Here is a 121,363-nt window from a genome sequence, read left to right on the forward strand (position 1 = left end):
CTATCGCATAGATTGACTGCACACAAGCGCTAGCGAATCTATATTGACTACGTGACGTCACAGACTGCTCTCTTCGGATTGGATGCGGGCTGACTGAATTCTGTAACGCGTGTTAGGATTGGTGAATGAACTCAGTCCGTTTCAATCCTTTCTGTCCCTATAAATAAGCGCCGTTCACTGCATTGATTCACCTATTCTCGGAGCCTCAACATGTGGACCGACGTTGAATCTTCAACCCTTGTGTCAACAATGATGTTCAGGACGGACATGCTCATGTATGTCCGATCCAAGTGGACCGTTGTCCACAGGACCAACAGCAGCCTGTGGATAAGAAGAGTCTATATAGAGAGACAAGGTTGCCTCAAGAGGACTCTGATGTATGGCCCTGCTGTAAGACGAAGTTTGAGGAAAAGAAGATGTCGCAAATGCCCTTTATGTTAAGGGCATATTAACATAAACCAAAGGCCCTTTTCAGGGCCAGCCATATTTCTCGAAAAGAGATAGTCTTTGAATTGCCTACCCCTTTTTTAAAAAATTTTTTTTAAAAAAAAAAGAAAAAAATCCCATGTTCCATTCCCCTTGTCCCTAAACAAGCCCAAACTCTATTCCCATGTTAAATTCCCCTTGTCGGTAAAGTGCCCCACGATTTTTCGCCATGTTAATTCCCCTTGTCGGTAAAGTGCCCCACGATTTTTCTCCATGTTAATTTTCCATTGTCGGTAAAGTGCCCCAAGGGGTCTTGTAATGCTAATTTCCATTGTCGGTAAAGTGCCCCCCTTCACTACTATCCTGTGTGGATTTTTATATAGGCCTTGTGAGAACTTCCTGTGTTTGAATCCAGTGTGGATTTTTATATACTCCAGGCTGCTAGTGCGAATTACTCATTGATAAAGACGCTTTCTTATAGAAAACCCTTCCACTTAAATTTTAATACTCAGTTCTGCTACTAGGTACTAGACTGGAGCAATTTATTGCACATAACATATCGACAAGAGGGATCACATAGTTTGAAAGTATTCAGGGATACCTTTGCTTTAAGTCTCCAGTAAATCTACATATTTAGTGATTCCCGTATCTTGCAATTAATTTCTTCAATGATTGTATTTTTTCAAATATACAAATGTAAGACTTAAGTACGAGCTAACTGCCCGTCTGTCGGTGTTGTGTCTTTCTGTCTATTATATATGTCCAACTGGTCAATTTCAAGATATATAAGAGAATGCCTCCATGACTCTTACTACACAAGATTCCAATGAAGAGGCAGCATCTATGGTGTGCTTCAGATTTGCTGCGCAATAACGGGGTAATTTACCTTGACATGCTATCTTATAATATTGTAGCATTCATGTTGAAAATAATATTTAAGCAGTTTGAAAATCAATATAGCTGTTGTACAATATTATTTTGTGTATAAATGTATTTGTCAATTTTCATTTTTATTTAAATAGACACAGTAAACATATGCAATCAATCTTTATGTAATAAAACCTAGATGAAATTATAGTATCATAATTATCACAATTCCTCAACAATTTATGTTAAATTGATATGTTCCTTATGAATATTGTTGTAACCAGTAGATGTGTACTTTGAAATTATCTTTTAACACTTTTATAGCACGAAATATTAAAGGTAGCCATGAAGCATCTCTTGTTCTTGTCTCTGTCTATTCTTGTATTTCTCAGTAAAGAATATCTTAAAAATATCTCTCATTCAAGTTTATAGTCCTCATACTCACACTTTTGTAGAAAAAGAGATATCCATTTAATACCGTATGTGTCTGTGTTTGAAATATAGCAAACACTTCTACATAAGAGGGAACATTGGACATGTATATTAAAATATATAGCGCAAGATAACAAAGCTTATTCGATTTTATCTCGAATTTGGTTTTTTCTTGATGTATGTATGTATGCATACATACACACATACATACACACACGCATATATACATATATACATACATACATACATACATACATACACGCATACATACATACATACATACATACATACGTACGTACGTATGTACGTACGTACGTACGTACATACATACATACATACATACATAACAGGTCTAAGTGCCATAAGGAATGTGTGGCCCATGGATATAAATACATACAGGTCTGGGGGTCCGAGTGGCCGAGTGGTCTAACGCGCTTACTGTTCCTGATCACTGCCATCACACTTCTGTCTGCGTGGGTTCGAGCCTTGGGCTCGACTAATATGGGTACGTGAGAAAACTTGCCATTAGCTTCACGTGGGTAAGAGGTTCTTCCGCGGGTTTTCCCGGTGTTTTCCTCCACCAGTCATACTGGCCGTCATGTATAGCCTGTCTTGGGCTGAAAAATAACGTCTACTTTGTACTAAACGACAATGGTGCCGATCTGACGTCCAAGATGGCCACCACAGCAGCGATAGGGAATTTTGTTTTCATTGAAACACCTCCTAAACGGAAAGTTTTATTAATATGGGTTTTAACCCAAAGATTTTTTTTTTATGAATTCAACTTGGTCCTAATTATAAATGCTGCTGATCTGTGATCTAAAATCTTTGCTACAGTGACCGGCTTGAAAATTTTGTTGTCACTGCTTCTGAAAGCATGATTATACCGTAATTGGGTTTTCGCTTGGAAACTTCTTATAAATGTTATGTTGATCTTAAATTAAAGTGCTGCTGATCTGATGTCCAATAAGTGGCCACCTTGAAAGTATTGTTCGTGTTACTCCTCTTAAAGGGAAATTGATTTTGACATGGGATTTTGGTCAGGATAGTTTTTACGGCTTCTACTTGGTCCTAAATAAAAGTGCTTAACTTCCAATATTGTCATCAGGGTGGCTATCTTGAAATTACTATATCATTCTGCAATGGGTTTTTCGTCAGAAAGGTTCTTACGTTGTATCCTTGGTCCTAAATGAAATTGACTAACCCTTAATACGGCCATCTTGGAGGCTATCTTGAAAGTATTATCTCTTCTCCCAAACGGAATGCTTTATGATCTATCAACATGAGGTGTTCACCATTCGACGTCTTATGAAACCTAGTTGGTCCTAAATGAAATAGGTGTCAGTTGTACATCCAATATGACTGATATTATGGCCGTTGCGAACATTTTCTTGTTACTACTCCACCTGAATGGATAATCATTATGACATTGGCTTTTGACCAAAGTAATTCTAATGATGATTGCTTTGTCCTTAATGAAAATGGTGTTCATCTGACCTACAATATGTCCACCACAGAATATAAATCGAAAATCTTGTTATTGCTGAAACAACTGTCAGATATGGTTTCAACACTCAGCAGTTAAAAGGAAGAAATGGTCTTATATCGAATTCCTGGACATCTGGTTTCGCTCAAAAGGGCAGAAGTTCCTTCAAAGTACCCTTGTTAAATTCTAAAAACATTGATATTATATCAAGCCTTATACTCTGCTGTAGGTTAGTTGCAGATGTTTATGCTACAAAATAAAACCTATCAATAAAGGCCAAGAAAGGGACCCAGAGAACCTTGTTACATTAAAGTGACCTTTATCTGCAGTATGAATTATAACTTAGTATCAAAGTACGGGTTGTATACATTCTGGAGGCTGTTGTATAGAGACGATGGCTACAGGAGATCGACATCAAATATTCCATGTACTTTCTATGTTTCCAAGTCTTGCCCACATGATGGGGCTCTACAGGGGCCTATCGTGTCCAAGGCATCATCGAAGAAGACTGAGTTGTCCGACCTTATATCTGAAGGACGACAATCACAAAGACATCGATGACGTCTTCCTACTCGACAAACACTAGCCTTGTTACGTTTGAAGGAAATGTGAAGCTAGAACAGCCAGGTATTTTACAATCACACTGTTCATTTGAAATATTTTCAGCTGGCCCCATGTCGTATGTATGCAATATATGGTCGGAGATATTTTCGAGTGGATCATCAGGAAGATACAACGCCATGTGTAGACGACTACTTTTATGAAGTAGATGTAGCAAAACATAGATAAATGTTCCATACATGGCTCTTTCGCAGTATATAGATTCAGTTTAAGTTAATCAAATGTTCTAGACTTCAAATAATAGTACATATCACCATATCAGTTGACAAAATTTAAATTTCTTGTTTCATGACAGTTGTTTGAAAGTTTTTTTAAATATTTACACACCCTAAATATATTTCTACGAGTTACTGGATACACAGATATACTGCCAGTTACGCTCTCACTTTTCTGACTTTCTCCTGTTGTGAAAAACTGATTCCATTAGCTTGTTTAAAATATGGAAAAATGATAATGATACATTCATGCATGGTCTTTTTCTATCTCGAAACGACGGTCAGAGAATATGGTGGCGCATGGCTCTAATTTTTCGGGGAGACCCATTTATGCCAGAAAACAAATTGGACTGGCAGACTTACTTATCCATCTGGGAATATTAAAACCAATACTGTACCTAGAACGTATTGCACGGATGCTATCTGAATGCTGTTTGGCTGTTAAAAAGCTTTTGTTAGAGACCTCTCAGTAAAGATATTTGGAAACCCAGTTAAAGCCTATGATACATTTTACTGAATGACTTTCCTGCAAGAAAACATCACCATTGATTTAATTAAGAATGTTATACAGCTCTCAAATAGGGTTGAAATCTGTCCCTCAATTACACCTAAACTAATATCTACTTAAACAGTAGACATAAACGCATGCGTGTTAATACAGCTAAAATGTCATCAGCAAGTGTCAGTGTTCTTCTAATCTGAGTAGAATGAGATGCTGAGGAAATGTTGCTTCCGTGCTTATATTTTTCATCCGTACACGGCTCAAAAACCGGAATGAAAGACATTTAGAGAAAGTGCAAACGGGAATGACGAAAATGAATCGAGTTTTTAACTATGAGTTGAAAACAAGTCGGTTAGGAATATATATATATATATATATATATATATATATATATATATATATATATATATATATATATATATATAGAGAGAGAGAGAGAGAGAGAGAGAGAGAGAGCTGTCTCTTGAGATACCCATTCAACTTCCTTCAGCTTTTGACTGTTCGCATAAAAGCGAAAGGGCTCAATTTACAATTTGGTATTATTTATAATTTTCTATGACAACTCCAGACTTTATGATTTTGTGTAATGATTTTACCTATTCTACGGAATGACACAAACAATGATAAACAACTGTCATCAGATTTAACATAAACGGGACAATATTCCATTAGCTCATACCCGAAGTCAAGCGTCATTATTTTCGTGTGACTGAAGTGGTTGCTATAGCTATTCCACCTATTCACCAGCATTTAGCACACGGGTATTATTATTAAAGCTGGATCAACCTTGTCATTATATAAGGATAATTAGTTGTATCGTTCGTATGTCCGTCGTGTCCGATGATGACGCTCGTTGTGCTTCCCAGGGTGACTGTGCATGTGGCTTCTGAGTCATAAGATGGACGCATACAGAATTTACAGGATGGGCATGGGAAGTCTGTAGACGTGATAGTCTGGGATGCTGCTGTTGTGCAGTTCTTCTCTCATGGCTGTGATGAGTGGGCGTCGGTCATATTCCACTTGTTCGACAGCCTTTGCGCCAGATAGACCGTGATATATAAATCCCTGTTATAGCGTGTTCCTTATGGATGGACAATCATTTCTATTACATATGTATAACCCGTATTATAATATTCCTTCCGTGTAGACAATCAGTTCTATTACATATGTATAACCCGTATTATAGCATTCCTTCCGTGTAGACAATGAATTCTATTACATATGTATAACCCGTATTATAATATTCATTCCTTGGAGACAATCAGTTCTAGTACATACGTATAATCTGTATTATAATATTCCTTCCGTGTAGACAAGCAGTTCTATTACATATGTATAACCCGTATAATAGTATTCCTTCCTTGGAGACAATGAGTTTTATTACATATGTTGAAGTAGACTGTAATGAGGTTTCTTAGCTAAACCCCTATTTTGTATTAGGACGAAAGCATGATTACCCCCACCAAGGTCCCCCCGTTAGTCTAACCAAATGCGAAAACAACTTTGTTGATGCTACAAAATCTACTTCATTATTGATTACCGAGCTCTATGACCTACCACTGAAGCATCATCGTCTTTGCACAAAGTAGAGGTGGCTAAGTAATGCCATTATAGTCTACAACTGCGGTTTTTACTTGAATCGGGATAAATCTATATTTATATTTCACACAAAATCACTATACCTAACATTCACACAAAATTCCAATCCACTATTAATAACTCGCTGTGATTTGCAAGTCAAACGTCTGACTGATAAAATGAATGCGCTATTAATAACTCGTTGGGATTTTACAAAGTCAATAGTAACATTTATCACAACAGACGCTCTAAAGAGCTCTATGTCTGTGTTTCGTGTAGTTATATATCTCAGTTGTATCTGTGTATCTGTAAGAGCTCGGTGGACGAAGTAGTAAGGTGGACGAAGTGGTAAGGTGTACAGACAAACACTGGATCGACATGTGGAGACGACTTTGTGAAAAACGCAACATTATCAAACACGACATCGTTTGATGCTATATTGTGTTATCAACGTTGACCCTTCTGTTATTTTGTGTACGCATGGCTGACTCGTAGATGAAGGCATTCCAAAAACATCCAAGGTTGCAAACTGCTCTACAATTTATTTTGTACCTTTTTCATCTAGTGTTATGGACGAAGGAAGGGCACCATTGCAAATGAATGGGATTGCCTCTACGTCATCTATCAATCAAGCAGCATTTTAGTGACATGACAGACTTGTAATCTAACTGCCATTGTTTAACAGATTATATCTTTGGCATGATCATTCCTGTTTATTCCACCAGATCACTTGCATATCGTATTGACCCACTCTGTAGCTTGATCTGGATGGACCGTGACATAATGTGGAGCTTCCAGTTATCTTCTCTCTCTGCTCTTATGAAGTCAAAAAGGATCTTTACCATCATCATATATGTTGTCCAGAAGATGTTGTTATCCTGGTTTAACGATGATCAAACATTTCCAAGAGGCTACATACATGCTTCTGTCGTAAGAAACTATCAAATGCAATCACTTTGTCCCTTGCATTATCGCTAAATCCCCAATTATTTGCACAGACTTCTTCATCTCTCTCTTCTATAATTTGCGGTTACTTCTTAACCTTTATCACATACCATTTCGCAGACTTCTTCATCTACTGGATTTATGAATGTCACCATCTTATTCAGGGCAGTGTTGTTGTTTTCACTAAGCTAGTCTTCGAACATATGCTGTCCAATGTGCCAAAGTACCTCACAGGTAAGTATATGCCCTCTTGCAGCCCTGTAGTAGTCTTTGCCATCCATAATGGTTTCACCTGTATTAGGTCCCACAAACTCAGCTTCAGTAGTTACATCATCTAAACTAGAACTTTCAACATGTTGACCCATCGCTTTCAGAAAAGCAATGCAGACATGTAACCCCTATACGGAATATAACATTTCCATATTTCTTTGGTGTTAGCCCACACCAACTCCTTACCTTGGCTGCAAAGCAGTTGGTCTGTTGCAAAAAAAGAATACGTTTGCTCAGCATGTTTTCTTATGGACTCAAAATTGTTAGTTAATGTGGTCAATGTATCATACTCATCTGCAAGAGTTTGGAAAATTACTAACATTTTGGGCAGTTGTCATAAGCAGAGTAGCCGAGTTAATTACCTCATTATATGTACTGTTATGTATATTTGATTTAATTTATATCAGACTTAATTGTTTGCAAGTTTTAAAATCTTTTTATTTTGTTATTTCATTATATATCAAAATAATGTAGTTCTGTTTACTAGGAACTCGGTACTTTTTCCAGAAAATAGTTTGACATTGACTTTCCATTTTTGAAAAAATAAAGCTGACCTGGTTCCCGAACTTAATTCAAAATTAGTAACAGTCACGTCAACAAGCTTTTTAAATTTTGATTTTATTGTGGGAATAATAAGGCTGAGATCAAGGCTGTATTGGTTACGTGACCCTCGACTTAAATAGTTTTTGGTGAAGTAAGCAACTTGTTAAAATTGTTATTCTTAGAGTAAAATTATTGGTTTTTGTCAGGGCCATGTTGAGAGTACGTGATTTAAACATGATCACGTGATTCTCATACGGATACTCATTCTAAGTCTCAAAATTACTGTATAACCATTGTTTTAGAGAAATAATCTCAGTCGGGCCTCTAAACACTGAGACATAAAGGTGTTTCTTTTGTTGTGTCATTTTGGGAATTACATTTTAATGTTTATTTGAATTATTTGGATTCTAAAAGATTAATTCGTTTCTCTGGAAATATTTTGAGTGCTCATGCAGAATTCTTGAACAAAGAAGTTTCATTAATTTCTTGTGTTTCTACAAGGTACTATAGACTTCAACACAGTACAGGATATAGCATATGTCATCGCCTTCCATCTTGGATTCTTCATCGGGACTTGAACTTAAAATCATTAGAACATTTTATTATTAGGACTTCTAAAATTTTATTCGTGGAATATTCTTGGATTATTTTTGGATTTGATTCTTAAAACCATAAGTAATTATATTTTTTTCTCATTTTTACAGTATTTTTCCAGGAAAAAAAATAATTAAATACACTTTTCAAAGCTTGTTGTTTTCACTCTTTCTTGTGTTACTCTTTATTCGAGCTTGAACACGTAACAGTACCCACAAAGACTGAACAAGTTAATTGTCTCATTGTATGTACCCCACCAAGATTAACCGAGTTAATTATATCATCATATGTACCCCACGCAAATTAACTTAGCTAATTACATCATTATATGTACATCACAAAGATTAACGGAGTTAATTACCTCATTATATGTACCCCACAAAGACTAAGTGAGCTAATTACCTCATTATATTTACCCCACAAAAATGAACCTATCTTATTACATCATTACATGTACCTCACAAAAATTTACCAAGTTAATTGCCTCATTATATCTACCTCACAAAGAATAACCTAGCTAATTACCTCATTATATGTACCCCACAAAGATCAACCGAGGTAATTACCTCATTATATGTACCCCACAAAGATTAACTGAGCTAATTACCTCATTATATGTACCCCACAAAGATTAGCCGAGTTAATTACCTCATTATATGTACCTAACAAAGATTAACTGAGTTAATTACCTCATTATATGTACCCCATAAAGATCAACCGAGTTAATTACCTCATTATATGTACCCCACAAAGATTAACCTAGTTATTACCTCATTATATGTACTCCGCAAAGCTTAACCGAGTTAAGTACCTTATTATATGTACCTTACAAATATTAACCGAGTTATTTACCTCATTATATGTACCTCACAAAGATTAACCGAGTTAATTGCCTCATTATATGTATCCCACAGGACCTCGCCATACATCCACTTCGTCACGAGCAATTGTACACTTTATTGCCGAACGTTGAACTCATATTAATGGGATGTCGTCGATAGATTGTGAGGATTTTGCTTCAAGATGTTTATTCACATATAATTCCCTTAACTTTTGATGCTTCTCATAATACTTTTGCATGAATTAATATGAAACTTAGACAATTCATTCATGTTACACTCACCAGACACCAATGACCTTAGGGTCAAGGTCACAATCATATAATTGTGAACTAAGGCTTGAGTAAATTTGCTTCTATTTCTAAACCTTTCATGGATTTTATTCATACCTGCAATGAATCATCATGAAACTATGGCAAGTAATTCTGGAAAATGCGTGGTGCTCCTTTGATCATGGGTTAAAAGGCCAAAGTCAATCATAGAACCTTTGCATTAGGGTTTTGATTAAAGTATATCAGTTTCCTTTTCTACAGTCTTTGATTGATTTTATTCACACTTGAAATGAATCATTTATAAAACTTGACTATTCACTCTGCAACACACTCTCTCAACCTTTTGTTCTTGATTTCGGGGTCAGATGTTTTAAAGCAATTCATCGACCATGGGCTTGAGATGCAGGCCCTGACCCTTTTGTTATCATATGGACCACTCCCTGACTCAACAAGGTAAATGTACACTAACTTGTGATTGAATGGGATATTTTGTACACGACCTTTATATACAGGTAACCGCGAGACAGAAGTTCCGCAGAAGTTTTAAAATATCTCTTATCTATCGTACGACGCTCACTGAAACAATCGAATCCTATTGTAAATAAACTTTTCCTGTAGTAAATATTTTATTTCATTATCATAATATGTCACACAAAAACTGATTGTCATCACTAAACTGAAAATATTTGCAATTGCAAGTTTGAAGTTTTGAGTTAACTTCATATTATAGTTAGTGAGATAACTTAAAGACTTAATAACGTCTTAAATTTCTTTTTTAAAAGAGCAAGAAAACAATGAAATCCCAACGGATTTGTCCGTCACTGGTGACACACTCGGGCTTATTTGGGTTTCACTTGCAACTTGCATGTCAAGCGATTATGAAGCTGTTGATTTTATCGTTAATATCCTGGTGCTTCCGTTTCCTGTTTATTAGGAATCAATTTGAATAAATGTAATACAGTCATAAGTATATGTCTCATTCGGATACGTTGTACAAAGGACATCGACAGACCCTAGCCAGAAAATAAGGCAGATGCTTCGGTATTGAGTTCTGACTTACAGAAATGGATATAACTTTTCGATTTCCACTAATGCTAGGTAAGTCTATCCCTTAGGCTCATGGTCAAAATAAAAAATATGCACGTATTTATTTCTCTGTATTTAATCGGTTTTAGAGTGAAAAACTTTATCAGTTAATTTGATTACTTAATTAATCACTCTGCATACAGTGAAAATATTTCCTAAAACGTAGGTGATGTTGCATATCAGTGGAAAATATGTAGTACAAATTGCAATAATTTAGTTTAGCACAATAACAAATTATTGGTTGTTTATGAGAGTCCTGACACCCACTGTATGGTGGCGGTTAAATTGACAGACTCTTTCTCTCTCTCTCTCTCTCTCTCTCTCTCTGTGTTGGGGAGGACGGTTTACATGTTTTAAAGGATTAGGAATCAAAAACGTATCTCACGGTATCAGACTTTCAATTGGCCCTACTTTTCATCGCTTTTTCACTTCGTTTCCAAATTTAATATTCTTTTCTTCAAATCAAATCCACTACCGTTTTTAAATATCTAATTGCTTTTGACATATAAATTCGCTTGGTTTCGGAAATGGCTTTAAGTGAGGTGATAGATCGATCGGCCTACCGAATCACGTGACACGACAACCTGCTAACCTCCGACAAGCATTCAGTATTTGGCCAAGAAAAATATTTCAATTTCATTGATGTGTTTGTGAAAAATGATTTGTATTATTCTTAAAAAAATTGCCAAGTTGCATAAATTATACTGCAGTAGACAATATTTCTATTTCAATTTCGTATAGTAATAACCTACGTGTTTTATTTCAGTAAATCATGAGAATCAATTTGAAAGCGGCTAGAGAACATATTAGTATTAAAGGAAATTCACTTTGGAAAATGTTAATGCATTTAGCATGCAGTCATATCTTATTAATATTAGCTGATTTATGCTTATGCTGCATTTGAGGTAAATGAATGAAAAATATTTAACAAAAAAAGTAAACAGTTACTGTTTAGAAGTATACTGTTGTACATAATAATTTTAAAGTTCTGATCTGTTGGTGAGATAAAATTTTGATTAGTGAGGTTTGTTGACGTAAACGTGTAAATACATACTTAATATATCAAAATATTTATATCTGAAACCATTGTTTTTGTATTTCTTTATTATGAATTACACTTTTCATCCTCCACCCAGCTCAATGGCTGAAAATAAAGAATCACTCAAGTGTCTGTAAAATCGAGACAATGAAGCATTAATTTTGAGACACAAGAGCGTTAAAGAGTTCAATTTTAAACTTTAAAATAGTGTAATCTGAGAACTACATACAACAAAGCCCAAAATTAGGGGATTTTCAACCCAAAGTTTGTACACGTTCACTTTTACATATTTTTTTTCCTTTTCTGCCTTCTTATTGTTCGCTTCAAAATATCGAGGAGACATGCTTTTCTAACTGCTTTAATGCCAAAGTCATTGTGTAATTGCCACCAATTGTGTCCTTGTTCAGCTGATCGTGCTGTAATTGCCACCAAATGTGTCCTTGTTCCGCTGAGCATGCGGGCTACCACTAGCTTTATCCATCTAAGGATTAAATCTAACTCATCCATTTAGACAATATGGAAATAAACCGTTAGAACTATAAAAGTCCCATTGGCTCTTTTGCATCATTATCGACGAAAAATCGACGAACCGTTGCAACTTTTACTTACGATAAACAATTTATTATCGCGACAGTCTACTTGTTAGAGGAAAATGGCAGACGTAAACGATGGCTGGACGCGTGTCTAATTTACAGTCGCTGATTGGGTAACCAAACAGTGGTGATTGGTCGATTATCTTAGGCCCTGTCATTTTGATTTCACAGAGTAAAACCAACAAGTTTCACAATGTCATCTCGAGTGCAGGATTTTATTTAGCATCCTGCCCAGGAAGGAATAGTGTCTTTAAAGAAGGATAAGTTGCTGGATCTTGCCAAACATGATTTTATTTCAGACGTAAAAGCAGCGTTGCAAAAACAGAAAATAAAAAATATTTTGTACAATATTTGCTGAAAAAGAATATTGTTTGAAACACGTGCTTTGGGTTTAGTTAATAAGTCTCTTTCTCTGGCATTGAAATGAAGTTAAAGAACCGCAGTTAAAAAAATAAAATAGAAAAATTGGATTAAGAAAATTTCAGTTTCAGAAAGAAGTGACCAAAATAAAACATCAGAAACAGGAACGAGAAAGATAAATCCAAATTAAGAAAGACGAAGGAGAAACAGAAGAGAGGTAAATTCAAAAGCAAAGGAGAGAGAGAGAGAGAGAGAGAGAGAGAGAGAGAGAGATACGAAGTCAAATAGATAGGAAAGGGAGAGGCAGAAAGAAAAAGAAGAGAAGGAAATACATATACAGAGAGAAAGAAAAGAGAAGAGACACAACTGGCATGTATAAAGCACCCCAAGTTTAGGTTTTGATGTTACCAAAATATTAGGTTAGTACCCACTGTTAATGAAACAGACTTGGGACAATATTCTCTTTATTTTGAGAAAATTGCTGAAGATACAAAATAGCCAAGAGAGCATTGGACTTTATTATTCCAAAATGTACTTTTTGGCAAATCTCGTGAAATCTATACTTCACTGTCAGTACAACAAAGTGTTAATTACGACGTAGGTAAGGAACGTATCGTGAAGGGTAATGGGTTGGTGCCCTAGGCATATCGACCAAGGTTTATGAATTGTATTAAAGAAACTGGGGAAACTTCTCTGGAATTTGCTAAGGAAAAATAACAAATAGCCTACTTAATAAATGATGTTCAGCCAAGAAAGTTGATAAAGAATATAATAGCCTTCGACAACTCATATTCGTCGCAGTTCAAGGATTACATACATGGTGATGTGATCAAGACATATCTTGATGAGACAAGGTAGAAATATTCGAAGATGCTGCTCGTACAGCTGACGACTATTTCTTGACTCACAAAGTTCCATTTCTCAATAAGTTTTCCTCTCAGCAGGGTTTGGTAAGAAACCATCTTAATCTCATGCAATATAAATAAGTTAGAGAAGTATGTTGATTGAGACAGCCAGGTTAATCATTCAGTAAATTTAGTTGTACTGGTCATGCACTTTGAGGATTTAAACGAAATTGCAGTTGGACTGTAGTGACTGGTTTAACCAGTCATCGGACATCAGAAATATTAAAGTATCTGATCCGTTAACTTGCAAAGAGAATTACATTATTTATTTTAGTTTTATATACGTTGTTGATTTCGCTTCTTTCTGTTACTTAATTTAAGACCGTAGAGTCGTAACAATATGTTCTAGCCATCATATAGTTTGTTTTGGTCTCTCGGTGTTTTCGTTTTAATCTTTTAAGCAGTAGTTAGAAAACAACTTATTCTTTACCGTTATACATTTGATAGTCTTGTTCATCTATTCCCTTCATAGTTTGTAAAGTGTGTCAACCTTCTGTTAACTGCAGTTTTAGGTAAGGGTTGGCTACCGCAATGTTGAATTTGTTTATACCTGGAAAAATAATTCTTGTTGGATTGGAGTGAGCAGAGAAGGGATTAGAACTATGATTGGTTTAGCTAGTAAATCCCATGATTTTGTTTTAATATTCTGTCTTTATTTTCCTCATTTTCCCCAACTGTTTCGCAATTGACTTCATTAGCAGTATGGATGGTCATGGGGGTCACCTGGGCTACTAGTTTTTTTTTGTAACTCTCTTTGCGCGTGGCAGACTGCAACAAGAAAGTGGGATGAACCGTAAAAACATTTTATACCGGGCATGCAATTGACCTCATTAGCAGCATGGATGATGATGGGGTCACCTGGGCTACTAATTTTTTTTGTAACTTTCTTTGCGCGTGGCAGACTGCAACAAGTAAGTGGGATGAGCCGTAAAAACATTTTTATACTGGGCATACCCCCAGGACTCACTAGAAGTCTGACTCGTGTGCGCCCAAGCGTAGCAAAACAATAAAGGCTTCGTAATCAGTCAAAGTGAAATTAATTAGAAAATTACAATCTAAATAACTATGGTTGGAATAGCATGTGTAAGCGGCTTCATATGGGTAAGACATCACAGTACGTTTAACAATGCGTCGGAAAGTAATGTTGGATAAAAGCTGACAGTGTGCGTGATGTGATTTTGATTTTTAACGTAGCTTTAAAAATTTTTCAGTCATATCGCTTCGATGTCTGCAATGTGGCAGTTTATGGTGATGTCTAGCACTGGGGCATCATGCGGCAGACATGTAGCATGATGTCCCACCCAGTCACATTATCCTGACACCAGGCCGACCAGTCCTAACACTAACCTCTTAATGCTAAAAGCCAAGCGAGGCAGCTGTTAGCAACATTTTTGTAAGTCTTTGGTATGACTCGCCCGGGGATCGAACCCACGACCTCCCGAATCCGAGGCGGATGCTCTAACCACTAGGCACCGGAGCCGTTAAATGCTGACAGAATCAGAAAGTGTGGAGGTTCTATTCCATTTGAAGTGTGTCACGTTGGTGTTCGTGGAACAATACAGTAATGTATCCTTCATGTAGGCCGATCACGATGATCGTCCTTCTGATATGAACGTTCCAAGCTAAACGCGGCTAATAAATATTCAGAAAAGTCATGCTAGAGATATCAGACCATGTATATATAATACCACTATCATTACTCGATGAGTGAATACTCAATGAACTACAACGAAAATACATCTGCGCAGTATTCGACGATATCAGTAAGAAGAAAATGGAACTTGGAAATAATCATTCATGAAAAAAGGTACATGACAACATTACTGACAATGTGACGCAACATCGAAATGTTATGGCAGTGCTGTCCAACCCGCGGACCGCGGGCCGATTTTAAATGGCCAGCCAGAGCTCTAGCAGCTATATAGTTGTTGCTTTTCAGTTTTCTGCTGCGGCCTTTGGCTTCAAGAAAAGCATTTTTCAGTGGCCCATGGTGTCAAAAAGGTTTGACAGCACTGTGTTATGTGATTACCCTGCTGTTGATTCCAGACAACTTACCGTTGATCGTATTTATAATCAACAAGGTCATCGTCGTAGTAACCTCATCCTGACGTGTCTTGAGTGTAACCGACGTTGAGGATCGAAGCGCCTTTCGTGTTGGCACTCTGGGATAGCACATTGGGTGATTGCGACATTGTTGCTGCATACTTCCTCCGTGGACGTAAATGTGTATCTTCTTGCGTCCCTTCTGTCGCAATTCCACGAGTGGATTCTGGGGCTTCATCACAATAAATCTCCAGCGCATTGATGCAAAACGTCACATGTGAAATTTTTTAAGGTCAAACTCCACATAGGATCAGTAGTTCTTGTTCTACCTTCTTGTTGTCCAGGTGCTTATAGATATCTCACCACAGCTCGCCTGGTGCCTCCCAATATTGGTTAATGGTGACTGGCTGTGACAGGATTGTTAACTCGCCATACTGGTGTTTGTTTTTATATTTTTAATAAAGCCACGGCGGATTTCATCGCGATCACAAGCGTAACTTCATTGTTCAACACGACTACCACTGCAGCAAGTTTTCCTGCCCATTCTCGTGAATGTGCGTTTCGTCGTATCAACATTTCCTGCGCATGTCCGAATAATCGTTTCGAAAGTGTACGGTTCAATCGTTCAGCCATTATTTGATCGTGATGAATGCCAACATTCCCCTGGCGAATTTTAACTCCGTTATGTTTCATGAGCGCGGTTGCTTCTCTGAGAAATTCTCGGTCTGGATCAACCTTTAGCAGATATGGACAACTTAATGATCCATCAGAGCATATGAGCCTGAATGCGTCTGGGACGTCTGTGACCGTTTTCGATGTCAACCGTTCAGCTTCCTTGTATCATCTGGCTATATAGACGACTGGCAACGCGCATATGTATTTGCCGTCCTGTGGCAGAAACTAAATATTAGCCTGGTGAACATCGTTGGGTGCTCAGACGTCAAACCGTCCACGTGGATTTTTTTGATGCCGGGAAATAAATCTGCCAAAATGCTTGTCGCGTCAACCAATAAGCGGCAACAATTTTTATAAATGTGAGCTGCAATCTCTAATTTGCTGATCGCTGCATTGCCTTTCCAATAACTTTCTGGAACGTATTCAATCGATTCCATTGTTAGAGTCCAAGGACTCCAAATGCTAGTATTCCAAATGCTAGCATTTCAGTGTTCACACTACAATATTTATTAACACCCTGATTCACTGCCTCCCACCGCTAACTTTGCCCGCATTGTGGTTGATAGCAAAATCTGTGCAAGATAGTGTCGCGCTGTGGGTGAATTAATGTTATTTGAAGCCTCAATTAACAAACGATCAGCTATGTGTCGCTGAGTTAAATCACAATTACGATATGCAAGATTGTGTTGGTATCATGCGCGGTCTATCTTGTCGACTGGATTCTCACCACTGAGTGAAAATTCTCTCGGATTTTGTCTGATTTCCAGTCGATTCCTAGGTTTACAGTAATCATAACCCGGTAGATGTTTCTCTCCTGAGTACTTCGCCCATGGTTGTGATAGGGTCGCTTTTCCCAACATTAGTGTAATATCGTCACCGAACTTGGTTTTGGTTGAAATATATATATATATATATATATATATATATATATATATATATATATATATATATATATATATATATATATATATATATATATATATATATATATATATATATATATATATATATATTTGCGCGGCATCGCGCACACCCACCTATGTTTGCGCACCGTTTATTTCAGCAGATATATTTATCTTCCCATTTGGTGACTATATCCTCATCTACTGTGTCCGTGTACCTCTTGCATCGTAAACAATATAAACGTATAGGCATTTTGTTATCACAATGACAGCAGTTAATTCATTGTCCAGCGGCAAAGAACATTTACTACCCCGCGACGAGTTTCACACAGTTCCCTTTTCAGATTCAAAAAAGACCCAGCCAATAAAACACAATGAGCCCTACCCAATAGTGTACATGCGATAATTATAGGGCCGTCTGGTTGTGTTAAGCTTAAGTTATTATTTAACTTCGTAGTGAGAATGCTATGATGGGACAAGTTACACCTAGTTGAAACAACTGCAGACGACCAGAAGAGACTAGACTACAACGCGGCCGCCAAGAGAATCAGAGGCGACGATGTTGTTGAATTCAACAACGAAATCGAAGACCCATCTACCATCGACAAAATTGGTCATGTACGATGACGTAATGCTTGAGAAACAATCTAATCCAGCAGCAATATTTTCCAGGGGTAGACATACAAACACCAGCGTGATATATTTGACACAACGGTACACATATATTCCCAAAGTCATCTGGGACAATGCCAATATGTTTTGTTTGCGTTCAACGGAGTAGACTCACACACGCTTAGAAATATTCATGCTACGTTGTTTTCCAGAGTTATGGTTTTCATGGTACATTTCAAACATTTGTTCACGTAAAACAACCTCTTGTGGACACCCGCATGGGTTTGTTGCCATTTGGATTTCAACGCCAATTCGATATCGGATTAGCATTGATAGAATGTACGTGTAATTGCCATCGCTTTAAATATGTTCTTGCAATATAATGAATAGAACACAACGATTAGCGGGGAAGCGTCTGTCAACTTTACAATACTATTACCAGCACACCGTGATTTTCAAATAAACATTTGCCCCATTGATGAAACCAACAAAGGAAATTAGCGCGCCAACAGGAGCAACCACATGGACAATACATCGTATTCTTGGACAGCACTGAAGCTATCCGGGGCGCCATCACAGTCATGCCGGAACAAATCAGAGAACTATTTGTGGCAACGGATCGCGTACAAGTGCGGCTAAGGAAGTACGTGAAGAAGTCAGTGATATAGCTAACAATTCTGCGTATGTCGAACCGCCAGGGTATGAATCAGAATTACAAACGGTGGTACACTTTTTAAAGAATGCCCGTCAGATAATGTCTTGAAAACTCAGCCAAGTTTGTCACTAGTGAGTATGACCACAAAGATAAGCATTTACTGAAGCAAAAAACTCCCATATCAAAGTGAGACTCGTTCACATGGGTTTATCGAGAATCTAACAGTCTCAGTAAGGCAAATGATGATGACCCTACCTGGAAAGAATTTGCACAACAAGTAGGGTTTGACTGAACCTCTAGCTGTAAAATCTACTACAAATCTAAAACTGAGACTAAAACATCGAGCGAGGCCGTTCCCATGGAAACAGTGGGGAACGACTGATTACACACTAAAGACACAGTGGTAACCCGATAACGTTATGAGCCTAGATGATCGATTTGAAACGATTTCCACGATGTCATCAACGAAGAATGGCAATCTGATAGCGTCTGTGCATGAACGGGATCATGGACCCACATATATACACCCGGTTGATCATCGAGGTGGTCGACGAAGCATAAATCACTGAAATGGCGATTAATCGCCACAATTACACTTATGTGTTAGCGGTATAAATAATAGATTCCACAGTGACTTATAACAGAATAATTTCACAATTTGATAGAATAATTGCAGATACCACTTCGAGTACCACCATGATGGTGTCAGTGCCGACAGCGAGGTAGGAATTTGATGCTGTTTTTCCCAACGTGATTATGGCGACGTCCGAAAACACTTGAGATGGGATGGTTGAGCTGTGTACGTGTATTATAATTGGCCCAAAATTAGATTGACACCATTTAGTGGGCTACCAGCCAATAACACACTTATTTTTTTTAGACGGAAAATGCGAACAGGCGGCGAAGGAATCGCTGCTCATGCTTAGCCCACCAAAACAGTTCCCGACGCCTCTTACGAAATCAAGTGAGTAAATGGTGAATTTTACGGCGTATAAGCGCAATAAGAGGACGATATAACAAAATCGCAATTACCGTGCACGAGCCGACTTCATAGATGGGCCATCGAGATAAAATCTCAGGGGTACGGCGTCGACGTAGGAGCGTCTTTCATCAAGACCATGCTCTGGTGGCCAGGAGGTGCAACTGGGGAACTAAAGGTGGATAATTCTCCATATGGCAATATTTTTTATCGGGTGGTGGTGGTATAGCTCGCCAGAAATATATTTTGCATAGGTTTTCCGTGAATGTGTTTGAGGGCGATTTAATCATGGTTGTACCCACTCAGCAGGTGTTTCTGCGATGTCACAACAGCATTCCTTCCCGAGTGAGATTTACACTAAAAGATCAAGTTGTTCTTTTGCTTGATTTACTAGAGAAACACTTGCCGTTAGTTTGTATATCAGCGTTGTGTATATTTGATTCAATTTATATCTTATGTAATTGAGCAGCAGAGACGGTGGACAAGCTCTAATTGGTTCACTCGTATTTTCGCAAAATAGGCCTTCCTGGAAAATCGCAAAACAAACCCATAAAAACCCGATATCCAGCGTAAGACAACCCTGTCAAAGACGAATTGGCTTACCCGCCTATCGCTGATAGGTTTGTCTAATCGCGATACATCGAAGGAAAATACGCGATCGTGTCAGTGCCAAGTTGAGAGTTCGCCCTCTCTGCTGATACTAATTAAATGATCATTATATGAATAATGACTAACATTGGAGAAGCATATACCACTAGATTAGCTTGAGAGCGACCAGAAGCAATCAAAAAATTTCTTCCTGTTCGTGATTCTGTAAGACAAAACCTTCAAGAACTACAGCAAGCACAAGTTGAATTTACTATGGGTACAGAACAGTTATTTAAACCCATTACAACAGCTACTGAAAAAGTTGCAGCGACTACTGAAAGAGCTATATGGGGAGTTATTAAGGATGAGGAGGAGAGGAAGAGGGGCATTCTTCCAGTATTAAAACAAACCGCTGAGCAGACTGAAAAAAAAGCAGCGAGAACTAAAAAAACAAAAAATTTTTATGAGGACTTCCAAATGATATAGCTGCAGCTCAACCTCTACCCGTCGATGAAGAAATACTTGAAGGTATTGGTAAGATTCGTACTGAAATCGCCGGTTTGAAAAGGGGGGGGGGGGCAGCGCCTGAACCCCAACCAGTAAAAAAAAATGTTGAACTGATTGCAAAATTTAACGAAGGTGTTATTGAGCAACTTCAAGAAATCAAGGAAGAGAAATTACCCGCTGAAACATTAGCGAGTCTAAATCGAAAAAAACCAAATTTTAAAACTAAAATATGCTACCGTAAACGATAACAATTTTATAAAATGGGTATATCGCGTGTATTACGACAAAAAAACAAGCCAGAGATGATGATCCAATTTTTGTGAATTTTGTAGTGGAAATGCAAAGACTTTATAAAGAACACGCACCACAACCTCCCTGTTCACCGCCCAAGCATGAGTCTTATCAACTTCCTCCACCTCTGCAACAAATAGAACGACAGAAATCTCAACCCGAACCTCAACCGCAACCCCAACCGCGACCTAAGTCTTCCAAATTACCAGCACAACCTGCATTGATGTTTACCGATGGAGGTCTTAATATTATTTCTTCTGCTAGCGAGAGTAAATTAGCCGATATTGCTGTGCGTGAATATAATTCTAGAGAAAATTACTTAAAGCCTGAATTTGCTGAAAGAGTAAAATATGAAAGATGGATTCCTGCATTATATTTTGCCTCCAAAAATTTACTGGTTAATAAGGACGATCCAGAGTATAAAGATTTTATACAAGATGTAGACGACGCAAGACTACTAACGAGACGAGAAGGGATAGAACAAATTAAACAAAAACGATCTCTAGAAAAGGGAGCAACAGGAAGTGGTTTTATTGCCTGTCCTGATAATATCTTCAATGACGTGGAACGGTTAGAAGTTCTCATAGGAGGAAAATGAGCTTGAAATAACTCACCAGAAATAATTAATGAAGCAGCTGATATCTGTCGACGATTATTTCAAGGCGGTATCATGGACATTAATGTTTATCGGGAACTCATTGATGAAATCGTTGATGACTATCATAGTGACTAGTTGTTATTGCGATTAGATAAATGAATAACAAATAAGATGATTATACATAATGCTCATCGTGGACCCGTAGCGGTTAGGGTGATAAACTCGCGATTACCAACCTATAAAGCAACTTACGGAGATGGACTCGGTGATGTTGTTCAGGGTTTATTCAGAAGGATAGCTCCTAAAGCAGTACCGATCGCAAAACAATTATCAATGAAAGCTATTGACGTTGTTCGTGATAAAGCTCCTGGTGCTATTGGTAATGTTGCCAGTAAAGCGTTCTTGGCAATCAAGGACAGACTAGCACGATTAATACACAGACCACTACAGCCAGTCAAATTACCAAGCACTGACGTGATGCCCGCGAATGTCACCAAAGTAATAAAATCAAGCCGCAAATCAAAAACTAGCAGCGCTGATAAATCAAGGAGCTGAACAAATAAATACGAGTCTGATATCAGGAAGTGGTCTTCGTTTTAGAAGATAACAAATTATAATAAAATGTTTAAACGTACATCTGACCCAGCGTTTGACATGGATGCACCAGTGCTCAATGATGAGTCCGTGCGTGATTATCAGTATTATTCTTATGAAGCACGACAGCCAAATCAACGTGGACGAATTGAATTACAAGTTCAGGATACAAGTAGATATTTCTTGCCCGCTGAAGCATTTATTGAAGTCGAAGGTGAACTTGTAACAAACGTTATCGCTAATACAGAATTCGGAGCCAATGTTAGAGTTGGCTTTGTTAATAATGGCATCATGGCGTTATTCAAAAGTGCCATATACATGATCGATGGAAAAGAAATTGTGACAATCCAAGATAATGTTGACGTTGCTACAAAGATTATAGGCCTAGCAAGATATTCAGATGATTAAACTACATCAGCTGGTCCGACTATGATGTTCGCTAAGGATAATTCTGACCATCCCGATGGGAGACCTGATATTGCAAGACGGCCAAGAAACTTTGCCAACAACGCTGACGCTGATGTATGGCCGGTGGTTCATAGCAATCCAGATTACAACTTAGGATTCAGAACACGTCAATTAATGCTGAAAACTAATCGTAGAAGATTTTCATGTGCAATCCCACTGTCCCACATCTTTCGATTTTGTAGAAATGTCCGAAAGGTTATTTTTGGAGATAAACATACAGTTGTACTTGTGAGAAAAGGTGATGATAATGATGCTATGTGGCGAGAAAATGGCGCTGATGGTAAAGTAATATTATTTAAACTTTCATTGTGGATTCCGGTAATGACTCCATTGCTCGCTGAAGAACATCGGCTACTTTCTTTTATGGATCAAGGCGGTAAATCAATATTATCGTGGGTAAAAAGTGCCATGACGGTACATTTACATGGCATATGGCATCACAGCAGGGTGTTTCTGCGCCAAGACATATCTTTGTTGCTTTTCAAGATGTTGCGCGAGTAAACAATCAAGAAGGAAATCCAATGGCATTTAACAAATTGGTGTCTCTGAAGTATCTTTAAGAATAAACGGACATCAACAACCATCTGAAGATATATTATTGAATTTTGATCAAAATTATGTAGCACCTACATATCATCGTTTGATGACATTTATGGGACGTGATAAAAATATTGATACTGGTTTGCAAATTTCACAGTTAGATTTTACATCGTTGTATCCGATTTATTACTTTTCGCTGGAACATCTTGATTTAGTTAAGCAATCTGTCGTTGATATACATTTTCGAGCTAGCGTAAACACAGGTGGTGGTGTTAATTACAGAGCAGTTGCTGTTATACTCAGCGATAAAACAATGTTACTTGAAGGTGTTGGTGGACGAATGAGAGTCGTTGATGCACCAGTGGAAAACATGTAGACAATTAGACCAACAGCGTTTATCATAAAAATGTCATACAGTCACGTTATGTCACTCTGACTCCTGGCAGGCGAAAAAATTACAATCGAAAAACGCGAGCGCGGGGGCAACGATAACACTAAAGCAAGATCAAATTGCTAATGGTGGCCCAAACAAGTTATCCTTGACTAAAACTCAACTAAAACATTTCAATAAAGCGAAGAAAGCAAAAAACGGAGTTCAACTAGATTTCGCTCCAAGAGCTATCAGCGACATGATTAAAACCGGTGGTATATTTCCACTTCTCGCAGCAATACCAGCGCTGATAGGTGTTGATGTACCAGCCGTTGCAAAAGCAGCCGCGTTAGGAGCTGTTGGAACCGCTGCTGGTATGGCATTAAGGAAAGCAACTGGGAAGGGAATTTTACACAAGGAAAGCTAAAATAATGATCATCCAGGAAATAAAACCAACCAGGCGTCCAAAAAATTCCAATATTCCTCAACCGGGTCATCTAAAATTACCCGTGGAACACTACGGGACGGGTCTAAGACTTCCAGGAACTCTGCCCTCATGATCCCCAAAACGGTTTTGAAAACCAGCGGTTTTACACCGATGTCAAATTTTGATTTACTCGATCTTGCTAAACAATTAAATATAAAAAATGTCAGAGTTTTTTTATGCGAGATCAGTTACCGAGCCAACCAAATAATCCAGAAACTGGAATAATTAATCTCGATAACAGCGATGGTCCAGGAACTCACTGGGTTGCTTACGCGATACATCCACGTGGAATTGTTTATTTCGATTCGTACGGGTTAGCACCGCCAGTTGAATTTCTAAAATACGTACAAAACACTTCCGCTCCCATTCCAGTCTGGTATTTAACACTACTAACACAAACATTAACCGATCGACCAATATACGGCCGTGAAGTAATTAATGTTCTTGACGCGTTATCAAAATCAACCAAACCACCTCACAAAGTCGTGCACGAGTATACCGCGGAACAATTTAACATTTTAAACAATCCCTAAAGAATAATGGTAGATATTTACGGAAGATCTCGTGATCATATCAGGCGTAAAAAATGCGACGACGTAGATTTATCAAAATATGCGACCAAAGATGAGATTGATAATCTTTTAAACCTGTCCGGGATACACCCAGGTGAGGTTGTTATTTTTCAGGACCGGCATGGCAAGCTAAAAACCAGCAATATCGGATGGAATGATATAGTTCGCAGGGTTCTTGGGGCTACCTCGGATAACAGCCCTGTGTTTACTGACGGCGGTAGAATCAGAGACTAGAGTATATCATTTGCAACTCTCAGAGACGATATGCAAAAATTTGTAGCGGATCGCTTATAAAAGACCGGTGACGCAATGACAGGTGAACTCAGCATGAATTGAAATAAAATAGTGGTTTTAAGAGATCCAACATCCGACGAAGATGCCGCGACAAAAAAGTATGTTGACGTTAACTACAGCACCGTTGACGGTAAATTAACCACGTTGCGGGGCGAGTATGACGTTCACGTAAACGCGTTTACAAATCTCCGTAGAAACTTTAGAAAAAGTAAAGAAACCGCAGAGGAATTCTTTGGTACCCCATTGAGCGTTAACGCAAAACTCTCTGACATAAAAAAAACATTGGACACGATCAAGAAAACACTCGAAGATGTCGTACGTGGAATTCCTGAGATCGTTAACAAAATTAGCCTGATTAAAATCCCACCTGGAGTTACTCCCGGGCATATTAACAACATAGTATACACGGTATCATCTGGATTCGCAAGATGGTCAAAACAAAATAATACTGTCAAATATACCGCAACAGTCACTGGTGTGTATAGACTGTCTGTGTTCAGTGCTGCAAAATTCGAGATATTTACAACGTATCCATGGCGGCATTTCACCGACAAGTTTTCCGGGGTTGTGTCTATCATATTAAACAGCGGAAACGAAGAAACATTTATACTGGAAGCAGCCGATAAGAAATTAACCGCAACATCTTACTGGTGGCGTCTAGAATTTGTAGCTGAAACATCTCAATTAGCTACCGCGTAAAATGATAATGGCATTGGCAAAACGGAGTCAACGACAACATTAAATGTCCACCAATATATATACGATCAAGTATGCGAATGGCAATCAGAGTTAAAAACCATCATCGACAAATACACAACAAAAGTAGAAAATTATAAGCGACGAACAGTTATTCTTTACGTTGCAGTATACTCGGTATCCGCGTTGGTTGCATCCATCGGAGTAGTATTATCAGCGCTGACCCCTGTAACAACTGCAGTATCAGTGACAATATGCGTTTCATCATCAGCGGCACTTGCAGGTGTTTTTAATATAAACGCGAAAAAGATATCCACGTGCACGAGCATAAAATTGCACGATTATGTCACGCGGCTAAATACAGCAACAGCAGCTAATTAAAAATTATCGTCGCTGATATCATCAAGCCTCAACGATGAAAAAATATCAGATTCCGAATTCGCGTTAATGGTTAAGACATACGCAGACTGCATGCAGTCCGAGTCCCACCATTTGAAAACAACGAAAATGAATAATGACAGAATTACTTCAGCAGATAGCCGCAAATATAACTCCAGTAAGGACCACAATGATAACAGTGAGGTCAACCAAGCCTGAATTCAGTATTAATTTTCCAACTGCGATTCCGGCAAGCGAGATCGCGCTGGCACAGTTGCGAGTATATCACAGTTGGCCCAATATCAGATCAAAATCATTTGGTGGATTACCAGCGAATAATTCGTTTGTGTTTGCAAATAAATATAAACCAGATGGTACACCCGACTGGAACGTTGTTGGAATACCAACCGGGAGCTATCAAATCGAAGAAATCAATGAGGAATTACAACGTCGAATAAAAAATATCACCGGGAAAGAATCCAAAATAGCAATAACAGCTCATGAACCAACGCTGTCTTCTGCAATTGAGATAAACTCTCCTGACTACGCCGTGGATATATATCAGAGTTCGATCAGAACAGTGTTAGGATGGCCTGAAATCTCACCGCCGGAAATACCGATACCACCTGAACCGAAAAAGTCTGATTATACCACGTTTGATAAAAATTATAATACAAATATTGAACATTTTATTATTCGACTTATATTCTCTGGCCCAAGATTTGATTTAATATTCACGGATGGGTTTGAGTTTAAAATTCATGATAAACTTGATAGTAGGCAATTACCTAGTGGGTTTTAGGAAACCTACGTAGCGGCTAGAATACCAGCATGGATCTGTGACGGAGAGCTTTATACGGTACCTACTATGGAAGAAATACTAACCGATGTGGAACTCAAGTACAAGGTAGCTCGAAAGGGACCACATAAGTATTTCACGATGATTCCACAAGATCGTGAAGAAATCATTTCCACGTTAAGTTTTTTAAATCAGCTCATGCTACGTTACGAACTCATTATTCAAAAATCAAACAAGGGTAATGTGCACTAAGGATGATAAAGCTAAGCAATTTTTTCTCGATCATTACAATATAAAAAGAGGATCTGCTAAATTTTAAAATTCTTACTGATCGTTCAGACGCATTAAAAAGTCCATAGATAATATAATCGATAATTACTTTTTTGAAATACTTACACGGTACAAAGAAACACTGCCGGCGGCAACTATTCTCCGACACAATAGTCTAACATTCGTTTCCGATAGCTTCACGACCTGACACGAGTATTAATTATCTTCTTTACTTCATATTCAAGAGATAATTCCGATCTAACTTTTTCAATTGCACGAGACAACGAAACAAATTCCTTTATTCGCGTTTCTTCTACTGTGGCTAGTGATTGACACATAGTCGTCTGAATCTTCTTTATAAATCTATATTGTGATGGCAGAATATATCTTCCTTCATGTTTAGCCTGCTGCAGTTTTTGAAAATCAGAAAGAATGTTTTCAGGATTTAGTTCATCGGTCATATGTATTTATACAATAGACGGTTCGCCACATTTTTTAATAGCAACATCATTGATATTTTCGTAATTCATTATTATATATACCGAATATTATATGTTTAAAAGAAAAATAGTTTAGACCAAAACTAAATAGTAACTATGATGAGCGGTTATCATTTCATGGGTCCGTGCAATGGACTGTGTCTTTCATGAGATCCTTATTTGAGACTTTTGTCTTTTCTAGAGACCTTTCTTATGGTCTTCTCGTCATCTCATGACCGTTTCTTTTAGCCAAACATCCTTTCTGAATGTTTTTTTGTGGGTACCCATGTGACTTAGAGCTTATTCGTCCACTCTGCTGTTTATTTTGGGAGCGAAATGCATTCGTGTACACCCCCCAAGATCAAATCCCGGGGTAGTGCAAAAGACGCACTCACCACGTATTTGACGTGATGAGGGAGATGTACACGGGCTGATGGCGCCCCCACTATATATAAAAATCCTATAAATCGGTACAGTCGACAATTTGCCTGTTACGAGATTCAAAACTCTGACTTCAGAACAAGAATCAGCTGCTTTGCCACTGTGCCATGGCTCTAATCGACTGGTATATGATTTAAAAATTATTATGTAGTTAACCGTTTACAGACAGTTAACAATTTTCAGCTGAATTTTATTTCTGAATACACAAATTCAAGTTTGTACCCAATAAGTCTGATTTGATAATATATATACACGAAAAAAACAAATATATTATATGTGATAAAAATATTATTTATCGTAAATAAACGATTACGCCTACCTGTACTGACAATCCTTGATAAAATCTACCGGGAGTAATCGCATACTTCCATGTTAATCTTACAGGTAAAACAGAGAATTATTTACCTGTACAAGCGTGTATACAATAGACGGTTCGCCACAAACCCTGTTTCGATTGCAAAAAGATAGTAGAACTTGAAATTTATTTATTTTCGGTATAATATATTACCTGTAAAATTGTGATGACGTGTATTGCGCAATCTTCTGAAATCAAGGTAGGTAACTCCATCATTGACTTTTACACAATCGCGGCAAAGTTATTCTGTTATCTGTATCTAGCACCAATGGAATATAAGAGAACGAAATCCAATTTCAAAACCGGTATGAAAACGACGATTTAATTATATTTTCTGCAACACGTTGGACCGAACATGGATGAATACCAAAATGTCTGCCAGCTGCATACATTGATTGAGATATTATTTCTTCGCCGCTTTCTACATTGACAGATTTAATAGCTCTCTTTCCAATGCTCTTGAACCGACCAGTATTTCCCCGTGCAGAATTCTCACTCTGTGTGATAGCTTGAAATTATGTCCAGAATTATTAAGTTTATTTCTGTCAATATGACCGATTACAAGACCGTATTTGATCTCCGCTTACAAAGCTTCGTATACAAACCTGTGATTGTATTAAGGTTTATTTCCATTAGCAGTAAACACGAGATAACCAGAATTATTGACTACACCAACTTGTTTCTTTAGCCGACAATGTCTAATTACCCCATCACGATTTTCTTCATAATCCTTGACGGTAGGATGTCTGACAAATTCTTTTTGCTCCATTATATATAATGTATTTGTCTAAATCATAATTTGTCTGAGAACTTATTTAAATAATCCTCTTCACGTTTTATAACGCTGTCACTGTCATTATCTTTCTTGTCATACTATCTTTTAAGTTCCCTGTATCGCTTACCACCACAACGAACACATAACTGTGTCTTTCCCCGGACTCCGACACCACATCGGAGACATGGTATTGGTCCTAAACTACCATTGCGAACACACTGTGAATGTTGCCCGCATAATTCTTTTATACATGATTTGCCACATAGAGTTACAGATCGTATCATAAGCCGTTTACACTGATTCATTATATGACAGACTAACCCCTTACTCGCGGAGGCTACCTCTGACTGATCTGATTGATATTATCAGGGATGCCAAAAAAGAATTTCGTGATGATGAAGCATCTCACGTGTGGTCTACATTCAAAATTATACGCATGGACGAAGTCACTGATGCTACAATGAACGATACACGAGCGAAAGCGATTATCGATTTCCCCAATCAGAAACACCTTCTCAGAATAAAGTTTATTGAGCAAGCAGATTCCGATACGTGGATTATCCGTGACAAACGTGATCCTGTCCTTGCTAATGGAAAAACCGCGGTGTTAAGTAGATTCCAAACCATGAATGTTAACTGGGATTAACAGACCATATTACGCTCGATTGTATCCCGTGACAGCGGTTGTTTATGAAATTTATCAAGTAATTGATAGTCCTAACATTAATGATCTTGCCCCGATGAGATTTTCATCGTTGAATTGTGTAGCCGAGCGAGTAACAGAACATTTTAAAAATGCGAAGCGTGGAAACGGTTTAACTGATCTGCGACGTTAAAAAGTAGCGAAGTGGGCCCAGCAGGTCAAAGATACAGAAACGACAATAAATGATGTCGCCGAGTTATCAAATAAATTAAAATTTCCAATAACTGTAAAACCGTTAACGGGAGAGGTTTTATATGAATCAGCGAATAAGGGAAATGGAACAGACAATTGAAATTATTGATCATAACGCTCACGCGTGGACCTCCGCGGTAACAATATTTCCACGAGATCGTATCGTGAGAATTTACTCCCCAGAAGGTGCGTTTGACTTTATTAAACAGATAAGTAAAAGCTATCCCGTGCCAGTGTGGTTGTTTAAGAGTTCCGAAGGTGAAGAATATGATCAATTTGTAAGACCCAACGGTGATTTATGTCGCAAAGAACCTCTCCAACTCGCAATGAGAAAACTCGTGGAAAGATATTCAGAAAGTACTGAGGAATTATTAACTAATTGTTTTACAGTTGCGTCAATTGCTCGGGATGGGTAAGTGTGCTGGTTATTTTAAAGGATTCAGACATCCTACAAAGGAGATGACACGAGTGGCGATTAATGGTCCATTACCCGATTTTGACCTGACAGGATTCGCTCGTGTAGTGTCGTTTGAATTTGCTAAGAATCTTCATCCGTGTGGCTATGTTTGGTTTGGTAGACACTTCTCGGAGCGACGCTGGGCACCAGTAGTGTTATTAAGATATATGCTTGACAATCGCATATTAATATCTTTGACGGTCAGTGAAGCAATTATATCATATCGGACGCAGATCTCGGTTTGGTTACCAGTGTAGATAAGGTCATCGAAGAATATAAGCGGGAATGTCCAAATACTCATGTTGATGTCATCGTCGATAATGCTTCTAATATTCTCAGCAACAATGAAAAAACCGCAAAAGATCTCAGTAGAACAATAATTGGTAAATTTACTCAGGGTGGTGCATATGATCATAAACGGCATCACTCACGATTGATTATGGATGATGTTGAATTAGATTTTATAATTGATGATGCCGCTGCGAGAAATATATTTTGTAATCGGGAAGACGCTTACTTGTCTGATGAAACACGGTTGGGCACAATTGTTAGTTACACTGATGGAGAATCTCCTCAGTATACACATCTAAGATCTTCAATGCTCGCTTATGTTTCTATAAATTTGCTATCGATGGTAAATAGATTTCCTGACGCTGCAGTTAGAGTTGCAACGGATTCATTTCACTTGAATAAAAAATATTCAGAATTACTGGCTCGTTTCACAAGCACTGATGAATCATGGGGTTCGTGAAGAATAAAAAAGGAAATGTTACATTGTTATTGTGAATCCGCGGATGTTGCGGTTAAAGATAATTATCGCAGCGATCAGATATCAGAATTATCGTCGGAGCCATCCGTGTATGATCCAGTATCCAGACACAAAACGGTTTATTTGAACAGACCGAGTGTTCTGGTAAGACAACTCGGGTAATCGAATTATTTCGACAGAAACACGATGATATGATTGTGCTAACACCAACACACATACTTGCCAGAGAGATGAAACAACGAGGAGTTTATTCTTGTACTTATCACGGATTTTTCAAATACAGCCGTGGCAAATAGACTCTAGATCGAATGGGAGAGAAATATATTCCAAAGATCATCATTTGGGATGAAGTGTGCACAGTGTCGTTAGAAATATTAAAAACATTTCCCGATTGGTTGTTATTGAAAAATACAGCTGTGATAATGTGCGGCGATCACGGCCAACCACCACCGTTTGTTGGACCATCTCCACACGATTGGTTGAAGAATTTTGTTGATTATTACTCGGAGATAACTGATGATCACAGATCTCTTGATGCAGAATTAAAGGATTTAAAAAATTAATCAGATTACAACCGAACAAAATTCAATGTGAAATAGCGCGTAAAATAATTTCAGAAACTTCTATGAACGAATTTCTACGAACATGGAGACCAAACGATTTGATACAGGCAAGTAGAAAGATAGAGACACACTGCAACAGCGGTTGTTTCAGTTACATAAAGAAAACTTTCCAACGTTGCCAGTGCCGCTGTGTTATCGACCAGCTGATACGCGACGGCAGAATATTGACGTTGATATACCAGGACAGACCGAATTAATCAAACAGAATCTCGTATTAAATGATATTGTCGCAGTTGATGTCAGTGTTATTGAAGATGCTCTCCGTGGACGCTAGGATACACAATGACGATTCACTCATCTCAATGATTAACTATTACTGATATAGTTGTTTGGATGGTTGATGATCGTATCGAATGGTCGAACTTAGTTTATCTTGCAGTGTCTCGAGTTAGAAAAATGTCTCAACTGCGGAGAATCGTCTTGGACGAGTCAGTGATCAACGATGATATTGACAACGACATAATAAGAAAAAAATTGGCTGGTTATAAACAAAGTGACAAACATAAAAATAAACGCGATTTTGATCTTGACGTTGAATTTATCAATGCGCTGAAACAACGGCAGAATAATCACTGTGCAAGTTGTAATTGTATAATGTTATTTTAGTACTCGAGTAATAATCCAAGACAATTTACCCTAGATAGAAAAGATAACAGCCGTGGTCATACACGGGCAAATATGATGCTGACCTGTCTTGAATGTAATTGACGTAGGGGTGCTAGTTAAGTGATCGCGGTGGTAATTATGTGTCTTCGGGAATTACTTGTAATTGTTCACGTGTAAATCCACGTTGAGGAACAGTTGAATCCAGTCTGTAGATTGCGGGTCTACCCGTGGATCTTGTTATGTTAGATAACTTGTGTGTGGTAATACTCCAAATAGGATCAGTCGCTCTTTTTTTACCACCTTCAGGTTCACCGGGCTCATATTAATATCTTACAGTGTCATTGCCCAGCACTGGCTGTGTTGAAAAATCACGTCGTTGTACGGGTATATGTTTTTTTTTTTGTGAATGCGCTAATAGGTTTCATGTTGGTTGTTCGAGTAATCTCATTATTTAACGCGGTTATCACATTTGGTAATCTTGCAGCCCATTCGCGAGATCTCTTGTCTTGAATGAATTCCTTCGCGTATTGATATCCAAATAACCGCTCAGCAAGTGTTCGATTAAATCGTTCAACAATTGCCTGATCGCGATGAATTGCAGTATGTCCTCGTCTGATGGTGACGTTCTGTTGTTTCATCAGCGATGATCCTGCACCTTGAATTTCTTTGCGAGGATCAGCTTGTAACAGCTGTGGCCATTGTAGACCACGACGTTGATAAATTCGTTTAAACGCGGAAGCTATCTCAGTTGCTGTCTTTGTTGACAACGGTTCTGCTTCTTTGTATCTACTTGCAACGTCAACTACAGTTAGCGCGTACTTGTATGTTATTTGACGTCGTTGGATTTTAACGGTATCATGTGGTAGAAATAATATATCAGCTTGATGAACTTCATTTGGAACTCAAACATCAAAATGTGCAAAGTGAATTTGTTTAGGCGGTGGTAGGTAAATTTGCCATATTGCCTGTTCGGATAACCACTTTTTAGCAGTAACACGTGTAACTTTTGCTGCTTCAGCCAGTTTACTATTCGCTGCGTTACCTTTCCAATATCCTCTTGGGGAATAATAAATCGATTCCATTATAAATAATTACCAGCGCCTAGCGCTAATTTACCTTTCATCGCGGATCTTACTAACCAATTAGCAAAGGATTCCTTGAAGAATTTATTCGTAATGGAATTTAGCGCGTGAATTAATTTTACATCTGCTATGTGACTGTGCTGCAAAGCTTTACTTTTGTAAGCTACACCATGAGCATGACACGCTTTATCAATAGCGTTTATTGGATATTCACCTGGTTTTGGTTGGTCTTGGTTCTCAAGTCTGATATCATGTCGGGTTCCAGGACCACAGTAATTATATCCTGGAAGATGTTTTTCTCCTGGGTATTTAGCCCACGGAGCTCCCGGTAATTTTGTTAATGTTCCTGCAATATCACCTCTTCGTTTTTTTAATAGTATTATTTGACTTTGACAATGAGGGAATACATTTAAATTTCTTTGTACCGCATCGTTGACACTTACCCGTAACCGCTGATCTATTATTTTTTGTTGTAATGGTTGTTAGATCACCTGTTGGGGTACGTGTCCTGCATTTCACACAATATAAATCCATATTCTTTTTATATATTTCTATAACATAGAAATCATTGACTTTTCTGCAACAAGAAAACGAGAACTAGTCAAGCATCATGCTTCGCTACCAAATTCTGTTCGTATGATTATGATTATCATAGGTCCATCTGGAAGTGGCAAAACATAAGTGCTACTCAGTTTGATAATGAAGTGGATGAAGTGGGATAAGTTGTATTTGGTAGTTGATGATTAGCGATGCTACGATGTACTTAAAGATTTTAATGGAAATGCAAAATCGTTATATGAGCGCGGTGACGATGTTGTTGAATTTATCACTGATATCGATGAAGCGCCAAGTATTGATGATATTGATGGGTTTATTAACAATTTAGTCGTGTACGATGATCTAATGTTGGATACGCAATCAAATCCTGCTAGAATACACTGGTCAACAGTGAAATCATTACTGACTTGAAAAGGCCCTAATCTGTAGTATTTTGGTGTGCCGAACACGAATATAACCGTGAAAAATTTGTATTGGCTCTCGTTTTGAAGATATTCATATACCTCATTTTCTATGTTTCACTGTGTAAATTTCTCCAGTAGGACTGCAGCAACATCCGGAATAATGATGTAACATTGCATAATACCATCATGCTCACATCATCCACAGTTGATTGCATCATTTTTTGATGCAATGCAATACTAATGCCATGCGGCTGCTGAAGTAAGTTGACGTCAGCAGTGTACTATACATGTGTAGGCCTATTATACTAATGCCAGGCGGCTGCTGAAGCTGACGTAAGCAGTGTACTATATAAAGCCCAATCAGATAGGTTCAGCATTTAAAATATTTTAGACGTTGTGCGAGACAGTTCAAGCTACTGTTACATAAAACTTATTATTTTATCCATTTACGTACAATAAAGAACAGTAATGCCTCGAAAGTGTGTTAATACCGCGGACAATTTTTGCTATATTTGTGGGGAAGTGACATTTGCCAACCAGAAGAAAAGTATCAATTCTCAAGTGAAGAAGGCATATCATCTTTACTTCGGATGCAAGGTTGGTGACCAAGACAAGCCTTGGGCTCCGCATATATGCTGTGCTACATGTACAACACAGCTTTCACAGTGGTTGAATTGCAAAAGGTCATCAATGCCGTTTGCAGTCCCAATGGTGTGGAGAGAGCCAAGCAACCACCTAAATGACTGTTACTTCTGCTTGGTTCCTCCTCTTTCCGGCGGAATAACGAAGCGAAAGAAGTCGAGAATAGTCTACCCAAACATTCCGTCTGCATTGAGACCAGTTCCACATGGTGAGGGACTTCCTATTCCAGAACCTCCAGCAGAATATTCTCTTGATTCATCTGACGAAGACAAAGGTGAGTCGACCTGTTCTTCTCCTGGTCCATCAGCATGCAGTGATCCAGATTTTCACTGTGGTGCATCATCAACCCCACACAGAATAACACAGGAAGAACTAAATGACCTGATTCGTGATTTGGACTTATCAAAGAACAAGGCAGAATTGCTAGGATCAAGACTCCAACAATGGAATCTTCTAGAAGAAGATGTCACAATTACTGCATATCGAAAGCGCCACCAGCAATTGGAGCCTTTCTTCAGAAAGGAAAGTAATCTGATATTCTGTTCCGATATTGAGGGCCTCATGAATGCTTTAAAAATCACTCATGACCCACAAGAATGGAGACTATTTGTGGACTCTTCGAAACTGAGTCTCAAGGCTGTGCTTTTGCACAATGGAAACATTCTTCCATCTATTCCAGTAGCGTATGCTGTCCACATGAAAGAGACATACGATAACTTAAGGCAGCTACTGAATTCCATTGAGTATAACAAGTACAGCTGGCACCTCTGTGGTGATTTGAAGGTAGTTGCCCTTTTAATGGGACTGCAGCAAGGATATACAAAATACATGTGTTTCTTATGCGAGTGGGATAGCCGAGCAAGGGAAATGCACTACATGAGGAAGGAATGGACTCACAGGCAGAATGTAGCCATTGGAGAGAAGAATATCCAACACCCAGCTCTGGTTGAGGCTCAGAAAATCTTGCTACCACCCCTTCACATCAAACTAGGTTTGATGAAGAACTTCGTGAAAGCCATTGACCGGACTTTGCCAGCATTCCGATACCTGCATGAAAAATTCCCTCGACTCAGCGAAGCAAAGATTAAAGAGGGAGTTTTTGTGGGTCCTCAGATTCGAGAGCTTTTCAAAGATGACCGGTTCAACAACTTGCTGGAAGGTGACGCGAAACAAGCATGGAATGCTTTTCGCCTATTTTCTACAAACTTCCTCGGAAATGTTAGGGCAGAAAACTATAAGGAACTAGTAGAAGACATGTTGATGAAGTATAAGAAACTTGGCTGCAATATGTCTCTAAAGATTCACTTCCTTCATTCCCATTTGGATTTCTTTCCTAGCAACTGTGGTATTGTTAGTGATGAACACGGCGAACGTTTTCATCAAGATATCGCAACAATGGAACAAAGATACCAGGGAAAATGGTCCACTACAATGCTGGATGACTACTGCTGGACACTCCTCAGAGATGCTCCCGAACAGCTGTACAAGAGACAGGCGAAGAAATCTAAGATGTAGTCAATGACTTGATTTTTTATAGGTAGGCTATTACAGTTGACCTTTTACTATTGGAATGCATTTCGTTATGTAAACATTAATTTCTTGCAGATTACAAAAAAACTAGAGCCAATTTTGCAATTTGACTGTCAGCACATAAAAATTGATAAGAATTGACTAATTTTATTTCAGTAACATGACTTTTGTAAAAATTTGTTGTCCAGTGATATTTTCCAGAGGCAGACACAAACACACTGATGTGATTTATGTAACCCAGCGGTATACACAAATACCAAAAGTGATCAGAGATAATTGTAATATTCTTGCTGTGTTTAATGGAGATGATATTCACACGTTACGAACTATTCATCAGACCTGGTGTAGTGGTGATATGGATATAATTAAGTTTAGAAATTTATTTAGTCAGGCTCATTCAACCCCGCATGGATTTATAACAATACATTTACATGATCCTCCAGCACGATATCGAGTCGGCCTTGATATGATTTTTGGATAATAGCAGCAGAGAGGGCGAACTCTCAACTTGACACCGACACGATCGCGTATTTTTCTTCGATGTATCGCGATTAGAAAAACCTATCAGCGATAGGCGGGTAAGCCAATTCGTCGTTGACAGGGTTGTCTTACGCTAGATATCACGGTTTTTTTTTTGGGGGGGGGGGTTGTTGTTGAGATTTTCCAGGAAGGCCTATTTTGCGAAAATACGAGTGAACCAATTAGAGCTTGTCCACCCTCTCTGCTGCTAATTGTTTATAGGTTTTAAAATCTTTCCATTTTTTAAGTTTGATTATATGTCAAAAAATGTAGTTCTGTTTACTAGGAACTCAAACTTTTTCCAGAAAGTAGTTTGACTTTGACTGTTCATTTCTGTAAAGATAAGGCTGACTTGGTTCCCGATCTTAATTCAAATTTAGTAACAGTCACGTCAGCAAGTTATTTATTTCATTGATTTTTTATGGGAGTAATTAAGAGTGAGATCGTAGCTGTATTGGATACGTGACCCTAGGATTGTAAAAAGTTTTAGTGAAGTAAACAACCTTTTTCTCGGAGTAAAATTATTGGTTCTTATCAAGGTCATACTGGGACTACGTGATTTGTATATGTAACATTATCACGTGATCCTCTATTTCGTAATTCAGGTATTTCCAAAATTGCGCATTAAGTTAGTTTTATTAATAAGTCATACTTAGAGAGAATATGGTCAGTCTGGGCTTAAAAACGCTTGATGTCAACTCGTTTTCTTCTGTTGAAGCCAGTTTTCGATTTATATGTTAATTTTTCTTCAAATTATTTGGAAATATACATGTGTTCATACAGAATTCTTGAACAAAATCATTTCTTAAAAATTTTATTTGGATTTCCAAAGCCGGAGGATTTTTTTATTGTGTTTTACAAGGAACTGTAGAAAACCACACCGTACCGGATACAGCATACGTCATCGCCTTCCATCTTGGATTCTTCGTTGGGACGCGAACTTGAAATCATTACAACATTGCATTATTAGGACTTAAATTTTATTCGTGGATTATTCTTGGATTATTTTTGGATTTGATTCTTAGAATCTTAAGTTCTTATTTTTTTCATTTCTACAGTATTTTTCCAGGGAAATAAATTATTTGTTAAATTTTTCAAAGCTTGTTGTTTTCACTCTTTCTTGTGTTGCTGTTTATTCGAGTCTAAACACGTAACATAAGATCAGTGACACAGCTGCGTAATGGTTCATGACAATTAGTCGCTGCTGGTGACTGAATAAACAATGATGATCGTAAACGATTACGCAGCCACCATTGTCAGGGTAGTAAATTCATACTTGTCTCTGTATTAAATTTATTACGGAGATGAGCTTGGCAATCTTGTTTAAGCGTTAGTAGAATTGCTCCAGTGGTTGGGGAACATGTAACTTCATTGGTCATAATGAATATGTGAGAAGACAATTGGGGCTGTCTGAGATCATCGATACAATTCTCATGATGAACGTGTGCCATATGAACGGAGCCGAATATAATTACAATTTCAGGATAAAAGCATGTAAATATTGCATTTATTGAAGTCGAAGGATCTCTCGTGAAGCAAGATGGTAATCCATACACCAATGGGTAACATAGTGGTTTTGCTAACAAGGGTGTGATGGCGTTATTTAACATCGCCCGACACAGCATAGACGGCAAGGAAATCGAAGCATGTCTGGACAACGTTGTCTTGGCAACGATAATACTTGGACTCGCACGATACTCAGATGATTGCCTTATCTGATGTTCTCCAAGGACATCACATATAATGCTGATGATCGCCCGTATAATATTCGAAGGCCCAGAAATAATGCTAACAATGTCGATGCAGATGTCTGGGGTGCAGTCCATGACACTAATACAGCACTCAACGTGGGATTCGTAGCACATCCATTACAAATTAACACTCAGTATCAATTTAGTTGTGTAATTCTACTGTCACATGTTTTCTGATTTTGCAGGTGTGCTAGAAAAGTTATTTATGTGGCTAAACACGAAGTTGTCCTGACGCGACGTGGTACTGACGATGAGTAAATTTGGCACGCTGAAGGTGGTGATGCAGGCGCAACTCCAGCGCTATATGGAAGGGTTACACTAGCAAAATTGTCGTTGTTGATTCACATCGTTTCAATCCCAATGGTGTTGACCTCCTTAATGTGACTGAGGTATCGCTGAGACTAAACAGGCATCAAGAACCATTCGAATAAGTCCTCGTATACTTTGAGCAGAACCATATCGCATGATCATACCCTAGACTAACGGGTTTCATAGGACGCAACCAGAATATTGAAACAGGACTCCAGATATCTCAAGCAGCAGAGAGGGTGAACAGACCATAGAATTCCGACAAAAACAAATAAAAAACAACAAATAAAATCATCTCGTAGAAAGGTCCAGATTTTTACAAATTAACGTTTCCTTGAGATGTTTTATTTCTGTTGAAACCAACCCCATCAATGAAACCTTAATTCGAAATACTAGCTGAAAAATAAAGTACTCTACGTGTTTATTTATTCTTGTTTATTTTTTTGACGACCAACGTTGGTAGGCGCCCTCTCTGCTGCTATTAATTTATGTAAATTCAAGTTTGATGAATATTTCTTAACGCGTTCTCCTCATCTGAATCCTGGGAATCTTCATCTGAATCCTGGGAATTTGTTCTGTGTTTCAAGTAATATTCAAGTTCTGATGGTGGTTTTTCTAATTTTGGATTTATGTTCTGTCTGTGTTCATAATATATCATCAAACTTCTGTATCGATCTCCACCGCAATTTTTGCAAATCTGATATAATCCTCTAACGCCGTTGTTACAACCAACACAACTTCGTGGACCAGCATGAGGATTTTTCTTTATAAGATAATTATGTTTTTTACAATATTCTCCACGGCGCATTTGTTAGTGGTTCCTTGACGCAGCCACGCACAGTTGAATGATATCTTTTTAATTAAATTTACACCCCTTCTTCTTGTTATATTAAAAAATAATGGTACATTCGGAATCTCATACTGCAAGAATAGCTCGAGAACGATTAGAAGCAATTAAAAAATTTCTTCCTGTCAGAGAATCATTCAGAAAAAATCTGCAAGCGCAGCAAGAAGCACAAGTTGAGTATGAAGAAGAAACTAAAAAACTGTTTAAACCCGTCACTGCAGCTACTAAGAAAGTTACAACTGTCATCAAAGATGATCTTCTTTCGGTATCAAAACAAACTGCAGCGCAGACTGAGGAGATAGCAAGAAGAACTAGACATACAGGGGAGATTTTACGAAATCTTCCAATTGATATAGCTGCGGATCAACCTCCACTTGTTGGTGAGGAAATACTTAAAGAAATTGGAAAACTTCGTACTGAAGTCGCCGACGTGCAAAAAGAACATGCACCTAAATTCAAGCACGTAAAAGAAAATATAAAATTAATTGCAAAATTTAAGGAAGGGGTTGTTGATGATATTAAAATTACTGAAATAGAAAAATAACCCGAAAAAATATTAGATTATATATCTGACAAATCTGCTGTTTTAAAACCCCTTCATGAAAGAACAAAAGATGATAATTTTATTAAATGGATATATCGCATACATGCAAATAAAGGACAAGTTAGAAAGGATGATTCGAAATTTAAAAATCTTTATAAAGAAGTAGAAATACTTCGCAAAGAAAGACTAGAACCCTGCCAGTGGAAACTTCCTCCACCTTTACGTAAAATTCCTGCGCCGGAAATGACATTTACACCGATAGATACACCACCTGGACTTCGAACAAGTGACTTACCTGACTCACCTCAAGATAAACCTAAAACAGGATCTGGTTTATGTCCTGATAATATCATCAATGACGTGTCACGGTTAGAAGTTCTCATAGGAGGAAAACGTGCCGGAAATAATTCACCAGAAATAATTAATGAAGCATCTGATATTTGTCGACGATTATTTCAAGGTGGTATCATGGATATTGGCGCTTACCGAGAACTTATCGATGAACTTGTTGATGACTAGTTGTTAGATAAATGGTAAATAGGATAACATGATATTACGTAATAATCATCGCAAACCTGTACAGGTCAGAGCGGTAAACTCACGATTACCAATCTACAGAGCTACTTACGGAGATGGACTTGGTGATGTTATTCAGGGATTATTTACAAGGATAGTTCCAAAAGTAGCACCCGTTGCAAAACAATTATCGATGAAAGCCATTGATATTGTTCGCGATAAAGCTCCTGGTGCAATTGTCAATGTTGCTGGTAAGGCGTTCTCGGCGATCAAAGAAAGACTAGCACGATTATTGCGACGAAAACAACAACCGGTGAAACTGGCAAGTACTGAGGTGATGCCAGCAAATGTCAGTAAAATAATAAATCAGGCTGCAAATCAAAAACTAGCGGAATTATCTGAAGAAGCAGAAAAAAAATATAACAGCAAATTTAATAGCAGGAAGCGGTCTTCGTCGACGATGATCATCATTTGAAAAATGGTAATTATAATAAAAATGTTCAAGCGCGAATCAGACCCAGCATTTGATGTGGAGGCACCTGTCCTTAAGTATGAATCTGTACGTGATTATCAATTTTATTCCTATGACGCAATACAACCAAATCAGCGGGGGAGAATCGAATTACAGGTTCACGATACAAGTAGATATTTTTTACCCGCTGAGGCGTTTATTGAAGTAGAAGGTAGACTTGTAACGAATGTTATAGCTAATACGCCATATGCTGCCAATTTGCGTGTTGGTTTTGTCAACAACGGAACTATGGCACTGTTTGATAGCGCCACATACATGATTGATGGAAAAAATATTGAATCAGTTCAGAAGGATGTTGATGTTGCTACAACAATAATTGGTCTAGCGAGATATTCTGACGACTTTACAAGATCAGCCGGTCCAACAATGATGTTTGCCAAGGATATTATTGACAGCGCTGATCATACCAGGTATGCAAAAATACGGACACCACAAGATACTGCAGTTGATCCACAACCGGTTGGTGATGGTCCTGAATACGCAGCCAGACCAGCTGCTGCTTTTGATATTGTACGAGGCGATAGCGCGACTTTCAACCTAGGATTTGCAACACGCCGATCAGCGTTGTCGGGAGATAATAGAAATTTTTCATGTGCAATTCCATTATCTCACATCTTTGGATTTTGCAGAAATGTTAGAAAGGTAATCTTTGGAGCTTAACACACAGTTGTACTCGTAAGAAAGGGTAATGATAATGATGCAGTCTGGCGAGGTGCTGGTGTTGCTGAGGGTAAAGTAAATATATCAAAACTCTCATTGTGGATGCCAGTAATGACACCATCTATTACTGAAGAACAAAAATTACTATCTTTTATGGATCAAGGCGGTAAATCATTGCTATCATGGTTAACAGTAACCACAGATGCTGCTCAAAGCAATGTTAATGGTTTATTTACATGGCATATAGCATCACAACAGGGTGTTTCTGCACCACGATATATATTTTTATTGCGCTGCAAGATAATGCTCGGACGAATAATCAAGAACGTTCACATATGATATTTGATAACCTTGGAGTTAATGAAGTTTCCTTGCGGATAAATGGACATCAAGAACCGGCTGAGGATATATTGTTAAATTTTGAACAAAATCATGTAGCGCGTGCATATCATCGTTTGATGTCATTTATGGGACGTGATCAAAATGTGGATACCGGTTTGCAAATATCACAACTAGATTTTACAGGTCTATATCCGATTTATTATTTTTCGCTAAAGCATCTTGATTTATCCAAGCAATCTGTCGTTGATATACACTTTCGAGCTCATGTTACTAACCCGCCAGGTGGTGGTGCCTTCTACAGAGCAATCGCGGTCATACTTAGCGATAAAGCCATGTTACTTGAAGGCGGTAGTGGTCGAATGAGAGTCGTTGATGCACCAGTGGAAAATCTTTAATTATTCAGAAAAACATTATTTATATAAAAATGTCGTATAGTCATGTTAATGTTACTCTGACTCCTGGTCAGGTAAAAAAGCTTCAATCAAAAACCGCCAACAAATGCGGAACTAAAATATCACTAAAACGAGATCAGATTAGTGGTGGTCCAAACAAATTATCGTTGACAAATAATCAGATTAAACATTTCAATAAAGCCCTGGAATCAAAAACTGGAGTTCAATTTCATCTTTTCCCGAGCGCCATCAAAGACATGGTTAAAATAGGTGGTATATTTCCACTTCTTGCAGCTATTCCAGCGTTAATAGCTGCTGCTGCTTCAGCTGTAGCAAAAGCAGCCGCGTTAGGTGCTGTTGGAACAGCTGCTGAAATGGCACTAAAGAAAGCAACTGGAAGTGGATACAAAAAAAGGGACGCGGCTTAAGATTACCAGGATCTCGTTGGGGGAAAGGTCTAAGGCTTCCACGTTAGACGTTCCAGCATCAAATTTTGATTTACTTGATGCTGCTAAAAAATTAAAAATAAAAGCCTTTAGAGGTGCTTTTATGCGAGATCAATTACCGAAACAACCAAACAAACTCGAAACAGGTATTATTAATCTAGACTCGAATTCAGGACCCGGTACTCATTGGGTATCATACGCGGTTGATCCACGTGGAATCGTTTATTTTGATTCGTACGAGTTAGCTCCACCCGTTGAATTTATCAAGTATGTTGCACCACTTCATAAAAAAGTTTGGTATTCAACGCTACCCACACAAACAATGACAGATCCGCCAATATGTGGTCGTGAAGTAATTAATGTACTCGACGCTATATCAAAATCATTCAAACCACCACATAAAGTTGTGCATGATTACACAAGTAACCGATTCGTTGCGCGTAAAGCGTTTTAAACAACAGGTCTTATTATAATGGTTGATATTTACGGAAGAAGATCTTCTACCAGTAAGAAAATAAAATCCGACGTTGATCTGTCGAAGTATGCGACTAGAGATGACCTCGCTGATATCATGAACCTGGCTGGAGTTGACCCAGATGAAGTTGTTATTTTTCAAGATCGATATGGTAAACTAAAAACGAGCAATATCAAATGGAATGATATAGTTCGACGAGTGCTCGGTGCAGTTACGGATAATATTCCCGTTTTTACTGACGGTGGTAGAATCAGAGATTCAAGTGCATCATTAGCAACAATTAGAAATGAAATTGCAAGAAGCGTTACTAATTGCGTGAAAAACACCGGCGACATAATGACGGGTGAACTCAGCATGAACGGAAATAAAATAATAGTTTTAGGAGATCCAACATCCGACGAAGACGCAGCAACAAAAAAATACGTCGACAACGTGGATGGAAAACTATCCACGCTGCGGGCCGAGTATGATGTTCACGTGGGCGCTTTTGTAAGATTTCGCAGAAATTTTCAAAAAACCGCAGAAGAATTCTTCGGCACTCCGTTTGTCATTGACATAAAGCTTTCTGATATCAAAACTAACCTAGACACGATCAAACAAACACAGCAAAACATCGCAGCGGGAATTCCTGAGATCGTCAACAAAACCAATTTCATTAAAATTCCAGCTGGAATAACTCCCGGACATATCACAAACATCGTATACACGGTATCATCGGGTTTTGCAACATGGTCGCAGCAAAATAAAACTATCAGATATATCGCAACAGTAACTGGCGTGTACAGGCTGTCCGTGTTCAGTGCTGCAAAATTTGAAATATTTACAACGTTTCCATGACGTCATTCAACCGATAGGTTTTCGGGGGTTGTATCTGTTATATTAAATAGCGGAACCGAAGAAATATTTATTCTGGAAGCAGCTGATGAGACATTAACCGCAACATCTTACTGGTGGTGTTTGGAATTTGTAGCTGAAACACCTCAATTGGTTACTGCATAAAAATATATATGGACGGTGCACAATACAGGTACAATCAAGCGCGTGAATGGCAGGCGGCGCTAAAAGATCGAGTCGAACAATATACAGTAAAAGTACAAAAATATCGACGACGATTAGTTATCGTTGATGTAATTATTTATTCAGTATCCGCTGTTGTTGCTGGAACCGGTGTCATATTATCAGCGGTGACAATGATGGCACAGCAGCTGTAACTATCTGTATTTCAGCAGCAACAACTATTGCAGGTGTGCTTAATATCATCGCAAAAAAATATGTACTTGCACGAACGAAAAATTATCCGATTACATAATAAAATTACATACAGCGACGGTAGCATACTCGAAATTATCCTCGTTGTTATCAGCGAGTCTTAGTGATCTAATTATATCTGATTTCGAGTTTTCAATGATGACTAAAATATACGAAGAGGGTATCGGTATTAAAGATACAAGTATTAATAATGACAGAATTACTCCAGCAGATCGTGACCAACACAACTCCGCCAAAGATAACGATGATCTCGGTAAGTTCGTCTAATCCTGAATTTAGTGTTAACTTTCCTACTGCAATTCCAGTAAAAGAAATAGCACTAGCGCAATTACGGGTATATTACAGCTGGCCAAATATCAGATCAAAATCATTTCATGGTACACCAGCAAATAATTCGCTTGTATTTGCTAGTAAAAATAAACCCAATGGAACACCTGACTGGGTTGTTGTTGAAATACCAACTGGCAGTTATGAGATCGAACAAATCAATGAGGAATTTCAGCGTAGAATAAAATCAATAACGGGAAAAGAAGCAAAAATATCAATTAATGTTTATGAACCGACCGTGTCCTCGACGATTGAAATACATTCTCCCGATTACGTCGTTGATATTTATCAATCTTCAATCAGATCCGTACTAGGTTGGCCTGATATTATGCCAGAATAGCATGGACCATCAGAACCGAAGTTAGGTGAATTTCTCACGGACGAAGCAAAACTTATAACAGTTCCAGGATATCGATTTTCTCGCCGGTATCCAGCATGGAGAGATTCTGTTGCTGCTGCTGGTGGAAAACGTATTACACCAATATTTCCTCATTTTGTTGTTGTTGATGTGACAGCTTCAACCACAACTGTTGGTGAAAAATATGTCAGGATTATATCCGACGAAATTAAGGCCGAGTTTACAAATACATTAACGACATTAACACAGTTGTTTAAAAATTATATCCTGGAGTATCCTAATAACAATTTGAAAGAAAAAATTATTGAAACAATACAACATCTGAATCAAATTATATTAGATCTTAAATACGTTAATCGGTATTTTATTGATGTCATAAATGAAGGTATTCTTCCGCTTAAGACGGGTAAAAGTACTAGACAAACCTATCTTGATCATTATAAAATAACTGAAGCGGATTTATTAGATTTTATACTACCAGGATTTGCCACCGACGACTTGACAAAATCACTCAAGGATCTTAACAACGAAAACTTTCCTAAAATAATCGATGCATGGAAAAAAATAACTCCACCGGAGTTTATTCTTAGATATAATAATGATCCACATGGCGGCGGGAGACACGTATCTCCGGGAATCGTTAATATAACATCGACATTCGCTGTCAATCTGGTTTGTGACGTAGTCGATAGCAGCTATCAAATAGATCTCGGAAGATCAAATCAGGCTCAACAAGGATATATTTTATACACATTTACACCACATGTTTCCCCTGGAAGTTTAATCGTGCAAGAACCAACTAATCCTGTGTATCTGCGGTGTCACAATAATATATTAACACGAATAAATTTTAAGCTCACAGACCACCTTAATCGCTTAATTGATATACGTGGAGAAGAACTTGTGATAAATTTGTATGTAAAATATTAAATATTATGTAATGTACCAGCACGTGAGTGTTTTTATACACTTGAAAACACGGACACGAGGATTTCTTAACAGTTAGATGAACATTTGTAACAGAGATCAGACTCAAATTCGATCAACTTAAACACATAATTCTAGCCCACACGTGGTCAGCGTTGACAGGGACCCCAGTTACCAAAACTTTCATTTTCATTTTCACCAGAATTATTACTTTGGATCGTTTCACGATCTAACATAATTTTTCTTAATTGTCTTATACGAGTACTAATCGTTTTCTTTGCCTCGTACTCGTGGGATAACAGCGATCTAATTCTTTCTACTGCGGCAGAGAGAGGAAAGAATTCCTTCACCTGATTATCTTCTACGGTAGCTAGCGACTGAAACATTGCCGCCTGAATCCGTTTCATGAGCTTGTATTCAGATGATAGTGTGTGTGTTCCCTGGTTTTTACGTTCTTGTAAAATCTCAAAATCAGAAACTATTTTTTCAGGATTTAGTTCATCGGATACATTAATTCCATCTTTTTCCAATTTTTTAATAGCAACAATTACATCATTGATATTTTCATGGTTCATTATGTAATATATAATACTTTAAAATAAAAAAAAATTATCCCCTAGAACCCCTATCGAGTCTTTAGCGAGTTCGTCGGGATGTTTCAAGGACAGTACAACCAAGAACTCGTAGCTTGCCACCGCAATCTACCAAGTTCATTAGGCACACGAAATATTCCCTCTACGAGAGCCCCTAACCGGCCAAACAACGGTCTAGAAGGCCCAAGAGGGAGGACGGCACAATCCTCATTAAACTCGTAGCTTGCCACCGCAATCTACCAAGTTTAGAGGATATACACATAACATTCAATGAATGAAGGACAATACAAACATATACGCTCAGCAAAATCCCACCCACAATAATTAATCCCGTGGGTGATACGAAAATATGTATCAACCACCGGTCAATATTGTGGTTGAATTTTGCTGAGCGGGGGGTTTTGCGGTTCCCCCATTGTTATAAAAATCGCAATTATGCGCACCACCGACAAATTGTCAGCCATGGGGATTCGATCCTGGACCGCGAGCGTCACAGTCCAATACCATACTGATTGAGCCATCGAATCTTGTTACAAACATATGTTTCGGCAGTTAATATATAGCTAAGGAACCAATTTCAAATAATACAATTCTGAATTCAAGAAATACGTTTTCACCAAACAAGTTAGATTTATAAAAGCTGGATTAAGGAATTTCCTATTTACTATACCACGCCATCTAACTGTTAGATGTTTTCATCCTTCCTATAATATAACTGTTAGATGTTTTCATCCTTCCTATAATATAACTGTAAAAAATTTCATCCTTCCTATGACTATACGAGATTTTAAGTCTTCTCTATATCTGTTCTGTGGAGAAATATATATTACGAGATTTCCCACTCGTAAATCTGTATCCATGAACATATATGGTCAAGGGAGTATTTAGTTGTTAATATTACTCGATAAAAAAAGTAACCACACATACGCACACAAATACATAATCACACATACGTATACAAATATATTTTGCTCTGAACAAGGAAAATGCAATTGATTTTTAATTCCAAACACTATATACACGTATTTCTGTAATCGAGTAAATACATGTAGGATCCCTGTACTGTAGATCTAAAATTAACCCGCCACGATCGATACATACTAAACGCTGGATTCTACACTCAGTAAGCTGGAATATAAATGTCGGTTTTCTGTGGTTTAGATATAATGTATATGCTTTGTTGTTCTAAATGTTTCACGAATAGAACAGAAAAATACACGAACTGCATATTTTTGTAAGTTAGAAACCGTAGTTAATTATGACCATATACCGAGGATCATAAAATTACCTTCCTTTATGAATCAAAAATAAGTGGTGTATGGGGGAAATTCTGTGACATAAATTAATTCGAGGTGGTAATGATAATTATTGATATCGGAAGATAATTTTCTGCTTATATTTTTTCGAGAAAGCGGTTTTATATATATTTTCTGCTACTTTTTGTACCGAATGCGGGTGAATATCAAAATATTTCGCAGCAGAACATATTGAACAAAGTATTATTTTTTCACCAGTTTCTGTGTTTGTGGAATTTACTGCCCTCTTTCCGATTGTCTTACATCTTCCTGTATTACCACATGCAGAGTTCACGCTTTGCGTGACAATACGAAGGTTGGATAAATTATTGTTTTGAGGATCCCCATCAAGATGATCAATAACAAGACCGTCATTGATCATCCCATTATGACATTCATACGTGAATCTATGACACAGATAATGTTTTCTCTTCCCAACAGTAAACATTAGATAACCAGCATTATTAATATAACCAACTGGTTTTTTTAACCTGCAGTGTCTGATGACACCATTAATATCTGATTCATAGTTTGTTATTGTGGGATGTGGGACAAATTTATTTTGCTCCATATATACAATAATATTATTTGTTTAAATCATTGTTTGTCTGAAATCTTGATATATAATCCTCCACGGATTTTATAGCGTTTTCACCATTATTATTTTTTTTGTCATAATATCTTTTAAGTTCTCTGAACCGTTTTCCACCGCACTTTCCACATAATCCTCGCACTCCAATACCACACCGCAGACATGGTATTGGTCCTAGATTTCCTCGTCGTATGCTTTGTGAGTGCATCCAACAAAATTCCTTTCTGCAGGATTTGTTGCATCGATTTACTGAGCCGATCATCAACCATTTGCATTGAGACATTGTATATATATAATTTTCTTTATTTAAATATTTGTTTTAATTATATGAATGAGTTTGAGAGATTATCCCAAACTAGGCCTGTTAAATATAAATTCAACCTCGACAGATTATCTCCAGACTTGCCAGTGCGAGATTTGGTTGATCCGAAAAATAAAAGTTTGATCTCCAAAATTCACGACGCCAAGAAAGAATTTTACACGGATGGTGCATCTCATACATGGTCAACGTTCAAGATTATACGCAATACTGTCAAGGACGCCACAATAAATGACAAGCGAGCGGCAACTATCATTAACTACATCGCTGAATACGAGGGCAATCAAAAATATTTCTTCAGAGTAAAATTTATTGTATTAACAGAAACAGTAGTTGGATTATCCGTGACAAATATGATCCTGTCCTTGGTAATAATAAAACTGTCATATTAAGTAAAAATTCCAGACCGGGTCTACTGACGGGTATTGATAAACCGTATTATGAGCGAGCGTATCCAGTAACAGCGGTTATTTATGGAATCTGTGAGATAAATAAAAAACCCAACGTTGATAAACTGGCACCCATGAAATTTTCAAGGTTAAATTGTGTAGCCGAACGAGTAATAGAACACTTTACAAACGCGATGCGTGGAAATGGATTAACTTATTTAAGGCGTGAAAAAATAAACTCGTGGGCTGATTCAGTTAAGGATACCGGTGCTACAATAAAAGTTGTTGCTGAGTTAGGAAAAATATTAAAATTTCCAATAACCGTAGCGACAATAACGGGAGAGGTACTGTACGAATCTAAATATAAATCGAAAGGAGCTCCAATAAATATTATTGATCATAACGCGCACGCATGGACTAGCGCAGTAACAATATTTCCACGTGATCGAACTGTTAGATTTTACCCCTCAGATATGAGTATGTTTGATTTTATTAACGAAATAAGTAAAAACGATCCTGTATCAGTATGGTTATTTAAAAGTAATGAGGAAGGTGAATTTGATCAGTTTGTCAGACCAAATGGTGAAATATATCGAACAGAATCCCTCCATGACGAGATGAAAAATCTCGCGAAGTTTTTAGAGTGCAAGCACGCGGAAAATACTGACAAATTACTAACTAATTGTTTTACCGTTCCATCTGTTGCGGCTTATTTCGCGAGAGAAAAAAATTCATGGAAACCAACACGATTTGATTTACTCGAGGACGTACGCGCAAGTTGCGTCGAATACGGACACGGTGGATTATGGAATACCAAATATAATTACAATGACGCTATTTCGGTTGATATGGTTGCATGTTATCCAGGAAGTTTTCTAGGATACGGAGATTGTTCTGTGTACTTTAAAAGATTTGGTCACCCTACAAACGAGATGACGCGAGTGGCAATTAATGGACCATTACCTGATTTTGATCTGACTGGATTCGCCTGTATTGAATCATTCGAGTTTAACGAAAATCTTCACAAGATTTGTTATGTTTGGTTTGGTAGACATTTTTGTGAAAAACGTTGGGCACCTATAGTTTTATTACGATATATGCTAGATTGTGCGATACTGACATCGTTGGTGGTTAGTGAGGCGATTATATCATATCATGCACAGACGAAAGTTTGGTTGCCCATGTCAGATTCTGAAGTTATTAGCGAGTTTAAGGAAAAATATCCTAATGTTTCCGAAGATGATATTCCTAAAATTCTCGAGAATAAACTCAAAACCGCAAAAGATCTCGGTAGAAAAATTATAGGTAAATTTACTCAAGGTGGTGCATATGATCATAAAAGACATCACGCACGATTAATTTTAGATGATGCCGAGTACGATTTTATAATCGCTGATACAACAGCGAGAAACATATTTGTAAATCGAGAAAGTGTTTATTTATCCGACGGAACAAAATTGGGTACGATCGTTAGTTACATAAATGACGTTTCCCCACAGTATACTCATCTAAGATCTTATATGCTGGCTTATGTTTCCATAAATTTATTATCGATGATTAATAGATTTCCTGAGACCGCAGTCAGAGTCGCAACAGATTCGTTTTATATTTCAAGTAAATATTTAGAATCTGTTATGAAATTTACAAGTAATGATGAACGATGGGGTTCGTGGAGAATAAAAAAAGAATTGTTACACAATTATACAGAATCAGCAGATGTTCCAATGAGAGATTTTTATCGTAAGGGTAATAAAATATCAGAAATGTCGAAAGCGCCATCATTGAGTGATCCAATAACTAGATATAAGACAGTATATCTCAATGGACCTGGTGGATGCGGCGAAACGACTCGAGCAATTAATGTTTTTAGAAATTCAGATATGATCGTGCTGACACCCACACATAGACTTGCACGCGAGATGAAACAGCGGCAAGTACAATCGTGTACGTATCATAGTTTCTTTCGATGGTGCGGGGATACATGGACTCCTGAACGAATGGGAGAAAAATATATACCTAAAATAATTATTTGGGACGAGATATGCACGGTGTCGTTGGATACATTAAAAACGTTTCTTGATTGGTTGTTGACGAAAAATACCGCTATAATAATGTGTGGCGATCATGGTCAAACGCCGCCTTTTGTTGGACCATCTCCACATGATTGGTTAAAAAATTTCGTTGATTATTACGAAGAAATAGATGATGATCATAGAGCTCTCGATGCAAATTTAAAGGAGTTTAAAAAATTAATCAGATTACAATCAAACAAAATTCAGTGTGAAATAATACGTGGAGTGATCTCAGAGACCTCAATGAGTGATTTTTTAAATTTATGGAGACCCACCGATTTGATCGTAGCAAGCAGAAAAATAATCAGAGACGATTTACAACAACAGTTATTTCAACTACATAAAGAAAAATACTCAGAATTACCCATACCGTTGTGTTATAGACCATCAGATACACGAAAACAGAATATTAATGTTGATATTCCAGGACAGACTGAAAAACAGAATCTCGTATTAAATGACATCAGTGTGGTCGAAGATGCATTACGCGCTGATAAATCTCCATGGGTGTTGGGATACGCCATGACGATCCACTCATCTCAGGGATTAACTATTTCTGATACACGAGTCTGGATTGTAGACGATCGCATCGAGTGGTCAAATTTAGTTTATTTAGCGGTATCGAGGGTCAGAAAAATATCTCAATTACGTAGAATTATAATTCCTGAAATCGTTGATAAATTTAACATCATCGATGATGATATAATAAGAAAACAATTAATCGGATACAAACAATCTGATAAAAAAAATAAACGTGACTTTGATCTTGATGTTGAATTTATTATTGAGTTAAAACAGCAGCAGAATAATCATTGCGCCAGTTGTAATTGTATAATGCTGTGGAGGTATTCGAGTAATGATTCAAGACAATTTACCGTAGATAGAAAAGATAATAGTCGCGGTCATACACGAGAAAATACCATGTTGACCTGTCTTGATTGTAATCGACGTAGAGGCGCCAGCGCCTTGGGTGCTAGTTAAGTGATCGCGGTGGTAGTTGTGTATCCTCGGGAATTATTTGTAGTTGTTCACGTGTAAATCCACGTTGAGGAGCAGCCGAATCTAATCTGTAGATTGCAGGTCTACCTGAGTATCTTGTCACGGTGGATATTTTGTGTGTGGTAACACTCCAAATAGGATCAGTCGCTCTCGCGCTACCACCTTCAAGTTCACCAGGCTCATATAAATATCTGACTGTAACATCACCCAATATTTTTTGTTTTTCAACATCTTTCCGTTGTGTTGGTATATTTTTTTTCGTAATTGCATTAATAGGTTTCATGTTGGTTCGTGTGATCTCATTATTTAATGCAGCTATCACGCTTGGTAATCTTGCAACCCACTCGCGAGATCTTTTATCCTGAATAAATTCCCTCGCGTATTGATATCCAAATAACCGCTCAGCGAGTGTTCGATTCAATCACTCAACAATTGCCTGATCACGATGAATTGCAGTATGACCTCGTCGTATTTTGGTATTATGTTGTTTCATCAACGATGATACTGGACCAAGAAATTCCTTACCAGGATCAACCTGTAGTAGCTGTGGCCATCGTAATGGTCCTCGTTGATAAATTCGTTCAAACGCATCGGCTACTTCAGATGATGTTTTCGCTGATAGCGGCTCTGCTTCTTTATATCTACTTGCAACATCAACTACGGTTAACGCGTATTTGTACGTTTTTCTACGCACAGTATCATGCGGTAAAAACAGAATATCAGCTTGATGAACTTCATTAGGAACACTGACATCGAAATACGCGTACTGAATTCGTTTCGGTGGTGGTAGATAAATTTGCCATATTGCTTGTTTGGATAACCACGTTTTAGCAGGAGAATGTTTAACCGCTGCTGCATCAGCAAGTTTACCAATTGCTGCTTTGCCTCTCCAGTATTCTCTTGGTGAATAATAAATCGATTCCATTATTAATTACCAGCCCCAAGCGCTAATTTACCTTTCATCGCGGATCTTACTAACCAATTAGCTAATGATTCTCTAATATTTTTATTTTTTATGGAATTTAACGCCTGAATTAATTTCACATCTGCAATATGTCTATCTTGTAGATTTTTACTTTTATAAGCTACATCATGAGCGTGACAAGCTCGATCAATAGCGTTTATTGGTTCCTCGCCTGGTTTTGGTTGATCTTGATTATCGAGCCTGATATCAAGTCTGGTACCAGGACCGCAATAATTATATCCTGGTAGATGTTTTTCTCCGCTGTATTTAGCCCATGGAGCACCTGGAAACTTTGACATCAAATTAGCAATATCACCACCCCGCTTATTAGGTAAAAACGAAAATTTCTTTCTACCGCATACAGAACAGTTTCCACCATACGCTATTTTTTTATTTTTTGTTGTAACCGTAGCTAAATCAGTAGTTGGAGTTTTAACTCTACAACGTAAGCAATATAAATTCATGACATAATATATATATATATATATATATATATATATATGGATATAATTGATTTCTCAGCAACAAGAAAACGAGAGCCAGTTAAACACCACCCTGCGTTACCAAATTCCATCAGAATGATTATCATAGGACCATCTGGATCGGGTAAGACGCAGTTATTACTTAATCTGATAATGAGATGGTTGAAATGGGATAAATTGTATTTAGTAGCACCATCCGCTGATGATCAACGATGTTATGATGTACTTAAAGATTTCAATGAAAACGCGCGATTACTGGATGAAGGTAATGATGTTATAGAGTTTATAACCGATATTGATGAAGCACCATCCGTAGATGTTTTAGACGGATTTATTAATAATTTAGTTGTATATGACGATGTGATGCTAGATAAACAATCAAATCCAGCTAGAATATTTTCCCGAGGTAGACATAAAAATACAGATGTGATCTATGTTACTCAACGATATACACAAATACCAAAAGTGATCAGGGACAACTGCAATATTTTAGTTGTGTTTAATGGCGTAGACACGCACACACTTAGAAATATTCATCAAACTTGGTGTGGTGGTGACATGGATATAATTAAATTCAAAAAAATTTTCTCACGAGCGCAAGCTACTCCGCACGGATTTATAACAATAAATTTACATGATCCAAGAACAAGATATCGTGTGGGTCTTGATAAAATATTTGGATAAATTAATAAATTTAATTAAAAAAGATATCATTCAAATGTGCATGGCTGCGTCAAAGAACTACTAACAAATGCGCCGTGGAGAATATTGCAAAGTACATAATTATCTTATAAAGAAAAATCCTCATGCTGGTCCACAAAGTTGTGTTGGATGTAACAACGGCGTTAGAGGATTATATCAGATTTACAAAAATTGCGGTGGAGATCGATACAGAAGTTTGATGATATATTACAGAAAAAGAAAGAATATAAATCCAAAACCACCATCAGAACTTGAATATTACTTGAAACATAGGACAAATGAAGATGAGGAGAACGCGTTAAGAAATATTCATCAAACTTGAATTTACATAAATTAATAGCAGCAGAGAGGGTGTCTACCAACGTTGGTCGTCAAAAAAATAAACAAGAATAAATAAACACGTAGAGTACTTTATTTTTCAGCTACTATTTCGAATTAAGGTTTCATTGATGGGGTTGGTTTCAACAGAAATAAAACATCTCAAGGAAACGTTAATTTGTAAAAATCTGGACCTTTCTACGAGATGATTTTTTTTGTTGTTTTTTATTTGTTTTTGTCGGAATTCTATGGTCTGTTCACCCTCTCTGCTGCTTCTCAGAAGAACTTCACAACGGGGTACCCAGTTTATTACTTTTCCCTGGAACATCTGGATTTATTCAGACAGTACGTGGTTGACATGCACCTTGCAACGCCTCTAACTGAGAGACAGATGATTCATTACCACGTGGAACGCAAATCACGTCATGAATGGAAACTGATATTCGGGCTAGATGCAAACCACTGACTCATCAAATAACTGTGCCTCAAATACGGCTCGTTTCGGCCATAAAAACGTTGAATTATGTAAGAAGCAGCATACAGCCGGACATTGGGTTACTTAATAATCTAAAGACATACTTTGATCTGTAACTTCCACGCGTAGTTGCATCTGGACCGGGGATGTGGAGGGAAATAAAATGAGACGAGTATTTTCACTGTTTACCTGAACACAATGGCGTTTATCGAGTTACATTACACAGTGAGACAAAACTGATCGTCAGAGTCCAGCAAGTCTTTTTCCAGCGATTTAAGACGTCGTCAATTTATAATGTTAACTTGTTTCTCATAGTGTTCTTCCCTTTCAGCTCGAATTTCGTCTAAGATACAAGCAAGTGTAACTTATTCTTTCAAGTCTATGTAGGTCTCAGATAGAGATGATTCATGAGGCGGTTTACAACAATCGTTGTTTTTTTAGCTGTTGTGCCTTATCAAACGTTTCTACTGTGTAATCCGCGATAAGATTTTGAAGAAGAATATTGTACCTATCCTCGAGTTTTTATATCTCGCAGAGCTGATAGTATATTATCTCAACGTATAGGATTGTATGAAATTTATTTATTAAAATTATTTCTCAAAAGGATATAGTAAAGCACCGATACTTTATTAATGACATACTATGATTACAGACACACATAAAAAATTTGACTGTTGCACGATTCCGGTATACAAATGTTTTCACGACACGCCCCACTTTTTGTTGCCATCTTACGCGCCCAAGGAGATTAAAAATAGTAGACCATGGTGTCCCCTCCCAGCTGCTTCTTTAAGACCTGCGGCGTTAATCTACAGATGTTTGTCTATTGACAGTAATGCCTTACGAGTTATCAACAAGATATCGCAAGTGGACAGAACGAAGATCAAATTTCTAATACATTTTCTCATTCCAATGTTAAGTAGGTAAACAAAATTGAATACAGCTCTCTAAATATTTCACATGAAAAATGTCAAATTTTTCAAGCATTATTAATTTTTGTGGGGTTGTCAAATATTTCTCCACACTATGTAAAACATATTCGTTAGTTTTGTACCAAAACCTTCAGCTGCAATTTTTTGACTGACCTGTAAAATATGGTACGTCTTTGATAGATATACAATAGCCCTTAGACTCAATATGTTTTTCAACGCTATTTGTATAGACCATTGAGAGCACTGGTCATAATTTGAACCATTCTATTTATGAAAGGCTACGAACATTTGTCCTAAATAAATGTTTCAATGATCAGCAGGGTATTTTCGATACCTAATCTCTCTTGTTTGTTGGGGACATAGCGAATATCAAGGTCATTCGTTTACTTGTTTGTTGGGGACATAGCGAATATCAAGGTCATTCGTTTAATTGCTTGAAAGTTTCACGCGTCCACATTGTTAATTGTATCATCTCTACTTTCAAATGCATGAAACAGCTTGTTTAGTTCATCAACTAAATAACACTGGACAACAAATTTTTACAAAAGTCATGTTACTGAAATAAAATTAGTCAATTCTTATCAATTTTTATGTGCTGAACACGAATATGACAGTCAAATTGCAAAATTGGCTCTAGTTTTTTTGTAATCTGCAAGAAATTAATGTTTACATAACGAAATGCATTCCAATAGCAAAAGGTCAACTGTAATAGCCTACCTATAAAAAATCAAGTCATTGACTACATCTTAGATTTCTTCGCCTGTCTCTTGTACAGCTGTTCGGGAGCATCTCTGAGGAGTGTCCAGCAGTAGTCAGCCAGCATTGTAGTGGACCATTTTCCCTGGTATCTTTGTTCCATTGTTGCGATATCTTGATGAAAACGTTCGCCGTGTTCATCACTAACAATACCACAGTTGCTAGGAAAGAAATCCAAATGGGAATGAAGGAAGTGAATCTTTAGAGACATATTGCAGCCAAGTTTCTTATACTTCATCAACATGTCTTCTACTAGTTCCTTATAGTTTTCTGCCCTAACATTTCCGAGGAAGTTTGTAGAAACTAGGCGAAAAGCATTCCATGCTTGTTTCGCGTCACCTTCCAGCAAGTTGTTGAACCGGTCATCTTTGAAAAGCTCTCGAATCTGAGGACCCACAAAAACTCCCTCTTTAATCTTTGCTTCGCTGAGTCGAGGGAATTTTTCATGCAGGTATCGGAATGCTGGCAAAGTCCGGTCAATGGCTTTCACGAAGTTCTTCATCAAACCTAGTTTGATGTGAAGGGGTGGTAGCAAGATTTTCTGAGCCTCAACCAGAGCTGGGTGTTGGATATTCTTCTCTCCAATGGCTACATTCTGCCTGTGAGTCCATTCCTTCCTCATGTAGTGCATTTCCCTTGCTCGGCTATCCCACTCGCATAAGAAACACATGTATTTTGTATATCCTTGCTGCAGTCCCATTAAAAGGGCAACTACCTTCAAATCACCACAGAGGTGCCAGCTGTACTTGTTATACTCAATGGAATTCAGTAGCTGCCTTAAGTTATCGTATGTCTCTTTCATGTGGACAGCATACGCTACTGGAATAGATGGAAGAATGTTTCCATTGTGCAAAAGCACAGCCTTGAGACTCAGTTTCGAAGAGTCCACAAATAGTCTCCATTCTTGTGGGTCATGAGTGATTTTTAAAGCATTCATGAGGCCCTCAATATCGGAACAGAATATCAGATTACTTTCCTTTCTGAAGAAAGGCTCCAATTGCTGGTGGCGCTTTCGATATGCAGTAATTGTGACATCTTCTTCTAGAAGATTCCATTGTTGGAGTCTTGATCCTAGCAATTCTGCCTTGTTCTTTGATAAGTCCAAATCACGAATCAGGTCATTTAGTTCTTCCTGTGTTATTCTGTGTGGGGTTGATGATGCACCACAGTGAAAATCTGGATCACTGCATGCTGATGGACCAGGAGAAGAACAGGTCGACTCACCTTTGTCTTCGTCAGATGAATCAAGAGAATATTCTGCTGGAGGTTCTGGAATAGGAAGTCCCTCACCATGTGGAACTGGTCTCAATGCAGACGGAATGTTTGGGTAGACTATTCTCGACTTCTTTCGCTTCGTTATTCCGCCGGAAAGAGGAGGAACCAAGCAGAAGTAACAGTCATTTAGGTGGTTGCTTGGCTCTCTCCACACCATTGGGACTGCAAACGGCATTGATGACCTTTTGCAATTCAACCACTGTGAAAGCTGTGTTGTACATGTAGCACAGCATATATGCGGAGCCCAAGGCTTGTCTTGGTCACCAACCTTGCATCTGAAGTAAAGATGATATGCCTTCTTCACTTGAGAATTGATACTTTTCTTCTGGTTGGCAAATGTCACTTCCCCACAAATATAGCAAAAATTGTCCGCGGTATTAACACACTTTCGAGGCATTACTGTTCTTTATTGTACGTAAATGGATAAAATAATAAGTTTTATGTAACAGTAGCTTGAACTGTCTCGCACAACGTCTAAAATATTTTAAATGCTGAACCTATCTGATTGGGCTTTATATAGTACACTGCTTACGTCAGCTTCAGCAGCCGCCTGGCATTAGTATAATAGGCCTACACATGTATAGTACACTGCTGACGTCAACTTACTTCAGCAGCCGCATGGCATTAGTATTGCATTGCATCAGAAAATGATGCATCAACTGTGGATGATGTGAGCATGATGGTATTATGCAATGTTACATCATTATTCCGGATGTTGCTGCAGTCCTACTGGAGAAATTTACACAGTGAAACATAGAAAATGAGGTATATGAATATCTTCAAAACGAGAGCCAATACAAATTTTTCACGGTTATATTCGTGTTCGGCACACCAAAATACTACAGATTAGGGCCTTTTCAAGTCAGTAATGATTTCACTGTTGACCAGTGTAATCTAATAAACCCAAAGTCAAACGTCTGCTGCATATTTTGTTTACAAAGTAGTTCCTGGATGTACAAACACGTGTCGTGAAGCCGTTTATAGTATGGAAAAATTGTATGATTTTGAAATGATGAAGTTAACTGAAAATGTTTTTAGCATACAATAAAAAATGAAAACATTAAGTGATAAACTTTGATATGTTTTGTTGATCTCCGATTATCAAAATTTCATGGTTTTTCTTCATATTTTGCATCATCAATATTTTAAAATTAAAATTATCTTGTCATTTAGAGTTTACAAGTTATTTCTTTGCAGGTACTATTTGCTATTCTACTTGTATTACTGATTGTACTCAGCACCGTCATGTGCTGTCTGACTGCTGTTACTCTTTTCCTTTGGAAATTCAATTCGTTTCAAGTTGTTTATCTGTCATTGAAATAATATTGAATGGCAAGAGGTGGCATAAGCGATTTTAGTATTGTATGTGAACATTCTGCTTACGATAAACATGATTACGGTGAACATTTAGACGATGCTTCAGCTGCTTATGATTTCAATTCTATTGATTTATTTAATCAAGCGATTGAAACTCAAACAGCTCTTGTATCCGAGTCTTTAATAGCTGAATATTTAACACAAACGAAACACGATATCAGGTAAGATAACGTAACTTTAAAAATTGAGGGAAAACACTATAACACCAATGTGTAAGTTGGGATTTTATACAGAGGTCTCTAAAACTGATCTTGAAAGACATATACAGGTAAATCTATAGCTGTGAAAGAGATGGACAAAGCTGTCCCCAATCTATGGTACGGACAAAATAAGGAAATGTATAGGCAGAACATGATGGAAAATAAAGCCAAGCCAATCGAGTCCAACAGCAGACTGAACATCTTTCAGCTGCAAACAAAATAGTCAGTGATCTGCTGTCGTTAAATGCGCCTGGAGATCTATGTTGTTTGTAGTACTGGTTACTCCAAACAAGCTGCATAGACCCACATATGTCGGTACGTTGTGATACGGCAGATGTTGGTCTTTACAGTCTACAGTTGGACTCGATTGGGATTGGCTTATAAGCGAGTACATGCAATAGCGTAATATTATGCTATCTTCTTACCTTTCAGTTTTCATCGTGCTTTCAAGCCTTATGATGCATGTAGGACTCGGAAAAAAACCGTACGTGTTTTATTCTATAATCATATGTATGTATGTATGTATGTATGTATGTATGTATGTATGTATGTATGTATGTATGTATGCATATTTAATCTGCATCATTTTTTCATCATTATGTGTTATGTTTAAATTGTATTTTGAGATTGGCATTGTATAACATCACGTTCACTGTGCACCTGACCAGTAACTTTCAATTTTGAAAACAAATAATATAGAGCTAAGACTTTCTCTATGAGTGTGGTCATATATTAAGATCATTATCAATAGAAGTAAATGTTTTTTTGTTTGGGCCTGGGTCTAGAGTATTGTTATTCTCGATGGATTAACCTGCTGTATCTGATGTTTACCGGGGGCCTGGGGTGGCCGAGTGGTCTAAAGCGCTGTCCGTTACGGATCACTGCCATCTCACCTATGTCTGCGTGGGTTCTAGTCTCGGATTCAGCCAATGTGGATATGTGAGAAAGCTTGCCAGTAGCTTCTCGTGGGTCGGTGGTTCTTTCCGGGGTTTTCCCGGGTTCTTCCTCCACCATTAATACTGGCCGCCATGTATAGCCTATCGTGTGCTGAAAAATGGCGTTAAACCCCACAACAACAACAACAACAACGATAACTAATGTTTACCACATTCTTTATTATGACTTTAGTAATATATTTTGTCTTCTTGACGACCCAGACTGTTCTAGAATGGAAAATTCCTTTTAAGTGACGTTGTTATCAGAAAATGGTAATTGTGACAGGGGTCAGATAGAGGGTTTTATAATCTTGTTTACTTAAAAAATTGCTCATTGCGTCGATAACATCCGAAGCAGAAATCTTTAGTATTGTTGTGTTCAGTTTTTGTTTGGGTGGAACTATTTATTCAGATTATGATTTTCAGTAATTACAAAGTGCTCAATAATATTTTGGATAGAAAAATTAATTTGTAATTGTAGTGAATTCAGACAAGGACATATTGGATTATATTACTGTGATTAAATGAAAGACTGCTAGTACATTATCACACTTCAGGTCACTGATACATTAGTACATTCAAGACTAAAGGCACATGAACACGATCAGCTCTGGATCTTATTTCGAACTCCATTGGAATGTAATTAGAACTTTATTTGTTAAGACTGGTGATAGAACTATTCGAATTAATTGGAATTTAATTTGCAATACTGTAAATTCTTCTTAAAGTTTACGCTGTCTTCTAAGGAAATACAGTTTTTGTTGAATTTTACAAAACATGATGGTTTTCGTTCTTTTCTGTTAATTAATTTAAAACCACAGTCTTTATAGAGGAGCCCCGAGTGGCCGAGTGATCTAAAGTGCTCACCGTCCCGGATTACTGCCATCTCACCTCTGTCTGCGTGGGTTTGAGTCCAAGGCTCGACTAGCGTGGATACATGGGAAAGCCTGTCAGTAGCTTCTCGTGGGTCGGTGGTTTTTCCCTGGGTTTTCCAGGGTTCTTCCTCCACCAGTTATACTGGCCGCCATGTATAGCCTATCTTGTGCTGAAAAATGGCGTTAAACCCTAGAACAGCAACAACAACAACAGTCTTTATAGTATGTATGTATGTATGTATGTATGTATGTATGTATGTATGTATTGATGGATGGAAAACTTTGTGGAAATAAAGAAGAGTGCATCCAACAGCAATGGACCATAAATCTACAAAATAGTTATGTAAAATGCTGGCAGTCAAACTAATGAAACAATTCAGTATTTTTTCTGTACATAAAATTCGCTTAAAAACCTGGATGATTCAGTGCATGGTGTAAAAATGGATAGTCGCTCAATTAATTAAGTTTTCGCATTTTTAAATCCATAATGCTGTCTGTTGTTTAAATCAGCATAGGTACAAACAAATGGGAGAGTGAGAGAATACTATAGATACTATTCAGTTCCATGTCAAATTTGGTTGAGCTCTGACAACCTCTTTTAAAAATATGATGCGAAAACCAAAAGTGTGGAAGATCGGCAGTCAGGACCACAACATCGTAAACAATAATTTATGAACCTGGAAATACAACTATTTCAAGTACCTCATCAGTATAAAGTTCTACGACAAATTTACTTAAAATCCAATACCTTTTAGTAAATTTAGGATTGATAGTTAGGAAAATTTTCATCAAGGGCCATAATATACGTCAGTGATGATAGAGAATACTAAAATTATGTCTCTTCGATACAAAACCGCGTGCCAAATTTAGCACACATTTAATACTTTATAGTAAAATCATGCTGCTATATCAAAGTATGCAGGAGTGGGGTGGGGTCAAAAAGACATCTGGGGGTCATACAGGAAATCCTATATTGAATTTGTCCATAGCGTTAATATGAGGGAGACTCAACAGTGTCAAAGGAGATTATATGATTAGAAGGTTTTATATTGTCGAAATTGTTTATAGGGTCAAAAGGGTTTATAGATCAGAAGCGGTAAGGGGCTTAAAGGGGAAAGGGTAAGGGTGTTAAGGTTACGTTGAAAACATACACAAAACACACAAAGACACAGAGATAAATTACAAACATATTCGGCAAAATTGAAAGAAGATCTTTTCGAGGCATATGATTTTTTTTCTCCCTGACTTCAAGTTTTTCCATCATCTCCTCAGTATGTCTAGAAACTTAGCTTTCTTCTTTCCATCATCAGGCATCTAGTCGGGATATCCATCCTTCCTAAAGTTTTTTGGGACCTTGATCCACTTTTCATTTATGCGCTGGGAAAGTCTTGTTGTTTCTTCTCATTCTCTTTTTCCTTTCTCTCCTTATAACACATGACCTTCACCTTCTCCTTGCCTCTTCCATATCTTCTTTGATCATGATCTTTGGTGAACACGTTCTCATTCGGTTTAACCTATACTACTAGGCCTCTACTTGTTCCAGTAGCTGCTCTACGTCCGTCATGATGGCGGACACTTCTTGCAATGTTTCTGTGATAGTTTCCTTTTGTTGGCTGGGCAATGAATTGTAAGACTGACTGACTGATCTTGAATTTCTGACGTGTTCGTCCATTCGAACATGTACGTCAACCTGACGGGTGTGAACGAGTCACCACCTGACAGGATGTTACCCTTTATTTGCATGGACAATTGGTTTGAGGATCAATTTTCTCACCACCAACCTCCCACACATACTCTTTTGGGGGAATAAATGGTACGCACCACATACTCGATTTATTCGTCGACCAAGAATTGAGCCACTGCTGGAAGCTTTGATATCTGCACTGCAGACTAGATGGAGTCTGTACTGCAGTTGCAGAAGGAAGGAAAAGGGCCCGACAAGGAAGCCAAAGACGACTACCTTTGCCCCAAAACGCAATGGACGGAAAATAACGAGCAAATTCTGGCTACTTATGACTAATAACTATACATAATAGCCAATAATGTGTATATTATGTATCATGATTCTAATCCATTACGTTACAAACTTTCTTTACTATTCTCTTTCAAGTTTGAATTTGGAGTTGAAAGTGTACATCAATCTCCAAAATTTAAGCCAATCTTTGAGCAAAGTTACTCATTTTAATTTGCTTTCACGCGGCTCACCTAACAGCCCGCCCGGCAGCAGCTAGTCCGTTATAAAATTGAAACTAGCCATATTAGACTGTTTTCGGAAACTATGGGGCAGAAAGTTTTAATTAGGTAATAAGGTATGAAATTTGGACTTAAGCATTTTGGAAGAGTGCAGTTTGATTCATAAATATGTGCTAGGAATAACACTAGCGACAACCTGGGTGGAATCCTTGTATACCTCCAAGACCGTGATAGTCACCAGTTGGGTTCGAATACACTCGGACAATAGCAAGATGTGTTTAATTTGTACTGGTGAAGTATCTTTGTTTTAATATATCTCAATCAGTCAATACAAGATCACTAAGTAAAAATATGTCTCAAAAATTAATTCTAAATAAAGGCAAATGTACTAGAACGGGGTTCAGTTTGGAAACCAACTGACTCAATAAACTATTAGGGATTATTACTAGCGACATCACCCACACTTTCCCCAAACACCTACCCCACCTACGCGAACTAATGTCGGGCATTTCGATTTAAGACTAACATGGACAGCAGTTTGGGTTAAAAGCCTTGAAGTCAATGCTAGTGTACCATCACCAGTACCATCACAGTCACCACTGATTAACAAAACGTGAGGGCCAGCATCTACACCAGTAATAATTGACCAGGGCATCACCATATACCTGAATATTCACTCTAAAGTCTGGACGACACACTAACATCAACACCTAGGTGATCTATGGGAGGAGAAATCAACTAGCAAACCCGCAACCAACGGGAGAGAACAAACGGGGGAGAACGTTGTATCCCTGAACTGGGTCTAACATCAGGTAAAAGAAAAGTACCCCTCCAAATCGAAATCACACCCAGAGAGGATGCCTTGCCAAAGGGTACCACACAAAATACTGGATAAGGTTCACAAAAGCAGACAAACGAAACAGAATTAGGGACCATAAAACAAATGCCAATAAATCCATGAAAACTACGTGTCGCCACACCAGCGTATACATCTTGCGCAAAAATAATGAAGGGAAATTGAGGAAACATCACCCGCAGCAAAAGGAACACACATGACATCAGGAGTCAATGACATCAAAGGGGAACCAAATCCTACGGGAATCCAACAAGCAAAGAAAATATACCATAAAAATTCCTGGCTGTCAAACTCCAGAACGATCTAAAGTATCAACAAATAGCCCCATGATGATAGAGGATATTTTAAGATTAACCTCATTGGAATGCAGGAAAATATTGACTACATCACCAGAAACAAATCCACTCACACCATCAGTCATACCATGGAAAGTCAAACAATCAGCCAAAGGGGAACCTAAATCTAAAACATACAAAGACCATATAAGGAAGGACAACAAAAAGGAACTAAACTAAACAGGAACCACAGAAGAACACAAGAGAATATTAAATATACCCCCCAAGACAAACTCACCCCCAACAACAGCTATAGCAGGCAAATGAAAATAACCAGTCAAAGGAAAACAAAACTAGAAAAGTCAAACGCGAGACAAAGAAGAACCACGGCAAAGAATCATGTCGATCAGTAGCCAACAGTGCAAATAATGTTGGACCAACAGAAAATAACACAGATCGGCCAGCAATCCACAAAGAAAACACGAACATTCGTACCACGAGAACCCTACACAAACAGAAATTTCACCCCAAGGAGCTTACTCTTTACATCAGAGCAAATGCCCTCAAATACCAAGCATAAATGGCAGGAGAATCATGTCGGTGGTAACCAAATTGTACAAGGGAAAAATAAAACTTTTAAGATCATAACCCACTTACAGAATCATGAGGTGCGATACCAGCCAATAAGTTGCTAAATTTATGGAAATTACAGGACAGGACATGAAACACCTCCATACATCCCAAAAAGAGAATACAATCAAGCTAACAATGCAACACCCAACAACACCAGCAACCACTAAACCCCAACCAACATAAAATAAATTGACTAAGGCTCAAAAGAGTGATGCAGAAGAAGGACAACACCCAACTCCCAAGCGAACTAAGATGGAGTCCCTAAACTATCACAAAATTATATAATTCCTGTCCAATAAACCTGCCAGCATTTTGGACAAATATTTCCAAATTAAACTCACAGATTTAGGAACTTAGACAGAAACTCGAGAACAAATTCATTTCTGGCAGCTGAACTGCAGGGATATTATTAAAAACATCCCCGAATTGATTATTAGACTCAAAAGAGAAACTCGGCAATCAGACATAATCTGCATCCACGAAACACATTAACACAGACAAAAAATGCATCCCCAAAATTCCAAACTATTCAACAAGATAGCTACAAAATATATTTAATGGGAAAAAGGGCGGGGGGCTGGCAATTTTTGTAAGTGGCTCCGTCTTTGATGTGGCAGTAGGGAACCCTAAACCACCACTCGACCCATATGAAACAATTGAATACCAGTCAATCATCGCACACACAGGAAGAACAGAACTAACACTGTTCAACGTCTATGACCATGGAGGAAAAAATGTAGACACATTCCATACAATGATAGGTGACATCGACGACAACGTCAACATCTGGGGAGACTACAGACCACAGAGCGAACAGTGTGGAGGAAATCACTTGGGCAAAATATGAAGAAATATCGAAGGTGTATCACGCAAGCAAATCTAGTATTATTGAACAATGGAGCCCGTACTAGAATCAACCCTGAAAATGGAATGACATCAGCCATAGATCCACCTCTGTGAACTTCCCAAATAGCTGAAATAGCAGACAAGGAAGAAAACCAAGATGGCGATGTCACAAGGCCGATTGGATTGCATTTCGAACTATATACACGTGCATGGTGTTATGTATAGTTAATTTAATTGTTTGTCTATTAGTTTTAAATCTCATTTTTTATTCCATTACAAGCTATTGTAATGTAACGTTGTTTACTGGATTTGACCTTGTCCAGAATTGAGTTCAGTTCTGTTTGAAGTGTGAATTTTTTAAATTTTTATTTTATTTTATTGATGTAAAGAACTAATAATGAAACATTGTATCTATTTCCTGACCTTGTTCCGAAATCAGTGACAGTTTAGGCAAACAAGGTTTTTAAATGTTTTTTTTAAAATTATCTTTGTCAGAGTAAGAATCATTAAGTTGAGTCAAGGTCATACCTGGACTACGTGCCATTAAGCATGTGTCAATTGATAAACAAATTTCTATTTTTTCCAGAAGGATGAACTTTTGAACCCCATCTGGGAATCTGTTTACGTCTTAATTAGGTGTATAACAGATGTTCTGATAGACGTTCTATCAGTCGGGCAACCACATTTGGCACGTTAAGTTTTATTATATTGTGACCAGTTTGGGCTCAATTTTATTTTCTTCAAATAATTGAATTCAAGTGATTTTTTCCCTGGAATTACCAAAGTGCTCTGATCAGTTTTTGGACAAAGACATTTACTGGAATATGTACGGAATAAAAACTAGAATAATATTTTCTTTGATTGAACAATAGACTTTTGACACATTAGATCAACGTTATCTATTCCACACGCAGTCTCCTTTCATAGGGATTTGAACTGAGATTCACTTAGAACTTTTCATTAAAATGACTTGTGTTTTTTAATTCTTGGATTATTTTTGGATTTAATTCGTAAAACCATAAGTTCATGTTTTCCTCATTTTTCAGTTTGTAGTCTAGGGAAATAAAATATTAGGTAAATTATTAATTAAATTTTACAAAGCTTGTTGTCTTTCACTATTTTTTGTTACTCATTTTAAGATCGTAGACTCGTAACAATAGCCAGAGAGCAACTGCATGAAGACAATACAGATACATTCAATCATAACATTGCCGAAGCCCTCTCCATGGAGGATGTTTGAAAATTAACAAAACAGGGGTGGGTGACATCTGCAAAACGATCGGTCCAATGGTGGAACGAAGAATGCAACCAAGCAACAAAGGAAAAGAAGAAAGCATTAAAGAAGTTTAGTCGCTCCAAGGTCTGACAGGAATAAGATTTTTCAAATTACAAAGTAAAAGAAAACCTGACCAGAATGTTTGTCATCGCCGCTAAACAGAAAACCTGGTCAGAATTCTGCTGATCCCTAAACTTTAAGCAAATGCAAAACAGGTGTAGGATATAATCAAATCCATTTGAGAGAAATCATCACACTCCACCCCCGAAATCTCAGGGGTCATCACCAACAAGGAAAAAGCGAACAAATTATCCACAAACTTCGCAGGGATGAGTGGTATCTCAAATCACTAAACTACCTTCAAGAATCATTTAAAGAATCGAAGTTCTCCAACCTTTGTACCAACATGAAAGTTAATGTAGCCCACTGAACGTCGATTTCACCTTATACGAGTAGAAAAGAACATTCAAAGGGGGAAAAAACTATATATATATATATATATATATATATATATATATATATATATATATATATATATATATATATATATATATATATATATATATATATATATACACATCCCCGAAAAAATGGACTTAGTAATATTCGATCTGATCAACGCTGCCTGGAGAACCAGAGAAATCACAAACGCTTGGAAACAATATATACACATCCCCATCTCAAAACGAGGCAAAATCCATCAGATCGCAATTCATATAGGCCTATTTTCCTAACAAACAACATCTGAAAAATTATGGAGATAGTGATTAACGAAAGGCTAAAGCACCATCTTGAAAGTAACATCTTGATATCCCAAAATCAAAGCGGCTTTCACAGCAAAAACGTCAACGTTAGAACAATTGATTAAGATAGAATCGAATATAAAATTGGCTGTAATAGAAAGAGAAAATGTGACACAAACCTTATCGCTGTCTTCCTCAACATCCAAAAGGCATATCATCAAATATGGTCTATGGGTTTAATGGCGAAATTAAACCACTACGGACCAACAGGTCGCATTCATAAGTAGATATAAAACTTTCTCACCGGTCGTAAAATCAAATCTGGAATAGGGGATGAACTCTCGCAGACCTTCGAACTGGAGAATGGCACATTAAGGAAGTCTTCTGAACCCTACACTGCTTAATATCATGATTAACAACCTGAAACAGTCTATAAATCCAATCCAACTATCACAGTTCTACCACGACAGCGGTATTTGGAGAGCGGGAAATCGGTCCAGCAAAACTGGCATGGGTGAGCTTCAACGGGGTCTAGATAGAATTGGTCGGTGGGTTGACAAATGGAACTTGAGAATTTCCCTTGGAACAACTATACGGGTCGTATTTGTACCAAAAACACGACAACCTAGGGAATATCCAACACTATTCCTAACCAACATACACGTTAAATTTGAGAAGGTGCCAAATTTTTAGGTATGCTTTATGATGAGCACCTATTATGGAATAAATATATAACATGTGTAATCAGGATCTGAACCTCCTCATGGACCTCAAAGATACCAGTTGAGGGGCGGATTAGGACACCTTGCTGACCTTTTTATCGGTCTTTAATTAGATCAAACCTGGCTATGGTTGTCAAGCCTATTAAAGAAACTGGACAGCATTCAATACAGTAAGAAAGCTTTAGGTTTACATACAGGCACTCTGAGAACCACATCTAGGGAAGTCCTTCAAATATTAGTATGCGAACCATGAAGAGAAGACCTACTCCTGAGGTATGCGGCCAGAATATCAATTCATGAAATGGCGCGTCCCACTAGGCCTGTACATGCAATTGGTACCTACACATATGGTGAGATGAAGATATATGAACTCACAACCAGTCTTTGGATAGATAGAATCCATGTTGAACATGGAAAAATTCCCCGACTATCTCCATGGGTGTGTAAGACCCCAACAATATACTTAGATGCAATATCAAACGGAAACAGACAAGAACATCCACTGGAACTAAGAGCACACACTCTTTCGTAAATAAACACGATGTACTAAGAGTACACCAAAATGTACACAGATGGTACGAAATCATCTTAAACATAACTACTGCTGAGTTCGTGATTCATGGAGGGGATACGGTCCTGGACTGGAGATTGCCGGATGGCTGTTTCATTTTCTCAGTAGAAGTTTGGGCAAAAGAAACCCTTATATGGATTCAATAATGCACATAGCTACACACTCAGCGTATTAAAATCCATAGAATCGGTAAAATCACCAGCTGGGAAGACTTCTTACAAGAAACAATCTTATACTTAGGAATTTAGAACAGAAGTACTGCACAGCCTAATTTATATAGGTACCATCCCACATAGATATCCCTGGTAATTTAAAAAAAAACGGCCAAAGAAGCGAAGTCCAGACTTAATGAACAAAGTCTTATTCAACTTGAATATATTGCTCAGGAAATCTATAGTTTTATTCGACAACAGAATCAACGACAAATGGCAAAGAGAATGGGACAGCAGTCCTATTGGTCGTAAGCAGTACTCAATTCAACCACTAATTTGCAGAAATATCAAGCACCTCAAACTAGCTAATTCAATGGAAAAGAAAACACTCAACAGAGTCAAAACAAGAATCATATTGTTAGTTGGATGTTTGGGAAAATACTTGCCAAACAATGTTACATGGGGTATTAACTGCCCATACTGCCCAGTGCCAGAATGTCTGCAACATGTCGTCAATATAGTACAAACACGCCACAAAGTACAAAGAACGAAATTACAGGCTACATTCAAAGCAATAGGAACACCAAGCGCATATCCATAAATCATGAAACTAAGTTACAGGAACGTCCATACGATATCCAAGAATATCATGAATTTCTTATAGGAAATTGGAAAATCAGGAAAAATATAACCAATCGCACACCCTATCCACATAAACACTGGCATCCACTTCATCAACCTTCACTTACACTTACCTATGTATGTAACTAACGTGGGAAGGAAAATTACACAAAACAAACCCTGATATAAACGTGAGGCAAAGAGAAATAATCGACTGAGGGACGGAACAAATGGGAGTGCTGTCGCTAGAGCATGGCTACGCCTTGTGCATATCGAACTCCTTGCTGCCCTTGATCAGATCAAGGGCTAAACCACTTCAATAAGTACACTTCGAATATTAATTCAATGAACTAAGTAATATAACCTATAATTAGATGACAAATCACTTTACACAAACATATTAGGACAGCTCTATCTTCTAAAACAACTCAAACCGCTATAATCTCTACCTCGCTACATTTTCGAATAGTGCAATTCTAAACCCGATTGAGACAAATTAACCCCATCATCCAAATGTGTACAAGGTAATCGTAACTTGAACCACCAGGCCCAGTCGTTAAATACATCCATTTGATTACTAACCTCTCATAATATAGTATCAGCCGTCCCCAAATAGCATACGTATAAGGTGGTCCGAAACCCAAGACTATCTGGCCAAGCTGCACAATAAGTCAACAGCAATAAACCGAATTAAGAATATTAAGGCCCCAAACCTATTAACATAAAAGGTGGTAAATCTCAATACCAGCAGCCCCCACCCCCCACCCCCCGGCACAAGGCGGGATACAAAATTAAACCTTATCTGGACCAAAAGAACAGGGCTCACAATGATTACTAATGACCCAAAACCGGTCCATAAATTATAGAACTTATAAGGTGCTTATAGGCCGAAAATCATCATACCCAGCCGCAGAAGGTGGCAATCTTTGGACCTAACCAAAACTCAAACGCCAGTTGAAGAGCAATGTTTACGAAATTATTATAACCATCAATTACTGGGATAATGCGATTTAAATCCTAAGATCAGTCAGTCAGTCCAGTCAGTCAGTCGTATCATTATTCGTCCAACAGAGAAGAATGACAGCAAAAAAACCTTTGTAATACAGAAAAGTTGCAGGAAGAGGTAGACATTGTGGTGAACATTGATAAGCTATAAGAGCAAGTTTAGTCTCAATGATACACCCTAAGCCGAGTGAGTAGGAAAGCGACTGCTCTACAAAGAGCTATGAACATGATCAAACATGTTATCGACGAAGAAAAGGAGAAGATAAAGGTCATATGGAATAAGGATAGAATGGAAAAGGAGAATGAGAGGAAACAACAATATTTCCAACACATAAATTAAAACTGGATCACGGTAACGGAAAAATTTCAGAAGAATGGACATCCCGACGGGATTCCTGAGGATGGGAAGAAGAAAGTGAAGTTCCTAAACAAACTGAGGAGATGGTGGAATAACTGGATGTCGGGGGAGGGGTAAATAGAACGGAAACACGAACGACTATTTTCAGGGCCCCTCATATGCTTCGAAAAGATCATCTTTCACCTTGCAAAATGTGCTTATGTTTTTTCTGTGTGTTTGTGTGTTTGTGTATGTTTTCAACTTCACCTTAAAGCCCGTACTCTTTCCCCTTTATCCCCATCACCCATTCTGTCATATAAGTGCTTTTGACCTCATAAACCCTTTGGACCCTACATTACCCTTTTGACATTATAAACACTTTTTACACCAATCAATCTTCCTTATTTTAACCCTATGGACTAATTTAACATTGGATTTCCCGTTATGTCCCTCAAATTTCTTTCTAACCTACAGTCGACTCATAGTACTACCCGGGTGCTAATCCGGTGCTAAAACCTTTGTAAAAGACGATAAAGGAATATTGAAAATCAAACCAGCAATCCATGGTAAAGTTTTTATGTGAAAGTTAATGTTGGGAAGGCTGTCGGCCATGGTCTAGAACTCTTGTAAGTGACGAAAAAAGAAGTTGGTAGTCAAACTCATTCGAGGTCCATTAAGTATGTAGCTGCAAGTTGTATGTGACTGGGATAAAAAAGTTCTTCGATAAAGTTGACCTGCAGAAAATAAAGATAAGTTGTCTTTGGTTTGGAAACTTTAATGGGAATGATTGATAGCCTGTCAGTGTTAAAACATTCTGAAGATGATGTATAGGAAAGGTGAAAATCCAACTGATGCTAAATTTGTTTAAATTCTAACCATTTCGGTTATAGTTATCTTGCAGAAACAAAGGTGAGGAAGCATGGGAATCACGGGCAATACCTAAGCTAAAAATGTTTTAGTCGACTGAGATTTTAAAGTCATTTTAGCTGCTGAGAAAAGCTGGTTGAAATCCAATTATCCCCAGTAAAATTACCTTGTGAAAACCAAATTGCTATCTGCAGGCCGGACTGATGGACTGACGGACATACAACGTGGTTGTTCTAGTGATCCGTCAACTGCGCCCAGTGGGACGCAGATTACACTTGTTACATGGATCTGCATGTCTTTAGCTTCGTTAATGGTATGTTTGTACAATATCTATTGCTAAACGACTTGAAAAATCTAAAATCATATATATATATATATATATATATATATATATATATATATATATATATATATATATATATATATATATATATATATATATATATATATATATATATATATATCAGTGTGTGTGTGTGTGTATATAAATTGATCCGCAAAATCTTTAATGAAAATATTCCGTTCGTTTCGTTTGATAAGATAGTAAACACATATTTGATATTTTCTCTCTACGTGATTTCTCAATTGCAGTCAAAGTACAGGGAAGACGTCAACTACGACTAAGAGTAAGTTCTTTTATTTGAGTGGACATTCTTTCGATCATGAACTAAAATCTTGATGATCCGAACATATTATTCGGACTCGAAGCAACTTACTTCGGATAATACTTTTTAAACATTTCTTGGGAAACTTTAACTCCCAAACCATTAAATACCACAATGAGTTTGAATGATCGATTTTATTTTATTCGCGTGTTAGTTATTTTTCGTGGGAAAATGAAATAGTATCAAATACATATTCTGTCCGCACATTTGTCTAAATATTTTAATATGTCATGTTAGTTCCTTCGTCTGACCGTGCTTACACACACATACATCACTAATAACTGTATTCCTTATAAACGGAACTTCATCTACAGTCTGTGTTAGAGTGATGATATTTAGTGTGCTGTTTATGGAAGATGAGTAGATGGCAACGAAGATTTATTATTCTGGATGCATACCACTACACTAACACCCAAGGAGGAAGAGGTGATGCTAAAAGGTAATATTTTCATAAGTAATATGAACTTCTACTTACAAGCGGAGCTTCACGTTCACTGATTGTAGGAGGGGAATCATATTAGATATACTCCAGCAGGATTCGTACATAACAAAAATGTTTCGAATTTACAATGCAGCTAATGAGATCAGTGGTTGTGGTGGGATATGCGTGGGTTTCTGCTATTGGTTTTGGTGGTGATATGTGTGTGTATGTGGTTTTAGTAAAATAATATACATCAATGTCATCATAAATGTGCACATTTTGTATCCCAGGCCCATTCCACTCATCTCTTCTCAGGACTCCCCTCTTCCTTCCCAATCCCAGGATTGCTTCCAGGATACGAAACATCGTTTTTACCTGCTCACCCTACTCATTTTCCGAATATGATCCCTCTCGTTCAATCTGTGTAGATGGAGTTTATGTTACAATCGATGGACGGTCGCATGAATGTGACTTACGGACTGACAGACGTACGGAAGGACATTTTCACAATATATCCGCGAAGTGATGATATAAGAAGGGTACTATATTGATGATGGTTTCCATCTTGGTCGTTTTGTTTTTGTTTTTGGTTGCCAATGAAATGAAATAAACAAATAAGTATCCAACTTGAAAATTAAATCTTACAGATATCGTTTCAGATCTGACTGCATTCTCATTAAATATAGTTAGCTTGAGAAACTACTCAAATAAGAGTTTTATTCCTCTGTAAGGCCTTTATATTGTAAAATTTAGGTCAATATCTCAATGTCAAGTCCTGAAAAGCCAGCTTGTTTGAAAACGTAGGTTTGATCTAATTATTCTACCGTTGTTTAAAAAAAATAATCGGTGTGCAAGGATGGGTAGTTTTACTTAATATCAAGTTGTTTTATGAAAGAGGAACATCGTTAATGTTCAAATAAAGATAATATTTAATAGTAAATATGGTGAAAACAATAATACTATCGTTCCATGGTAATAACTTCAAAGTAAACTATTTGTTGTTCTAGGGAACGGAGAGACGACAGACCATGCATCAAAAAGTACAGACGAAACTACGACTAATATGCAAACTCCCAATGGAACAATAATCAAGGCAAAGATTCCAAGTTCGATTTCTCCTGCAAGTAAACATAATAAACACGCAAACCAAGAAGGTAACGTTATTGTACAAAATAATAATAATAATGTTACTTTTGGGGGAATGAATAGGGTTGTTTTGTCGGATGAAGACGCAGATTGTATTGAGAATTAATATCATTGAATGATGCTTGGTCATTGTCGTCGTATTTATTCTCGATTCTCTTTTCTTTCGCTTCTTTTGCTTCTAATGTCGTCTGCATGTTATCGCAGTGCATGTTTTACATGCATGGCATTATTTTTATTTCAAGTGCATCAGAGACAGGAGAGTTTATTCTATACCTGCAGCATCGTCGACGTCGACGGTGCTGTCCGCAGTGTATACACATTTTATTATTCTGTAATTACCTACATCATTAGGTATCATTGTATAGCAGTACATGCATCAGTCCGAACGACACTAGAAATTAGGTAAGAACAATCTACTTTTTTTACATTTATGAACATTTTGTTTACAGCTTAGCTCATGTATTATAGTTTTGACTTTTGACATAGCTTTACCTTGGCATGGCATTATTATATAACTTGGTCAGACCACCATAGCATTTCATTTCGAACCATTGCATGGGAACATACATCAATGTGGCCCAGTTCTCATGGGATAGTTATTGACAGATCTGGACTACTTTAAAAACATTTAATTACATTTTTAAAATCGATTACCAATCACAGGAACGTTTTGTAGACCACTCATTTTCTAAAGAAAACTCACCCCATCTTTGTTGCTAGTCCATAATGTTATTTCTGAGCTGGATCAATGATATGTAAATAAGAATTCAAAAAACACTGAAGTTCTCAGACCGCAATATAAGCTGTTTATTATGCTTTGAGCAAACAATTTATTGAAATTTGTTGGCCCACATAACTAACACAAATCAATATAGTTTTAGGTGCAACAGCTTCAGCGAGATGATAAAATTCTTCATGATTGCCATATAATAGAGGCAATACCATTTTCGAAAGGTGGCGTACGTTTGTTTGCATGTTAGGTAGTGTAAAATGATGATAAACACTTGTTGTTTGGTTTCAAAATAACTTAGGAAATATTAATAGTGATTTGTCGATTTTAAATAAAAGACAGATATATCGTAGCATTTTAGAAAAGACGAAGATTTAAAGCTTACATTCAATGATTATAACATTAACTTAAACATCATAACTTATCATAGTAATACTGTTAAAATAGTCCGGTACGAAGTAATATTGTTAAAACAGTACAATGTGAAGTCAGACTGTTAAAATAATGCGGTATGGAGTAAGATTGTTAAAACAGTAGCGTATGAAGTAAGATTGTTGAAACAATGTGGTGTGTTGTAAGATTGCTAACACAGTGCGATATGAGATTAGATTGTTAAAATAGTACGGTATGAAATAAGATTGTTCAAAGAGTACGGTATGAAGTAAGATTGTTAGAACAGTACGTTATGAAGTAAGATTGTTAAAACAGTGCGGTATGAAGTAAGATTGTTAAAACATTACGGTATGAAGTAGTAATGCCTTGTGTAATTGATGTGTGCAAATAAAAAACTGTAATAGCCTAAATTAAGAGTAAAAATTGAAAATTCTGTCAACTTTGCTTGGTCTGCCTACAATGATACGATACAAACAGATTTAATTATGAAACATAAAGTTTGATTCGAATAAACAGCACATGACAACTCAGTATTTCAGAAAATATTTTGTAATCACTATTATAAATTAATCGTTTTTAATCAACTAATAATCGTTTTATCTAAATATGAAATCATGTAGACGATTTAAAGTATTTAAGAAACATTGCACATTGCTTAACATAAAGTTAATAATTAGATGTGCTGTTGGCTTGGCGATAGCGCATAAAGAAAAATTGTCAAGTGTAATACATTTTCTGGATGGTTTTGTACCCGTTTTAAAATGCCCGATAAAGAAAAACATTTAAGACATTTTCTAACGTTAATGAAAATCACGTTTCTTACATAAGTATAAACATATTCTGGGGACAAATTAAGCGTCACAAAATAAAATAATTTTTTGAAAGAATGGTTAAATGAGCAATATACCTACACTTTTTACATGTAATATAAAAGTAACATCCTTATATTGAGGTATATATTAATCACGTGAATGAGAAGTGGCAGACAGAATAGTATAGAGATGGTTTCAACTGCATCTTGACATGGGCTGAACAAATTGAAACAAGAAAGGGAGGTTACATGTACCATGCTTTCAGAGACGCATTAGAAATATGTACTTACCGCGGACCGGCAAAACCTCAGGTGTTGCACAGTTCCTTGGCAGACAAAGCCAGACCATAAAGTAAAAAACAGTATTTATTTTTAATACTATTCGTTGCATAAGCTGCTGTAGCTTACTTTTTGAAATAATCTATTAACCTGTATGTCTGTCAGATGCTTTGTTTACACCTTTATCCCAAACGACAGATTACAAATCCGCTTGTGCTAAAATAGGTAAAATAACATTTTCAGGCAAGAAGGAAACCCTCTATCCAGCTGTTTTCAAATGTCAGCCTATCTCACTACCAATAAGTGTTGGCAGTGCTGCTGTTGCTTTGTTAGCTAATTCTAACAAATAATTATAATTTTTCCTTAAAATGTTTTCTGAATTTTATCAACGAATAAAACGTCTTTGTCTCCAAAAGGACCATTACCACTATTAGCTCCAGCATCTGCGTGACCTTTTAAATAAATTGCATAGATAAATCAATTAATGATATAATGACTGTTTTCTCTGTATCTTTAGCAGCTATTGTTATTTTCAAACAGTTACCTTCAGCATTTCACTTAATTATTATGTTTCCTAACCTTGAATTGATATTTTATAAGCGTTGTCTCTAAATTGTTTAGATGTCCAGCGAATTGCGTTCTGTTTTTCTCCTCCGAACTTCCTAACTGTTCTTTTTTAGGTATAATATGTGCAAATGAAGAATTTTATATGTGTCTCTTTTCAGCAGTCAATTTCGTGGGGGCGTATTATCCATACTGTCGATAATCCATGAAAATAGGTTCCAAAACAGAACAGTAAACCATTGTTATTTAATAATCTATTTTCTTTAGTGAAAGAGTTCCAGGATAAGAATTAAATACATGTTTTTCGAAGAGAGCTGGACCTCTTTTTTGTATATTTGTTTCAGATCAATCTGATTGGAGGTCCAACATCGGCCTATATCGAACTTTGTCCTTTAACCATACTGTAAATCACTAGGAGGTGAATTTAATTAGATCATACCATCACGAGATGTATAATATTACGCTACATAAGGCTGACATTGATCTGAAGTTTTGATTTGTGCTCTGCAACATATTAGCATGTGTGTTTTTTAAATCCATCCATATTCAGTGACGATCAGTGAAACAATTTTCAATCATTTAATTATTAAATTCTGTATCCAGACTGTATCAAGAGCTTTAACAGAATCTATAAAACAACAGTAAATATTTTTATTAAAGCTTTGATAGTAAAAATGTATCACTTGCTTCGACGATTTGGCCAGGATTCTACTTAAAAGGACGAAAGAAGTTAAGGTAACATGATTAGTGTTGTCTGAAGTAGGCAACTAAACGTTTTCATCAATCAACTTTGAACAGTTATTCATCTTTCGTCTGTTAAGGTAACATGATTAGTGTTGTCTGAAGTAGGCAACTAAACGTTTTCATCAATCAACTTTGAACAGTTATTCATCTTTCGTCTGTTAATATTGTGTGCGTGTTTTTAAATGCTTGATATTAATCAGATTTTCCTAATATCAGGGAATTTTACTTTAGTTGATATTAAGCACACACACACACACACACACACACACACACACACACACATAAAGTGTATGAAAAGTTTTCTTTGGTTGATATTCAGCAGATCTTTTAATACATATACAGAAATTTTCCATTAGCTGATATTTAGCCGATTTTCAATATATGAAGGATTTTTTATTTCTCTTAAATGACATTGAGTTACTTGCAGATAGAAAGCTAAAACTAAATTGCCAGATGCAAACAATTCCTTAGTAATCAAATAAATGCCATGTTTATATATATATATATATATATATATATATATATATATATATATATATATATATATATATATATATATATATAATTTCTCAACTTTAATGTTCAAGTTATTACTTCGTTGTGATTGGAAAGTTAGGATTATTATTGCTATTATTATTATTATTTTTATTTTTATTATTATTTTTAGATGACAGAAGCAAAATAGATTTAACTCTGGCCGTCGCCTTGGTCATAATAGCATTTTGTTTCGGTGCGATTGTGATGGCAGTAATTCTTTGTTGCACTCCAAAAAAATGGAGCAGGTATACTTTATTAAAACTTCTATTAAACATGATATACTTCTATATATTAATCAGTTCAAAGTAGACTTCACAAATGTATGCATGAATGTATGTATGTATGTATGTATGTATGTATGCATGCATGCATGCATGCATGTATGTATGCGTATATGTATGCATTCGTGCATGTATGCATGAATGCTTGTATGTATGTATCAAAGAAGACGCGTATTAGTTTTCACTCGGAGATTGAAATCATTGCCAATATAGTCTTTTAACAAGCAAACTCTTTTCATGAACCTTTTAAGTAAAACAACAACAACAACCCCTATAAATCAAAATGGTTGTTCGAGAGCTATGTTGGCTCAGCTACGATTGCTTTTCGAAGAGGTTTAGATTGATGTGATCACGTACGACTGACTTGTACTCGTGAAATATTAGTGAAGTATTCATGTGAGTAGTTGGAGACAAGGAATTGGAGAGAGAGAGAGAGAGAGAGAGAGAGAGAGAAACACAGTCAAAGGACAGACACATATACAAACAAACAGATGAACAATTATCCTTTGTTAACCACCACATTACACATGCTTTATTTTGCTCCAGGAATAACTTGTGTTGGATTATATTTTTAGCCGCGTTCCAAGTCAACGTACACATCAGGCTAGTAGATCATTTATTGAAAGATCAGACGCCGTTCTTCTGATGTCAGACATTAATATACAGACGGTAAGATTGTCACGCTCACTCACATATGTGCATGAAAGCAAACATACACACACACACACACACACATCTGTATATTTCTCTCTGTGTCTCTCTCTGTCTCTGTCTGGCTGTCTCCCTCCCCCCCCCCTCTCTCTCTCTCTCTCTCTCTCTCTCTCTCTCTCTCTCTCTCTCTCTCTCTCTCTATATATATATATATATATATATATATATATATATATATATATATATATATATATATAACAGTGCATTTAAAGTGTTGGTATACAACTAATTGATATACCAGTACTATTGGTATATGAAATTGTGATCCGCCCATAGCGTAATAATACGCATATATAAACATCTCGCAACACTGTGCTATTGATTCTAGATCACTGATGAATTTCCATATATTAATCATTAATGACGTATGCAAATAGCGATAAAATCAGTTAATAATCCCTGTTTTCTAAATGAATTTAATATGTTCTGTTCACCCCTCCCCTCTCATGCATAAAGGAAAATAACTACACAGAAATCTGGAATGAGTCAGAAAAAGATTTTGGGTTGGATGAAAACATTGAAATTGAACTTACACTAAGTCACCTACAAGAATATGGTTCGTTGTAATGGTATGTATGCACCTTCCTTATGATTTATCTACAGTGTTTATATAATCAATGATTCAATGTTGCAAACCCTGCCGACATTATGCGGTAAATTTATCGGTTACGTGGTACACATACTGTGATGTATTTAATGTTTGGTTGTTGTTGTTGTTTTAAACTATATTATAATGTTCTAAAAACGTATTAATTAAATATGAAAATGTCTAAGAGGCCCCCCCCTTCTCTCTCTCTCTCTCTCTCTCTCTCTCTCTCTCTGTACCATCGTAGCAAGATACGGGCGAAAATCTATGAAAAGAAGAGGGCAGAGTGCTTTCGCTTGTTTCATTCCAGGATGTCTCTGGACATATGAATGATGGTAAAAGTTACGTTAAATAGAGCAAAGGATGAGAGAGAGAGAGAGAGAGAGAGAGAGAGAGAGAGAGTTTTAAAGTCAAACCGACCAAAGGGGGAGAGAGAGTTTTATGATCGGTAGTACTGTTATTAAAGCAGAATAATGACTTAGATTAACTGTAAATATATTAAAATATTTTAATTACCACTTGTTGGTTCGTCATTGGTTTAATTTCTATTCCACATTAATTTTCGTGTGCCGGTACGTGAATGGCTTAACGTTCATGTGATTGGCGTAGGTAACCAAATGTTTCTAGTGCTCTACTTTCTTCATTAAAACCATCTTTCATGTTTAAATCATAAGTGTGTATTATATTGATTTAATCAATTTGAAGAAAATTAGAAACTAAAAAAAAGAAAACACTCAACTTGTTAATATGAAAAGGTGATTGTGAATAACCACAAAAGGTATAGAACTACATTTTGTAGCGGATGCACTCGGGGATGTGAGGAGTTCATGCACTCGGTCAATACACAGCTGCCTGTAGTAAATCTTAACTTCAAAGGGCATATATATATATATGACATAAAGCCTCGTTTCCTTTTAATGAAAAATGTATACATCTCGTGGTATATCAAGTAAGAAATGATGTATTCACCTGAATAGCATCCATAAAGTTGAGGCGAAAGCGCATGAATATTTGTCTGATCGTCTGTTACATTAACTAAGTTTTGTGTATAATATCCGGCACATGAACAGATTCATTTTCACACACACACACACACATATCTATCTATCTGTCTATATATATATATATATATATATATATATATATATATATATATATATATATATATATATATATATATATACAGGTTGATTCCGTTTATTCGGATCTCATTGACAGAGAAATTCTATCAGCCAATAATGCTCATGTAAATCGAGGAGATCAACAACTTGAACAAAGAGTTCCGTCAGCGCCAAACGATTACGAGATTGCATTTGAACGCGGTAATCAAAGAAGCAGTTTGGAACATCCATATAGTAGAGTTTCCGTAGATTGTAGCCAATCAAACTGAGCGCAACGAGACGACAACTTAAGAGGGAAAACATGATTACTTTCTTCTTGCCTTAAATGAGGCTGCCGTGGAAAATGCTACAGAAGTAAGCGAAATAATAATGATCGAGGAAAATCACGACTGTTTTGTTCCTGCACCACATGAACATGATGGGGAAGATGACACTGAAAGAAACGAAATGGGAATGGGAGAGAAAAATCACGACTACTTTACTCTTGAACGACATGAACATGATGGGGATTTGCACTGAAGAAAATAAACTAGGATCACGTCTGTTTTGTTCCTTAATCACTCGAATATGATGGGGCAATAGAATAAGAAAGATGGAGTGAAATGATCATCGCGTCTTATTTAAAGGAACAAAAATAACCACAAAAAAACCCAACTCTAACTGTACTAATAGAGAGCATGAGAACTTTGTAGTTGAATCACATACATTGTACTTGAGATAAACCTGTTGTTAGGCAGTCTTAGACAAACATTACATACAATCAGAGATGTAGACACTTATTGTTACTACTACGGCTACTATTATTACTATTTTTAATTGTTATCGGTGCTAAATTGGTCGACCTTGAGTATCATAATGCTATCCACGTCGCAAACAATATTGAGGAAAATCTAAACCTCTGAAAACAATAAATAGTGGAATAAATATGAATAGACAGCCATTAATTTGTGTATCTTACATATCCTGACTAATTAGATCAATTATGAATGCTTATGCTCATCTCCTTCAGTTAATTATGACATAGGAGAGAGAACTCATTTTTGTATCTTTTTTTTTAAAATATCTGCAAGATCATAATTATGTGCTAATATATTGCATTCTGAGTTATTAATAATATTATGCAAAACTAAATTTTTCATAGTTAACTATGCTCAATTATTTTTAAACTTTCACTGGCATAGTAATCCTGGCTGTTTTCTTTGGTGCAAGTAGGTCTTTTTGTGTAGTGCTGCAATTTAATATTTATAGGTCTCCATTTGCAAGATAGGATTCATTGTATTGAACTCGGACTTTTCTTTACAACTTAGAAATTTGGAATAGGGTCAAATAATGTCTTCACGAATAATGCCTTATAATGTCATCAATAGTAATGTCCTATAATGTCATCATTAATAATGTCCTATGATGTCATCATTAATAATGTCCAATAATGTCATCATTAATAATATCATATAATATCATCATCAATAATGTCCTATAATGTCATCATTAATTATGTCCCATAATTTCATCATTAACAATGTCCAATAATGTCATCATTAATGTCATCATTAATAATATCCTATAAAGTCATCATTAATAATGTCCAATAATGTCATCATCAATAATTTCCTATAATGTCATCATTAATAATGTCCAATAATGTCATCATCAATAATTTCCTATAATGTCATCATTAATAATGTCCTATAATGTCATCATTAATAATTTCCTATAATGACAGCATTAATAATACCCTATAATATCATCATTAAAATGTCAATTAATGTCATCATTGTAACATTTAATTTTTCATAGCCCTCATTTAACCACATGGCTTTAACAAGATTTTAATTACAATTTGCAAACATTGCAATCAAGACCTTTCGATTCCAGAAGCTGCTTGTCCTAATTGCAACATTTTATTTCCAAATTAACCCGTATATTGATAGAACTTTATAATTTGTTTGTACAATGTAGGTTAAGGGTGAAATATAAAAGTGTAGAATCTCTATGCACTTTATGTTCGTTTTATACCTATTGATCATTCATTGCTTTACTACAGTAATACGTACATTACCTGTCATAATTTTCTGGTGTATATTTAGTTACATCATTTTATGGAATGTTACATTTTTGGAAGGTCCTACACATTGGAATAACATGAGACTATCTGAGGACAAGGGGAAATGTACAAACGTACACCTAATATCTAACACGAAATTAAGAGTGACCATCACCAACTCTACAAACCACACAAAGTAGAATGTAATAGAAATAGATTAAAAATAAACGAATTTAAATCCCTTATAAATATGTTATGTATATTTAATCTGCATTGTTTGTTTGTAAGATATTTTATTGTTTATTTGAGATGCTGTGGGTTATATAAAGTTATATTTTGTGTATGACCTACTGCAAAATCAAGTTCATTGTGTACCTGACCTGAATAAAATTTTCTTTCTTAAATTCAGTAAATGCGTACCTAATGTTTTCTCCTTTAGCATGGGTTAACTATTAGGATTATTATTTTTGCCAGAGTCAAGGACATTGTGTTTATTCTGTTCGTTATTATAATTTTAGAAATAGACATTAATTATAACTAAGATTTTATCTTGTAAACATTTGGAACCTTCCAGAATTAAATTTTAAATTATATAATATTTGTTTTAGAAAATGCTAATTGTGGCCTGAAGTAAAGTAGAGGTCTTACTTATCTAAAAATATTTATTCACGGTGTAAGATCTTAAGGAGAATCATTGTTGTGTCCAATATTTTGATCAGGCTAAAAGTTGTTTATTCGTGCTGTAAGATATTGAGGCAGACTCATTGTTGTGTCCACTACTAATTCGCTTAGGCTGGAATTTATTTATTCAAATTATTTATTTACTAGAAACACAAAGTGCGCATCATCTAAAATTATATTCTTGTAAAGAGACATTAACTGGGAATTATAGTGAAATTCAGCTAAGGATATATTCTTGGATTGTATTATTGCGATTAAACAAAAGACTGTTGTCACACCACTACACTATCGACCACCACAGGCACATCAACACGTCCATCGTTGGAGTTATTTATTTTGGATTATCCCGAAAGATTATTCAGAACTTTGAATATTAGGAATTGTGTTAGAAATTCTGGGATTAGTTGGGATTTAACTCTCACTACCGTAAGATCTTGCTACATTTTTCACATTTTACAAAGCTTGTTGCTTCTCACTCTTTTATATTATTTATTCTAAGATCACAGAGTCGTAGTTAATAAACTACCTTTCTCTTTCTCTCTACTTCCCTATTATGCCCTGTTTTGACACACACACACACACACAAACACACACACACACACACACACACACACACACAGTGTTCACACCCACTAGCTGATTGTTTGGACTGCTTTATGAACTTGCAAATTTAGCTCCTCAAAATGCCTGAACACAACAGTTTTAAAGCGTTCGGAGCAGCATTCTAGGCTGCTAGGAACTTAAAGGGTGGCTGGAGGAGCAGCAGAGAGCGCGAACAGACTCTAACTGGTTCTCTCTCCGTTTCGCAAAATAAACCTTCCTGGAAATCGCAAAAACAATTCGCGATTGTCTCAGTATCCGGTATAAGACAACCTTGTCAACGAACTTAATAAACTCTAATTGACTTACCCAGCCTATCTCTGATAAGTTTTTCTGATCGCGAAAAATCGCAGCGATAGCGTCGGTGTCAAGTTGGAGGCAGTTTCCTCTCTGCTGTTATAAATTTATCCAAAAATTATATCAAGTCCGATTCGATATCTTGTTCTGGGATCATGTAAATTTATTGTTATATATCCGTGTGAAGTAGCTTGCGCTCGTGAAAAAAAAGTTTCTAAATTTATTTATATATATGTCACCGCCAAACCAAGTCTGATGAATATTTCGCAAGGTATGAGTATCGACTCCATTAAACACAACTATAATCACAACTATAATATTACAGTTATCTCTGATCACCATTGGTATTTGTGTGTATCGCTGAGTAACATAAATCACATCAGTGTTTTTATGTCTACCTCGAGAAAAAGTCCTAGCTGGATTTGATTGTTTGTCCAGCATCACATCATCATATCCAACCAAATTATTCATAAATCCGTCTAAATCATGAACAGTCGGCGCTTCATCAATATCAGTTATATATTATTATATATTCAATGACGTCATAACGCTCATTCAACTATCTTGCATTTTCATTAAAATCCTTTAGCATATCATAACATCTTTGGTCTACAGACGAAGCTACCAAATACAACTTATCCCATTTCAACCATCTCATTATCAAATTAAGTAACACTTGCGTCTTACCACTTCCAGATGGACCTATGCTAATCATTCGGATAGAATTTGGTAGCGCTGCATGATGCTTGACCGGTTCTCGTTTTCTTGTTGCTGAGAAATCAATTATATTCATGTTATATATAAAATAATTATGGATCTATATTGTGTGAAATATAGGACGCGTACCCCAACAGGTGATCTAACAACTATTACAACAAAAAGTAACAGATCAGCGGTTACGGGTAAATGTGAACGATGTGGTACAAAGAAATTTAAATTTATTTCCGCACTTTCAAAGTCAAATAATATTTTTAAAAAAACGAGGAGGTGATATTGCAGCAAAATTAACAAAGTTACCAGGGACTCCGTGGGCTAAATACCCAGGAGAAAAACACCTCCCAGGATATAATTATTGTGGCCCTGGAACCCGACTTGATATCAGACTTGACAACCAAGACCAACCAAAACTAGGTGAATATCCGATAAACGCTATTGATAAAGCGTGACATGCTCATGATGTAGCTTATAAAAGTAAAGATCTGCAGCACAGATACATATCAGATGTGAAATTAATTACGCGCTAAATTCCATTACGAATAAATCTGTGAAGGAATCATTGGCTAATTGGTTAGTAAGATCCGCAATGAAAGGTAAATTAGCGCTAGGTGCTGGTAATTAATTATAAATGGAATCGATTTATTATTCCCCAAGAGGATATTGGAAAGGTAGAGCAGCGATTAGTAAACTCGCCGAAGCAGCAAAAGTTACACGTGCCACCGCTGAAGCATGGTTAGCACGACAAGCAATATGGCAAATTTACCTACCACCGCCTAAACGAATTCACTTTGCACATTTTGATGTTGGAGTTCCTAATGAAGTTCATCAAGTTGATATATTATTTTTACCACATGATACTATACGCCTTAGCACGTATAAATACGCGTTAACTGTCGTTGATGTTGTAAGTAGATATAAGAAAGCAGAGCCGTTGTCAACAAAGACAGCAACTGAAGTTGCTTCTGCGTTTGAACGAATTTATCAACGTGGACACGTGCAATGGCCACAGCTGTTACAAGTTGATCCTGGTAAAGAATTTCAGGGTGCAGTATCATCGCTAATGAAGCAACATCACGTCACCATCAGACGAGGACATACTGCAATTCATTGTGATCAGGCAATTGTTGAACGATTTAATCGAACACTTGCTGAGCTGTTATTTGGATATCAGTACGCGAAGGAAATAACTCGAACAACTGCGTTGAAACCCGTTAATGCAATCAAAAACGTACGTATAACAATAAAACGACGTGATTTTTCAAAACAACCGGTGCTGGGCAATGTGAGTGTAAGATATTTATATGAACCTGGTGAACTTGAAGGTGGTAAAGAAAAAAAGAGCAACTGATCCTGTCTGGAGTATCACAACACACAATATATCTAACATAGTAAGATCCTCGGGTAGACCTGCAATCTACAGATAAGATTCAACTGCTCCTCAACGTGGATTTACACGTGAACAATTACAAGTAATTCCCGAAGACACACGAATACCACCGCGATCACTTAACTAGCACCCCTACGTCGATTACATTCAAGACAGGTCAGCATCACATTTTCTCGTGTATGACCGCGACTACTATCTTTTCTATCCACGGTAAATTGTCTTGAATCATTTTTCAGATACCGCCATAACATTAAGTAATTGCAACTCTCGCAGTGATTATTCTGCTGCTGTTTCAGCGTGTTAATAAATTCAGCATCGATATCAAATTACCGATTTTTTTTCGTCACTTTGTTTATAACCGGCTAATTTGTTTCTTATTATATCGTTGTCAATATCAGCATTAATGGTTTCTGACGCGTCCATGACAATTCTCCGCAACTGAGAAATTCTTCTGACTCGAGACACTGCGAGATAAACTAAATTTGACCATTCGATATAATCATCAACGATCCAAACAATTGTATCAGAGATAGTTAATCCTTGAGATGAGTGGATTGTCATCGCGTATCCTAGCGTCCACGGAGATTTGTCAGCGCGTATCGCATCCTCAACAACATTGACAGGAACCAAAACAATATCATTTAATACCTGATTCTGTTTCTAGGGTTGTCCTGGTATATCAACGTTGATATTCTGTAGTCGTGTATTGGCTGGTCTATAACACAATGGTACACGTAACACTGAGAATTTTTCTTTATGCGTTTCAAACTCCCGTTGAAGTGTGCCTCTGACTATCTTTTTACTTGCCATTATCAAATCGTTGGGTCTCCACCTTTCCCAAAAGTCGTTCAAAGAAGTCTCTGGAATTATTTTACGCACTATTTCACACTGAATTTTATTCGGTTGTAGTCTGTTTAATTTTTTTTTAACTCTTTTAATTCTTCATCAAGAGATCTGTGATCGTCAGTTATCTCCGAGTAATAATCTACAAAATCCTTTAGCCAATGATGTGGAGATGGTCCAACAAACGGAGGTGGTTGACCATGATCGCCGCACATTATCACAGCTGTATTTATTGTTAATAACCAATCAGGAAATGTTTTTAATATTTCCAAAGACACCGTGCATATCTCGTCCCAAATAATGATTCCAGGAATATATTTCTCTCCCATTCGGCCAGAAGTCCATATGCCACCGATGTATTTGAAAAAGCTGTGATAAGTACAAGAATTAACTCCTCGTTGTTTCATCTCCCTGGTAAGTCTATGTGTTGGTGTTAACACAATCATGTCATCGTGTTTCTGCCGAAATAATTCGATCACTCGAGTCGTCTTACCAGAACACCCGGTCCGTTCAAATAGACTGTCTTGTGCAAGGATACTAGATCATACACGGATGGCGCCAACGACAATTTGATATCTGATCGCTGTGATAACTATCTTTAATCGTAACATCTGCGGATAAATCATAATCATGTAACGTTTCTTCTTGTATTCCCCACGAACCCCATGATGCATCAGTACTCGTAAAACGATCCAGTAATTCTAAATATTTTTTTTCAAGTAAAATGAATCCGTGGCAACTCTGACCGCGGTGTCGGGGAATCTATTTATCATCGATAATAAATTTATAGAAACATAAGCAAGCATTGATAATCTTAAATGAGTATATTGCGGAGATTCTCCATCAGTGTAACTAACAATTGTTCCTAACCTTTTTCCATTAGACAAGTAAACATCTTGTCGATCACAAAGTATATCTTTCGCTGTTGCATCAGCGACCACGAATTTATATTTGGCGGGATCCATAATCAGTCTTGCACAATGTCGTTGATGATCAAATGCAGCGCCTAGAGTAAACTTACTGATTATTCTTCTACCTAGATCTTTCGCGGTTCTTTCACTGTTACCAAGTTTAATCCTGAGAATATTAGGAGCATCATCAACGATGACATCAATAGGAGTATTTGGACATTCACGCTTATATTCTTCGATTACCTCATCGAGACTGATACGTTCCGGTGTTGGTAACCACACTTCTGTATGTTTCCGATATGATATAATTGCCTCACTAACCGTCAACGATATTAATATTTTACTGTCAAGCATATATCGTAATAACACTATTGGCACCCAGCGTCGCTCCGAGAAATGTCTGCCAAGCCATACATAACAGCACGGATGAAGACCTTTAGCGAATTCGAAAGACAACACATGAGCGAATCCAGTAGATGAAAATCAGATAACGATCCGTTTATGGCAACTCTCGTCATCTCGTTCATGGGATGTCCAAATCTTTTAAAATACCTAGAGCATTCTCCATAACCAAGAAAACTGCCAGGATAACACGCGATCATGTCAACGGATATCATACCGTCACGCTCACACTTGGTATTCCACAAACCGCCATGCCCGTATTCGACACAACTAGCTTGAATATTCTCGAGAAATCGATTTCGTGTTGGTTTCCACAAATTTTTCTCTCTGGCAAAATGAGTCGCGACTGACGGAACTGTGAAACAATTTTTTTAATAATTGCTCGGTGTTTTCTGTTGAAATTTTCATTTCCTCGTGAAGAGATTCTTGACGATATAAATCCCCGTTGGGTTTTACAAATTGATCATAGTCTCCTTCGGGAAGACTCTTAAATAACCACACCGATACAGGATCAGTTTTACTTAACGCGTGAATAAAATCAAACATGTTTTTCTCGGATATTTTCCGACGGGTAAAATCTTACAGTTCGATCTCGTGGAAATATTGTTACTGCGCTAGACCACGCGTGCGCATTATGATCAATAATTTCAATAGGAGCTCCTCGATTTATTCGGCGATCCATATAAAATCTCTCCGGTTAACGTTTGTACTCTCATTGGAAATTTGAATTTACCTGATAACTCGGCAACATTATTTATTGTAGCTCCGGTATCATTGACCGATTCAGCACACTTCGCTATTTTTTCACGTCGCTGATCAGTCAGACCATTTCCACGTTCGGCTACACAATTCAACTTTGAAAATCTCATTGGTGTAAAATCATTAATGTTGGGTTTATCATTTAGCTGATAAATTCCATAAATAACCGCGATTATCCAGTGTCTCACCAATTGTACGCTGATGACACCCAAATATACAAATATAGCCACCCAAATGAAGTTGATACTACCATCCAAGGTGTAGAGGTGCATTTCTGATGTGAAATCATGGATGACATGTAACAAGCTGCAGATGAATGATGATAAAACTGAGGCCATTCTGATCATAACACAAAGACTTCCTCATTCACATCCTTTACCTCAAACAATAACTATCAGCAACACCAACATTAAATTCCCACAATCAGTACGAAACCTATGTGTTACTTTGGACAGTACTGTCACATTGCACCAACATGTCATGAACATATGCAAGGCTGCATATCTTGAGCTTAATTCGCATCATCTCAATTCGCAAATATCTTTCAGTTGATGCCACTAACACACTTGGTTTTTCATTAGTACTTTCAAGACTGGACTATTGTAACTCAATTCTGTCTGGTTCATCTCAATATCTGCTCCAGAAACTTCAGAAAGTTCAAAACACAGCTGCTCAGATCATACTTAGAGTACCACTATCAGAGCTCGCGTCCCCGCTGCTTTGTACCCTAAACTGGCTATCCATTCGACCCAGAATCAAACACAAAATTTGTTCTCTGTGCTACGTTTCACTGTCGGACTCTAGTCCAACATACCTATCCGACCTCACCCATGTGTACACACCAGCAAGATACTTACGCTCCTCTTCTGACAATCGTATACTCATTATTCCCACTGAAAAGAAAGTCATATGGACAGCGTTCTTTTGGATTCCAGGGCCCAGCAACGTGGAATGAATTGCCCACTGAACTTAGACACAAAGACACAGTGATCACATTCAAGAGCTCTCTCAAAACTCACTTATTTCGACTGCAAGAAAACAAACTTAAAGACCGAATGTTTCCTACCTTAAATATTCTCAGCATGTTTTTTAATGTTTACTAATTTCATGGTGTTTGTTTTTGTAATCATATCATTATATATTTTATCTTATAGATGTTGTCTAATGTTGTAAAGCGCTTAGAGGTTCTAAAGATTATTTGCTACACAAAGTCCTCATTATTGTTATTGTTATTACAGGATATGCTCGCGAGTAATATGGTTTGTCAATACCATTCAGCGTTCCTGGCTTGGAAGTTTTACTTAACAAATCGTTTTTTCCACGAGCAAGGACACTCATTGTAACAAATCTTGTGTAAATGAAATTTGTGGACAACATTCGCCTAGTGTAAAGAGAGGCAGTCTTGTTCCACAAAAGTGTTTAAGATGTGGTGTCGGAGTTAGAGGTAAAACACAGATTTGCGCGCGTTGTGGTAGTAAACGGTATAGAGAGTTAAAACGTTATTATGACAAGAAAAATAACACCCTTGACTCTGTCAAAGTCATCAATAAGGTTATAAGAACCTTGAAGACTATATAACCAGATTTAAAGATTTGTTATAATTTAGACAAATAATATGATATATAAAATGGAGGAAGAAGAATTTGTCAGGCATCCTATCATTAAGAATCATGAAGCATCTCGTGATGGTGTAGTAAGACACTGTCGGCTGAAGAAACCAGTTGGTGCTGTTGATAGTTCCGGTTATCTTAGATTTAGTGTTGATGTGAAGAAAAGCTATCTCTGTCATCGATTCGTATTTGAGGTTTATCACGGAGAGATCAAAGATGGTCTTGTGATCGATCATATTGACGGAAATAAATTTAATAATAATTTATTTAACCTTCATGCATTAGAAAGAGACCGATTAAATATGTCAATATTGAAACCGGCGAAGAGATAATATATCAATCAATGAACGCGACTGGCAAATATTTTGGTATTAACCCACGTTCAGTCCAACGTGTTGCAGAGAAAATAATCAAATTATCTTTTCATACCGGTTTGGAAACTGGATTTCTTTTTCTTATGTCTCAGTGGTGTTAGATAAAGATAACGGAGATAACTCCGCCCCGATTGTGTACAAGTCGATGATGGAGTTACCTCCCTTGATTTCAGAAGTTTGCGCAACACACACTATTTTATATTATATATTATCCAGAAAATGAATAAATTTTCAAAGTAGAGCTAAATTCAAGTTGTATTAATTTTTAAAAGTAATTGTATTATTTTTTAAAATCCAAAAGTAATTGTATTATTTTCTTGCAATCCAAAAGAAACTATATAATAATTTCTGAATCATATATTAATAACAAGGCTCCGTGTCGCAGTGGTAGAGTGTCTAATTCTTGTTGTCGACGCAGGCGATATTTCACGATTTTATATATAATTGGGGGTTCACCCCAAGCTCGAAACTGAACAGAAAAAATTCACACTCTCCCCACGTCGCCACCACGGCGTGGTGCTGTTTTTTCATCCCCGGGGTTGATTTCTGGGGGGAGTGTGCACATCTATAATGAATTATGAAAATATCAATGATGTAATTTCAGCTATTAAAAAATTAGAACACGACGGTATAATTATATCCGATGAATTAAATCCTGCAAAACTTATTTCTGATTTTGAAACACTACAAGGGCGAAACCAGGGAGGAGCATACATGCTGCCATCTCAGTATAGATTTATAAAGAAGATTCAGACGGATATGTGTCAATCGCTGGCTACAATAGAAGAAGAGTGAGTGAAGGAATTTGTCAGTCTCTCTCGTGTAATCGAAAAAATTAGATCATAATTATCTTGTGAATATGAAGCAAAGAAGATAATTAATTCTCGCGTGAGGCAACTAAGAAAGTTTCTGTCTAATGAAAACGGAAGTTAGACATATTCGTGGTAATAAAAGTGAAAGTAGTAGGTCAGATTTCAGTAAAATATTATATTTTTTTGGCTTTTCACTAAGAATTCTTGGATTTACACGATTTTGACTACCTAAATACCCTTCCGAATTAACAAATCAGTTGATTTACACGATTCTGACTACCTTATTACTTTCCGAATTAACAAATCAGTCGATTTACACGATTTTGACTACCTAAATACCCTTCAGGAATGAAAAATCAGCATGATTTTCAGTAAAAAAATAAATTTCTTATAATATTTTTGTACACCGACAGATTTTAGGAAAATATTATATATTTTTTCTCCACTGAAATGTTAGATTCACGCGATTTTGACTACCTAAATGCCCTTCAGAATTAACAAATCAGTCTATTTACACGAATTTGACTACCTTATTACTTTCCGAATTAACAAATGAGCCTGATTTTCAGTAAAAAAATAAATTTCTTGTGAAATTGTTGACTTTATCAAGAACGGAGAATTATTTCCTTGAAAATCATATATTTTTACGATTGTAATCGTAGATTTTTACGATTTCACAAGTAAATTAATATTTACAGTCTTATACCTCAAATCCAGCAAGTGGCCGGACTGGTCATTTAGCTTGAAATTTATTCTTTATAACAGACGAGTATGACATCGTAGATAGACCAGATTGATCGGTTCTTGTACAGAAATCAGAAATCAGGAATCCGGGTGGTTCTCTCGGTGTAAACGAATAAAGAATAAATCACTGCTGCGCTTGATTTGACATTGTTGTGTCCGTGCTGTAACTTCCATCAATTACATTACACACAAGATTGACCGCGACCACCTGTGTTATATTTACGATTTCCGGGGATACATGTCGTCCTTCTCCTTGTGGATTATTGTTGTATCGGAGAAATAGTTGTTTCTTTGTACCGTGTAAGTATATCAGAAAAGAACTCATCGATGATATCGTTGACTGATTTTTTTTATAACTCGGCTGCGTTATACCCGGGAAATTTAAATGTCGGTGGTTCAGCTTCTGTTATCGTATATACGTTTAAAAATTGTTGTTTGTGGTATATCTTAGGATTAATTGTTGTCCGAATTACTCGCTGGTAAATATATTCCATATCGGATACAAGCTGACTTAATATTTCTATTTCTTTAATGATTTCGCTGCTATCAGATTCTTGGAAGCTTTGACGTAGTCGCTGTAGTTGTCGTTTATGTTCTTGATTAATGATTTTAAAATACTCAATCATTTGTTCTAGGCGAATAAAATTAGAAAAACGTCCAGCGCGGGTAGTTCATAATCAAAATACCACGTCATATTGTCCTTATTGGTGAATCTAAAATCACTACCCAAAGTTGAAGTTTTTATGTTCATTAAATGTTGTTTGTACGATGGTGTAACATCGTGGTATGATTGTTTGTTCGTGGTAAAATTAGACTTCGCTGGTTCTGGTGTTGGTGTTACTTTAGGTGGAGCAACCTCAGGCCATGCTAACCCTGTTCTGATCGATGACTGATATATATCAACGACGTAATCTGGTGCATTTATCTCGATGGCCGCGGATAGTTTTGGTTCATGAGCGGTTATTGCTATTTTGGGTTCTTTATTTCTGTGATTTTTTTTTATTCCACGTGCTAATTCCTCATTGATTTCTTCGAGTTGATAGCATCCGGTTGGTATTCCAACAACGTTCCAGTCGGGAGTACCATCTGGTCGGTTTTTATTTGCAAACACAAACGAGTTATTCGCTGGTAATCCACCAAATAATTTTGATCTGATATTTGGCCATCTATGGTATGCTCGCAACTGTGCTAACGCGATCTCGCTTACCGGAATCGCAGTTGGAAAATTAATACTAAATTCAGGCTAGGTTGAGCTTACTGTTATCATTGTTGTTTTTGCCGGAGTTGTATATGCGGCTATCTGCTGAAGTAGTTCTGTCATTATTTATTTCTTCTTTTCTCAAATGGTGTTTTTCTCTCACTGCGTACCTATTTTAGGAAAGAACCCATCAATGATATCGTTGGTGGATTTTCTTAACTCGGTTGCCTTATACCCGGGAAGTTTAAAATTTGGTAGTTCAACTTCTGTTATCGAATACGCGTTTAAAATTCGTTGTTTGTGGTCCATCTTTTCAGTATTAATTACTGAATGAATTGCTCTCTGGTTAATATATTCCATGTCGGATACGAGTTGATTTAATATTTCAATTTGTTTAATGATTTCGATGCGATCAGAAATATATTCCTGAAAGCACTGCCGTAGTCGTCGTAGTTGTGTTTTATGTTGTTGATTAATTCCTGTAAAGAAACCAATAATTTCACTTAGGATAGTGATAACAAGATAAGATTCATCGGATTGTTTATAAAAACGCCAAAAAAAAAGAACAAAAGACGATCATTGCTGTATAATTCAAAATCACTACCCGACGTTACATTTTTTATATCGAGTAATCGTCGTTTGTAATACGGGTTAACATCGTGGTATGATTGATTGTCGGTGATGAAATCAAATCTTTTATGTTCCGGCGTTTCAGACCCCTCCAACGATGACTGATCGTGGTCGGAGGAGTCTATCTCGATGACCAAAGTTGAAATTTCACGCATGTTGTTGAAGCTTATTGATACTATTGTTCTTGATGGAGTCAGTTCTGTCATTATTTTTTTCTTCTTTTGAATGGTGGTTTATTACTTCATCGTATATCTTAACCATTAACGCGAATTCGGAATCTGATATTTGATCGTCGCTGAGGCTTGATGATAACAGCGACGATAATTTCGAATATGCGCCCGTGGCTGTTTTTAATTTTACAACTGCGTCGTTGAGTTTTGTGCTCGTGCACGTGGATATCTTTTTCGCGATAATATTAAAAACACCTGCGATTGCAGCCGATGATGAAACGCATGTTGTTACTGCTATTGCAGTTGTTACTGGTGTCAGCGCTGATAATACTACCCGGGTGTACGCAACTAATAAACTAGAGCATCCAACGCGATTACACGCCGCTTGTATTTTTTTTTAACTTTTGTTGTATACTGGTCAGTGATGGTTCTTAACTCTGACTGCCATTCCATTCGCGTACTTGACCGAATCTATATTGTTGAACATTCGTTGACGCTGCCATTATTATTTTACGCAGTAACCAATTGAGGTGTTTCAGCTACAAATTCTAGACACCACCAGTAAGATGTTGCGGTTAATTTCTTATCAGCTGCTTCCAGTATAAATGTTTCTTCGGTTCCGCTATTTAATATGAGAGACACAACCCCGGAAAACTTATCGGTTGAATGCCGCCAGGGATACGTTGTAAATATCTCAAATTTTGCAGCACTGAACACGGACAGTCTATACACACCAGTGACTGTTGCGGTATGTTTGATAGTATTATTTTGTTTTGACCGTATTGTGAATCCAGATGATACTGTGTATACGATTTAATTTTTCTAAAGTTTCTACGGAGATTTGTAAACATATTGACGTGAACATCATACTCGGCCCGCAACATGGATAATTTACCATCTACGGTGCTGTGGTTAACGTCAACATAATTTTTCGTCGCGGCATCGTCATCAGATGTTGCATCTGTTACGGCTACTATTTTATTTCCGTTCATGTTGAGTTCACCTGTCATTGTGTCACCGGTATTTTTTAAGCGATTAGCAACACTTCTTGCAATTTCATCTCTAATGGTTGTAAACGATATACTTGAATCCCTGATTTTTCCGCTGTCAGTAAACACAGGAATGTTATCCGTGACCGCACCGAGTACTCGTCAAACTATGTCATTCCATTTGATATTGCTGGTTTTTAGCTTGCCATATCGGTCCTGAAAAATAACAACCTCATCTGGGTCTATCCCGGACAATGTTAAAAGATTATCGATTTCATCTTTGGTCGCATAATTTGAGAAATCTACGTCGTCCCGTTTTTTACTTTGACTTGTGCTGAGAGATCTTCCGTAAATATCAACCATTATTATCATAGGGATTGTTTAAAATGTTAAATTTATCCGCAGTATACTTGTGCACGACTTTGTGAGGTGGTTTGGGTGATTTCGATAACTCTTCAAGTACATTAATTACTTCACGGCCACATATTGGTGGATCGGTTAATGTTTGTGTTGGTAGCGTTGAGTACCAAACTGGAATTTGAAATGGAGTACTTTGTAAGTATTTTAGAAATTCAACTGGCGGTGCTAACTGATATGAATCGAAATAAACAATTCCACGTGGATCAATCGCGTAAGCAACCCAATGAGTTCCTGGACCATCGCTGTTATCAAGATTGATAATTCCAGTTTCGCTGGTATTCGGCTGGCTCGGTAACTGATCTCGCATAAAAACACCTCTGAATTTTTTATATTTAATTGTTTAGCAGCATCGAGTAAATCAAAATTTGACATCTGTGCGAGACGCGCTGCGCCTGTTAAAAACGTTTTGGGTACCATGAGGGCGGAGTTCCTGGAAGTCTTAGACCCGCTCCGTATTGTTCAACTGGTAGTCTTAGATGACCCGGCTGAGGCATATTGGACCTTTTTGGGCGCCTTGGTGGTTTTTGTGTCCGTGGTGATCTTTTTTTTAAGCTTTCCTTGTGTAAAATTCCCCTTCCAGTTGCTTTCTTTAATGTCATTCCAGCAGCGGTTCCAACAGCACCTAACGCTGCTGATTTTGCGACTGCTGATACAGCAGCAGCAATTAATGCTGGTATTGCTGCGAGAAGTGGAAATATACCACCGCTTTTAACCATGTCTTTGATGGCACTTGGTGCGAATCAAGTTGAACTCCGGTTTTCGCTTTTTGCGCCTTATTGAAATGTTTTAGTTGAGCTTTAGTCAACGATAACATGTTTGGACCACTACTAGCAATTTGATCTCGCTTTAATGTTATTTTTACTCAGCATACGCTCGCGGTTTTTGATTGTAATTTTTTCACCTCACCGGGAGCCAGAGTGACATTATCTAACATTTTTATTATAACACGGTTGGTCTAATTGTCTACATGCTTTACACTGGTGCATCAATAACTCTCATTCGTCCACCAACACCTTCAAGTAACATTGATTTGTCGCTGAGTATAACAGCAATTGCTCTGTAATTAACACCACCACATGTGTTTACGCTAGCTCGAAAATGTATATCAACGACAGATTGCTTAACTAAATCAAGATGTTCCAGCGAAAAGTAATAATTCGGGTACAGAGTTGTAAAATCTAACTGTGATGTTTGCAAACCAGTATCAATATTGTGATCACGTCCCATAAATGTCATCAAACGATGATATACACGTGCTACATAATTTTGATCAAAATTCAATAATATATCTTCAGATGGTTGTTGATGGATTTCTTTCTTGATTGTTTACTCGCGGAACATCTTGAAGAGCAACAAAGATATGCCTTGGCGCAGAAACACCGTGCTGTGATGCTATATGCCATGTAAATAAACCCAAGATTTCACTTTGAACACTATCGGTAGTTGTTGTTAACCATGATAATATCGATTTACCGCCTTGATCCATAAAAGAAAGTATCCTCTGTTCTTCAGCGTGTGATGGAGTCATTCCCGGCATCCAAAACGAAAGTTTAAATAATATTACTTTACCAGCAGTGCCATCTTCTCGCCAGATAGCATCATTATCTTCTTTTCGATGAATAACAATTGTATGTTTGGCTCCAAAAATAACCTTTCTGAAATTTCTGCAAAACCCAAAGATGTGGGACAATGGAATTACACATGAAATTCTTCTACGATTAGTTTTCAGCATTGATTGACGTATTCCAAAACCTAAATTGCAATTTGGATTAGCACCATGAACCAACGGCCACACATCGGCGTCAACGTTATTGATATTGTTTCTTGGTCGTCTTATATTATGCGGTCTCCCATCAGGATAGTCAGCATTATCCTTGGCGAACATCGTAGTCGGACCAGCTGATCTAGTATAATCATCTGAATATCTTGCTAGACCATAATCGTTGTAGCAACGTCAACATTATCTTGGATTGTCTCAATTTCTTTTCCATCGATCATATATGTAGCACTTTTGAATAACGCCATGATGCCATCGTTAACAAAGCCAACTCTGACATCAGCTCCTTATTCTGTATTAGCGACAACGTCTGTTACAAGTTCACCTGTGACTTCAATAAATGCTTCAGCGGGCAAGAAATATCTATTTGTATCCTGAACTCGTAATTTGGCGATACTGCTTCATAAGAATAATACTGATAATCACGCACAGACTCATCCTTAAGTACTGGTGCATCCATGTCAAACGCTGGGTCTGATATACGCTTAAACATTTTATTATAATTTGTTATCGTCTAACACGAAGACCACTTCCTGATATCAGACTTGTATTTATTTGTTCAGCCCCTTGATTCATCAAGGCTGCTAGTTTTTGATTTGCTGCTTGATTTATTACTTTACTAACATTTGCGGGCATCACTTCAGTGCTTAGAAATTTCACTGGTTGTGGTTGGACCGCTTTCGGTCTGCGTATTAATCGTGCTAGTCTGTCCTTGATTGCCAAGAACGCTTTACTGACAACATTACCAACAGCAAAAGGAGCTTTATCACGAACAGCGTCAATAGCTTTCATTGATAATTGTTTTGTGATCGGTATTGCTTTGGGGGCTATCCTTCTGAATAAACCCTGAACAACATCACCGAGTCCATCTCCGTAAGTTGCTTAATAGGTTGGTAATCGCGAGTTTATCACCCTAACCGCTACAGGTCCACGATGAGCATTATGTATAATCATCTTAGTTTTATTCATTTATATAATCGCGATAACAACTAGTCACTATGATACTCATCAACGATTTCATCAATGAGTTCCCGATAAACATTAACGTCCATGATACCGCCTTGAAATAATAGTCGAAAAATATCAGCTGCATCATTGGTTATTTCCGGAGAATTATTTCCAGCTCGTTTACCCCGAATCAGAATTTCTAACCGTTGCACGTCATCGAGAATATTATTAGGACAAGAAATAAGACCACTTCCCAAACCACTACCAGTAACACCAGTGTCAGGCTCATCGTAAAATTTTTCTTCTGTAGGTTCTCCATATTTACGAAATTCTTCCACCATTTCTTCTTCTTGCTGCTGTATTTTTTTCTGTCACCGTCCTCGTTTTTCTTTTTGTTCTCGCCTTTGTTCTTGTTTTTGTTTCTGTTCTTGCATCATTTCATATATTTATTTACTCCTGATAAATATGTGGTATAAAATATTTCTCGTTTGTTTATCCGATCAACATTTCGATTTATTTTATACACCCAATCAATCCATGTATCACGACTTACACCTTTATCATATTTAGATTTTAAAAAATTTATTCTTGAATCATAACTTTTAGCAGCAAACTCACCAAAATCGACTAGGTCATCAGGTTTCATTGGTTGAATTCTTTTTATTGCTTGTATACCGCCTTCAGTAAATTTCTCCATAAAACCAGTCCCTTCTTTTCCCTCCTTTGGTTCTTCACCAGCAGCACCTTTAGGTTGAGGCGGTTGAGGTTGTGCGACGGTTATTTTAGTTGGAAGCTCCTGTAAAATTTGTTCTGTTCGTTTTAATACTGGAAGAATACCCTTCTTCCTCTACTCCTCATCCTTAACATCTCCCCATATGGCTTTTTCAGTAACCGCTGTAACAGGCTTAAATAATTGTTCAGTACCAGTAGCAAATTCAACTTGTGCTTCTTGACGTTCTTGAAGTTTTTGTCTTGCAGAACCACGAACAGGAAGAAATTTTTTGGTTGCTTCTAGTCGCTCTCGAGCTAATGTAGTGGTATATGCTTCTCCAATGTTTGCCATTATTGATATAATGATCATTTAATTTATAGCAGCAGAGAGGGTGCTGCCTCCAACTTGGCACCGACGCGATCACTGCGATTTTTCGCGATTAGAAAAACTTATCAGTTATAGTCTGGGTAAGTCAATTAGAGTTTATTAAGTTCGTTGACAAGGTTGTCTTATTCCGGATACCGTGACAATCGCGATTTTTTTTGCGATTTCCAGGAAGGCTGATTTAGCAAAACGGAGAGTGAACCAATTAGAGTCTGTTCGCCCTCTCTGCTGCTGGAGGTGTCAATTTTGTCTCTGAGAGGAGAGTATGGGCGTTACAGGGGAACAGGATTTTATATATGTTTATAAGGGATGTAAAATGTATCGTTAATGCCCTATCTCTACTCTGTGTGGTCAGTACATGTATGTCTGTCGGTCAGTGGCATTGGTTAGCACGAGGAAGATTTAACATTACATTTCCCGTTAGATGCCAATGAGACCCACAGTTTATACTCCCGTTAGATACTAGTGTGCCATCTCCATGTTAAATTCTCATTAGAGGCTATATAGCCACACCACGTAAAATTCCCACTGAGACTAGAAAAGCTCCACCATGTTAAATTTCCACTGAGACTAAAAGTCCCATCACGTTAAATTTCCACTGAGACTGGAATGTCCGTCCATGTTAAATTCATACTGAAAATAGAAAGCCCCACCTCGTTAAACTAATACTAAGAATGCCCCACCACGTTAAATTAACACCGAGACTAGAAAGCCTCGCCATGTTGTATCCCCACTGAGACTATAAAGCCCCACCACGTTAAATTCCCACTGAGACTATAAAGCCCCACCACGTTAAATTCCCACTGAGACTAGAAAGCCCGACCATGTTAAATTCCAACTGAAGCCATGAGAAATACATTGTCAAATTCCAGTTAGAGGCTACAGTGTCAGTTTCTTTTTATATAAAAAATTAATCCTTCATTTTACTCTCTCTCTCTCTCTCTCTCTCTCTGTTTGACATAAAAGTCTATCGAAAGTGTACGATTCACAACTTCCATGTCATTCAAGTTTAGCCTTTTTTAAACTTTGAAAAGAGTCACTTTGCATTCTTTAGACTATATAATTTATTTTCATTTTGTAATAAACTGACTACTGAAAAATCAAAGCTGCATCATAATGACATTAACATAACAACACAGTTTCTGCCCATATATTTATCAACCAAACAGACAGGGCAGTCACATGACACTGGAGATCTTTCTGACAACATTCGCTGACAGTTAAATGGTATAAACTGAAAATATTTCTCGTTGAACAGCCACAGTTTCACTCCTCACGTGAAATGTAGCAATGGAATGTAAATAGACGTAAGTCGGTGCTGGCAAATTTTTAATATTTGTTAAAACTGATAAATGAAAGTTTACCTGGCTTGATACTCGGTATTTTTGAAATACAGCTAACTGCAAGTGAGCATCCTAAATGTAGGTCAGTCAAAATTTCTAATACATCCCTCGAACTTCATACAGAATTTATGAAAGGAAAAATCTATGACTATTTTAGAATAGGATTTCACTTAGCCGCTATAAAGTCACACAGAAAGGAGGATAAAGTTAACTTCCCCTTGAAGCCATATTGACGAAAAAAATGAAGCCTAACGGTTAATTTCCGTTGGACACCATCAACCCACATACGATTCAAAACAGAATTCCCGTTTGACGCAATAAACCAAAAGAAGTAGTGACCTAATTTTAATGTCCTCTTGTTGGAATAAAGACGATAAAATGAGGCATAATGTTAATTTGCCGCTTAGTGATACAACCCACAGATACTATTCAACACATGACTCCCGTTTGAAGCTATAAACCAACGAAGATGGCGGCCTGATGTTTTTTTCCCATTGTCTCCAGAGTGCCATTAAAAATTGGAGGCCTAAGTTTAATTTCTTATTGACCCTCAATCATTGTCTTATTCTATTATTTTTATTATAATTATTGTTATTATTATTATTATTATTATTATTATTATTATTATTATTATTATTAAAATTATCATTGTTATTATTAGTAGTAAAGAAGTTACAGTAAGAACTATCACAGAGGTAACACTATTCAATACTTTGAAAAAGTCGGCCCAAGATCCTGTACAGTGATATTTGCACATTAAGGGAGATAATCGTTGTACAATATATGGGTTCTATTATATTGCTTATTTCCCATTATTCTTGTTCAGGGCATAAATATCAATTTTGATCAATTAAACCATTGAAAAAAATATACAAGTAGAATTTTCCAATTTGTATTAGCATACGGCGTATTTAGTCTCCGGTAAACTATATTTAAACCAAATAGTACATTTAAATTTCAATTATGAAAGCACTATGTACCTAATGTATACATTTTAAGTCATTTAATACATTAGGAGGTACCTATCGTCTTCATTTTAAGATTGCATGAAATGTCTTACAGTGCTCACAGTTTCATTACATGTAAATGTATAAATTATAAATGTGTGTATGTATATATGCTGAAAAGTGGCGTTAAGCCCACAACAACAATTACTGAATTCAAGAATATATTTAATGCAAGAGGCTCGCCGTTTGATTGATTTTAAAAATTAGTTGACAATGGCCCTAGCCATATTAGGTTATTATTGTTTGATATTGTTTAATTTGAAATTTCCATACAACAAAAATATATGATACAGATACAGTCATTTATATCATCAATGCAAGATCTTTATACATTTCTTATTTATACAGAGTGTCCAACAAATTCTCACAACTTTTAGTAGCTACTCTATTTGACTAAAATGACGGTGTAGTGTACCTCTTTTGTTACTTTGTAAATCAAACCCCCAAATCTGTTCTATTGCTCATGGATGATTTGTGGGTATGTGGTGAACTGTTCATTAAAATATACAATTTTGCTGAATGCAGATCTTTCTGGTACACTACTGCCTTCAGTTTAAGCCACTTACAGGTATTTGGTAACAGCCATATCTAGCGCGAAATTCAAAGTGGCCACATATCATCCGGTTGTGCTAATCCACATGGATTTATAAGTTGTCAAATGTAGGATTTGACCTGGAAATATTAAGTACACATCGCACAACCGAAGGTAACACACCAGTCGCGAGAAATATCGTAAGTGTATACCGAGGTGTGCATATGAGAATGTTTGCAAATAGTTGCACATTTTAAAGTATAGGCGTATATCAGCCCTTAAGATTCCTGTACGGATCATGATCGGTGTGGGGCTGATTGACCAGCCTACTTTTTTGTTTTTGTCGTTTGTTGTTTTGGATTCAATGCCATTTCTCGGCGCAAGATGGGTTATACGTGGCTGCCAGTAGAACCTGTAAAGCCACCGATAAAAATCACCGACGTACGGGAAGCTACTGGCAAGCTTTATCACATACCAACATTCTAAAATTCCGTTACCGAAATCGACTGTAGATCAGCGAATCAAGTGTGCTAGCAATAATGGCAGGGGTAAGTACTACAAGGACCAAAAATGGTTCACCTCAAAACGTCTCCAGTTTTTGATATAAGCTGGATAAGTTGTAAAAATAGAGTTTAAGTTCACAAATTTATTTATGCTCCTTTACAAAATGTATATGGCTTATAATATTATCGAATAACTGCACATCTCTAAGACGGAGATGGATATTGTTTAGCGCCAAAAACGAAAAAAAAAATATTTCTATATATTTAAAAAAGGTGCATACGAAATATCTGTCATAAGTGTTTAAGCTTATAAAAGTATGGTTTTATTTACTTAGACTTGGTGTATTTCTGACAAGTGTATACATTTTACATATATAAAAGCTAGAAGCTATGAGGTACCAATTATTTAGTGTGAAGATGTTGGATCTGTACAATTTTCATTTTGAGCCAAAATAACCTTTCTGCCATTATTAGTGACAAATATCTTTCCCCATCAGTGTTTGAAAGATAATAAGCAAATAAGTTGATCTCTTGCTTTCAGTAGAGGAGCGGCCATTTTATTTTTAAAGGGGAAGTAAATAGATCTTTAAAGACCGAGTATAAGAGAATCCTAATCGTCTGAAGTCATATGGGTTTGTTTACACTTTTTCAAGAAGTCATTGCATGTTCTATTCAGTAGTGAAACTAATACAAGTTAGTTATTAAAATGTTATTAAATTAGAGTTATCCCTCCTTATAGTTCCTTAGTATTGTCACTGATCTTTGTGCATAGACCTTCTGGCGTCTGCCTTGTCTACGGCAAATATAATCATATCGCTACTGGACTTTGGACACAAAATTGCAATTCTGATGGAAAAGCACTAATTTTATGGAGTATAAGTGTGAAGGATCTTTCATAAGAGCGGTTTTCAAATTACATTGATATAATTATTTGGATAATTTCTAACTTTCGCGAACCTTGTCGTGCAAAACATGTACACACTGAGATCGTTATGTTTCATTTTAAAATTGGCACAAAAGTATGATTTTATTTATAAATGATGTTTTATTTGTGGACTGCTCTTATGTCCTTCACAGCAAATATGGCTTGCTATTGCTTTCGAGCTGTCCACACAAAACTTTATAGATAACCAAAGGCTTAATGTTTCAATTTTAATAACAGCTTGGATTGAGCTTCTTAGCTCTGTTTGCCTAAATGGCCAGTTTTCTAGGGATAAGGGTTTCCTGATCAGTACTCATCTCCTCCAGATGTGTTCTTTTCCTTTCTTCCCCTTAACAGTTTCTGTTTCGTGCGACCCCGGCCCTGAGGTCTTAAATTTTAATTTCTTATTAAATTTGTATAGTTTTATATGTTATTGTGTTTCTAATGTGGGTTAAATGGGCTTAAAGAATCAAATATTTCTTCAGTTGTAATTTGTTTACTATCTGTTTTAGAGTGAGTGGTGGTGTATATGCATCGCTCTCTTTTTCTCTCTATCTACCGTTTTGTTTGGCTTTTGTTTGTTTATTTGTTGCTTGCTTTTTATGTTTTCTTTTTTGTATTGGATATATTAGTTATTCACATTCTCGTTATGTAGATTCTCGCATTATAGTCTATAGTTTCATTCTGGGTTTTAGGCACACTCTGTGACTGTCTTATGTGGCGGTCTGCTTTAGTCCTACTTCCTCTTGGGTTTGGGTACTTGTTTTTGTTCCTTTAAATGGTGGTGTTTCTCACGTAAGATATTGTTTCTGAATTTCTATTTCTTTATTGTTTCCTTTTCCTTACGTATTGCCCCTGTTTGTGTTTATTCCCTTTCTTGCTGTTGACGTTGCTGTACTTTATTTGTTTATGCAGGCACGCTGATTTCCTTTGTTTGTGATGTCATTTCTGGCTACTTACGTTGCTATACTTCTTGCTGTCTGCTGGATTCCTGTTCTTCTCCATGCGGTTGATGTTTTCTTTTGTTAGGGTACAATGTCTAGGGTCATGCATTGTTTGTCCATACTTGATGCGTTGGGGCCATCCATATATGACGTCTCGCATCGAGAGGGAAGTGTCCGACTTGTGTGACGATGTGTGATGATGGGAGGTAGGGGAGTTTTGAGAAATGTGACGTCACAAAACAACACCAGCGCCATCTACCTGAGACAATGTTGAGAGTAGAGAACTTTGAGAATTAAATTCATGAGATGAGATGTCTATAGTTTTATTCCTTAGATTTTAAATGTTTTTCATATCCATCATTTTTCACTTTAGTATATGTTTCCAGAGGACAAAACATCTTTTTTTTGAAAATTGTTGGTGCCGGGGGTTCAAAGCTTTGTGGTATCATATAAGAGGGGGTCTAAATTAGTTTTATGACGCGATGTGACGAGGATGGAGGAGGGTACAGTATTCACCAAAATTGCATGACGTCAAATATAGTAGGCCACATTGTCTTTTAAATATGAAGCCATTAAATTTAGTCCGTGACCTACATGTGCTATGCTCATTTGGTACATATTATTTAGAGTGCGAGTTTCCTTTTCAAGATTTCTTCATCCCGTTTCCATATTGGCACTGTTTATTAAATTTCTTAGCCAACGAAACATATCAAGATTAGTAAACGTGTGCTTCAACTCTTTGAATCTGCGATAAAATTGAAACTGTAATGGTTTTACTACGAAATATTTGCATTTTCTGAAAATTCTCAATTTTAATTTATGTACACGTGATTATCTTTTGTATCTTATATGTTGTTACGTAAGGTTGTGCTCATAACAGGATGAGTAATAAGTGCACGTATTTTAATGTTTAATTTATTAACAAGATGTATATGCAATCTATATGCAGGTGACGTGTATATAAGATGGAATATTTGTTATGGACAAAGTGTATTGTACTAATGATGAATAATAACTTGCTTTCTTGTTTTGCACACAGTGAAGGCCATTGCTAGTTTTGTACATAATGTACGCTATTGCTAGTTTTGCATACAGTGTAGACCATTGCTAGATTTATACACAGTGTACGCCATTGCTAGTTTTGTACACAGTGTACGCCATTGCTAGTTTTGTACACAGTGTACGCCATTGCTAGTTTTGTACACAGTGTACGCCATTGCTAGTTTAGACATTGATGGCTAAGCTTCTCTGCTTATTATTAGGTATGGTGTTGAATAAAGAAGCGGGGAGCGAGAGAGGATGATGAAGAGAATGATTTTTATTGTAGTTTTTTTAACTGTCATTGAATGCTTTAAAGTGCAAATGAAAAATATACCGGTCTAAGGATCATTGATATTAATCAATTGTTATGTATATGTGATTTCATTATATCTGATTTAATATATATTTATTTCAATTTAATTGTCTGTCAGTTTTTAAAAAAAATTCTTCATCAAATAATATTGTAATGCAAATGTATTCACTAGAAATGATTCTTTTTACAGAAAATAGTTTCACCTTGACTGTTATATTTATAGACACCAGGTGTTGATCCAGATCCTGACCTTGATTACAAATCTGTAGCAACCACGTAAATAAGTTTTATTTTAAAATGATTGGTTGATGTCGAGGTCATGATGGGACTCCGTGTTTAAGATGTAAACATTTTTTTGATATTTTTTATTTTTTAGAGTAAATTTATTGGTTTTCGTCAGGGCCACGCTTGGTAGAAGTGATCTTTAACAAGTACCTAATTTCTATAAGCTTCCAGAACATGATACGTAACTCCCTGTTTACGTTTTAAAAGTCGATATAACCTATGCTTTGGAGAATTATTCTCAGTAGAAGCTGGGCTGTTAAGCTTGAAATTGTATGTTGTGCTGTTTGGAGTTATTTCAAATTACTTGGATTGGAGTTATTTCAAATTATTTGGATTCAAAAAATTTTATTCTTTTTTTCTGGAAAATACATGTTCTCTTAATCAAAGACAGTTTTCATAGAAATTTATTTTGGTTTCCAAAACTGGAGTGATAATTCTTGTTTCTACAAGGAACTATAGACTTCAAAACTACAGGTTAGACCATACGTCATCGTTTTCCATTTTGGATTCTTCGTCGGGATTCGAATTTGAAATGAGTAGAACATTTTGTTATTAGGACTACTAAAATTTTATTCGTGGATTATTCCTGGATTATTTTTGGATTTGATTCTATAAAGTCGTAAGTTCATATTTGTTCTCCATTTTTACAGACTTTTTCCAGGGAAATAAATTATTGTATTTTTTCCTCAAAGCTAGTTGTTTTCACTATTTCTTGTGCTACCGTTTATTCGATCCTAAACATGTGACATAAGAAAATATGGTAACATTTGTATATTTGGGTAATTGTTCATATTCGCCACATTGCTTTGTTTGCAGCATCCATTTTTTTGGCCTTCTGCTGGCTTGTTTGCCGGACTAGATACTGTATTTATGCCTGGAGGTTAGACCAAACAGATTAAATTAACAATAAGTCAGTTTTTCTGTTTGTATTGGTCCGGTAATTCATTCTGTTTCCTTTAATAGTATGTCTTGTCATTGTCGGTTTACTTGAAGGATGGATCTTTCTTATGATCATGGTCGTGATTGTAGCACTCGGCATTATCATTCTGCTTGCCATTCTGAAAACAACTCTAAATACCATCAAGCCGATTTTGCTTGCGTACAAATCCCTGTCACTTACCTGCTTTGCTGTGATATGGTATGGTTTGGATTGTTTTGAATATTATGCACAAGTCATACTATTCTTCAATTCATGTTCAAACCATGGATATATAAATGTATAAGATTTTCTTCGGACCGACAGGATTAAAAAAAAATGCAGTGATATTTAGTTCATTAATTAGTTTAGTTTAGAAATGACTTCTTTCATTGTCAAAACAATGTAACGTCTATCAATTTATTTTAATGCATTTGATTTCAATCACATTGGTCGTGAGATCAGTACAAATGAAAGCTGCTGAACTAAAACTATTAATCTGCTTCACAAGTAGGCGATAATATTTCCAAAACGTATACTCTGATGTCTAACTGATAGATTCGAAAATGATATTTAATGGCACCCTGCCTGCAACAGTTGAAGATGAAACTGGTGGTATGGGGTAAAACACTAATAAATAAAGCCCTGATCATTTCGTAGCTAGTTTAATCTACCGAGCAATCGCGTCCTTAGAAACACCCCAAATATGATGTGATTGAAAGCTAATACGCGAGTTGTGATCATTAAAAAGTCTGAGGGAGTTAGCCTTATGTAAACATTCCTTCAGAGCCGACATAAGACAAAGTCTACCTAGTATGTATTCACAAAGACAAATTTCTTTTTAGTGTCTACTTGGTCTTGTAGTTTGCATTTATGTTTTAAAAAGTGAATCACCTATTCTGATTTTAATATTAGTATCTGTAAGAAAAAATGTCCAATATTTACCAGGTGTAGAGTTTGACATTGTGTACAGTTATCAATGCCAACAACATGACTTAAAATACTTAAAAGAAAAAGAACTCTTTGGATCAGCTCACCAAGTATGTTAAAACATATTTGCATCCCAAATGGAACTGTGTCTAGAAAAAGCGCGCTGAAAATGGAAGACCCATTTCATAAAAGGTGTCACACGAGACAGTGTATCCACTGGATATCAATTGTTGTAAGTAACAAATGTGGACAAGGGAGGGCGAACTGAATTTAAAGCATTATATCCCAACCATTCTTGGTACATTTCAGTAGATAATTGTAATACAATAGTTACAGGTGCTTTTTATTGAATTACACTGTTGTTTATCATACAATGAAAGCCATTATTGCAAATACGTAAACATTCTTTTGTGACATTGTCAATTCGCGAATTCTTTGCAATGAATGCCCTGTCTCCATAGCAACCATATGTAAGTTTAACAATAAGTCAGTTCATCTATTTGTACTGAGATATCTTTTCATCGTGTGTTTCTTAGGCTCATTGATTTTCTTTATCATCATAACGATGCTTGTTTTGACACTCAAAACGTATACCTTTGTTCGTCATTCTGAAGCGTGAACGGTTCTAAATATTCAGTTAATTTTGCATGCATAAAATGACATTGCTGACGTTGCTGACGTGAGCAATAAAATAGTAAAGAAACACAATATAGTATACAAGCGGGGCACGAATTCGACGCATACATGTCAGTGAAATGATCCCCACTGATTTGAATTGAATGTAAATTTATTCAGTGTACTCAGTTTGAAACTGTGTTACAAAGAGACCTGTCTATTCAGCTTTGATTCAGCGATAGCAGTACGGTCTTACAGGTAGCCTGTGCGGTACATTGGTTACGGATTTCACGCATTTCTACTGATGGGCAGAGCATAGGCATTCAAGAAATGCCCTGATTTGAGAGCTAAGAAATGTTAATCTAACAATAAATCAGTTCATCTCTTTGCAGTGATCCCATATTTCGGTCTGTTACATTTACATGATTTATCTTTTCACAATGTTTCCTTTGGCTTTTGAGTTTATCTAACATCACAGTGATGTTTCTGGCACTCAAAGGGTTCATCGTTCTGAAACTTGAGCGGCTAAATCTATCCAGTTAATTGTGCCGACGTAAGCAACAAAACAGCAAAGCGTGGCAATGTAGTATACAAATGGAACATACACTCAACCCATACATGTCAGTGAAATAATCAACAGGGGACTGAACTGTCTGTAATCTAATTCAATGAACTCCGTCTGAAACGGTTTGCATATTCAGCTATGGTTTGTCAACCAAAAGAATGATCAAGGTCGGAGTTAGCTGTAAAAGTAAGTTTATTCTTGTTACATCCAATATGATTTCCTAAATACTGGACCATTTTAGGACATATGTGTGCTGTCTGCTTCTATCCTCTGTATTATACATATTCAAACAATGATCACAATAAGAAAGTATTTTCTACTTTATTGAATATTTTGTTTACAGCAGTTACATACTTTATTTTCTGTTAAGGCGAAGAATGTGAATTTGTAAATAAATGATCTCTAGATGCTGTATGCTCTGATTTGTCATGAGAGAGAGAGCAAAGTCATCGTAAACTCCGGTTATGAATTAATTCGAATTTTTATTTCGTCCACTTTCCATAACGGACATAAAAAGCATCAGGGGAATTTGAAGAGGTTCACATATTCATTCACATTTCCACTTTCTTAAAGTTCACCCCAACGATGGGCCCCAAGTAGTCTAACGCGCTCACCGTTACGGATCATTGCCATCTCACCTCTGTTTTGCGTGTGCTCTAGTTTCAGGTTCGGTCAATGTGGGTATGTGAGAAAGCTTGCCAGTAGCTTCTCGTGGGTCGGTGGTTCTTTCTGGGGTTTTCCCGGGTTCTTCCTCCACCATTTATACTGGCCGCCATGTATAGCCTATCTTGTGCTGAAATATGGCGTTAAAACCTACAACAACAACAACACCCCAACGCGATTGCCTCCATAACACAAATGGAGGTCTAAAAGCTGTATTATAATATGAATACTTAGTTGAGGTATGTACCTGTACTTTATTTATATGAAGGACGTACCTGTACTGTATTTATTTGAAGGACGTTTACTGTATTTATATGAAGGACTTACCTGTACTGTATGTATATGAAGGACGTAAAATGTGATGTATTTATATCAAGGCCGTACCTGTACTGTATTTATATGAAGACCGTACCTGTACTGTATTTATATGAAGGACGTACATGTACTGTGCTATATGTATTTAATTTACGCATGAATTTTATCCGTAAATGAAGGTTGGAGTTTGAGCCTTCCTAATGTAATTTTAAAAAATATAAACGTACGATCTAATCTTACGGCATGTGTTCTGCTCGACTTCCTTGATTTAGTGGCGATTTTCTCGAAGTCAGCTTGTGGAATTTTCTTTAAACTTTTTCTGCTGTTAGAAAGGGGCCTTATTTCGATAATGTATAAGAGGCGTTGAAATCAAAATCCTTTAAATAAGGGTTCCATGAGTACAAACAATTGCTACAGTGTATTATCATTTGCGTGTTTTTCATAGGCGGTACCCCGTAAGGTGCCCATTATTTCGTTGTTTGGTCTCCGCGAAATTCGTCAGGACTTCTTTCGCAGATGGACTCTATCACCTAGAGATAAAATATCAGTGGAGGGTCCATGTCAAAAGTCTTTAAACTCGTCAACTGAGTTGCTGGATCGTCGTTTGGATCACCAGGTCGCCGACTGGGCCACTGAGTTGGTCGCAGAGGGTCGACAGGGTCGTGGAGTCGTCGACTGGGTCGTTGAGTCACCGACTATTCGCTGACAGGGTCGCTAAGTCGCCGACTGGGTCTCCGAGTGAGTCGCAGAATCGTCGACAGTATTGCCGACTGTGTCGCAGAGTCGCTGGTTGGGTCACTGAGTAAGTCGCAGAGTCACCGACTGGGTCGTCTGTGAGTTGCAGAGTCATCGACTGGGTGTCCTGTGGTCGCCGGGTCGCCGACTGGGTCTCAGGAATGCCGACTGGGTCGCAGAGTCGTCGACTGGATCGCAGTGTCGCCGACTGTGTCGATGACTATGTCGCAGAGTCACTGACAGCTTCGCCAGCTTGGTCGCAGAGTAGCCGAATGGATCTAAAGACTTGGTCGCACAGTCGCCTGCAAGGTCGCAGAATCGATGACTGTGTCGCTGATTTGGACGCAGAGTCGCCGACTGGGCCCCCGAGTGAGTGCAGAATCGTAAACTGTGTTGCTGATTGTGTCGCCGGCAAGGTTGGGGTCGCGCGTCGTTACTCGATCAAGAACGACACACAGAGACGAACAGTACGAAATGATGAGACAAGAGATATCATCAGTTAAATATATATTGTCGCAAGATTTTCAAGTTTCTTGGACGAGCCTTGTAGCGTCTGTATCCTGGTGGACGAAAGTCCTTGCCCTAACACTTTTTAAATTCACCAGCCTGGCCCTTTCCTGTTCGGCGAACTACGACCAAATGTGCTTGCTCCGGCGTGTGGTTATACTGCTTCACTTGCAAGACGACTTCTTTACACAATACCGCTTCATAACACACCACCGTCGCAGAAGCAATCGGCACGTATATATATATATATATATATATATATATATATATATATATATATATATATATATATATATATAATGGCGAAATCACGTTACCCAAACTAAGACGCAGGACGGCATTACAAAGCCCGCTAACATTTTAAAGTAAATATATACTTTAACTAAACTAAAATTAGCTTATCTGAAACGAAATTGACTTCTTGGATCGCCTCTACCTCGACACAAATCTAGATACCACCGGCGAAACGTTGAAAACAAAATCATCTAAGTAGTTGTCAAATTAAAAATGATTGATCCAATCGATCCACATTATGCATGTTTTGTTCATACCTAGTACACACAGGGTACCCCTTATTTCCCTGATTGTTGTAGACGAAATTCGTCAGAACGGCCTTCGCGGGACGATTCTATCCCCTAGAGAGAAAATGCCAAAGAAGGATCCATTTCAAAACTCTTTCAAGAGGGTACGTAATATCTCAACTGTGTAGGTAAGATATACATTACGGCATACATTTTACCAATACCCCTTGATCTAGCCGAAAAGTTCTCGAAATTGACTTGTCGAATTTTCTTTACAATTTTCCAACTGTTTGAACATGTTCAAATCTAGATACCGCCGATGAAGCTTTGGAATAAAACTTCTCTAAATATGTGTCATATTAGTATAAATATTGATCGAGTCGATTCTAATTGTGAGTATTTTTCATACCCAGTACCCATAGGGTGGCCCTTCGCGGGTCGAGTCTGTCCCTTGACATAAATTCTCAAAGAAAGGTACATGTCAAAACTCTTTTAAGACGGGACTTAATAGCCTGGGTGTACGCAATATACAGTCTCCGTACAACATGTGTTGTACTCAGTCCCCTCTGTATAGCAGCGAGTTTCTTCAAATTAACTCGATGAATGTTTTCTTCGAACTTCTCTACTGCTGTAACAGGTCCCTTGCTAGATACTTTCCAGTAGGCGTCAAAATAATTTATTGTTGCTCAAATAGATGTATATTATGCTTGTATTTCATACCCGGTATCCTTAGAATGCCCGTTATTTTAATGATTCCTCTCCGTGATATTCGTCAGGACTTGCTTCCTAGTTCCAATAGAGATGAAATGTCATTGAAGGGTCCATGTCGAAACTCTTTAAGGAGGGGAGGTAATGTCCCAACATTATACGTAAAATATAATCTTCTTACGGTATGTGTTCGACCCGAACCCCTTTATCTAGCCGCGAATTTCTCGAAATCGGCTAGACGATGAGTTTTGGAAACTTTACATTTTGCTAGGACGAGTCCCTCATTAGATACTTTCCAAGAGAAGTCGAAATCTATCTTATGATCAGGAGTACAATTAGTACAGATGATTGATCTATTACCATTTTCGTATTGTTCATACAAGATACCCATAGTGCGCCCTTATTGCGTCGTTTTCTCTCTACGAGAGGACGTCCTTCGTTTGGTGGACTTTATACACTAGGGTTAAAATATCAAAGAAGAGTCCAAGTAAAAACTGAATAAAGAGGGGACGTAATGGCTCAAATGGAAACGTAAGATATAATCTTACAGCATGTGTAGAGCTCTAATTGCTTTATCAAGCCTATTTTTTCTAGAAATAGGCTGGAAAAAAGCGTTTTCTAATATTTCCTACTCTTAGAACGATCACTATTTTCGCAATCTCCTAGAGGCGTTGAACTCAAAATCCGCTAAGTAGGAGTACAATTAGTACAAACTATTGATACAATCTATTAACGTTTGTATGATTTTTTTACCCTGTATCCATTGCGCGCCCCTTATTTCGCTGATTACTGCCGACAAAGTTCGACCGATCGTCCATCGTGGGTGGAATCTATACACTAGAGATACAATATCAAAGAACGTTGTTTGTCAAAACTCTAAAATGGTCGACGCATTGCCAAAATATAAACGTAAGGTATCATCTTCTTACGGCATATATTGAACCAGACTTCCTTCACCTAGCCGCTGTTATCTCGAAATCGGCTCTAAGAATCTTTATAAAAGTTTTCATTTTGCTAGGACAGGTACCTATTTAGATACACCCAAGAGATGCTGAAATCAAAATCCTCTAAGTAGGAGTACAATTAGTACAAATTATAGAAACAATCTATTAATACGTTCGTGTTGTTCATACTCGACACTCACTGGGAGCCCCTTATATCGCTCTTCCTTGTCAGGACTTCCTTCTTTTGTGGACTTTATCCTCTAAAGACAACATATCACTCTAACTCCTGTCTCTAGCCACGAAATCTCGAAATTGGCTCGAAGATTTTTCTTCAAACATTTCATACTGTTAGACCGGGTCTTCTTACGGTATGTGTTCTTCCCGACCTTATTCATGTAGTCGCGAATGTCTTGAAATGAGCTCAACGAGTTTGCTTCAAATTTTTCGTACTGTAAGAACAGGTCCCTAACTAGATAATGTGAAAGAGGCGTCGAAATCAAAATCCTCTAAATAGAAACTCAATTAGTACAAATCATTGATACAAATATATTAAGAATTGAGATTTCTTTCATATCCAATGCCCACAGGACGCCAATTATTTCTATGTTTTCTCTCAACGAAATTCGTCAGGACTTCTATCGTGGATGGATTCTATCTTAGGAGATAATATATCGAAGAAAGGGCTCATGTTAAAGCTCTTAAGAGGGGACGTAATAGCCCAAATGAATACGCTAGATATCATCTTCTTACGGCATGTAATATACCTGACCTCCTTCATCTAGTCGAAATTGGCTCGACGAAGTTTCTTTTAATTATTACTACTTTTAGAACGGATGACTAATTAGACGCTGTCCAAGAGAAGTTGAAATCAAAATCCTCTAAGTTGGACGGATGACTAATTCGACGCTCTCCAGGAGCAGTTGAAATCAAAATCCTCTAAGTTGGTGTACAATTAGTAAAAACTATATTTTACCACCTATTAATATTTGCTTGTTTTTCATACCCGGGACATATAAGGCGCAATTTAATTCGCTGTTTCCTCTTAACGAAATTCGTCAAGATATCCTTCTTAGGTGGACTCTATACCCTACAGATAGAATATCAAAGAAGGGTCCGTGTCAAAACAGTACAAAGCGGTGACGTAATGACCCAGTAGTAAACGTAAGATTTAATCTTTAGGCATGTGTTCTGCTCGACTTCTTTTATCCAGCCGTTAATTTCTTGAAATCGGCTCGACGAGTTTTCTTCAAAACTTTCTAACTGTTAGAACAGATTGCTAATTTGATACTGTTCAAGACACGTTGAAATCAAAATCCTCTAAGTTGGAGTACAATCAGTACAAACTAGTGATACAATCTATTAACGTTTGCATGTTTTTCATACCAGGTACTTATAACGTTCACCCCGATTTCGTTCCTATCTTTTGACGAATTCGTCAGGAGTCCCTTCGTGGATGGACTCTATTCCCTAGAGATCAAATATCAAAGAATGGTCCATGTCAGAACTCTTGATAGGGGACGTAATGTCCCAATAATATATGTATGATCTCATCTTCTGACGGCAAGTGTTGTATTCGACTTCCCCTATTTAGCCGAAAGTTTCTCAAAATCGTCTCGACGAGTTTTCTTCAAACTTTTCCTGCTGTTAGAAAGGTTCTCCGTTTAAATACCTATCAAGAGACATTGACATCAAAATCGTCTAAGTTGGAGTACTCTTACTACAAACTAGTGATATAATCTATTAACATTCGCGCGTATTTCATACACGGGAGATATAGGGCGCCCTTTATTGCGCTGTTTCCTTTCAAAGAAATACATCGATACTTCCGTCGTTGGTGGTCGCTATCCCCTAGAAATAAAATATGAAAGAGGGGTCCATATCGAAACTCAATGAAAAAGTAACTTAATGGCCCAGATGTAAACGTATGATATAATCTTACAGCATGTGTTCTGCTCAACTTCCTTTATCTAGCCGCTAGTTTCTTGAAATTGGCTCTACTTTGTTTTTCAACCCTTGATTACTAGAACGGGTCCCTAATTAAATACTGTCTGAGAGACGTTGAAATCAAAATCCTCCAAGTTGGATAACAATCAGTACAAATTAGTGATATAATATATTGTCATTTGAGTGGTTTTCATAACCGGTACCCATCGGACACCCCTTAACTGGTCGTTTCCTCTTGACGAAATTCATCAGGACCTCCATCGTGTATGGATCTATCCCACAGAGATAAAACATCAAAGACTGATCCATGTCAAAACTCTTAAGATGGGATGTAATAGCACAACTGATTAGATATAATGTAATCTTCTGACGGCATGTGTTGTGCTCGACCATTTCTCTCCGACTGCGTATTTCTCGAAATTGGATCGAAGAAATTTCTTTACACCTTTTCTACAGTATAACATTGAAATCAAAATCCTTCAAGTTGGAGCACAATCAGTACAAACTGGTGATACAGTCTATTAACATTTGCATAGTTTTCATTCCCAGTACCCTAGGGCGCCTCTTTTTTCGCTGTTTCCTTTCGACAAAATTCATCAGGACTTCCTTTGTGGGTGGTTTCGATTCCCGAGATATAAAATTTCAAAGAAGTGTCTATGTCAAAACTCAATGAAAAGGTGACGTAGTGTCCCAAATGTAACGTAATATATAATGGACTAAATCCCCCTATAGATAAAATGTCAAAGAAGGGTATATATATCAAACTCTATAAAGAAGGGACTTGATGGCCCAAATATATCCCTAAAATACAATTTTCATATGGAATGTGTTGTACTCGACCACCTTTATGTTGCCGCGTCTTTCTCGAAATCGACGCGACAAATTTATTAATTTAATTTTTTTTACTTACTTTTAGCACGGGTACCTGACCATGTACTGTCCAACAGGCGTTGAAATCAAAATGCTCTAATTAGAGGTTCAATTAGTACAAACTCACGAATCAGTCTATTAATCTGTTTTTCATACCCGGTAACCATCGGACACCCTTTATATCGCGGTTTAATATCGACGAAATTCGTCAGGACTTCCATCCAGAGTTGAATCTTTCACCTAGAGATAAAATATCAAAGTAGGTTCCATGTCAAAACTGTATAAAGATATAATGTTCTTACGGCACGTGTCTTACGCGACCTCCATCTAGCCGTAGATTTCTCGAAATCGGATCGAGGAATTTTTAAAATAACTTTTTCTACCGGTAGAACGTGAACCTATTTAGATACTATGTAAGAGACGTTGAAATCAAAGTCTTCTTAACAGGTGTTCAGTTAGTATAAATTATCGATACAATCTATTAACATTTGCGTGTTGTTGTTTTTCTTTTTTTTTTTCGAGTGGTGGGAGGCGATGGTTAATACCAGGTACCCTTAGGTCATTGCTTATTTGGATATTTCCTCTCGACGAAATTCGTCTGGGCATTTTTCGTGGATGGACCTCTATCTTCTAGAGATAAAATGTCAGTACCCACGAATATAGTCCCAGTAGATTTTTAGATCATTTTTTCCTCTCATTTAGGTGGTGATACAAGGCATTCTTTGCATTGATTTAAAGGTAATTGTTTACTATTTATTATGATTTGGAAAGTTCAGTACTGAGAAACAAATGTAGAGACTATATATAGCGAAAATAATTGTTTTACCCGGGTCCAGTTGCAATACTCTCGCGTGCCTCAAATATTTAATCGCTAAAATGGCGAGACTACAGTCGCAGTATTTAAAGTGTAACTGTGACCAACTCATGAACTGCTAACATAGTGAGTACACAAATACTGGTTTGATAGTTGTCTTAGGAGTCCTGTGTTAAATGACCGCGAAATAATCCTTCTTAAAATGACAAGATTACGAAGAAATGCAATTATATTTATTTGATTAATTATTGTAATTTGCAAATGATTTTTTCCATTGTATTAACAATACCATTTTGTGATTTTCCTTGATGCATTTGATTTTGCTGCCAGTCACACTAGATGTCAGAGTATTGGAATGAAAACCTGCCGAACTCAAACTATCCTCTTTTTTCATTCATAACTTACAATATTCCCTAAAAGGTACACTGATGACCAAAAAACATATTTGAAAATGATATTCAATAGCATCCTGCCTGCAAGAGATGAAAAGAGAAGTAGACCTGGTGTAGGGGTGATCAACTGATAAATCATGTTCTGAACGTTGCAAGTTTAGTATAGCAAGCAATCGAGACCTTAGAAACACCATTACAATGTAGTTCAAAAGATGTAGACAGGTCATGCAGATAACATGTTCTTATGGAGTTAGCCGTATATACAAACTTATAAAATGTTGTGATGATTATGATATCTACTGAAGTTAGTCCTGTACGATGTCTGCTGGAGTTATTCCTGTAAGATGTCTGCTGGAGTTAGTCCTGTACGATGTCTGCTGAAGTTATTCCTGTAGATGTCTGCTAGAGTTAGTCCTGTACGATGTCTGCTGGAGTTATTCCTGTACGATGTCTGCTGGAGTTAGTCATGTACAATGTCTGCTGGAGTTAGTCTTGTGTAAGCATTCCTTCAGAACTGTCACAATATGAAAGTCTACAATCTTATATGTAAGTACCAAGAAAATTTTAGACCTTGAGTCTACATAGTCTTGTAGTTTTAAGTACATCACATTTTATAATCTTAATATCAGTATTAGTAAGAAAACCATGTCTGATATTTATCAGGTGTAGCGCTTGACATTTCTCTGAAATTAGCAATGCCATCAATGTGACTGATTTAAGAGTCAAATCCTTTAGAGTTAAAAGACGCCTTTGGAAAAGCTCACTAAACGTGCATTATTAGATGCCTAGTGAAACAGTGTCAAGGAAAAATACTGATAATTCACAAAACGTTTCAAAAGGGAACATATCCACAATGGGGATCAATTCTAACAAGTCATAAAAGTGAACAACATTGAGGGGAGTGAATTTAAAGAACTAAATTCCAACCCATCTAAGGATAGTTCAGTAAAGAAATGTAACACAAGATTTATAAGTGCTTTGATTGTTGCTGATTATTATTTATTAACAGCTACTTTTGCAAATACGTCTATGTTTTTTATTGCTGGAGTCTTGCCATTATATAGGTGGAATTTCTGAAACGTCGCTTGCGGTGCCTTGACTGCGGCGGGAGTCCCTGGCAAGATGAAAGCTTCCAATCTCATCTTGTCTAATGAGTGACTTCTGTAGACGTTCTGAGGCAAGAACGGTATTTACTTTGTTTTGGAAATAATAAATGATTGAAGACTTATTAATCTCAGCAGTTTGGGAAATCAAGACTGATTGGTCCC

The 121,363-nt window shown here is 37.0% G+C and overlaps 1 protein-coding gene across 3 annotated transcripts; it reads left to right on the forward strand.

Moving 5' to 3' along the window:
• Window positions 1-10,574: 10,574 nt before the first annotated feature.
• On the forward strand, window positions 10,575-84,779 carry LOC149781881 (uncharacterized). Of its 3 annotated transcripts, none has more exons than XM_089936074.1 (7): window positions 10,575-10,688; window positions 60,894-60,945; window positions 73,960-73,994; window positions 75,462-75,608; window positions 79,789-79,903; window positions 80,515-80,608; window positions 82,423-84,779. In XM_089936074.1, exons 1-7 carry the CDS (start codon window positions 10,655-10,657, stop codon window positions 82,624-82,626), a joined length of 681 nt encoding a protein of 226 aa, XP_089792200.1. In that variant the 5' UTR covers window positions 10,575-10,654; the 3' UTR covers window positions 82,627-84,779. The 3 variants fall into 3 exon arrangements, with proteins under 3 accessions (XP_089792200.1, XP_089792202.1, XP_089792201.1); XM_089936076.1 differs by having other exon boundaries at window positions 82,455-82,622; XM_089936075.1 differs by lacking the exon at window positions 10,575-10,688 and adding an exon at window positions 11,936-12,885.
• The last annotated feature ends 36,584 nt before the right edge of the window (window positions 84,780-121,363 follow it).

This window comes from Sinohyriopsis cumingii, chromosome 15 (assembly GCF_028554795.1).
Source record: "Sinohyriopsis cumingii isolate HCF-2022 chromosome 15, ASM2855479v2, whole genome shotgun sequence".
Classification (NCBI taxonomy): domain Eukaryota; kingdom Metazoa; phylum Mollusca; class Bivalvia; order Unionida; family Unionidae; genus Sinohyriopsis; species Sinohyriopsis cumingii.

Excerpts from the sequence above, each read along its gene's own strand:
- LOC149781881 (XM_089936074.1), top strand. The coding sequence starts at position 10,655 with ATGGATATAACTTTTCGATTTCCACTAATGCTAG. Across the intron at positions 60,946-73,959 it reads GTAGGACTCGGAAAAAAACC|TCAAAGTACAGGGAAGACGT; the intron begins GTACGTGTTTTA and ends TCTCAATTGCAG. Across the intron at positions 73,995-75,461 it reads GACGTCAACTACGACTAAGA|GGAACGGAGAGACGACAGAC; the intron begins GTAAGTTCTTTT and ends TTGTTGTTCTAG.